The sequence below is a fragment of the Homarus americanus genome, unplaced genomic scaffold, assembly GCF_018991925.1.
Source record: "Homarus americanus isolate GMGI-L3 unplaced genomic scaffold, GMGI_Hamer_2.0 scaffold32305, whole genome shotgun sequence".
Taxonomy (NCBI): Eukaryota; Metazoa; Arthropoda; class Malacostraca; order Decapoda; family Nephropidae; genus Homarus; species Homarus americanus.
Genome location: NW_024710842.1, coordinates 243,979 through 388,157, shown reverse-complemented (window position 1 = coordinate 388,157; position 144,179 = coordinate 243,979). Strand labels below are relative to the sequence as shown.

At 42.3% G+C, this 144,179-nt stretch overlaps 1 protein-coding gene across 1 annotated transcript; it reads left to right on the top strand.

The window, feature by feature from the left end:
* The first annotated feature begins 50,360 nt into the window (after window positions 1-50,360).
* LOC121853080 (extensin-like) lies at window positions 50,361-127,872 on the top strand. Its single transcript, XM_042347397.1, has 6 exons — window positions 50,361-50,488; window positions 51,832-53,045; window positions 53,183-53,706; window positions 110,821-111,073; window positions 111,334-111,597; window positions 127,769-127,872. The coding sequence occupies exons 1-6, from the start codon at window positions 50,361-50,363 to the stop codon at window positions 127,870-127,872; spliced, it is 2,487 nt and encodes an 828-aa protein (XP_042203331.1).
* The last annotated feature ends 16,307 nt before the right edge of the window (window positions 127,873-144,179 follow it).

The following is a 144,179-nucleotide window of genomic DNA, read 5'->3' as shown; positions in this document are numbered from 1 at the left end:
TTGTTTAACGTGGCGATTAATGAGCCGGTGATGGAAGCATTGTTTTCTTGCACCGTCGACGCTACCCTAGTTTGTGTTGCTGGATGCGCGCATCTAACCCTGAAGGCTGTGTACTTGTCTCTCGTCGGTTTGCAATCTGTTGCTTCAGGCGTTGTAGATTCTTGCACTCTTCTGTATTGTGGTGTGGAGACCCATGTAGTAAACACCATGTATTCAGAGTGCCTTGAGGGTTTGCAGGCATTCTATTTGCTGTGTAGTGTCCTTTTAGACTTTTTGGTTTAGTAGGTCTCTCTGGATTTTTAAAGTCCTGGGAGGATCCTTTCCCTCTATCTTGCCTCGGGCTAGCTGGGTTTTTGTCTTTGTGTCCTCCAAACCAACAATTTTATATTGCATATCCCTTATGTTTACAGATTTTGTCAAAAAAGGTATCTTTTTGGGCTTGGTTCTGGTGAAAGTTTGTGGTTGTTCCTTAGCACTGGTGACGGGTGCTACAGACAGAGCCCTAGGAGTGTGTTCCACCGGCTCAGCAATTTCCTCCACGTAGTCAACAAGCTTAGTCCCTACTTTATATTATTTCTTTCTGGCTGCCTTGTGTGTAGGTTCATGTAGCGACAAGATAAACTGTTGAAACTTAATGATATCGTATAAATTTTCTTTAGCCATTTTGTCTTCGTCACCAAACTAATTTGAGGATCCCATGCAAGTTTTGAGATCTATCATAGTGTGTCTGGCCAAAACCTGTGCGTCTTGTGCACCGTTTGCAAACAGAGTGTCACGTGTATGCTCTGCCATCCTGAAAATCCAAGTAAGCGGACCTGACCCGAAAAAGGAATTGAATTGTTTCCTAAATGTTGGATAGTCTTCTGTTGCCTCACCAATGGCTGAAGCATAGTACATCATTCTAGCTGCCCGACTACCGGTTTTGACGAGGCTTCCGACATATGAGATTTTGTCCTCATCATTAGTAACATTATTGTTTCTCAATACATCTTCGCACTTACGTACAAATGTTAAGGTATTATAATTTGCATCTTCTGCAGTAAATTCTTGTACCTTAATGTTATTTGGAAGTATTTTTACAGTTTGACACACCGATGAAGTCTGTGGGTTAGTAGAACCACCTGTTGCCATTTTAAATGTGTTAGTTTTTTATCTATTTTTTATTTTATATTTTTTTACGGGGAGTAACCCACCCGGGCATAGGTCACTGACCCACATCAGGGCCCGGGGGAGGGGGCGAAAATTTAATAATAATAATAATAATAATAATAATAATAATAATAATAATAATAATAATAATAATAATAATAATAATAATAATAATAATAATAATAATAATAATAATAATAATAATAATAATAATAATAATAATAACAGAACTAAAAAAATCAGTAGTGTGAAACAATATATGTATGTTGTGTTGTCAAAGTAAGATAAACAACTGAAACCCTGCAATTGTGAGGCAGAAAGTAAGATCAGCAACCTGGGACTTGGTCACAATTTTCGTGACGCCATATGGCAGCAAGATCTACTATTTGGTAGCTGCTTACTACCTTTAAAGCACTTGCGTTATTAACAGGTAAAGGTAATGGGTAAATGTTACCTGACCTTAGTTGTCTACTGTGTAATTCCTCGATCGTAGAATCTATGAATTTTCCACATCTAGCTAAGGAGTCTGTAGGTGTTAACTCTATTTGACTAATTTGTGGTAACTCTTCAATATTATTTGCCACTAACTCCAGTGAATTTATAGATGACTGACTATCAGAGTCTGAGTAACGAATTTCCTTTATGCAACCCAAAATTTTTGAAAAAAATGGTCCATTTAAAGGAATATTTATCATTTCACCTGCAGCATAATACTCGCTACTTTGTCCACTCAAGGAATAATGCAAAAATATTTTTAATGAGATATGGAACTGAAGAGAAAAAATATTAAAATTAGTAAAAAGTATGAAAAGTATGTAAAAGTATAGAAAAAATATAAAATTTTTGTAAGTCCTCTCTTACTTTCTAATTATGTTTATTTAGTTTTGCTTTTAGGCATTTGTGTAAATAGTTTATATTTTATATTGACTTTGTGTGAAGACTTCTTGAAGTTCATTTGTGTTTATGTAGTCTGACCAAAGAGTCCACAGAGTTTCGTGCTGGGTGATGACGTCAGAAGTCGATGACGTCCTACTCCGGGAAGGATGACGTCACACGTCTTGCGGCGATCAACCTGGGGCTGACCTGTCTTGTGCACTGTAGAGGCTTGATTGTTTAAGCAAGAGGTTGCTTGCCTGTCTGGAACCACGATGGCAACCTTCCTAGGACTCCTGTGTTGTAGTGCTGGCTGGCTGGCTGGCCGTTAGCTGGCTGGGAACTCTGACAACACTCGGGCAGGCTCGGTTGATCTTGGCACCAGTCGGGTGACAATGATATGTGGGCTGGTGCTGGAGGTTTGACGGCAATGTCTGCAAGTCTTTATAATGTCTTTGTTACCACAATGTTTCTGTGTACACGTTTTGCGAGTGTTTATAACCACTGACTACTTATTTTTCTTGAAAATGTTTGTTTGTTGATGATTCACTAAAAGTGCCACTTGTGTCACTTAGTTCACTTGGTCCACTTCGTTCATCAATAATTATTGTTTCTGAGTACTTGTTTTTCGTGTTCGTCTCAGGGCTGCCACCAAATTTGATAGTTGTTTTCGTATCACATTAATTGTTTTAAATAAGTTCTACTTTTACTTTTACTTTTATCCTCTTCACCAATGATCGGCTCGTTAGCTGCTCGGGCGATCGGTCACGCCTCTGTTACTTTTCTTTTTCTTTTATCCTCTTCACCAATTGATCGGCTCGTTAGCCGCTTGGGCGATCGGTCACGTCTCTGTTACGCACTGTTGGCAACTACTGGGCATGCACCGGCTCCTGAATGTACCTGAACCTGCTCCAGTGTTGGTCAAGTCTGGTCTTGAAAGAGCTCACTCGGTGTCGTCACAACCCTTTCTGGTAGAGTGTTCCAAGAGTTCACAACTCTCACTCCGAAAAAGTTTGCCCTCGCAGTTTTCTGGACCTGCGGCTTCTTCAATCTTGAGCTGCGACCCCTTGTGGGGCGAGCGTCCGCCAGCTCCAAGTAAGGACACTCGATTGAGTAGTGCCCCTTGAGATGGTTATACACCTCAATTAGGTCACCCCTTGCCCGTCTGTAGTATTAGCTAGGCAAGTTCAGGAGCTCCAGTTTCTCAGGGTAGTTGAGGTGCCGAAGTGCAGGCACCAGTCTGGTGGCCCTCCTTTGAACATTTTCAACCAACTGACAGTCCCTAGCATATCTCGGGTACCAGAGGGTGACAGTACTCCAGATGGGGAGGCACTTCACGCTTGAAGATCGTTACGAGGGACGGACCGTCTCGACATCTGAACGACCCAATACGACCCAATAATTTATTTGCCTGATTAACCTTCTTCTCGCAATGACCCGAGAACTTCAGCTCATTGTCAACATACACACCTAGGTCCTTCTCTCATTCAGTCTCAAATAGTGCAGTTTCTTCACCCCGTTGGGACATATGATACTCCACCTAAGCGTTGGTACGCCCCAGGTGCATCCTCTTACACTTTGTGACATTGAATCTCAGCAGCCATTTCTTCGACCATTCTTGGAGCTCACAGAGATCCTTCTGCAGCTCTTCACGGTCCGCATGGTTCTTGATTTCCCGAAATAACTTGGCGTCATCAGCAAACATTTATATGGAGGAGTGTACAACGTTAGGCATGTCATTTATGAAACAAACAAACAACAGCGGGCCCAATACAATGCCCTGTGGTACCCCGCTTGTGACAGGTAAAGATGATGATTTCGTGCCATTAATCACTACACACTGCTTGCGGTCATGTAGAGAGTCTTCTATCCACGCTAGGACATTTCCCCGAATTCCGTACCCTTCCAGTTTGATTTTCAGCCTTTCGTGGGGTACACTGTCGAAAGCCTTAGCAAAATCTAGGTTTATATTGTCTATATTACCACCCCGTCCCAGAATATGGGTCCAAATATCCAATGCCTTGAGCAATTGTGTTAAGCAGGAGCGCCCCGGCATAAAACTGTGTTGGCATTCCTTTACAAGGTTGTTTCGTAGTAGATGTTCCATCGCGGCATCTCAAGTACTTTACATATTATGCTGGTCAGGCTCACTGGTCTATAGTTGTTCGTGGCGTGACGATCGCCCTTCTTGAAGATAGGACTCACATAAGCCACTTTCCAATCAGTGGGGGCTTTCGTTCATCCAGGCATTTACAAAACAGGATCTGCAGGGGCTCGGCAAGCTCGTTGCACAACTCTCTTAGCACTCTGGGGTGCACCATGTCAGGGCCGGGACTCTTATGGACCTTTAGCTTCGACAGTTTATTTCTAATACCCTCTTCTGTGAACCCAATGTGAGTCAGTGCTGTGTCGAACCGTCTGTCCTCAAACGCAGGAAGGTTAATCGCATCCTCTCTTGTGAACACCGAGGAAAAGAAGCTGATCAATGCCTCAGCTTTATCCTGGTCTGAATCTGCGTAACTACCATCTTCAAGCCTCAGGTCTGATATTCCTACTCGCGTTCTTAATTTCGACTTTGCATAGCGGTAAAACGCCTTTGGGTTTGACTTGACCTCGCTTGCAAGCAGCCTCTGGAGCGCCTTTTCAGCCCTTCTACACTCAACCTTTGCTTGGTTTCTGGCTCTTGCATACATCCTCCTGTCCTGCCCATCGTTTGACCCAACCCACGTCTTGAATTTCTGGGTTTTCTTCTTAACTTTGTCGACCGCCGCATGGCTCATGTGTAGGGATCCCCTCTTATTCCTAGAGGCACTGGGTTTGGTCTTTGTATATATTTATCGATCAAATGGGTTATGATATTCAGCGTAGTGTCTTCGTTCTTGTGCCTTAATGAGTCAGGCCAGTGGATACCCCTCATCTCTTCCCTCATCCCGTTGAAATTTTCCTTGTAATATTTGCACCTTGGCCTGGCCCTATCTTGAACTAGATAACAGTTAAATCTGAAAGACAACACTATGTGGTGACTGGTGCCAACTGGGGCAAGGTGTTCCAGTTTGACCACCATACCCTCCTTGTTTGTTATGATGAGGTTTAGTGGCTCGGGTGTTTGCTCCCCTCTGTAATGTGTCGGGTCTCTAACATGTTGGAACAGAAACTTATCTCTCAGAGTTTCAACAAAAAGAGTATCAGGGTTATTCAAGTCATTTGGGGTGAACTCGTTTCTTCAGTTGATGTCGCCATAGTTAAAGTCCTCCATGATATGGAGGTGGCTAGGGTTGAGCATCGCCGCGTTGTCAATTAAGGCTCTTCAGTTCCGATGATTTAGTGGGCCACAGTTTGGGGATCTGTAGATACACCCGACGATAAGTAAATCCCCTCCCTTTAATTTAATTTTACACCACTTGGACTCTTCAAAAACATCCTCTACCTGTACCCTCGCCTGGCTGGCTCCAAGGTCACTTTACTAGTTATGATATTCAGCGTAGTGTCTGCGTTCTTATGCTTTAATGAGTCAGGCCACAAATAAATTTGTGTAACATATTATCAGTTTTGTACTGACCATCATTAAGGTTTAAAGAATACATTTCTCTAATCAAACTATTTGTCAGTGGCCCAAGGTTAAAATGCTTTGAAAGCATGTAAGGTAGATGTATGATAGATGATTAGTGGGTTTCATATTTTTTACCTAACGTGACATGACTAGTTATGTCGTCCGTTCTTATATTCTCTTCTTATGTTTGCTGTGTGGTTGGTGTGTGGATTAGTGGATGTCATTAACAGAGCTCCAGTAAGACCCCAACGGCAGTATAAGCGGAAGAGGTGACCAACATGGGAACCCAGCGACTACACCGGTGGATGAAGGCAATGCAAGATGGACAGGTTTACTAAGGCGAAACCCAGCAACACTTTCACCACTGGATGAGAAAAAGGGAGAGCCAAGATGTTTGGTTGCAGCCTGCGCTCCTGCCTCACCACATAAATCATCATCAGAATCCCTATACCCCCAAAAGTCCTGGTCGTAAGGAGAAATATGCATATTTAGTTCCTCATCCAATATTACGTATAGAATCTTGAACGTTTTAAGGAACCATTTTCAAAATGAGGAGCACAGAATAATTTTCCTTTTTAAAGACATTATAATAACTTGGTGTACTGTACATGTAATTTGCATTCAAGATGATTATAGAGGAGGTTAATATTATTACACAGTTTGAGTGAGTCGCTTGAAAAGATTATAAGTATATTTATTGTATATAGGTTAATAATTTAAGCTTACTTGTCCAGCAGAATATAAAAGGAACATTTACCTCTTCACTTCCGCTATTGAGTTTGATGGCGTCTGCGAACTTGTCGTCTTCGTCAGGGTATACAATGTTAGCTTTCATACCCACTTAGACCTGGATTGCGATAGTCTAGTTGATACAGGATTTGCCTCCTGTTCCGTGGTTCGATCCCAGTTCGCGCAGTCGTGACTATGGGGCCAACTTTCATTTTTCTCACACCTAGTGACGAATTTCTTAGTTTTTTAATTACTGTAGTGTCAAGGTACCGTGACTACATTAATAAATATATGTGCATTAACAGTACCCTTATTCTTATATTTCCACATATATCTTACACCAAAAACTCAAATAAGAAATCTGATTACAGTCATCAGATCTTTCTTCTTAAAGATCGGCCTTTGAGACGTTTTTCCACCTGTTTATGTTCCTACGATTTATCACTTCATCTTCATCTCTAAGGTTTCGGGGCACACATCTCATCTGCCCCCTTTACTCACACCAAGAGGAATGCAAATGTTGTGATAATGCATTCGAATTTGTATTGCAATTGTTGCGAATTATAGAGTGTCTCCCAGGAGAACTTCTGCCAGAGCTCTGTCATGACAAGCCCTGGAATTCTAGTATTTATTTTTTTTTATTTCTATTGTTCACACACACACACACACACACACACACACACACACACACACACACACACACACACTCCCTCGGCAACAAGATCGTTGACATCTTAACGTAAAATTCACGAAGTGAGACAAGACGTGCCCCGAAGGCGCTCCCGGTTTTAGCAGCCAGGCCGAGTCTGTTTGGCCCTGCCACTCCCCCTGCGATATCCCAACGCCCTACCAGCCTTACTACACCGGGATCTATTTAGCAAAACATTCTAGTGATTAGTGAACGATTGATTACCGAGCAGTGTTCCTATAGTGCACCTAAGGAAAAGCACAAAAGCACAGCAGTGTGACTGGACCCGACCTAACCTGACCGGGACTTTCTCAGCAAAACATTCAAGTCATCAGTGCAATAAGTGATTATCATACAGTGCTCCGATTTTGCACCCCAAGGAAAAGTCAGACAGTGGGCACTTTATCGGTCACCTTTAAAGTGCCAGTGACAAGGACCACCGCGGTGTTTACATATATCGTGAAAACTGTGTCGGCGACCCCAAGCACCAGGGACAAAGACCCACGGTCTTTACGACTGACGAATATTAACAGATGTCTACCAGTGTCAGTGGCCCTCAAAGTGCCGTCAGTGACAAACACTTCCGTCCGCCCACAACAGACATCAACAGATGGCCACCAATCACTTACTCCCGACACACTCTGTACCATCTAAAGCGTGGGAACGGTTATCCTGATGGCAGTGTTATTGCGCGACTCAAGTCACTGAACATATTCCACGCGCGTAGCCGTAGACAAGGCCGTCATACACATAAGCCCATTAGAACCGTAACCTCCACTAGGAAACCGGAGAAACCCACCCCTGACACACCGTACCACTACACTGAAGTTCCACGGATATGGTATGATCTCCCGTCTCTACTGCTATCCAACGTCACTTCCCTAGCTAACAAGTTCGACGAGCTGGCAACTACAGTCAGGTCAGCCGCCACGAGCGTCGTTGCCATATGTGAGGCTTGGCAAATTGTACCTGAAACGTGTCATATTGAGGGATATCAACTCTTTCATCACCTTCGTTCACAAAGACGCGGAGGGGGCGTTGCCCTCTTCTGTCAAGATGACCTACGCCCGTCACGCCTGGATGTTCAAGTCCCAGCAGATGTGGAAGCATTATGGGTACGTGTCGTGCTACGGGCCCACCCACGCAACACTGCTTCCATTATAATCTGTGTGGCATACCATCCGCCTCGATCACCCACCAGAGACACTCTTATCAATCATCTCATCACCACCTCAGACCACCTCAGAGTTAGGTACTCATGTGCCAAGTTAGTATTATGTGGGGATTTAAATGAAATTGACACCACTGATATCCAGGACCAGCTATCACTATCACAAGTTGTGACCTTCCCCACACACGGTCAAAACACCCTTGACCTTATCTTAACTGACTTAGCGGACCAGTACCAACCACCTCAACCAATGCCTCCTATCGGGTGTAGCACACACTTATCAGTGCTCTGGTCCCCAGCTGCCACTCCCACTCAAGTACAGAGACCCTACATCAAGACCTACAGGCTGATTACTGACTCTACAGTGCGCCTCTTCGGGCAGTGGATAGTTCACCATCCCTGGACTGAAGTACTTAGCGTGGATGACGTGGAAACCAAATGGATAAATTATACCAACACCACCACGGAAGCTCACCACCACTTCTTCCCCGAGAAGTCCGTCAGATCTCACCCAGCTGACTTGCCCTGGATCACACCTCGGATCAAAAGACTTATGCAACAGAGAGACAGAGCCTTTCATCTCAATGACCACATCCGCTACAGGTCACTTCGCAACAGAGTCATCCGCGAAATACGCACTGCAAAGAAGTCCCACTACCCAACCAAATTACAACACCTGAAGCAGACCAACATCAGTCAATGGTATGGTAAGCTTAAAGAACTCTGTGGACTAAACAATAAGACACACCCCCTCCCCTTCCTTAGCCATCTCACTAATGTTGACGCAGCTGAGCAAACAAATAACCATTTCGCTACTATATGCCAGACGCTCCCACGGCTTGACACAACCACTCTCCCTGCTTACCTACCAGCCCCCCTTCCCACTGACTTAGTAGAAGAATTTGACGTAGCAAAACGCCTGGACAAACTAAAATTAAAACGCTCTACCACCCCATTGACTTACCAATGAAACTTTCAAGGAGTTCTCCCCGGAGCTTGCTAAACCCCTCTGCTCCATCATCAATGCTTCTCTCAGTCAAGCCAGATGCCCAGCTGACTGGAAGACCTCTTATGTATCACCAGTGCCCAAGTCAACCAGCCCACAATCCTTAAATCAGCTACGACCTATTGCAATCACCCCAATACCCAGCCTAATCTGTGAAAGTTTTGTGTTCGACTGGGCTTATGCTGATATTGCAGGAGTCGTAGACCCTCAGCAATTTGGCAACATGAAAACTTCCTCCACCACTCACTGTCTTGTCAGCTTTCTCGATTACATATACCGCCATCTCGAGAAACGAAAAACGTCTGTAGCTGTCGCCTTCATTGATTTCACTAAAGCGTTCGACCTAGTCGACCACAATATAATCATAAACAAAGCTATTGACCTCGGGCTTCGGAGAAGTCTCATACCATGGCTTACAGACTTCCTCAGTGACCGACGCCAAGCTGTACGCTTCCGAGGGGCTGTCTCCACCTTTCAGTCACTCACCTGTGGCGTCCCCCAAGGCACCAAGATGGGACCACTCTGCTTCCTCATGCTCATCAATGATGCCCTAAGAGAAACCCCTGCTCGCTGGAAATATGTCGACGACTCCACCATTGGGATCAGCGTCAACAATTCTGCTCCCAACTATACCGCCCTTCAGGATTTATTGAACAGTCTCCAAAACTGGGCCACCAATAACCATGTCACCATCAACCATACCAAGACCATGGTTATGCACATCAACCTCTCCCCCGACATTGTCCCACCTCCTTCCATTACTCTAGGTCCGAACACACTCCAGGTTGTAGATTCCACGAAGCTCCTCGGCGTCACCATAGACAACAAACTAAATTGGAAACCACACGTCAGTGAAGTTGTCAAATCCTCCAGTTTCCGTCTCCACCTCCTCCGCCGACTCAAGTCCCTCGGAGTTCCTGCACCCGAGCTCCTCAGTGTTTACACAACATTCATACTTCCCAAGCTCACCTATGCCTCCCCCACCTGGTCTTCCTCCCTAAATGCCACACAACGTAAACACCTAGAAAAAGTGCAAAAGAGGGCATGCAAGATTATTCTCTCCCCTTCCTACTCCACATATCAAGAAGCGCTCAACACACTGACCCTTTCGACTCTCACTGACCATCACCACGACCTCATCTGCAAATTTGGTAAGAAGCTTCTACACCATCCCCGACACCGGCTCCTACTACCACCTGAGATCCCTTGTCCGAGAATTGCTGTTCGACACCACAACCGCATCCAGCCCATACGTGCACGAACTGATCGCTATAAGAACAGCCCAGTCCCAACCATTGTAAAAATTATCAATAACTTGTAATAAATCAGTGTATTCACTCCCAGTAAACACTGCTCCTTACACTGTCACTATGTTGAAATGAACTGTAGTTTGAGCTTTTCCCCATGTAAGTTATTATATGTCTTATTTGTGTCACTTATGTTACTTGTATATTATTTGTAATTCGTAACCCATTCCCCAAATATGTAACTGTATATTTTCAGCCTTCTGGCTGCCAAGCTCTTTCAATAAACCGTTAATTATTATTATTATTATTATTATTATTACACACACACACACACACACACACACACACACACACACACACACACACACACACACACACACACACACACACCTCACATACTCACACGACCCATTACATAACCCCAATACCCAGCTTAATCTGTTAATGTTTCTGTCTTTTTTAACAGGCTTATGCTGATATTGCAGGCGCCATAGATCCTCGGCAGTTCTAGCAATATGAAAACTTCCTACCACTCACTGTCTTGTCAGCTTTTTTCTGACTGGGCTAATATACCGCCATCTGGTAAAACGAAAGACGAAGGGCTGTTTCCACTTTTCAGTCACTCACTCTGTGGCGTTCCTCAAGGCAAAAAAGACGATACCACTGTGCTTCCTCATGCTTATCGATGATGTCCTAAGAGAAACCTCTCCACGCTGGAATTTGTCGACGACCTACCCATTGGATCAGTGTGAACAACTCGGCCTCGACCACACCACCCTCCAGAATATATTGAACAAGTTTCCAAAATTGGGCCACCAACAACCATGTCGCCAACTACTGCAATACTCTCCTCTGACCTTGTTCCACCTCCCCTCTCATTACTTTATCCAACACACTCCCGGTTATGGACTCCACCCAAGCTCCTCGGCGTCACTGTAGATAAATAAACTTAAATTAAAAACCACATAGGAACAATGGTCAAATCCTCCAGTTCTCGTCTCCACCTCCTCCGCCGACCCAAACTCTTTGAAGTTCTTAAGCTCACCCATGCCTTCCCTTCCTGGTCATCCTCTCTTAATGCCACACAGCAAAACACCAGAAAGGTGCAGAAGGGGGTATGCAAGATTATTCTCTCCCTCTCCTCCTCCACATATCAAGAAGTGCTCCACCCACGGACCCTCTAGGCCCTCTAAGAGCATCACTGACCTCAACTGCAAATTTGGTGAGAAGCTTCTAAACCATCATCATCGGCTCCTTGTTTTTCCACCGAGATCCCTGTCTGCGAATTCAATAAAGGGAGAAATAGGAACTGAGTCTGTAGAAATCACGGAAGGAAGAGAAAACTAATTATGGAGTGATTTACAGGCCCCCAAGTCTTCTAGCAAAGAAGCAGCTCAGCTCCATATGGCAGGAAATGAGTAGAGCAGCAAAATATAACAACCCTGCATGTGGGGGATTTCAACTTCAGAAATATTGACAGGGACAACATTGTAGGTGACTATGAACGTCTGAAGACTTCCTAGACGCAGTACAGGACAATTTTTTTGAAACAACTAGTTACAGAATCCTGCAATTAGAGGTAACAATATATTAGACCTAGTATTAACAAATAAAGAAAAATATTATCAGAGATATTCACAGTAGGGAAGAACTAGGTAACAGTGATCACAGAGAAATCAGGTTCACCCTAAATTGGGAAATGGAAACAATGACAATATGGTCAGAGTCCCAAACTTTCGGTTGGCGGATTATCAGGTTAAGAAGGTACCGAGGTGAGGTCACCTGGGAACAGTCACGCCAATCCCCAGTAGGAAGGGGTGAGGTCACAGATGACAACAATTGATCATGAGTATGATATTATTCAATTAGCATAAAGCACAAGAAACAAAATATACCATACAGAAAAATTAGGTCAAATAAGAATGATGGGTGGATGACCAAAATTAAAGAATATATAGGAATAAAGAAAGGAATATATAAGAAATTAAAGGAGGGGAGGAGCAGCTCAGAAATAGGTATAATGAATCATCTAGGAATGTTAAGAAAACAAGAAAGCAAAAAGAGAGACTATGAAATCAAAATAGCAAGAGAATCCAAGGCGAATCCCAAGGATTTTTCCAGGTATATAGACAAAGGTCAAGGCCAAAGTTGGGCCTTTAAACTCAGGGAGGGGAGAAGTGATAAATTATGCAGTGAAGAAATAAGCAAAGCATTGAACAGCTATTTCTTATCAGTTTACAGAAGAAATTTATGATGAAATTCCAGAGGGAACTCATTATTTATGGTATAAAGAAGAGAAATTAAAGAATATCACTAACAGAAAAGAGGATGTGTTCTCTTAAAAAAAAAGATAAATAAACTAAAGAAAACAAAATCTTCCAGGGTTGGATGAAATTTTCCCTCGAAGTCTTGAAAGAGTGAGGAAATACATTAGCGTTCTCGTGAACTTATTTTACAAAATCATTAGACACTGAGTTGTGCCAAAATTTGTGGAAACAGGCAAATGTAGTACCTAGTATTCAAAAGGGAGACAGAGCATCAGCTAAATTACCGCCGATCAGTTTGACGTCAGTAGTGGGAAATTTCTTTGAATCAATTATAGCAGATAGCATCCGATCACGATCTAGAGAAAAGCAAATTAATCTACGAATTTCAACATGTGGGTTTGCTAAAGGGAAAATCTTTGTCTAACAAATCTGCTAACGTTTTTTTAGGAAAGTCTTCGAGGTAGTAGATAATGACGAAAAATTATGATGGTATTTACTTAGACTTTAGCAAAGCATTTGACTGAGTACCGCAACAGAGGCTTCTGAGAAAATTAAGGCCCATGGTATCGAGGGAAAGTTTTAAATTGGATAAATCATGGCTCACCGATAGAACGCAGAGGGTCGGCGCAGATGGTAAGCAATCTGAGTGGGGCCGTAACCAGTGGGGTTCCCCTAGGGGTCAGTACTAGGCCCACTCTTGTTCATAATTCACATAAACGATCTAGATACTGATCAGCAGTGACATAAGCAAGTTTGCGACGACACCAAAATAGGGCGGCAAATTAATCTGTGGCAGGATGCAAGTGCATTACAGGAGGACTTCAAATAAACTGCAGGTGTCTGAAAAATGGCAAATGAAATTCAACACCAGCAAGTGCAGCGGGTACTTAATATTGGAAGAACAAATACTTATAATGTAGTACATCCTTAACAACATCAACCTAGAGAAGTCGACCTTGGGTACTTGTAAGCCCGACCTACGGCCTAGAAAACAGTGTGTTAATGTTCGAAATAAGGCAAACAGTATTGGGTTTTATATCTAGAAGTGTAAGTGACAGAGTGCAGAGGTCTTATTGCAACTATATCTTGCGCCAGTCAGGCCACACCTCGATTATGCGGTTCAGTTCTGTGCCCCTATTATGAATGGATATAAATTCACTAGAGTCGGTGCAGCAAAGAATGACAAAATGATTCCGGGACTTAGGAACGTTCCATATCAGGATAGGCTAAAGAAACTTAACTTGCATTCCCTAGGAATGACGAAGAGTGTGAGATATGATAGAAGTATTTAAGTGGGTGAAAAGAATCAATGAAGGGGATATAGATAAAGTTCTTACAATATCTTGTTATGATAGGACTCTGAGCAACGGATTCAAGTTGGATAAGTTTAGGTTTAGGAGGGAGATAGGAAGAAACTGTTTCACAAATAGGGTGGTGGACGAGTGGAACAAGCTTAGCAACTTTGTAGTAAGTGCGGGAACTCTGGAAAGTTTCAAAAGGAGGCTAGATAGATTCATGGATGATAGAGAGTGGTAGTAACTCTCGACAGGAGCTGCCATGCACAGGCCAACCGCCATTGCAGACTCCTTATTTTCTTATGTTCTTATGTTCTTATGAGTACAGACTAAGGAGAAGTACAAAACAAGGTGTATATATTCAGAGGAGGGTCAGATCAGGTCCACAATGGTCAGGTATTAGGTATTGACCCTACTAATCTTTAAATAGCACCGCAACGGTCGGTAGTCAGGTCAGAGGGTAAGGTGACCCAATCTTCTCACCTGGTTACAAATCTTCTTAATTACAAAATTGTCCAGTTTGTACATGCCATTACTCAAATTCATGTTGAATGCTTCGGTATGTTTAATGAGACTAGATTCTATGATGTTCCTACTATCAATTGAATTACAAGGTAATATTGAGGAGGCATTATCCCAGTCAATGCAATGCTTGTTATCCCTCAGATGAACAAACAGGGCATTGGATTCCTGGCTTGTCCTAACACTATATTTATGTTGTTTAAGTCTTGTTACAAGATCTTTACCTGTCTGGCCGTAAAAACATATTACCTTGCAAGGAACTTTATAAATGCAACCAATTGTGTTGTTGGGGAGTTCTTGATTAACATTTGTTTAACAGTGCATGAGTTTTTAAATGCCACATTGACGTTCAGGTTTTTAGTTGTAGAGGAATTTGAGAGAAATTTTGAAATGGCAATATTAAGATATTCTATGGTCATGGTGGGCTTGGGATCAGTTCTATAAAAAGATTTCTTAGTAATGTTCTGGCATTTGTCTATGAAAGATCTAGGGTATTTAAGGTTTGAGCCAATATTATAGATATATTTATATTCCTCATCAATGAATTCTGGGCTGCAAACTAAAGCACGCAAAAACATTGTTGAAACAGTCAGTATTTTCAACAATGTAATTCAATTGATAGTAAGAACATCATAGAACATAGTCTCATTAAACATACCGAAGCATTCAACATGAATTTGAGTAATGGCATGTACAAACTGACAATTTTGTAATTAAGAAGATTTGTAACCAGGTGAGAAGGTTGGGTCACCTTACCTCTGACCTGACTACCGACCGTTGCTGTGCTATTTAAAGATTAGTAGGGTCATTACCTAATACCTGACCATTGTGGACCTGATCTCACCCTCCTCCGTATATATACACCTTGTTTTGTACTTCTCTTAGTCTGTACTCACCCCGAAGATGTGAAATTACACGAAAGTGCTGGAACTTTGTGTTTTCTTCTTTCCTGGTGGTTATCAGCATATATATATATATATATATATATATATAATATATATATATATATATATATATATATATATATATATAATCAACTACCTCACCAACCAGGACTCGAACCCTCGACCTACAGCGTGGGACTAGGGAACGTTACCGACCATACCACAAAGTCCACGTGTTATATGGAATAAAATTGAAGTATATATATATATATATATATATATATATATATATATATATATATATATATATATATATATATATATATATATATATATATATAATGCTCTCCCATACCTTCCTTTGTGCCCTCAATAATGGATTCACGAGTTACAATAAAGAGAGAGAGAGAGAGAACAGTATTGGTTGCCTGGTAAGACGGACTTGATTATAACTGGATGGATTGCGATGAAGGGTGTAGAAGGTTAGAGAGAAGCTTCCCTTGCTGTGTAAACTTGTGGATTTTGTTCACAATTGTGTCGTGTTTTGGCACAGTAGTAGTTTTGTTTAATTATGATAGTTGGGAGACAGACTTACATTCAGATCTATAGTGAAGAAATACCAAAATCATCCATCGTATATGGAATCCTCTATCATTTCTTGTTATGTTAAATACTAATAGTGTTAGACTATTTGAGAGTTGTCCTCATTTACAGCTGAAGTTACTTAAATTTCAAAAGCCGCAAAGGAGATTTCAGGAATAAAAAGGGAACCAACATATTTAGCCAATATCCGTTAAGATGCGTCAGAAGTAAAGTAAGAAGAAAAGAGGCGACTCTAGTTGACCTTGACCAAGATGACGCATCCCTAAAGATTATAATGACATATAACAAGGGAAGCATTGGTGATCCCTTACTTAACATGATAAACATATCTCTAAATAAATTCATTTAATAACAGGATTGTACAATTGTGGAAATGTGTTCCTACGCCCCCTGTGGTAACCCAGGTGTCTAAACGGTAACATCACGGCAGTAGCATCAGTATTTATGAATGCATGGGTATTGATCGTGTAACGACGGACGTGTTTGGTGGATAGGTTTACTATATGTCATATAGGTTGGCAGTTTGGAGACACGGGTTACCATAGGGAGCGTAGGAACACATTATGGAAATTAGTATAAAATAGATTAGCTTGTGCCTTTGCAACGTATCTGTTTACATTATTGTAATTTTTCTTTGTGCACTGAACAAGCCTCATACATAAACGGGGAATTTGGGCAATTATTTGAGCGAATATTTAAGAGAGAATTTTTTCACGAAGAAGAGACTGTATAAATAAATTACTTCCTTCACTTCCACCAACTAAGAGTCTCTCTCTCTCTCTTCTCTCTGTTTCTCTCTCTACTCGTATTTTCGCCCACTGTGTGTTCCTGAAAGATATTGTTATATTTTTTTTTGCATTACAATTTTATTTTCTCAACTCTCGCCGAATTTGGAAAGTTTTCTCATTAAGGACGTTTGGGCCTCCTTCCCGAGGTTGACGCCAGCTACAGTTTTTACTTCGTCCACCTCTTTTATGTGTGACTGGGAATTCTGTTTAACTTTGTCTGCGGCTGTTTACCAATCTTGGTGTTTATCACCGTCTTTGCGATTGTCTGTCTTTCTCTGTCTATTTCTTACTCCCGATATATCTTTGTGCCTGTTATTTTTAGTCCCTCTGGGATTTGTTTGTTCCCTAACTGTAGGAAGGGTGATTAAAGAAGTTCGTTACCTGGAATTCTTGGGCCTAAAGTGTGTGAGGATAAAGTCTTGTCTCTAAAGTGTGAGGCGAAAAAAATCTTCTAACCTGATGTATGAAGGACAAAGTCTTCTAGCCTGAAGTGTGAGGAGACAAAGGCTTTGGGTGTAACTTATCTGCTCTAAAATTTTAAGAACGAAATTGCCCGATTCTGAAGTCATCTGATCTGAAGCATTTAACTCCACCCGTAACCACTATTTTTTTTTTAATTTGGGTCCTTGGGTCACAATATCTTGTCTATCTTTTCATTGTAATTCCTTATCATCGTACACAGACCGATATTGTCCAACATTCCCTGTTTTTGTCTTTTATTGTATGTTTCTCTCCTGCTCATTCAGTATATTAATACCACCTGTTTCTGAATTAATAGTATATCTTCAATAGCTTCTTCATATCAAATACTGAAAAATTTTAATGAATAAAAATTGTGAAAACAAGAAAATACCGGAAATTCACCATATACAAGTGTGCGTGTGTGTGTGTGTGTGTGTGTGTGTGTGTGTGTACCAGTGGGCCTGTGCGCCGTCTCTCTGGGGCCCACTGTTACTTCGAGATCCTCTGCTGGTCTAGCCTGGGCCCACAAGGAATCAAGTTGCTGTGTGTTGTCACGAGGAGGCACAGCAGGAGTCTTCATGGTGAAGAGGCTGTGTACTGGATGGGGAAGACTTATGCAAGTTGCTTCCCTGTTCTCCACGAGGGCTAGCCAGCGACGGTGGCAGACAGCGAGAGGGAACAAACAGTGCTATCACCTTAACACTAACATAATGCTGCCACACCAGACGCATTTCACCACCCTGTGTGCGAACACACACACACAAAACAACTGTCTCGCTGCCTTGCGGATTAAACTTGGTAGGTATAAGCCTACGGGAGTAAAACCCGTACTAAAAATCTGAGGTGGAGCCCGGCATCAGTCAGACATGCTTATAGAGCTTCAACAAAACCCCAACGGCGGTATAGGCAGAAGAGGGGACCACCATGGGAACTCAACGACTACACCAGTGGACGAAGGCAATGCATGATGGATAGACTACTAAGGTAAAACCCAACAAATGGGCTATCGGCAGTCCATTGCTACTCTCCCTCTCCCCAGTCGTTGCGACACTTGCACCACTGGATCAGGGAAAAGGAGAGCCAAAATGTGTGGTTGCAGCCTGCGCAGCCATCATCCAGCTCATCATACCTCTCATCATCATCAAACCCCATTTACCCACAAAAGTCCTCTGGCGACTGACGAGTGGTGACAGGGACAGGCAGAGATGACTGCCAGGAGTCTCTAGTCACAACTCTACACATAGGCGGCACTGATAAGATGGTCGTTTATACACTGGGATCTAGGCAGCAGTGCAATCCGGTCCTGTCTGTGCGACTGAACAGCCCTTTCGAGGAGCCATTCTGCTCACCCCACATGGGGAGGGGGCTAGAAAACGTGTCCTAAACATACCTGCATATAAAACCAACCTGACTGGGCAAGCACAACTAGTAAGGTCATCCTTATGCGGTCGAAACACAATCAAAATCTCAGATCTAATAAAAAAAAAATACAACGTCTTATGGTCGCTGCATGGAATGTCAGGGCCCTTCTGAATACTGGCACAAAATAAGCACTCTAAAAAAAAACGCCCTTGTGACAAAAGAGCTGACTAGGTATAACATCGACATAGTAGCCATTAGTGAGTCCTGGCTCCCAGACGAGGGTCAACTCACAAGGCGGGGTCTGGCTATACCTTCTTCTGGAAGGGTAAGCCTGCTGCAGAGAGAAATGGCATTTATGGAGTTGGCTTTGCCATCCGCCAACGCATCCTACACAGGCTAACTGAAATGCCTATTGGGATCAGCAAGCGCCTCATGACGCTCCGATACTCACTAAATCACTCACGTCATACCTTTTTCATCAGTGCATATGCCCCAACACTACAGTAGATGCAGAGAATGACATCAAGGAGGTCTTTGACGCCGATCTCGACAGAGTGCTGAACTCTATCCCCAGAGAAGATAAGGTTGTGCTCCTTGGTGACTTCAATGCCAGAGTTGACAGAGATGCTGACATTTGGCAGGGAACCATAGGGAGAAATGGACTAGGCAAGTGTAAACCCAACGGCCTACTCCTCCTCAGCAAGTGTGCTGCACACAACCTCACTATCACCAATACCTTGTTTAGGCAGGCCGACAAGTTTAAGGGGTTGTGGCAACACCCACGATCCAAACACTGGCATCTCATTGACTACATCATTGTTAGAAAAAGAGATCGCCGAGATGTCCTCATCACCTGTGCCATGCGTGGCTCAGACCACTGCGAGGCTCAGACCACTGCGACACTGATCATTGGCTCGTCAGAGCCAAGCTCTCACTTCACGTCCCCCCAAATTGGCGAAGGCAGCAAGCCTCTAGAAGAGGTTTTAACACTCAGCGTCTGGAGGGTCCAGCGGTAGCACAAGCTTTCAGAGAACAGCCCGAACGTGGGCTGATAAACAACCCGACAACAAACAACCTAAATCCCAGTGCCGAATGGGATATTCTCGACACTTTCATGACTAAAACCTGCAGCAAGACCCTCAGCCAGATGAAAAGAATACACCAGGACTGGCTTGATGAAAATGACCCGGCAATCAATGTACTCATCGATGATAAACGTGCTGCTTTAACTGACTGGCAGAACAACCCTTAGTCTTGGACCAAAGCTGATACCTTCCCCAAGAAGAAAGTGGCGGCCCAGCGGATACTACGCAATCTAAAGAATGACTGGTTTAATAATAAAGCATGTGTGCTAACCACCCTTGCTACCCACAGCATTTAGGAAAAACAAAGATGACAAGTAAAAATACAGAATGAATAATCTAGGGGTTGATATACGTGCATGCATCAAGTAAGGAGCACACACACAAGAATCACTGTTTGTGACAGACAAATTTATGTGATGAAAGGGATAAGAAGATTATAATGTAAACTAAGTAATTTAATAACATTTATATTAAGTATTGATTAGGTTAGTTAATTAGGTACATTAAATAACACAAGTAAAACAAAATATGCAATTATCAAAATAAAAGTAACAACTATACATTTGTCAAAACACACCAGAATATTACCCAATTATTCTTACATTATACATTAATTACACATATCATATACAGTATAACAACACAAAAATCTGATGGAAAATGGCAGCTCAGGTAGCAAGTCTAGGTTGCTATGGCCAACCACAAGGAACCAGGGATTATCGCCGTAGTCCACTACCATCAAACCAACACAACACCACCAGCAGTAGTCCGTAATACAATTCGTCGTCCACATCCCGGGAGAAGAAGGACACCGAAGGCCGCAGAGAAGAGACTTAGCCTACCAGGCAGATACACTTGCCTCGATTCCTTGGTCTCATAGTCAGATGGGAAACAGGTCTCTTAGTCGGATAAGAAACTGGTGTCCAGTTGGAGCACGTTATGGTTATGATGTGAAGAGGGGACAGAGTCGTCACACATGTGAAACACAAAAATTTGCAGATCAGCACAAGATGCGCGAATTTTTTTATTCCACTAAAACATTTTATGGGCCAATCACACGTGGCGCAGCCCCCCTCCGGTCATCCGACGGTAATTCCATAATTGAAAACGATGAAGGCATCCTTCAGCGCTGGAAAGAACACTACATTCACTGCTCAACGAAACACCGATGTGGATGTGATGACAACTCAGCAGATCCCTCAGCATCCAGAGCTGACCCACCTCAGCTATCCTTCAACCCTGGATGAGGTAGCTACTGCCATCAAACAGATGAAAAATAACAAAGCTGGGCCTGATGGAATCCCAGCCGAGGTGAATAAAGCAGGAGGAACTCTGCTTACCAAACGTCTCCACTCTCTCCTGGAGAATATAGGGGAAAAGAAGGAAATCCCCCAAGCTCTTAAAGACGCCTCAATTGTCAATATTTATAAGAACAAGGGAGACCGGTCAGACTGAGGCAACTACCGCGGGATCTCGCTACTGTCCATAGCTGGTAAGATATTCGCCCGAGTCTCCTGAACAGACTTCTTCCTGAGACGGAAAACTTCCTCCCAAAATCTCAATGTGGCCTTAGACCATCACGTGGCACCACTGACATGATCTTTGCTGCTCGTCAGATACACGAAAACTGCAGGGAACAGCGTCGTGACCTGTACATGGCTTTCATCGACCTAACCAAGGCCTTCGAATCTGCCAACAGGGAAGCCCTCTGGTGGACCCTCAGCCGTTTTGGCTGCCCACCAACATTCATCACCATTGTGAGGCAACTCCATGATGGCATGAACGGCATTGTCCTGCACAGTGACACCCAGTCTGAGTTTTTCACTTTCCAAACGGGGGTTAAACAAGGCGGGGTGGACATTGAATACCGGATAAAGGGTCTTTTCAACATAAGACGATTCAAGGCTGGAACAAAGGTGTCGGCAGCTTCCATTACTGAGCTTCAGTATGCAGACGACCTCACCCTTGTCGCTCACACTGAACGCGCCCTAAAGGAGATCATGAACACCTACACAGATGCGTATGCACACTTCAGCCCTTAGGTAATTGTACGTAAGACTCAGATTCTCTTTCAGCCTGCCCCTGGTTCAGTCACACCTCCATCATCCATCCAACTTAATGGTACTCAAGGCTGGTAGTACGGTACGATACGGAATATTTTTCTGTACTCCGTACCTGGCTAAAATACCGTACCGTAATTTCGTACGGTACCCCCAATCATTATTCCGTACCTTACAGTACGGAAAAAACACCATACCGTAATTCCGTACTTTTATCGTACCATCAACAAAATATATTTGCATCAAAATAATTCTCTATTTGTGAACAATTTATTAGAGTACATGTGTGGATCTGAAAAGGAACATTTACGAAGTGACTATAGATGTAAATGTGCCCACATAATATTGTTGCCTTATTACGGAATTTTATTTCTTCGTCCACCAAATTTACAATGAAGCAAAAATATGTGTCTTCTTACCAATAACGTGCAATATTAGATAAAGTGCACCTGCCTGCCTCGGATGACTGCTCCCGACGGCGACAACGACAATAGCAGGAGTGCCTGTGGAGTGTGAAGAGTTGGAGACACTACTCTCAACTCTCAAGTTATACGTGAATAGTTCGCGTGACGCAACGTGATCAGTACTGACAGTACCAGACTACCAGCTGGCGGACAGTACTGATCACGTAAGGGCACTCACTGAAGCCACCAATGCATTAACCCTTTGAAGATCGATGACACATTTCTTTTCTCTTTTCTGACTATATTAGACGATTTTATTCAATTTAGGAAGGGTATATGAAAGACAATAGACAGATGGCTAATTCAGCTAGTCTATACTGTTTATTCCCATAAATCCTTCCTAAGCTGCATAATAGTGTCTAATGATAGCCAGAATAAACTGTCAAAATGCGTCACAATCCTCAAGGGGTTAATAATTGCATAATCATGTTTTTAAACCTGGGCTACGGTACGGTACGGAATTTTGCTCATTTTTTCTTACCTAAATCGTACTGTACCGTACTTCATGGAAAATATCGTACCGTATTTCCGTACCGTGCATTCTGACAAAATATCAACCGTACCATACCGTACTTCGTACAGTACCGTACCGTAATTCCAGCCTTGACGGTACTATCCTCACTAATGTTACCCACTTTCTGTATCTCGGTTCCCACCTGTCCACCACTGCGGACATCGATGGACAGATTTAACATCGGATCAGATGTGTATCTCAAGTCTTTGGCAGACTCCGAAACCGTGTCTTCAGCTGTAGGGAGCTGAAATTATCTACAAAGCTGCACGTATATCGAGCAGTGGTCTTCCCCCCGTGCTATACGGCAGCAAGACATGGGTCACATACAGGAGGCACCTCAAGGCACTTGAAAACTTTCACCAACGTAGTCTACGCTTCATCCTCCCAGTTCGCTGGGAAGACAAGAGAGCAAATGCCAATAATCTTGCTGACACCAGACTGGCCATGTTACCCGCATGGATGACATTAAATTGCCAAAACAGCTACTTTACAGTCACCTAACGAATAGTAAACGTAACACTGGCTGGCAACTGAAAAGGTATAAGGATAGTCTTAAGACGCACCTAAAAAAGTGCCAAATCGACCCCCTCACCTGGGAGACGATTACTCCACACCGTAACGCTTGGAGGAGCACCTCATGAGAAGGTGTCAATACTTTCGAGTTAGCCGACTGCATACCAAGGCAGACAAGCGCCAACGCCGGAAAGACGCTGTCCCCGCCCCTCCCGCACTAGATGTAACCCCTACATGTGGAACATCTGTGATTGACCCTGCCGGCCCCATATCAGCCACTTAATTCACCTCTGATCTCACCAACCTAGGTGACATCCTTAATAACTCTGTAATAGCTCCTGTCATACAAAACGTAATATAACGTAACGTACGTAACGTAATGATATGTCACGAAGTGTAGCGAAATATAACGTAACCTGCTTTAGGTATATATAATTTGAATATTATGATAGTAAACGACGTCTTATTATAAAACAGCAAATTTTTTTCCATATGCAAATTAATTTACATTGTCATAACAATGAAAAAAGATTATCCCATTATCCCTATTAGCGGACACACACACACACACACACATACGGGTGGCTGAGAAACAAGAACAGGGGGAAGGGAATAGGAGAGAAGGTGGCGTGTGGTAGAAATATTCTGTCATGACGTGTTTAAATTTTTTGACAACACATGAGTATAACTTGCCAAGGGGACAAGGTAATGATGTGATATACAGCAGTGGTTCATCATTATTCTATGGCCAGCAGGGAAATAATTAGAGAGTTTCATGAAGTGATTCACACAGAAACATGAAATTTCTTTTATACTGTTTTAAAAGTATTGTACAATAAAGTTAATAAGTTCTTGTAATTAGTTGTTAATAATGTCACTATACAAAAGCCTATGTGATACAGAGGCTTCATAAGACATGATATATATCAAAGAGAAGCACCATCATCACACTCAACCACACAGAAGCACCATCATCACACTCACCACACAGAGAAGCACCATCATCACACTCACCACACAGAATCACCTTCATCACACTCACCACACAAAAGCACCATCATCACACTCACCACACAGAGAAGCACCATCATCACACTCACCACACAGAATCACCATCATCACACTCACCACACAGAAGCACCATCATCACACTCACCACACAGAGAAGCACCATCATCACACTCACCGCACAGAGAAGCACCATCATCACACTCACCACACAGAGAAGCACCATCATCACACTCATCACACAGAAGTACCATCACTCGCCACACAGAGAAGCACCATCATCACACTCACCACACAGAGAAGCACCATCATCACATTCATCACATACAGAACAATCATCACACTCACCACACAGAGAAGCACCATCATCACACTCACACACAGAGAAGCACCATCATCACACTCACCACACAGAGAAGCACCATCATCACACTCACCACACAGTGAAGCACCATCATCACACTCACCACACAGAGAAGCACCATCATCACACTCACCACACAGAGAAGCACCATCATCACACTCGCCAAACAGAGAAGCACCATCATCACACTCACCACACAGTGAAGCACCATCATCACACTCACCACACAGTGAAGCACCATCATCACACTCACCACACAGAGAAGCACCATCATCACACTCGCCACACAGAGAAGCACCATCATCACACTCACCACACAGAGAAGCACCATCATCACAAACACCATCGCATTAATCACCACACTGATTGTGATATTACTCCTAACATCATTTTTAAAAGACACATTAGTTGTCAATATTACTTGTTGAAATATAAATTATTGTTGTTTCAGTTTGTACAACTTTGGTTTATCATTTTATTAAGACATTAATGTTAATGCTGAAATGGTAAAGAACAACTGACTAAAAAGAGGATTTTCTTACACCTACATTGTTAACTTGATCAGTATCTGTTTTAATACCAATATCATTAACATTAAATATTCTTATGGATACTTACTGGTTACCCTGGCGTAAGGGCGGTAATGAGCAGGAAGATGGTTGCCGTCTCTCACTTGCTCGTTTGCTGGCGTGCGACCCCCACTTGGGAGGGTTAGACGGAGGTGAGAAGGTCACTGCTACCAGTGACACCGGCAGATTCTACCCAGCCGTCAATACAGTCACTACCTCCCCGCTGTTCGTCAAATTCTGGTTGTGATCTCATCAAAGGCTCTGGACTCGTGGGCTGTTTGCCCAGACCTTTCACAATTCGTCTGTTAATCTCTGGACACCTACCCCAACCACTACCGCGGCTGCCGACCGCCAGTTCATCTCCACCATCTGTGCCCCTCTGTTTCTCCTGCTGTATCAAGACATCGACCGCTGTCGTTCGAGTGAGGAGCTGAATGGATCTTCCCCCTGAGAGTGGATCACTGCGTTCCAGAACCTCCCCCAGGGCCGCTGCCACAGGAAATATCTGTTCATTGTTTGATTCTGTTGTTGTTTGATTCCATTAATTGCTGACTCCCTTTTATTGTTTGATTCTGTCAGTTGTTGACTCCCATTAATTGTTTGATTCCATCAATTGTTTGATTCCATCAGTTGTTGACTTCCATTAATTGTTTGATTCCATTAATTGTTTGATTCCATTAATTGTTTGATTCCATTAACTGTTGACTGCATTAATTGTTTGACTCTTTTAATTGCTATTTGATGTTTGTTGAGTGGTGTCAGAGTTTTGTGTTATATATTTATAGTAAAGAGATGTCAATCACGAACGGTTGTTTGTTATTCCTCGGAAAACCATGGTCCTTGACTTTCCTTTTATAAGATCCTGATTAGGCTGGTAAGGGATTTCTATCCCTAAGTCCCAGGCCTTTACACCTGGCTCTGGCCGCGGTGCCCAGCTGGAACTCTCCTGCATACTTTTGTCGAACTATCGCCTCGCCTGTTCAACCTGCATCTGGCCACGGGGCCATCACAGTGAGCCGCCTACCAGAAACACTACCCGCTCAACCTAGTGGGTCAGAGAATATGGTTTCTGACTGTATATAAGATACTAGCCCGTAAGACACTTAAGTCTAGGACCCAAGTAGTTGCTGAGCCTATGGTTCCAGAGTCCCCAGCTTAGTGTCTACACATATACATGTAACATGGTTAGGTTTATGTACAGGATGTTTTTCTGCGAATTAAGTTTAGTCCTTGCGGAGCTTGGATGGTGTGACAGAGAGATGTAATAGCCCCTGTCTTATTGGCAGAAGTATTATATAAATGGGTTAATTACATTTGATTTATATACTCTATCATCTTCTGTAACTTTCCACTAGCTATGAGGTAGCAGGTTCAGAGCACGTGATACGGTGTGCCCACGGGAAGCCGCGTCATATTGTGCTGAGCTAAGGCACTAAGTAGCCGGCTCTCTGGCCACCTAATGCCGGCAGTAGTTTGATATCCTTGACTAGAGGAAGACGTTATTGAGAGCCATTGTGGATGGTTCTGTCTTCCCTTGATGGAGGACGACGTACGTATTTCCGTTCTCCCTCGATGGGTCACTACTCATTGGCATTGTTACTCAACCCCTCACACAAAGCGGACGTATTTAGCAGAGCTATTTAACATAGCCTCCGTCATCCTCATAACACTCATAGCTACAGTGATAAGTTACGGTGATATACACTTGGAACTGTATCTGAGATAGTTCCTAAATAAATGGGTAACAGACAATTGGGTTTCGCTACTAAAATCCTAGATAATATACATGTTCCAGCCTCATTAACCCAGACGGGATCAACGGTTAAGAGGACCTAGAACAACTCATATCATTGTATCATAGCTGGATGATCGTTCAAATTCGATTCCGAGTGACAGCAAAGTAGTTGTAGTAGTAGTAGTAGTGTGTGTGTGTGTGAGAACAACCTTCAGTCTCGGACCGAAGCTGACACCTTTCACTAGAAGATAGTGATGGCCTAGAGCAAACTTCGCAATCTAAAGAACGAATGATGGAAAAATAAAGCGTGTGTAACGTAAAAATGTGTGGATTAACACAAGATGCATGAACTTTTCAATTACACTAAATAATGTATTTCCCAACCACTCATGGTGCAAACCCCCTCCCTTCATCCGACGGCAACTCCCTTATTAAAGACGAAGAAGGCACCCGTCCACACTGGAAAGAGCACTACCATTCACTGTTCAACAGAAAAACCAATATGAAATGTCTTGACTACCCATTAGGTCCCTCAGCACCCAGACCTGACCCACCTCAGCTATTCTCCACCCCGTGATGAGGTACCTACTGTTATCAAACAGATGAAAAACAACAAAGCCACAGGGACTGATTGAATCCCAACCGAGGTGTATGAAGCAGGAGGACCTTTGCTTACCAGTATTCCCCACTCTCTCTTGCAGAACATATAGGAGAAAGAGGAAATCCCCAAGATTTTGAAGATGCCTCCATCGTCAATATTTATAAGAACAAGGAAGACCAGTCAGACTGTGGCAACTACAGCGGGATCTCGCTGCTGTCCTTAGTTGGCAAGATAGTCGCCCGAGTCCTCCCAAACAGACTTCTTTCTGAGGCGGAACATTTCCTCCCCAAATCCCAATGTAGTATTAAACCATCACGTGGCACCACTGACATGATCTTTGCTGCCCGCCAGATACAAGAAAAGTGTAGAGAACAGCGTCGTGCCCTGTACATGACCTTCATTGAACCTACCAAGGCCTTCGACTCGGTTGACAGGGAAGTCGTTTTAGTTGCCCACCTAAAATCATCCCCATTGTGAGGCAACACCACGATGGCATTAACAGCAATGTGCTGCACAATGGCACCCGGTCTGAGTTTCCCCCCATCCAAACGGGTGTAAAGCAAAGATGTGTACTTGCACCATATCTCTTTTCCATTTTCTTGCCTGTCTTCCTTACTCATGCCACTGCTAATTTAGCTGGCGAGGTGGACTTCCAGTACCGAATGGAAGGTCTTATCAGCATAAGACGACTCCAGGCGGGAACGAAGGTGTCGGCTACTTCCATCATTGAACTTTAGTATGCAGACGACGTCACCCTCGTCGCTCACACTGAACGTGACCTCCAGGAGATCCTGAACACCTATGCAGATGCATTTGCACACTTCGGCCTATAGGTGAATGTCCGTAAGACTCGGATTCTCTTTCAGCCTGCCCCTGGTTTAGCCACACCTCCACCATCCATCCAGGTTAACCTGTACCACGGTCTATAGAATATAAGGTCTGCTCGTGCATCAAAGAAAACGGAACCTATCGGAGCTCGAGATTTCACGTGAACCTCTCCTCTCTGGCCGAGATCACATATTATATTGAGAATAAATTTTAACCTAATTGTTATTTATATTTAAGCTCTGCTAACAGTTTTGATAGTGTCTATTTATATATGTGTACAATTTATTCCAGTGTAACCAGGAAAATAAAAGTGGGTTGAATATATAGCTTTTATTACATATTAACAATATTAATTTAGTTATGTGGTTTTATTTGGTATAAAATTTAGATATCACTAGTTTATTAACTTATCGATTTTGTTTCCACGATTCTTTAATGCTTGTGTTGAGAATGTGTATTATTAAAAAAAAAAACATATATCGTACAAAATACATAATGATGTCAGTACGGAGCTGAGCATATTGTGATATGTCCGAAGTAACTGTTTTTATTATTCCTTTGCCTGTTTTCAACCCAATTTCTCCATGATAACATTTGCATAATCTCTTCTTAACATTTCATTTTATAAGGAAATCACCAATTGGTCCCATCAGTAAACCTTGCCCTCTTCTGGCAACTTCATTCCAGGAACTATCTCCCTTCTTTACCGATTAAATGGTGAATTCCATCCTATACTTTAATACCTTACTTTTAACGTACTAGCAGAGGTCTAGACTCTAGATCTAAAGAATACAGTACATGTATTTTCTAGTCTAGACGTTGGTATTTGCAGTCTAATTAATTATATATTTTAATGTTTATAGTCTGCAAGAGGGTCAAAGCGGCAAACAACCACAATAATATATGAGAGTTTATATTAAAGTCGATTTACATTTACCGCCACGTCTCCGTCCCGTCGCGGACCGTCAACTTTCCGTCAAAATTGTCCTGTAATCACACTGACTGTGACGTCACGATTCCGTTTAGTCTCTATGCACCTGACGACTAGACATGGCGGGAAATTTGAAACTCTCAGCGATTGCATTATTAATGGATGGAGAAGAGGAGAGAATAGACTGCGAGATGAAAAGTAGAGAGTGTAGGCTCACAGGAGCTTGAGAAGCAGAAAAATAGAAGGAAATACAAGGAACTGGAAGATAATGAAGTAAAATTTTACCAGTACTTCAGAATGCCAAAATATAAATTCAACATGTTGCCGAAGAAAACAAATATGGATTTGAAGTAACACTAAATGTTGGGAAGCAATAACACCAAAGAATAGATTCGCTGTGCTTTCAATTATAGACTGTGTCGTGCAAGACGAATTGTAGAGAACACCTTCGGTATGCTGAGTCGAAAAATTTTAATATATCACAGGACCCTGAAGCTACTGCCTGACAATGCAGACAATATTGTTTTTGTAAGTTGCATTTTGCTCAATTACATAAAGGATAGTGCAAACATTAAGCCTACAAGCACGGAAACAATTTAATTGCTATGGCCCGACAAGGAGGAAATGTCCATCAGAGTGCTTTCATTGTGAGAGAGAAATTCATAACTTCTTTAACAGCCCTTCTGGTCCTGGATCTGTATCTTGGCAGTGACAAACCTACTTTTTCCCTTTTGTGAGTTACCTCACAACTGCAGGATGTCTAGTATACACAAGGAATAAAAACCGTGAATTAAAGCTGTATTTACCTGAAACAAAAAATGATAAATGAAACTAATAAAACTATATTTCTCGCCTGGATTGTTCAGTTAATCTCTTTTTGTTTTCCATATTTTCTCCCTAAATACGTTATCACTGTACTTCTCATTTTAAATGTCATATAGTTCTTCATACCCACGAACCAATTCAATTAACTTTTTATCCATCTTATCACTAATACGCTGAATATACTGAGTGTTGAGTTTCTCAGCCTTCCTTCTGGCCTCAACTACGATCAAAACGTGAATGACCGCGTGGTGGACGTTATTAACACTATCAGTAGCGAGGACAAGATAACCAATTGATGTGAAAATAATCACTTAAAAATTATGACTACAAACATGATATTTGTTGCTTTCCCACACAGCAGCTTACACCTCCCTCCAACATTGTTATATAATAATAACGGTTATTTAAAAACTTGTAAAGGAAAAAGGCAAAACTAACACCCCTTCAAAAGAAGCTGTGTATAGCATTTTGCTGCTTCTTTTTGGAATATATAAAAGCAATTCTAAATTGTATTGGAGGACACTGAATTTCTGACACACAGTAGGCATCTTTGTGTTATAACACTCCTACTTTTATGTTGTAGCTGAAATCATATAGGCTTACCTTTCGAACATGGCAGTTGTATTGTTGTTATTGCTCCGTTCTTAATCCTTACAATTGTTTTTGGTACTGGTAGCCCAAGAGGTATATATTTCAAATACCTTTCAGTAGGTAGTAGGTAGTAGGCAGCTACCGAACAGGGAGGTACTACCGCCTGGGAAGATATTGGCAGCATAATGTGTTGTCTAATGGTAGACCCTGCTGTCATATGGCATCACGAAAATTGTGACCAAGTCCCAGGTTGCTGATCTGACTTTCTGCCTCATTTACACACAATTGTAGGGTCTCAATTGTTTCTATTACATGACAAAACAACATACATATAGCGTTTCTCACTGTTGATTTTTTTTTCATTCTTGCATTTCTTTGTATATATTATTATCACAGTGTTGTTATTATTATTATTACCATCAATATTTTATTTTACCTTTTATTATAAATTTTATTTACTATGAATTATTATTATTATTAAATTTTCGCCCCCCGGGCCCTGATGTGGGTCAGTGACCTGTGCCCGGGTGGGGTAATCCCCGTAAAAAAAAAAAAACGCACTGACCTCAAAATGCAAGTTGCATATTAACGCATTTTCAGCTTTTATAAATTTTTTCCTCTTGCACAAGAGAATCCATATTCTTAGTTTTCTAGCCTTCGGATAGCAATGGAAAGTTATATCACCCCTGTTTATAATTTGTGATAAACACACACAAACTAAACAAGTACTTGGCATGATAGTTGTTCTTGAATTTGTATGGGCACAAGTGACGGTACGAGTTCCGAGAGGTTCCGTTTACTTTGATGCGTGAGTAGACCTTATATTCTACAGACCTTGAACGGTACTACCCTCTCTAATGTTACCTACTTTCTGTATCTTGACTCTCACCTGTCCACCACCTCGGACATCGATGAAAATTTTCAACATCGGGTCAGAGGTGCTTCTCAAGCTTTTGGCAGACTCTGTACCCGTGTCTTCAGCTGTAGGGAGTTGAAATTATCTATAAAGCTGCACGTATATAGATCAGCGGTCCTCTCTACCTTGCTGTATGGCAGCGAGACAGGGGTCACATACAGAAGGCACCTCAAGGGACTTGAAAGCTTTTACCAACGTAATCTGCATTCCATCTTCCGAGTTCACTGGGAAGACAAGAGAACAAATGCCTATATTCTTGATGACACCAACTGTATGAGCACCGAGGCTACTATTATCCATGAACAACTACGATGGACTGACCATGTTACCCGCATGGACGACAGTAGATTGACAAAGCAACTACTGTACAGTCACCTAACGAACGGTAAACGTAACGCTGGCGGGCAACGGAAACGATATAAGGATAGTCTTAATACAAACCTGAAAAAGTGCTCAATCGACCTCTTCATGTGGGAGACAATCATTCAGCACAGTGACGCATAGAGGAGCACCACACGTGGTGTCAGTACTTTCGAGTTAGCCCAGCTACATACCAAGGCAGACAAGCGCCAGCACCGGAAAGATGCTACTGCAGCCTCCCAACACTAGATGTAGCCCTCCACACATGAAAGATCTATGGACGACCCTGCCGGTTCCGTATTGGCCTCCCGAGTCACCTCAGAACTCACCAACGAAGGTGACATCCTTAATAACTCATATCAATTTATCATAGATGGATGGTCGTCATACTCGATTCCAAGTGACAGCAAAGTGTGCGTGTGTGTGTGTGTTACGATGGCACACATATATTGAGCTATGAGTGTGTTGAATATAACTTTTGACCGTGATAATACTCCTCTCTCTCTCTCTCTCTCTCTCTCTCTCGTTCTGTCTGGCTGTCTGTCTATTTCTTATTTTATCTACATGTTCTGCTCTCTTTCTTCTATCTTTTACTCTTTCTTCCCTTTTCATTATATTTTGGCATTTTATTTTTTGATGCAAAACTCACCAATTCACAGACTCATAAACATTTTCATAATAAAGGTACATGTTCGCTGGACCCATACCACAGAGGACGTGCACACTGTTGCCCCTCTGTCAGGTGATGATCCTCCTCGGCAGGTGTTTTGTCACGCAAAGCTCCTCGGTAACCAAGTGATGTTGTTTACTGCCGCTGGTCTCAGTATACAGTACGACGTGCTGGAATATCGGTTATCTGCTGTCAATCCAAACCATGCCAGGTGAAAAGATACAGCACCCACCTCTTGTCCTAAGAGTCACTGGTTCTTTCTAGGGACACCCCTTGACCTCCCAGCTGAAAATATATACCAAACTTCACAATTGATTTAGTTATATAGGTCGAGTGTAGTTCCTACCATGGTGCCTCCTTGTGAACCAATGGCTGAACTTAAAATATGCTATATCAACACTGTCCATAACGGGCCGTCAATCTCACAAGGTATTTTTAAAACCACGTGGGAATATTCTTAGGCTGATTTAACCATAGTGGATTAAAAAATTTAATTTTGTTAAAACTCTTCTAGAATAGTGTCACCTGGAACAATTAACGACCAGGTGAGAGCATTCTCATTCGATTAAAGTAATGAAATATTCTCACTCACTTGCAACCATATCGGAAAATTCCCATTCGGTTTTAACTACAGTATGCCTGTGTGTTCCAACTCATTCCCACTGTTCCCTGTACTCGTATATGTGTCACTACACAAGTTTAGGCAATAATTGCCCTCAATGTTGGCTACCATTGAAGGGTAGCCGAATATCGATTCTAAGAAACAAACAAAAACACGAATATATATATATATATTAGGGTGGTCCAAAATATCATTTATTTGTATACGTTTTCTCCACAAGGTTAATTTTTGTCCATTAGGTACAAAATGCATCCCAGAAAAAAATTGGATCATTTAAAGCATATTTAGAGGTCAATCCAATGTCCTCTTTTTTTCCATTTAGTACGTAATAAGGATTTTTCGGGGCTAGATAAACACATTATAAACACATTGTCTTTATTCAGCATAATATACTATTTAGATTGATAATGAAATAATTGTAGAACTGATGAGATATAAATGAAATAAGTAACTTCATCTGATTAATGGTAACCCTTGTCTGTGTTTCCTGTTTCAACCTGTCATTGTCAGTCCCTATGACTCAATACTTGACTCTTTGCCCTTTCCAAATAGGCAACTAGGCTATATACATTGAAATATACCCAATATAATGTGTTGTAGGAAAAAACACTTTTATTTGAGTTGCAGGCTGCACTTTTCAGTCATCGTTTGTATGGCTGTAACAAACACCTGTGCAAAATTTCATGCCATTTCATGCATACTTACCCTGCCGCATCGCGAACGACTTTTTGTCAACTTTTAGTGTATACCCAAAATTAGGTGTCATTTAATGTTTTCCAGGATAATGATAAATTTTACATGGGTGACATCGATTTAATTCACATGTTATTTTACAGGTACACCGTATAGAAAATCATTACAAGTTCATATTGAAATTCTTTTTTGTGCGGAACCTTGGCATCATTTTCCTAGACAATAATCTTTGCCTAATATATCCATCTCTCGATTCGTATCCCGTCACTTCAGTGCAAGCTTCAGTCATCACTTTTATGCCTCTCTCGACCGCCTGAGTGCTGTTTGGCCACTTGGGCACCACTAATGGTGTCTCAAGAATGTCATTAACCTGTAGATTTGACAGAGAAGCAATGTAAGGAGGCTCAGTCTTGAGTTCATTCCTCCAGTTAATCATGGAATGATAGTTTTTTGCTTGCCACTTTAGTTTCGGAGTCACCACCTTTCTCATGTTGACTACAGGAGGCACATCCTCATTCCCATCTCCATCTTTACCCTCCTCATCAGTATAGTTTAACAAATTCTCGTCAACAGCAGCATCAGAATCTTCCTCCTCCTCTTCAGATCTGCCAGTGCATTCTTCCTTTTGCTGATTCTCCTCTCTAATTTTTCTTATCATTGAGACAGCTTTTTCTCTAACAGTCATGTCCTCATCTGCACACATACCAAGAAGAAGTTGATCTGTGTGGGCGAAGTATGCATTTCTCTGGACAGCCTTCTTCACTATCGTCTCCTCCTCACTATTCAGGTGTTTCATATATAGCAGGGACTGGAATACGTTCCTTGAGCCGTGTGTTACGTAAGGGTGTATCTTGATGTAAAACCACATTGGAGCACTGAACTTTATTATTGTAATGACAATTCTTTTCAACTCATGGCTGGGTCTTGATGTTGCTACATACAGCCTGAGGATTCTACTCCATAAGGTGTTCCACCTTGACACACAGGGAGGACCTGGCTCAATAGCAGCCAAGTCATCTTCAACAACACCTGTGATAACTCCTTTACAAATCCTATACAGGTATTTCTGATCCCAGGACAGATCTTTCTCCACTTCATCATTAAACACAGGGAAATCAGGGAAACTGACTGGCTGGAAGGCGACAACTGGAAGCTCAGACAAAGACTCCTTGATCTGCTTTCCAATGGGACCACGCCAATGCTCAGGACCACTTGGTTTACCATCATAGTGATAAAAAACTGCGCGGAAAGGCAGCTCATTTCCGTGAAGCTGACATATGAAATAATGGAGCGGGTGACCAAGTAACATTTCAAGATGATGAATGACTCCATTTTCTGATCCTACATTTACATTGGTTCCATCACAACCAACACACACAATGGGCTGCTGGGTTAGATTTTTCTCCACCAGAAACTCGTGAATAGTTTTGGCAATTTGCTTTCCGTGTCCAGTCTTGGGAGTCACATGTGTGAGATATTCATTGCCAGGCTCAACCATGATGACATAATGATCTTTCTCGGTCTTCTCATTCTTTATCATCACACGAGTGGCGGTCTTCTTACCATCAAAATAGAGTGACGTCAAATTATCTAAACTAGCCATCTCAATTTCTTGCCTCTTAAATCGGTATTTTTGTCTCGCATCCCGCAGCTTATGTGGTCCAATAACCTGACTCTTGTCATCCTTTGTGATAATGCCATAGTCAGTTAAGGTGGCAGTAGCAATGGCAGCTCCAGCATAATCACTAATCAAGTATCGGTCACAAGCGGCAGCCAGTGTAGGGAGTCTTGTCCGGTTCTGTGAACTGGTGTCTGTCAGAGCCCTTGGATCAGGGACAAAATCAGCATCAGTATTGACGAGAGGAATATCTCTTGAATCATCTGAATTATCAATATAGACATAGCACCATACTCATCTGCAACAAGACAACTTAAATGAAATAAGAGATATGAAAAAAAAGTTGATAAACACTGAACAGAACATTGCACCGCCACAGCGGCTGTTTGGCTAGTACTGTAGGTAAATTTAAAAATTTCAGTAGAAAATGCGGCAGACTAAACCTCGACATATCAGCTTCAAATTTGGCATGGAGTCTTAGATATGTATAAGGAACAATGCCTGAAGAGTGCAGCTTTGAGCAAAATTTCACTGCCCCCTAGTACTCGCTCCTGAACATGTGAATTACACGAAAGCGCTTGGGAACTTCGTGTTTTCTTCTTTCCTTGTGGTTATCAGCATATACCTGGATCACGCGCAACTTGTGTGTGTGTGGGTGTATATATATATATATATATATATATATATATATATATATATATATATATATATATATATATATATATATATATATATATATATATATATATATATATATATATATATATATATATATTGTTATGAGTTGGGGATTTAGAATATAGTTAAAAGTCTACCCAGATCCCAACAGGCAACAACAATAAAAAAACTTAAACAAACAAAGACAATCGGACTATGAAAGGGTAGACAAAGGATGCGAGTTTTTGTTGTGTATAATAAAGTACCATAAATTCCTTAACAAAATATTCAGCTTTCTATAATTTACCCTTAACCATACTTAACCTAAACATACACAACATTGGCTTAACAGTATATACATATTTATACAACATACAACAATTTGAAGCAAGTGGAGGTGGGGAGGCAATATAGGATAACAAATACTTAAGTGCTGAGCTGAGATGTCTGACGAGTAAGGCTGAGTATTGAAGAAGATGTTAGGTAGTCACTGTGCCGTTTGCCTCCAGGATAGGTGATCCTAGTGTGGTCACTTCCCAGAGTGAACTGAACTCACCTTGATCTGGAGCTGATGAGGAAGACTTGGAGGAGGTGACGCAACAACCAGGATATGGAGAAGGGAAACCCCGAAGTGGTGACTAAGACTAGTCATACTCGGGTTTCGTCCCTAGATGGCGTTGCTCGTGGTGCTGGGTAGGTAGATCATGACAATAGATGGCGTGGTTCTTAACAATATATATATATATATATATATATATATATATATATATATATATATATATATATATATATATATATATATATATATATATATATATATATATATATATATATATATATATATATATATAACTTCAAACATTCGAAACCAATATCCCCCCACCCCCATGATGCGTGGAAACATGGAGAGGGGCAGAGTTACGTTCCATGAAATTGAATGTAAAAACACTTTGGAGTACACTAAATCGGTGGGAGAGCGAACGTAAGCGCAAGTGCTCGCCTGATATATGGACAAAAGATTCTGACGAATGGCAGTAAATGGCACCCCATTCATAAGCGTCAAGCCGCATTTAGACTAACGACGGAAGGCAGATTTTTTTTTATTTTTAGCCTGGTAAAATTAATTTTTCTAGGCATACGAATGTATGCATGGGTGTGTGTGGAGGACGAGGGGGCGTACGTTGAGTGAGGATAGAACTAGAAATAAATGATAACTAGGTTAATGTGAACGAAGTATTCGATGGGGTATAGTGTGGGTTAAGTAACAGATAACTCATAATAAAATGTGTAAGTAAAGTCAGGAGGATCGTGATAAGTGTAAAGGAATTCAGGGCGAATGGTCCAAATGAGTAGCAAACTAGAGGAGAGAGAGAAAGGTACTGTGACAGTGTAGTATTTTACTGGTCAATAATAAAACTCATACCTCCTCTCCTGATCTGTTCCACTCAACTCGCTCCTCTACTGCTTGTTTACACAATCTTCCTCTCTTTCTGATCCATGTTTCTTGGGCAACACGGAAGTTTTATCCCTCCCTTGCATATCTTCATATACCTTCATACACCCTGCAGTTGCAAAAGGTGCAAGGTACACAGGCACTTCCTAACATCGGTAAATATTTTCTTCCTCTGTCCGTCTCTCTCCTGCAAAGGGCATAGAAAGCCCGAACGAAGTTTAAATACAGGATATAATGTCGCCTGAGTCACTTCGAGCATCTGCCGTTATTGCCTTCTAACCAAAAGAAAACATGAAATAATTAATGATATTTGTAGTGGAAATAATAATAAATAACAGATAAAGTGAATAAAAGACGTAGGATTTATCTGGTAACACAGTACTTTTAACTTTCCACTGAAGAGAACAGGTAAATCAAACATCACAAGACAACAAGAAACGATGCGCGTGTTGTTCCATCAGTAGGGTGGTTTAATAAAACACTAAGAACCTCTAGGAGGAGCAGAGTGTAACACTAGTCCCCTCACCAACACGGCCTCGTTAGTTTAGTTTAACAAATTTATTGACAAAGCTTGGAGTACAGTTTGCCTATTCTGAGTAATTCAGTCAGGTCTTGACACTGAGGGTGGTATCACTTCTCACTGCCACGCAGGACAGAGGTTCATACACAAATAAATATATCATATTCATTAACAGTATATATATATATATATATATATATATATATATATATATATATATATATATATATATATATATATATATATATATATATATATATATATATATATAACCACACACAAAACACATAAGAACATACACATACCTACACATATATGCATAGATCAGATTCATGTGGGTGATGTCACTGTTCACTGCCATGCAGGACAGAGGTTCGTACACAAAGAAATACATCATATTCATTGGCAGTATATATAGGTCAGAATCATGTGGGTGATGTCACTGTTCACTGCCATGCAGGACAGAGGTTCGTACACAAAGAAATGCATCATATTCATTAGCAGTATATATAGGTCAGAGTCATGTGGGTGATGCCACTGCTCGCTGCCATGTAAGGCAGTGGTTCACATACATTGGACGTCATATTCTAATTGAAGACTAATCAGTGTGGGCTAGCAAATTTGGGATAAACAGCAAGAATGTCCCCAAGCATCCCCGATTCAATATAGTAATTACAAAGTTCAGGTGGCCTGAAGTCTTTGACAGTGTCACATTCAATAATATAGTGTTCAAGTGTATGCTTTAAAGGTTTATCACAAGTTTACATACTGAGTGTTCCGGTATGGGTAAAGCGTTACTAGCTTGCCAGATGTGTCTGTATCCTAGTCTAATTCTGGCCACGACTACATCACATTGTCTGGTTCTGTCCTTATGCTGGCCATACTGGTACCTCTCGTCACAAAATTTGTCATATTTACTAATGCTTCAACTGCTAGTTCTCTCTGCATTTTTCAGTTCTTCTAGATCAGAGTTCATGATTCTGACTTGAATGTTTTTAAGTACAGCATTGGACAGTCCAAGGTCACGGTCAACATTTTCTTTCTTACATGCCTCATTGGCGAGTCTATCAGCACGGTCATGATACCTAATTCCAACATGGGACGGAATCCACACATATTCGATACGAGAGTTGTTCTCTTTGGCAGTTATCACATTTCTTTTAATATCACATACAACTTTAGACATAGAACCTGACGGGCTGTTCATTGATTTCAAAGCACTTTAAGAGTCACAGAATATCACCTCACCTCTACTTTCTTTAAGGTAGTCTGTGGCTAAGGAGATTCCAGTTAGGTCAGTTTGTGTTGTGCTGGCCCAGTTGTTCAGCCTTCGCTTGTTTGACACTATCATCTCTTTTTTTTATAGATTACAATTGCACAGTCTGTTCTACCTGTGTTTGTCTGCACAGAACCATCAGTAAAAGCATAACATTCACTTGATTTAATACTCTTTATGTGTCTGTTAATAGTTTCTAGTGTGACACATCTCATCACATCGGTGTTTAACATTTGCTTACTACCAACAGGAGTGTAATTAATAGGAACTGATATATCTAGCCAAGGAGGAATGGCATTAGTGGGTTCGTCTGGGGTGATTGGGACATTCAGTTTCAAGAGATCTGCAACATTTTTATGAAGCCACGCCCCAAAGAGAGTCTTTTGTGGAAGGTTAGCGAGATAGTCGGGATTACTTAGATAGAACATCAACTCAGGTTGATCAACAAGGCCTCGTGCACGGATTACAGCACTCTGTTATCAGTGTGGGTGTTGCGCCGTGCTAATTCTTTGCGCTTATGAACCTTATCAGTTTCTATGATTAGCATCATATTTTAACATACCTTTACCGTCTCGAGCAATTAACGCAACATTTTAGCAGTTAATCAGATGTTAATTACTCCAGTTCGTTAATATATTAACTTTTAACCAGTTGATTTTATTATATAGCTGCATTTGTCAACTCCATGATTACTAATCCTGAATGTGTCACTCACTGATTCACCGAGAAAAGTTTTTGCCAGACCCTTGCCATGAGACCCACGCCGCCTGAGGGTATAGATAGACCATCATCAACAATATTTCTCCTCACTTTTGTTTTAATTATTCAAACACTCCACGTTACCTCAGGGGTGCCGGGGACGCGTAAAACAATGTTCTACAAGTCTCTGAAGGCATACTACTCTTCTCCCTAATATATGGTACATTACTCACCAAAACTATAAGTTGAAGAGACAAAATTGCATTAGTTGCGACCTCTACTCCCGGGAGATTGGAGGTAGCGGACAAATTGCCTCTAACTGGTAGAAAAGAGGGCATTCTTACCAGGCCTGAACGTGCAGTAGTATTTTTAGTACTACGCAGCGATCCTCGTTGTTGTGTTTTCGAGTTTAAGACAGAGGGGGAGAGAAGACGAGAGGGATAGAGAGATAACCTTAGAGATAGAAAAGGAGAAATATATACAGAAAGAGAGACAGGCATATTTACATATACGAAGACAAGAATAGAGACGGGGAAATTCAGATGGAAAAAAAAAGATAAAGAGAGAGAGAGAGAGAGAGAGAGAGAGAGAGAGAGTGTGTTCCTTACATATCAGTGTCTTGTCGGTTCATGTTCTTGGTGGGAAGCTAAATGATAACAGCCAAATTCAATTGAGATTGGATTTTAGATTAAAGGGGGACTGAGTGTAGAAACAAGAGAGTGAGGGTGGGAAAGCGACAGTAAGGGTGGGTATAAACCAGTGGGTATAAGAGGATAGTGAAGGAACAAGACAAAAAGGGTGATAGGAACAAAACGATAAGGTTAGTAAAAACAAGAAGGTAGGGGGTGAGAGTTGTAGGAAGAAGACGGTGATGGTGGTGGGAACAAAACAATGATAGCGACGTTAACTAGATAGTAATGGTGGTGGGAACAAGAAAATTATGATGGTGGGAACAAGACAGCAAGCGTGATGATAATTAAATAGAGTGATGACAAAATGTCGAGGTTGGTGGGAACAATTCGGTGAAGGTTCTGGGAACAAGACTACGAGGGTGGTAGGAGCAAGTCAGTGAGGGTGGTAGGAACAAGTCTGTAAGGATGGTGGGAAAAAGTCAGTGAAGGTGTCGGGAACAAGTCAGTGGGAATGGTAGGATCAAGTCAGTGAGGATGGTAGGAATAAGTCAGTGAAGGTGGTGGGGACATGTCAGTGAGGATGGTGGGAATAAGTCAGTGAGGGTGGTGGGAACAGGTCAGTGAGGGTGGTGGGAACAGGTCAGTGAGGGTGGTGGGAACAGGTCAGTAAGGGTGGTGGGAATAAGTCAGTGAGGATGGTGGGAACATGTACGTAGAGGTGATGGAAATAAGTCTGTGAGGATGGTGGGAACAAGTCTGTGAGAGTAGTGTGGTTTCAAGTCGGTGAAGGTCGTGGGAACAAGTTATTGAGGATAGTAAGAACAAGTCAGTGAGGTTGGTAGGTTCAAGTCTGTGAGTGTGGTAGGATAAAGTCGGTAAGGATGGTGGGAACATGTCAGTGAGGGTGGAGGGAACATGTCAGTGAGGATGACAGGAACAAGTCAGTGAAGATGGTGGGAACACGTCATTGAGGATGATAGGAACAAGTCAGTGAAGAGGGTGGGAACAAGTCAGTAAAGATGGTGGGAATAAGTCAGTGAGGGTGATAGGAAGAAGTTAGTGAAGAGGGTGGGAACACGACAGTAAAGATGGTGGGAACAAGCAAGTGATGATAGTGGGAACCGGTCAATGAGGAGTGGTGAGAACAAATCAAGGAGTGTGGTGGGAATAACTCAGCGAGGAAAGGTAAAAAAAAAAACAGTGAGGGTGGTGGTAACAAAACAGTGAGGGTGGTGGTAACACATCAGTGAGGGTGGTGGTAACAAATCAGTGAGGGTGGTGTGGGTCAAGTCGCTGAGGATGTTAGGAAAAAGTCAATGAGATTGGTGGGAACAAAACGAGAGGGAGTTGGCTGGGAATTAATACTGTTTGTGGTGGATGAATCTTTTACCTTTAATGGTGTTCCATCCCGTCCGTCTGTCCTCCCCTCCCCTTCCATCCCTCCCTGCCATCCCCCCATCCCCTCTCTCTCTCTCATGTCCCTACCAACCACTTACCTAGCAGTACCTCTTCACACTATGAGCTCCACTCAAATATTAAAATTACAGGTGGTCCAAAATGAAGCCCAATATTCGTCACAGGTGAAAGATACCCCTTCACCAGAACCACAGCCGAGATACACAGAGTCCTGAGAATAAAACCCATCAACCAGCAGCTGTACACCCTGGCCAGCAGAGTCTGGCAAAAGATAGAGCGATCAGAGCAAGAACTCCTTCAAAGACTCCTACCAGACAACGACAACAACCATACGTGGTTCCCCAACAGTTACCAAATCTCAAAAGGTCCATTACCACCCCGATCTATACGGCCAAGCTAGACCAGCATCCACCAGTAGGGTCGGCGGAATATGAAATAAGGCTCTCAAAACACCCATGTATGGGATAGGGTAGGCTGTCTAGTGCCTGTACCGACAGACAATAACTAACCCATGACACAACCCTGACACACCATTAGCTTAGCTAGGCGGTTAGCCCGCCCTCTCCTACCTCCTCCTAAATTTCTTCAATTTCCGAACTATAACTTCCTTCCCCCACCTCTAATCTTCTTTCACCCTCCTTTCTCTAAAAAAAAAAAAAAACTTCCTCTCGTCACACAAACAACAAATTCTGATGGCCTCTTCCCTCCACCTATCCTTCCTTCCATCCACTCACCATTTCTTCCCTCTATCTTTTTGAGGAAACAAAAGTTATACATGGTATCAAAATTTAGTAAAAAAATATTAAATGCATCTGGAGAGGACTACTAATGCAACAATATTGCCTACACCAGAACAGACACCAGAATGAGGAACTCATCTGAAACAATTCCTTTCTATATCCTACATCACTTAGTGGCACATAAAACAATACAAAAATATTACTTGCACCAATGAACATGCCTTAAGGGCATGCGACAAAATAATAGCAATCACTGAGAAATAGAAAATCCGATTTTAGTCATACTACACAAAAACATGGATCACTCATAGCCTGTCTGGGATGACCCACAAAATACTATAATCCTAACTGTCCTAACTACTCAGAACCCGAAGGTTGTAACTACTAAACTGCCAAGGGGCAGGCATTTACAAGCAGGGCCGGATTCAGGAGTAGGCAAAGTGGGCAGCTGCCCAGGGGCCTCCACAATCTGCGGCCTCCACATGTGCGGTAGTAGCTATATTAGGGCTGGTCGACTAGAAACCACATGAATGACTCCAGTCATGTCTCACTTTTTTTTGTGTGTGTGTGTGTTGGGAATTTGTACACTATCAATAAATATACAGTTAATAAAAAATTTATCAATGTTCTAATATTCTCAATATAACTGCATATGGCTTCAAAATTCTCCAAAGAGGTGTTTAGGCTCGCTTCACTCGCCACCCCACCCTCTTGGGTAGTTATAATGAGGGGGGCCTCCACAAAGAGGCTGCCCATGGGCCTCCACAGGTCTAAATCCGGCACTGTTTACAAGAAACCGAGAAAATCACTCATGATCCATCAGGCAGGCGGGTGCTGCGCTGTTTCTTTCATTACTCTCTCTAGATTTCAGGAGTCATGAATGTTTTTCTCCACTAATACCCATAACATGCTTCACACATAGGTTCCGAATGCACCCGAACTTTTAAGGTACTAACAGCCTTTCACAACTTTTGGAGAGAAACTCTTACGTCCCCCGTGTGCAATCAACCATGAGGAGCGTTGATTACACACCTGGACTTGGTTAATTCGATCACATACACCCAACACTGGGGAGATAAATGTCTCTATGTACCCACTAGACTCCTGGTCTCGGTGTGTGACCTTTCATTCACTCAGTCTGCACTCAGTTTACTCTCAGTACGCCACGGACAGGAAGAGAGTGACCGTCAGCAGGTGAACCCTGCCCAGCTGAGGGTAGGGTTCAATTTTCCCTTTAGTAAGAGTTTTCACTAACTGACTGAAGAGATGTGGTGTTGTATGAACCATGGTGGGGATTTTTGATGACCCAGAACGACCACCGACCAAGTATGGACGCTGATCCCATGTAGTTAGTCGTCAGGGACACCCGTTCACCTCGTGCGTGGCCGGCTAAATACCCGTTGACCGACCGCTAAACCAACAGACCAACAGACCGAGTGGGTTCTCAAAAAGACCTTCACACGCCACTGAGATTGCTCAAAGTGTTCTAATGAGTAAATTAATCATCTTCCCATAAATCCGGAAAACCAAAAGATCTTTATATCTTACTCAGAGCCAGCCTTCACCCTCCCATATGCAAATAGTACAGTAAAGGCGTCTCATTATTCACTGAAAGTCAGTTTTGGTATCCTAAAAATCTCTAACAACCAATTTGATTTTTACTACCACATACAACCAATCAGTATATGACATCATCAAAGCCAATGAGAATCATTTGCGGCATCGATTAATCAAGGAAGGGCGTACTGGCACGACCAGTTTCAGCGACCATCCTCTCATCGTCTTCGTAAACCTTCATTAATTCAAAACATCCAACTTGTGAAAGGAGTCACAGTCAAGCACGAGAAGTTTGACCTTGTTGTTAAACTAATTAAAACATGACAACCTTGACCGAAAAAATGGAGGACGGAGTAAATTGGAACGATGTCTTTAAGAATTAAAAAGTTGCGGTGACATTCTTTTTTTTTCTTTGTGGGTGTTGCGAGACATTTTTCCTCTCTTGTTTGCCTAAAGTTGCCAGTTCGTTTTGTTTTTGGTACTCTGGGGGCAAGAGAGAGAGAGAGAGAGACGCATTCCCCCAGAATCTTCTTTGTGTGCGATGAATATACATACATGCATGTAAATACTGTAGTGAGGCAGAGGATGTGTATCATAAACCTGGAAACTATTGTACTCTGTAATATGTATGAGAAAAAGCGTAACGTTAAGGCTACGACACATATAAATCACCACTCCTGTATACTGACTCCTCAACATACACACGGAGAAGTAAATTATGATAGAAAGAAGAAACATACGAAAGCATGATATAACAAATGGGATACAACTAATAAAACTCAGACATCCAATACTTTTCGACACAACTCTTTATATATACATAGTTGGACATAATTGGTGCACTACTGAGAATTAGGAAGGGGGGGGGGAGTGCATATCCAGGAGGGCAACATACTACACAAGAACACAAGAATGAAAGAAACAGCAGCGGTCCTATTGGCCCATACTGGGCAGTCCCATTTACACCCAACCCCTATCGCTCCTATATCCATCCAACCTATATTTCAAGCTAACCAGTGTATTCGAGTTAATGATGATGTTTGGTAACATGTTCCACTCATCCACTACTCTATTTACAAACTAGCGTTTACCTATCTCGTACCTAAATCTAAATTTGTTTAATTTAAAACCATTGCAACGAGTTCGCTCCTGGTTGGATAATTTGAGTCCCTTTCTTATATCACATTTGTTTAGCCCTGACTTCCATTTATACACCTCGATCATAACGTTCCTCACTCTACATCTCTCGAGGGAGTGCAAATTAAGATGTTTTAACCTGTCTCTGTACTCAAGGTTCCTAATGCCCGGGATTAATCTTGTCATTCTTCTCTGAATTCTTTCCTAGGATTCTATGTCCATTCTGTTATACTGTTACCAGAACTGTACCGTGTAACCCAAGTGTGGCCCCACAAGCGCAAGATATAGTTTTAGTATAACCTCACTAGTCTTGTAACTAACACTCCTTTGTATGAACCCAAGTACTTTGTTAGCCTTATTTCGAGCAAATACACATTGTTGTCTTAGTACAAGATTCCTACTTATCATTAATCCTAAGTCTTTCTCACAGTTGGATTTCTCGATAACAAAGTTGGTCATCTAATATCTGGTTTCTCTGTTTACATCTCCTAGACTAAGTACTTTACATTTGTCCACATTAAATTTCATCTGCTACTTTTCAGACCCCGAAAAATTTGTATTAGATCTTTTTTGTAGTTTTGCTGAGTTCTCTTCAGATTTAATTACACGCCCTATTTTAGTGTCGTCAGCAAATTTACTTATGTTGCTTTCTATGCCTATATCTGTATGTATATTATGGATGCTGTATGTATATTATGTATGTATATTATGTATGTGCTCCATTTATATACATTATTTATCCAGCCTAGCTAGCAGCGTGTGACAATGTATTTATCATGTCCCACACACTTAATTAATGTGCCTGGCGACATATGGAAGCTGCTAATGTATCACTTGCCACATGTCGCCCGAAAGGCTAGTTGACCCCCCAGACAGAGTAAGGAGAGCCGCCTCGCTTGTGTATCTCTGTTTATCCAGTAAATAGAACCTACGAAAACTCTACAGGTGTTTGTGTTCGCTACTGTAGATAGAACTTGATACCCAGAACATATACAATATCTATGTCGCTTATGGATATAATAAATAGTACTGGTCCAAGCACTGAACCTTGGGGTACTCCACTAGTTCCGTTACCCCAATCGGATTTAGTTCAATTAATGCTTAATCTCTATTTCCTGTCCTGCAACCATGCCCTAATCCATTCTAGAGTATCTTCTCCAATTCCACGAGCCTCCACTTTTCGTATTAGTCTTTCGTGGGGGACTCTGTCGAGGTATATCACATCATAATCGGGTTCGTCATCCACTAATTCTCTAAGTAATTTCAAATAGAGTTTTAAATTATTATTTACATCAATTTGCCTACAAATTGGGCGCTCGTTGATTCACACACCCTGCTGAATGTGTACCGAGCAGCTGGGATCTGCTCAGGAAAGTCTCTGGACACCACGCCTAATTCCTTGCAGTGCTCCCACGACAACAAGGGTGTAGCGAGAGTAGGCTGCACGTCCATCCATCCGTGACACGACCTGTCGCCGTAGGTGATCTCTGCTTGAAAGGAGCCCACAGAGTCCGGCGTCAGGGAACCGTCCGCATTGTAGTACAGCAGCTGCGGCAGTGGTCCCAGGTCGCGTTTGGTGAGGCCCAGTTTCTGGAGGTGCTTCAGGCCTATGACCGTAGTATCAGCGCCGGTGTCCGGTATCACCTCGATGTGACCCGACACATCACCATGTGTGACGGCGACGCGGATGGTAGGGGAAGGGGTAGCCCTGGGGCGTGTGGTCGATTCCACCCTCCTGATGTGACTCAGCTGCTGCTTGGGGCTACGTGGGCCATCTGAAGGGGGCTGCGTGTGAACCACCCCGAGGGAAGTGCGCTGCTTTCCTCCTCGTCTCGGGCTTTTGGGCTTGGGCTGGCGGCAGCACTTGTCGTAGTGTCCTTAGCGACCGCAGGCCTGACACTTGCGGCCTCGTGCAGGGCACCTGTCTGTGTTAGACCAGTGGCCCTTATGGTCACATCCACGACACAGTGCGTCGGCGGCCGGGCATGTTTTGGGGCCATGCTGCTTTCCACAGCTGCCACAGGAAGCACTAGGCGGAGGTGTGGAAGAACGTGCGGCAGCCTTCACGTTGTTGGCCGCCTTCTTACCCTTCTTGTACTGTGAAATAGCTCTCACAGCAGGTGGGGCCCGTAAGGCAGAGGTGGCGGACTTGGTGGCCTAGTATGACCGACATTCAGTCACTACCACCTGGAGTGTGGAGGAAGCGTCCAGGGGGATGAGTCGCTGCACCACCGCTTCTTGCCTGACACCTGTCAAAATCCCGTGCACCTTGCAGACGTCGATCTCCTCCGACAAACACTTCAAACGTACAAAAAAGCCGTCAAAGGATTCATTCTCCGCCTGCTTGCAGCTGGCAAAGGCGCGGCGACGCAAAGCCTCGTTATTCCGACCCTTAACTTGCTCATGCAAAAGGTCGAGCACATCCGTCACTGAAGACGTAGACTCGGGAGGCACTTGCAACGTGTGCTCCAAAACTCTCTGGGTCTCCAGTGACAAACACATCCGCAGTTGGATGAGCTGTTGGTTGGAGGCATGCTATCAAGGTCCACCATCGTGGAGTAATCTGTCCACCGCCGCCTCCACTCACGAAAAAGCTGAAACGTGACATCTGGTGAGTGGGCGGGTGGGGGTTGAACAGATGCCTTGGGAGCTGTTGGAGTAGCAAGAGTGCCTGGAGGACGCTGGTGTGGTGGAGGAGGGAGGGTACTGGCGCCTTGGTGCACGATACCTGCGAGTGAGGGAGGGTGGGTTAGCGCCAGGGTCGCCAATAGTGCATCAAAATGCACCTTTTCCTCCTCTCTTCGTATCTCCTCCCTCTGAAATTCCATCTCTCTGCGTCTCTCGTCCCTGTCGTCCATCCACCTTAGAATTGTGGCAATGTCCGTCGCTGGAGGTGGAGGATGAGAGTCTGCGCCCGGTGGAGGGGATGGTGGTGGGGAGTCGTGTCTCCCATCTTGATGTTGTCCCTTCTTACCGCCCATCTTAGTATGCTTGAACTGCGCTGTTTAGTATATAAAGTGGTGCCTCATCAGCTCGAACCACATATATATGACATAAACAGCGCAGAAATAACGCATAGAGTCCAATGTTCTGTGCATGCGTGCGTGTGTGTGTGTGTGTGTGTGTGTGTGTGTCTGAGACAGCAGATGCGGGTGAGAACGTTAGTGTCTCCCCGGATGTCACACAAGGAGGGTGCACGCCTGTGTCCTCCGTGGGTACAACAAAAAACAGGCTAATGCTCAACTCTCAGCTCTAGACACACTAATACAATGACACTAACACTGCCACCGTCACTAAAACGCACTGTGACGGTGCAACACTGCACGTCACGGCGAAACACAACGCAACACAACACACTATTCGATGCGCACATTGCCGGCAGTCGTAACGGTCTCGGCGTTGTTCACAACACTTGTAAGTCCGCAGATCCTACTCACTGCGCCATGAAGGTTCCAAGTGTTCCCTGAAGAAGGCAGTGATGGGTAGGGAAACACCGGGTAACACTGAAGTCCATTTATTAACGGATAGGAGAAATACAAGTGGTGACTAGCATGTCCCATGCACGGCCCACAGAGTCAGACTGAGACTGCCTTGCCATATGGCAGCCTCGGGGCAATGTTGCCACATAACACGTGCAGTGTTGCCACGTAATTATATACATAGATGCTACTCGGCACAGTAGCTTATATACAAGGTTGCTACTCGGCACAGTAGCTTAGATACATAACCTACAGCCTACTATGCATATTTTGCTATGTCTGGATGCCCTGCGCATTTCATCCCGAATAAGTTGCTCATTAACTCTATCAAAATTTGGTCTATATATTACTCCTATGATTAATTTTTCCCTGCCATTGGTTAATTCTATCTAAATTTCATCTGTAATCAGTTAAGTTTTTATTTCCCTATTGATTTAACACTCCAGATTATCCCTGACATACTCGTAGATTGCTACCCTGCCTCCTTTCCTAATTTGCCTATCAGTATGGAATAATTTACAACCTTTAATTTGGTATTCGACAAGTAACTCACGTGAGTATAAGTTTATCCACGTTCGGAGAATGCTATTAAATCGATTTTTCCGGTATGTACCAACTCCCTGATTTCATCCATTAAATTTCTCACACTTTTACTGTTTTCGGAGTAAACATTTAAGTTAGTCGTGATCTGTGTCCTCTGTTTGTTGCGTTAAGGTTTTAACTCCCTGCCTAATTTAGGTTTGTCATCATTCCTAGCACTATTTCTTTGTAACCTTTCACTTTCTTTACCCACGCACACTGCATTCTCCTTGATCCCCATGCTCACACGTTTCCCTAGTAGTTTAAAGATTCCCATCCCTAGCATAAAGGTCCCTTCTGTCGTAAAAGTTGTCTCAGTTCTCACTGAATGGGACTGATACTAACTTGCATTATCTGTCAAAACGGCGTTGACACCAACTACCTTTGACAACCAATCATTGCCAATTCTTCTTCTTGGCAGGACAGCACATATGATAGCGATCCCTCCCGTCACCCTAATACAGTGCATAGCTGACTTGAACTTATCAAGAAACCCCTCACTTCTACACCGGCCAATACCATTGCCTCCTGCACTGAGGCAAATAATGGATATCTTCCATAACCCAGCTCCTGGCAAACACACAACTATAATCAGTAGAGCGTGTCTTCATGAATTCGTTGGTAAACTAAGAATACACCATGCGAGAGAGTGATGTTCAACCGATCACTAGTGTCTACCACGGCAACAGTGATCACCACGCCGCCAGTGTTCACCAGTCCACCTCGCCGCCAGTGTTCACCAGGCCACCACGCCACCAATGTTCACCAGGCCACCTTGCCGTCAGCGTTCACAAGGCCACCTTGTCGTCATAAGAACATAAGAACATAAGAAAATAAGGAGTCTGCAATAGGCCGGTTGGCCTGTGCATGGCAGCTCCTGTCGAGAGTTACTACCACTCTCTAACATCCATGAATCTATCCTGTCTCCTTTTGAAACTTTCCAGCGATCCAGCACTTACTACATAGTTGCTAAGCTTGTTCCACTCGTCCACCACCCTATTTGTGAACCAGTTCCTTCCTATCTCCCTCCTATACCTAAGCTTATCCAACTTAAATCGGTTGCTTCGAATCCTATCCTGCTCGGATATTATAAGAACTTTATCTATATCCCGCTTATTGATTCCTTTCACCCACATAAATACTTCTATCATATCTCCCCGCACTCTTCGTCTTTCTAGGGAATGCAAGTTTAGTTTCTTTAACCTATCCTGATATGGAAGGTTTCTAAGTCCCGGAATCATTTTCGTCATTCTTCGCTGCACCGACTCTAGCGAATTGATATCCATTCTATAATAAGGGGATCAGAACTGAACCGCATAATCGAGGTGCGGCCTGACTAGCGCAAAATATAGTTGCAATAAGACCTCTGCACTCTTGTTACTTACACTTCTAGATATAAAACCCAATACTCTGTTTGCCTTATTTCGAACATTAACGCACTGTTTTCTAGGCCGAAGGTCCGGGCTTACAAGTACCCCTAGGTCTCTTTCGCAAGTCGACTTCTCTAGGTTGATGTTGTTAAGGCTGTATACATTATAAGTATTTGTTCTTCCAATATTAAGTACGCTGCACTTGCTGGTGTTGAATTTCATTTGCCATTTCTCAGACCACCCCTGCAGTTAATAATTAGATCCTCCTGTAATGCATTTGCATCCTGCCCTGAATTAATTTGTCGCCCTATTTTGGTGTCATCCGCAAACTTGCTTATGTCACTGCTGATCCCAGCATCTAGATCGTTTATGTAGATTATGAACAAGAGTGGGCCTAGTACTGACCCCTGGGGAACCCCACTGGTTACACGGCCCCACTCAGATTTAACACCATCTACGCTGACCCTCTGCGGTCTATCGGTGAGCCATGATTTTATCCAATTTAAAACTTTCCCCTCGATACCATGAGCCTTAATTTTTCTCAGAAGCCTCTGATGCGGTACTCTGTCAAATGCTTTGCTAAAGTCTAAGTAAATAACATCGTAATTTTCGTCATAATCTACTACCTCGAAGACTTTCCTAAAAAACGTCAGCAGATTTGTTAGACAAGATTGTCCCTTTGTAAACCCATGTTGAGAGTCGTAGATAAATTTGCTTTTGTCTAAATGCGATCGGATGCTATTTGCCACCAAGCCGCCAGTGCTCACCAGGCCACCAAGCCGCCAGTGTTCACCAGGCCACCAAGCCGCTAGTGTTCACCAGGCCACCAAGCCGCCAGTGTTCACCAGCCACCGCCGTCAGTGTTCACCAGGCCACCAAGCCGCCAGTGTTCACCAGGCCACCACGCCACCCGCCCAGTGTTCGCCAGGGCACCACGCCGCCAGCGTTCACCAGGCCACCCTTTTGCCGTCAGTGTTCACCAGGCCACCTTGTCAGTGTTAAAAAGGCCACCAAGCTATCAGTGTTCACCAGGCCACCACGCCGCCAGCGTTCACTGCCACCTTGCCGCCAGTATTGCCAGGCCACCACCGCCAGTGTTCACCAACCTGCCGTCAGTGTTCAGGCCACTTCGCCGCCAGCGTTCACCAAGCCACCTTGCCGCCAGTGTTCACCAGGCCACCTGCGCTGCCAGTGTTCACCAGGCCACCTTGCCGTCAGTGTTCACCAGACCACCACACCGCCAGCGTTCACCAAGCCGCCTTGTCAGTGTTCACCAGGCCACCACGCCGCCAGCGTTCACAGGGCCATTCCCTCACCGCCAATGTTCACCAGGCCACCACTCCACCAGTGTTCACAAGGCCACCAGGCCACCACGCCGCCAGCGTTCACCAGGCCACCATGCCACCAGTGTTCACCAGGCCACCATGCCGCCACGTTCTGCCAGGCCACCGACGCCGCCACGCCCAGGCCTCGCCGTCAGTGTTCACTCAGGCCACCACGCCACCAGTGTTCACCAGGTCACCATGTCGCCACTGTTCACCAGGCCACCACGCCGCCAGCGTTCACCAGGCCACCCTGCCGTCAGTGTTCACCAGGCCACCCACACCGTCAGCGTTCACCAGGCCACCTTGCCGTCAGTGTTCACCACGCCGCCAATATTCACCAGGCCACCACGCCGCCAGCGTTCACCAGGCCATTCGCCGTCAGTGTTCACCAGGCCACCTTGCCGTCAGTGTTCACCAGGCCACCACGTCGCCAGCGTTCACCAGGCCACCACACCGCCAGCGTTCATCAAGCCACCTTGCCGTCAGTGTTCACCAGGCCACCACACCGCCAGTGTTCACCAGGCCACCACGCCGCCAGTGTTCACCAGGCCACCATGACGCCAGTGTTCACCAGCCACCATGCCGCCAATGTTCACCAGGCCACCACGCCGCCAGCGATCACCAAGCCACCTTGCCGCCAGTGTTCACCAGGCCACCACCGCCAGTGTTCATAAGGCCACCTCACCACCAGTGATCACCAGGGTCAATTGCCGCCAGTGTTCACAAGGCCGCGTCACCGCCAGTGTTCACCAGGCCACGTCACCGATAGTGTTCACCAGGCCACCGCCGCCAGTGTTCTCAAGGCCACCTTGCCGCCAGTGTTCACCAGGCCACCAAGCCACCAGTGTTCACCAGGCCCTCACCGCCAGTGTTCACCTCTGCCCCGGGCCGCCAGGCTGCCAGTGTTCATAAAGCCACCTTTGCCGTCAGTGTTCACCAAGCCGCCAGTGTTCACAAGGCCACGCCCACCCCTGTGTTCACCAGTGCCACCTCGCCGCCAGTGTTCACCAGGCCACCATGCCGACAGCCTTCACCAGGCCACCTCGCAGCCAGTGTTCACCAGGCGACCACGCTACCAATGTTCACCAGGCCACCACGTCTCCAGCGTTCACCAGGCCACCACGCCGCCAGTGTTCACAAGGCCACCTTACCGCCAGTGTTCACCAGGTCACCAAGCCGCCAGTGTTCACAAGGCCACCTTGCCGTCAGTGTTCCCAAGGCCACCTCACTGCCAGTGTTCACAAGGCCACCTTGCCGTCAGTGTTCACAAGGCCACCTCACCGCCAGTACTGTTCATGTTCAGGTGAGTACAATGGACACGTCCATCACGGTCCAACCAACACTGGCTCCGTAAAAGCCTAGCTTGGACACAGTCTTTCTGGCAGCGTTTCATAACTCCCCTGATAACGTATTCATAGTCGGTCATGTTTCCATCAGCCCTCCACCAGTGACAATCAACCCGCCATATTGTCTACTCTTATTTTTTTTTTCTGCTGCATTTTCTTTAATATTTTTCCAACTCGATCAAAACATTTGTGATGGTGAAACTTATTTTGTTTTACTCCCGCCTTAATGTAACTGTGGAATAATTTTTTCCAATAAAATATCCGATTTTTTCTTTCGTTTTAATAAATCGGGTAAAGATTTTATTATGGAAGATGAAAGTATGTTGTTTTTCATTGTGTAGTAAAAGGTTTTTATTTTTCTGGGGCATATGTAACGAATTTTTGGATCACCTCTATTATTTTTGTTTATTAAATTAATTTCTGTAAACTAATCTTTATATGTATATGTTATGATTAATAAAATAAATCTTTATAGCTTAAAATATTCTATTTGTTTTATACTCATTTTATTTATTTATTATTATTATTATTATTATTATTATTTACTTATTAATAGTACGACAATTTAGCATTATTACATGTACTGTACCTGTTGAACTGTCCAGCTCTTATATGTTGCACCTGTAATATAGTCCAGCTGTTATATAGTTCAGTCGTTATGTCATCCTACTGTTATATCAGGCCGCTATTATATTACATAGTCAAGCTGCTATATGGTCCACAATTGTTATATGATCCATCCGTTATAATGTACTATTGTTATATTGTCCGGCTGCTATTTCGCCCAGCTCTTATATGGCCCAGCTGTTATGCATTCCAGCTGTTATTTCGCCCAGCTCTTATGTGACCCAGCTGTTATACTGTACAGTCCAGCTGTTATTTCGCCCAGCTCTTATATGGCCCAGCTGTTATACAGTCCAGCTGTTGTTTCCCTCATCTCTTATATGGCCCAGTTGCTATATAGTCCAGCTGTTATTTCGTCTAGCTCTTATGTGGCCCAGCTGTTATACTGTCCAGCTGTTATTTCCTACAGCGCTTGTATGGCGCAGTTGTTATATACAGTGGTCCAGCTGTTATTTCGCCCAGCAGTTATATGGACTAGCTGTTATATAGCCCAACTGTTATTTCGCCCAGTTCTTATATGGGCCAGTTGTTATATAGTCCAGCTGTTATTTCGCCCAGCTGTTATGTAGTCCAGATGTTATATAGTCCAGGTCCCATAGGTGCAGTAAACCGGCTTGATTCATGACGCCTACATTAGCCAGACACTGCTGGACTTACCCTTACTGCTCCCACTCATCTACCCAGTTCATCAACTTCCCCTCTCCTTGAGTGGAAAAGGAGAGGGAGGATGCTGGGAGATTGTGAGGACAGTGAGTGGAGTCATAAAATACCTAGAGTGAGAGTGAGATGGAGAGTTTAAGAGTTCTTATGGAGTGGGGATGAGAGGGAGAATGAAAGAAGTATTATTGGAGGGGGTACAAGTACAAGTAGGAGGAATTAGACAAGCTGTTGTATATATTTATTATAAAATAAATATATATATATATATATATATATATATATATATATATATATATATATATATATATATATATATATATATATATATATATATATATATATATATATATATATATATATATATATGTGTGTGTGTGTGTGTGTCACATACAGGCAATTGAAAAGTTTCACCAGCGTAGTCTACGTTCCATTCTCCGAGTTCGCTGGGAAGAGAAGAGAACAAATGCCAGCATTCCCGCTGACACCAACTGTAGAAGCAAAGAGGTTACCATTATTTATGAACAACTGAGTTGGATTGGCCATGTTACCCGCATGGACGACAGCATACTGCCAAAGCAACTACTTTACAGTCACCTAACGAATGGTAAACATAACGCTGGCGGACAACGGAAACGGTATAGAGACAGTCTTAAGACAAATCTGAAAAAGTGCCAAATCGACCGCCTCACTTGGGAGACGATTACTCCACACCGCAACGCTTGGAGGGGCACTACAGTGTCATCCACCTGTGGGCTTCCTGAGTGGATATTGGTGATAGCTAATGGAGAGCCGGGGACTGTATAGCAGATGGCGCTGGTGTTGGTCAGTGCCACGTAGGCCTTGGCCTGTAACCCGAGCTGCTCATAGGTAACGGTCCTGCTCGCCCTGTGCCCAGCCTTTTTTTTTTTTTTTTGAAGAGAAAGTAGGGGTGAAAGAAGATTAGAGGTGGGGGAAGGAAGTTATAGTACGGAAATTGAAGAAATTTTGGAGGAGGTAAGAGAGGACGGGCTGACCACCTAGCTAAGCTAATAGTGTGTTAGGGTTGTGTCAAGGGTTAGTTATTGTCTGTCGGTACAGGCACTAGACATCCTACCCTGTCCCATATATGGGTGTTTTAAGGGCCTTATTTCATATTCCGCCGACCCTACTGGCGGATGCTGATCTAGGGAGGTTGTCTATTGCCTGGCCATGTAGATCAGAGGTGGTAATGGACCTTTTGAGATTTGGTAACTTTTGGGAACCATGTATGGTTGTTATCGTTATCTGGTGGGAGTCTTTGAAGGAGTTCTTGCTCTGATCGTTCTATCTTTTGCCAGATTATGCTGGACAGGGTGTGTAGCTGCTTGTTGATGGGTTTTATTCTCAGGTCTCTATGTATCTCGGCTGTGGTTCTGGTGAAAGGGTATCTTTCACCTGTGACGAATCTTAGAGCTTCATTTTGGACCTCCTGTAATTTTAATATATGAGTGGTGCTCATAGTATGAAGAGGTACTGCTGGGTAAGTTAATATCGGTGTGATAAATGATGTCACCAGGCGGAGTTTTATTTTCTCAGGAAGCGCTTTAAGGCGGTATAGTTTTCTCAGCTCTCTTCTTTCCTTTTCCTTCCTGGTGTGGACTTGATGGGAGTAACCTGTCTTGGATATATGCAGGCCCAGGAGGGTTTTCCTTCTGCATAAGGGGTATCACTGTGAATTTCGGGAGACTGGCTTGGATTTTCCATTGTTTTTCGTAATTATTTACCCTTTCTAATTCCCGCCTGGTGTTGTCGGCCTGTAACGCTCGCGATATTCCTTGATGTGTTGTTATTTGAGTGATGTCATCTCCATACATAATATCTTCGTTACCTATTCTAGTGGGAGGCGGGGTGTCACTTGTGTAGATAATATATAGGGTGGGGGAGAGGACGCTCCCCTGAGGGACTCCGCTCATGAGTGGAAAGGTCTCTCCTGTGTGTTGTCCTACCCTCAGTGTGGCATTTCTGCCGTCAAGAAAGTTGCAAGGCAACTTTTCAATGTTGGTGAGAAGTCCGAGTTGGAGGATCTTACATTTTAGACCGTCATGCCAGACTTTGTCAAATGACTTCGCTACATCCCGGAGAATTAGATTACATTGTCTACCACTCGCCGCGGCTATGTTTTCACATGCCCTGAACCCGCCCCGCCCCGACACAGGCCCCGCCCTGCCCCGCCCATGCCCCGCCCCGCCCCGCCCCGCCACGTCGGTCAGTACACCAAAACTGACCTGCCCCTCCTCCCCTCCCAAACCACAACTTCCTACCTCCCCCACTGCCCTCTACTTCTTAGGTCAACATCATGGCTGGGAAATGTGCTTGTCAGTGCTCAGGCCGGAATCAGAAATGCACACCTTGTATTTGTGTGAGAAGTAACACACGCTGTGTGGGTTGTAGGAAAGGGACCAACTGTCAAAATCCATACGGCAGAGATTCATCACCTGACTACATGTCAGACGATAGTGGTGAACACACTCAGTCGGAAAATACTGTTCATGAGGTAAATGACATATAGTCAACAAATTGGAAAGGCATGTCGGGGGACGATGCTGTGAAATACGTCAAAGATGTCCACTCAGAAGTGGTCAGGTGGTCGCCAGCTAACCTCTTTGGACCACCCAAGTGCGCGGGTACCAAAGAAATAATCCGGGAAATGACTCGCCTCATAATCAATTACACTCATGCCAGCGCCCTGGCCCCATTACTCTTCAAATACTGGTCATAGTACCCCATCTATTCTGTCAGAGGAGACACGCAAGGTCTAAGTGCAAAGAAAACGTGTCAGCAATTAAAAGGGGATTGACAATGTGGCAGAAAGGGGCCACTGAAGATCTCCTATTCGAAGCAAGAACACTGCAGGAGAGTCTAAAATTCATAGGAGACGGCAAGAAAAAAACTGAGGAAATGGCCAGAAAATTTAGTCATAAGATGCGTAAAGGAAAAGTGTCCTTGGCGGTAAAATCGCTCAAAAAGGAAATTTCCGATGGTGTTCTGCCAATAAACAGAGAGACATTACCACAACTGAAGGAAAAACATCCCCTTGCAAGTGAAGAGGAAGACATCAGGTTACAGGGAGCCTATATCCCTCCTAATGCTGTCCTGTTCGAGAAAATAACAGGAGGGATGGTGTGGAAAAAAGCCCTGAAAACTCAAGGAGGGGCTGGCCCTTTCGGCCTGGATGCAAACGCTTAGAGAGTCATCCTCAGCACTAACAAATTTGGTGCCGTAGCACTTGATCTCTGCAATGCCATCGCCGCCCTTGCAAGAAAACAAGCAGCCTCGTGCTGCCACCACCTCCATACTCTGATGGCCTGCCGCTTCATTCCTCTGGATATAAATTCAGGATGCAGGCCTATAGGAGTGGAGGAAGTGATGAGGCGGATCATTGGAAAATGCATAACAGAGGTGGTAAATGATGATGTCAGGGAAGCTGCAGGGAACTTGCAAGTATGTGCTGGCCACCAGGCTGGGGGTGAAGCTGCTATTTACGCCATGAGAAAGATGTTTGAGCAGAACTTCTGGTCGACGCTTCCAACGCATTCAACATAATCAACCGCAAGGCTACACTACACAACATCTAGATCAAGTGTCCAAACTTTGCCATGTATGTTGAAAACACCTAGGAACCCATCAGAACTCTATATAACAAGCTTCAAGGCCCTAAGACGAGATACCACCGTACAGTCAACTGAAGGAACAACGCAGGAGGACCCTGTCGCCATGACAATGTACGCACAAGGTCTGTCTGTGCTCCAACATACACTAAAATATGAAACAACCGAGTTCAAGCAAGTGGTGTACTCTGATGACCTAACAGGAGCAGGAAAGGTGGAAGACATCAAAAAGTAGTGGGAACTGGTAACATCACGAGGTCCACAAATAGGGTACCACCCAAACGTAAGCAAGTCCTTCCTCATTGTAAAGCCAGAACATTGTGATCGGGTAATAGAGGTGTTCTGTGGACGTGAGGTATAAATAACAAATAACGGCCAAAGACATTTACACCCCCTGTAGGTGCGATAATCGGCACGAAGGACTTCAAGACTGAGTACGTAACGGGGAAGTTTAATGAGTGGGTGAAGGAAATCCAAGCTCTTTCGATATTGATAAAACGGAACGACATGCAGCTTTTGCGGCATTCACCCATGGAGTCAAGCATCGCTGGAATTACCTGATGCCCACTATTCCTGATATTGGACCCCTCCTCCGTCCTCTGGAAGAAGCTATCAATGTCGCTTTTATCCCAACACTAGTGAAAAACCCTTTCTTAACCCCAGCAGAAAGGTCACTCCTTGTACTACCACCGAGACTAGGAGGAATGGGATTTGCTAATCCAGTGGAGCTTGCTGATGCAGAACATCAGAACTCTTTCCAGCTCACGGCAGCTCTCACTGAGCACATATTGGATTAGAATGCAGCAAATCAGGTGGATACCAACGAATTAAACAAGATTCGACGGCCCATTACGACAGAGTGGCAGCACACCCAAAGTGATAAACTGCAACAACTGTTGCAGCAAGTGCCAGAGCACGTGAAAAGAAAAGTAGCTATAGCGCAGGAGGTGAGCGCCTCGAACTGGTTGACAAAGTTACCGATATGGGCTAAAGGCTTCATCCTTAATAAACAAGAATTCAAAGATGCCATTGCTCTAAGGTACGGTAGGCCAGGAGAATGCTTGCCCTCCCAATGCGTGTGCGGCTCATCTTATGACATCAACCACGCCATGGTGTGCAAGAAAGGGGGCCTCGTATGCATGAGGCATGACGAAGTAAGGGATCTAACAGCAAATCTACTGAGGGAAATCTGCCACGACGTCATGGTAGAACCGTCCCTCCTTCCATTGGACGGTGAGAACCTCTGTCACAGGACTTCAAACACATACAACGAAGCCCGTGTGGACGTCAGGGCTCGAGGATTCTGGACGCGGGGGCAGCAAGCCTTCCTTGACATAAAGATTTTTGATCCCATGGCCGCATGTCACCGTAACCTAGCTCTCCATGCTGCATACAGGAGGAACGAGAACGACAAGATTAGGGCATATGGGGAGAGAATTCAGAACGTCGATCAGGGCAGCTCTGGCGGGATGGGACCAAGTGCAAGATGCTTCTACGCCAGACTCGCGGAGGTGTTATCAGAACGGAAGCAGCGGCCGAGAAGTTATGTTACAGCCTTTTTAATTTTTTTTTTTTTTACGGGGATTAGCCCACCCGGGCACAGGTCACTGACCCACATCAGGGCCTGGGGCGAAAATGCACAAAATAATAATAAATACACAATAATAATAATAATAATAATAATAATAATAATAATAATAATAATAATAATAATAATAATAATAATAATAATAATAATAATAATAATAATAATAATAATAATAATAATAATAATAATAATAATAATAATAATAATAATAATAATAATAAATACAAAAACGAAAAAATAAATCATGAGTGGGAAACGATATATATTATGTATGTTGTGTTGTCCAAGTAAGAGAAACAATTGAGACCCTGCAATTGTGTGTAAATGAGGCAGAAAGTCAGATCAGCAGCCTGGGACTTGGTCACAATTTTCGTGATGCCATATGGCAGCAGGGTCTACCATTAGACAACACATTATGGTTCCAATATCTTCCTAGGCGTTAGTACCTCCCTGTTTGGTAGCTGCTTACTACCTACTACCTACAACCTGGTTGAGATGTCGATTGTCCTTTTCTCTGCTTAGGTCTGCATTACTTTGCCTCAGGGGAACGAGAGCATCCCCCAAAGCCGACAACAGTCGCAGATATCGACTTTGATGCAAAAGTCACTTAATGCAGCATAGATCTGAGCTCAACTAACTCAACACATTTAGGGTAGCTACTTCTGTATTACGATATTTAATTTTAAGGTAATAAAATGGCGGCGAAGGTGTGGCTATTGGGGGAGGCTGGAGGAAATGTTGGCAAACAATAGAAAACAAATACAAACAAAAAACAAAACAAAAAGTTCATGAGGCGAATGACATACAATCAACAAATTGGAAAGGCATGTCGGAGGACGATGCGGTGAAATGGGTCAAAGAAGTGCACTCAGAAGTGGTCAGGTGGTCCCCAGCTAACCTCTTTGAACCGCCCAAGTGCGGCTACCAAAGAAATAATCCGAAGCGATGACTTCACTCATAATTAATCAATTACAATCATGATCAGGCAGGTTCACTCCTTTGGTGTTTACAACCTCTGGCGGGATTGGACCAAGTACAAGATGCTTCTACGCCAGACTCGCGGAGGTGTTATCTGAACTGAAGCAGCAGCCCAGAAGTTATGTTACAGCCTGGTTGAGATGTCGACTGTCCTTCTCTCTGCTTAGGTCTGCTTGACTCTGCCTTAGGGGAACGAGAGCATCGGCCCTAAAGCCGACAACAGTTGCAGATATTGACGATGAGACAACAGTCACTGAATGCCGCATAGACCTGCGGCTCATCTAACTCAACACAGCTAGGATAGATACTTATGAATTAGGATATTCAATTTTAAGGTAATAAAATAGCGGCGAAGGTGTAGCTATTGGGGGAGGCTGGTGGCCATTTAAAAAAAAAGTATTAGTAGTAGTAGTAGTAATATTAATGATAATAATAATAATAATAATAATAATAATAATAATAATAACAATAATAATAATAATATCGGTTTCTTGAAAGGCACAGCAACCAGAGGCTGAAAATATATAATGGGCACCATATGAATTACAATAATAGGAGTATTGGCATTGGGAAGTGGATTGTTTGACCAAATCTTTCAATACAAAAAGGAGTTATGGAGTAAACATACAGGTTTTATATATACAATATATATATATATATATATATATATATATATATATATATATATATATATATATATATATATATATATATATATATATATATATATATATATATATATATATATATATATATAATCAACGACTTCACCAGCCAGGAATCGAACCCTCGACCTACTGGGTGGGACTAGGGAATGCTACCGACCAACCCACAAGGACACTAAAAGCAGTCTTAGCTCTGTTATATTTCACACAAAGCCTGTTCATCGAGCTGATGGCGCCTTGAACCTCATTGGGATTATATGTTCAAAGTACGCGTGTTACATGGACTAAAAATGAAGTATATATATGGTACCTCGTGTTTCATACCAGCTGGATTCGGTAAAATGCTACTGACACCACATACGAGGCACGGGCAGTTTCCCAATGAGGTTCACGGCGCCATCAGCTCGATGAACAGGCTTTGTGTGAAATATATCAGAGTCTAGAACTGCTTTTAGTGTCCTTGTGGCCTAGCCGGTAACCGTTCCCTAGTCCCACCCAGTAGGTCGAGGGTTCGATTCCTTGCTGGTGAGGTCGTTGATTATATGTTCAAAGTCCGCGTGTTATATGGACTAAAAATGAAGTATATATGTGGTACCTCGCGTTTCATACCAGCTGGATTCGGTAAAATGCTACTGACACCACATAAGAGGCACGGGCAGTTCCCAATGAGGTTCACGGCGCCATCAGCTCGATGAACAGGCTTTGTGTGAAATATAACAGAGTCTAGGACTGCTTTTAGTGTCCTTGTGGGTTGGTCGGTAGCGTTGATTATATGTTCAAAGTCCGCGTGTTATATGGACTAAAAATGAAGTATATATATATATATATATATATATATATATATATATATATATATATATATATATATATATATATATATATATATATATATATATATATATATATATATATATATATATATATATATAAATCACTGATAATTATTATTTGTTGTTGTAGGCCTGCCTCGTTGGTGGTGTGTGTGAGTGTGTGTGTAATAACTCTAATGTCTGTATTATTTTAAATGCAAATTCCTTTACAACTTTTGTCCCGCCTTGTACATCGGACTTATGGATGAAAAAATAAAGACTATCAATGAAAAATTTGAACTGGAAAAGAGATTCACTGTTCTCACATAAGAAGCGAGTGATGGATGCGAGAAGGAGGTTTTGAGTCATGACTATAAACAGGTGGTGTTGGCAGGGTAGTGCGTGCTGAGAATCTTATATGCTGCGTGTGCCAGACAAGGATATGGACGTCTATGTAAGTACTTCTCTTGGTTCTCTTACGATTTATCTTCTACACATTTCTTGCATCATAATTATGTTCCTCCTTTTCTTTGAGTTTTTCTGCTAGTTGATCCACCTCTCAAAAGTGGAAGAGGAGAGTAAAAGATGAGAGTGAGATAGACACGGAATCTTTTACCAGCAAGAAGCTAGTCATTTGAAGAACGGAAATCTTCCAGTTTATGTTACCGATAGGATGGGACAACGTTCAGAGGAGGCTCGTAAAAGTGAATTCATTGGGCGTAGGGAAAAAGAAAATGACAAAAAAAAAAATACGAAGGAAGCAAACAATGGAAAGAAAGTACTGAATGCTGGACTGAAAGAAGAACAGTTGGTGGTGAGACTGACTGAACTGAGGCAGAACTACGATGAAGCTGAGGGACAGAAGTAGAATTTCCGGTGTATTGGACGTGAACTCAAAAATAAGAAAATTTCAAGTGTGATCATTGTAGGCGATGGGGTAGCAACGTTGCATAACAATTGGGGTGGAGCTGGGTGGAAGGAGAGGGGAGGTTAGAATGGGGAAGGGGAAGGTGGCAAAACACAGGCGAAGCAGTGTTACGGACGGCCAGGACAAGGTAACCGTTCACCCGGCTCTTGACGGGCTGAGGAAATGGGAAGGAACTGACGGGAATGGGCACCATGTCAAGCCCCGGGTCTGGGTTAACAAAGATTCTGTAGCCTAAGTTTATTCTGTCTCCGGATAAGTGAAAACAAATATTGTAAAGTCTCAGTGTAATGTACTTGCCATCTGGATATTATTTCTTGTGACTTTATACCTTTAAGTTATCGATCTAGATGCATTCCTATTTCATCAGTTACGATGAAAATCTAACACACGAACCTTTGAGAATTTGAGACTGACTGGCAGATTTGGAGTCGGTGGCAGAGCCTGGCGGTAAGAATTATTCAGGTTTTCTTGGTGAGGCTGAACCAACAGAGGTATACCGAGGAGTTTAACCTTTTGAGGACCATTTTTTTTCCATTGCAACCCGAGGCACGGTGGCAGGGTAGGGGAGCAGAATCTTTATCAAGTTTGTAGCCCCTCGGGGAGTTATATGTTTATGTCTTACTTTTCTACTTCTTTTCCTATTCTCCTTTACCTAAACTTAAGAAACAAAAATATTGTTTCCTGAAAAGGCCGGGGTGGGTGGCATTCCGTGAGGCAGAGACTGTAGTGTGAGACAGAGTAGCACTCATACAAGAGCTGCTGGGTGGTGTTGGTGGTGTTTGTGTACATATAAAAGGTTGTCGTCTGTAAAGGCATTGAAGAGGCAAGAGACGGAGGAACTTTGAAGAAATTCTGTCGTTGTCGTTTATGTATTGAAAGTAACAGAGAGAATACTTAAATAAACATGAATTGATTATCGATAGAAAACATTGAGCAATGCTGGTGATTTACTTGCATATATATATATATATATATATATATATATATATATATATATATATATATATATATATATATATATATATATATATATATATATATATATATATATATATATATATATGCAAGTAAATCACTGAAGCTACGCGTGATCCAATTATATGCTGATAATATATAAGGAAACAAGAAAACACCAAGTTCCCAAGTGCTTTCGTGTAATTCACATCTTCAGGGGAACTTCGTGTTTTCTTGTTTCCTTGTGGATATCAGCATATATTATATATATGTATGAATCGGCTGCTTGTCCAATTAACCAGTCCGTTCACACATATTTATATTTGGGTTTTAAGTAACGAAACCCAAACGGTAGTTCCTTTGTTTTATAATAAAAGGTTGTATATATAATTCCTGAGTGTATATCAACCGTAAGTCTCACTGTCTAGGAGTGAATGAGAAGGGGACGGCGTTTATATGTATAATAAACTTTAGGTCACGTCCTTACGATATGAGTTGAGGTGAGCTACTGAAGCTTAAGGGCATCGCAGTGCATGCTTACAGAAATGCTGAGCTATGGGTCTCGCCCTCTTGGGTGAGTTGCCCGCTCACGTGTCTGTCTCATGTCTTACTCATAGACAGTGGAAAGTTATAGGGTGGTGAATCTGAATATAATATCAGATGTATTGACCCATTTATATAATACGTTCTGTTGATGAGACAGGGGCCTATTACATCGCTCGGTCACCTACCAGCCGAGCTCCGTGAGGCTTAAATAACTCACAGAGTACAATACATCCTAGACAACCCTAACCATGTTATAAACAGATATGTAGACACTAAGCTGGGGATATTACTGTAGGGGTATTCTCTACTACAGGGGACCTAGACTTTAGTGTCGTACGGGTTAGTATGTTATGAACAATGTTGAATTTGGATGATACTGCCCTGTAATAACAGAACAGGAACATAATTGCCAGTATTAACAAAATAGAGGGAATCGTAAGACTTGGTAGTGCAAATTCCCGTGACAGGTAAAATGGCAAGTTATTATTCAAATCAGCAAAGTGTGTCTCGTTCAAGAAAGCTAAAACTTTTAATTTCTCTGATACTATTTGAATATCCTTGATAGTGAAATTCATTATAGGAAGTGGAATTAAAGCAGACTTGAGTTTTCGATTTAACGCAAAATGCTGATGAGTAGGCAAGGTCCGTAATGTACTACAAGTGATTTCACAGTAATCAGGAGCCTTGTAATGCCTTTCACAACTAGCTGCTTAACACCATTTTGGCATTTTAAAATTACAGTAGTGAGATTTGGAAAGAACAAATACTGCACATTGTGCAGATGAGCGTGGAACACAGTCTTTAGACTAACTGGCCTATAACTGCATTGCGCTAACGCTGTGCGTACATTTGGTTGTATGACTGCCAATTCACATATTCCCTCTGCAGCAGGAATAAATGCAAACATGTAGGCTGGACATACGTGTAGGTGTAGATAAGACGACTTACACCGTGACAGTACCTCAGAATCCTCTATTGATAACAATGAATATTCTTCATCTACTAAGAAAAGTTCTTTAGGCCTATCTAGGGTATACAGTGTGTCGTTCACAAACCAGGGGAAGGGTTCTAAATGCCATGCATTAAACTCATGTTGCCCTCGCATAGGAATGTGGATCAGAATTGCATTGTGCGTGAGGGTTGACTCCAACAGTGGGTAATAATATTGAACCTCATTGTCATTGAAAATCGGAGTTAAATGATACTGCAACTTGGCTATTTTTAAAGCTTCAAGAAGCGTCTGCACAGGCACAAGCTTCGCGTCCACACGTCCTATCCCGGCATCTACAATGCTGTCTATTAGTTCATTTTTAGAGGTTACAATTTTATGAACTGAAATTTCAGCAGCATGCAAATATTCTGTGAAGTAAAGGAGCCATTCTAACGTCGGGATTGCTTTCTGTAACCTAGTAACAATCCTCGAAACTTGGTTAGACTCCATTATGATTGCATTAACCTTTGATTCTAGAGCAGTAATCGCGTGAAAGGTTTGAGAAATAACACGATTCTGTTGAGATACAGCTTGAACGACAACGTTCGTGAAACTATTGTCGAATTCATCGAAGCTGTGCTGAGACCATGAAGAATGTCCAATGCTGATTGTAGTTGGCCGTCGACGTTTTCCATCTGACGCGAAAGTACGAGTTAACTTCTATTCGCAGAACGTAGTTTCATACAATAGTCATTTGGGACATTTTGCTTCTGAACAGTCTGTAAGGATGTATCAATCGCATTATCATCAACTGGAGGTAAGACATTTGTCTGGGTCTTCTTCAGACGAACCGCGTGCACGACATCTGCGATCTGTGCATTAGATTTCCATATTTTGAATTTGTTGCCTGCTTCTTTTGAGATTATGCGGAATGGACCAGAAAATTTCGCCGAAAGTTTGGAGTTCCTTTCAGGTTCCTGTAACATAACAGCGTCCCCAACGTTCAGTGCGATAGGTTTAGCATGTTTATGTTGTTTGATGATCATTTCGGCGCGTGACGCCGCTAGCTGTGATCGTACTTGGTTATGAATTTCTGTAAAGACATGAATTTGTTTTGCCGCAAAATCATCCGTATTATATACCGGGTATGGCGCCTCTGTAAGGATGTCGTAAGGCAGACGTTTATCTGTACCATAGACAATATAGTAGGGTGTTTTGCCCGTAGAGCTATTAACTGACCCATTTATCGACGCTGCAACCTGCGGTAACCAATCCTCCCATGCGTATTGAAAACCACTAACAATTGGACGCAGTATTTCTAGGATTTTACGATTGGTTCTTTCAACAAGGCCATTAGCCAGTGGATGATAAGCTGTCACAAAAGTTTGTTTAATTCCATATTGTGCACATATATGCTCTATTAGCTCATTCTTGAACTCTGTTCTATTGTCAGAGAGTAGAACTTTAGGCGTAGTATATGGACATATGAGATTCTTCACTAATGCATAGGCTACTGCTTCGGCCGTTTTGCTTTTTAGTGGGACCAAGACCACGAACCTGGAAAAATGATCCACACACACTAAGACGTATCCTGATCCCTGATGACTCATTGGGAGTTGTAACAAGTCAACAGCGACTGTGTCAAACGGACGGTCTGGTGTAGGATATTGTAGAATCGGGGCAGGTGATCCTGCTGATCCTTTATGTTGAGCACATGCCAAACAATTAGCTATGTGTAATTCTATGTCTTTCTTCATAGTGTTCCAGAAATACTTCTTTCGTAAATCCGCTAAGCATTTATCACGACCTTGGTGACCTGTTTGTGGGACATCGTGGAACAATGTCATTACTGCTTTGCGCAACGTGTCATGTACAACTATTTGAGACACATTACCCTCAGGAGATTTTCTCGTCCTATTGAGTATGTTATGTCGTAATTCAAACTGACTTAAGGGAAGAAATAACTTAGGGAGTTTAACATCCTCGCCCGATTCGAGAGCAAAAATAACAACTGACCAATATGGGTCGCGTCGTTGCTCATCTTCCAGCTGCGAAAGAGTGAATGTTGATACAGGCATAACTGGTGCTATATTTCTTGACAGAGCGTCGGCGACAACATTCGCCCTCCCAGGTAAATACCTAAATTCGGGGTCAAACTCTTGAATTGTCAGATACCAGCGTGCTAATCTGCCTGATAAGTTTCTGCCATGGAACAGTTCGGTGACTGCCGCATGATCAGTAAAAACAGTTATCTTGTAGCCAAAGATAATGTCTTTGAACTTCTTAAGTGCCCACACAACGGCTAACGTTTCTAAATGCGTCACCGAATAACGTGTTTCAGCATCGATTAGTTTGCGACTTGCAAATGCTATCACTCTAAACTTCCCACGCGTGTCCTCTTGCATGAGCACTGCTCCGACTCCAATTCCGGAAGCGTCAGTACAGAGAGTGAAAGGTTGAGTGTAGTCTGGGAATGCTAGAACCGGGGCATTGGTTAGCGCTGTCTTCAATGCCGTAATACTTTCCTCGTGTTCAGCATCCCATATAAACACTGCATCTTTTTTGAGCAACCTCGTTAGGGGCGATGCTAATGTTGCATAGTCCTTGATAAAGGAACGATAATAACCAGATAACCCGAGAAAGCTACGCACATGATCATTTGAGGTAGGACGTGGGAACTGAGATGCAGCTTTTACTTTATCATTAACTGTGTGTATGCCCTCACCGTCGACTACATGACCAAGGAAATGGATTCTGGATTTTAAAAACTCGCACTTTGAGAGTTTTATTTTGAGACCTGCTGTGGAAAGTTTGGCCAAAACTTCACGCAGTTTAATCAGATGGGAATCGACGTCCTTACTGACTACTATTAGATCATCCAAATAAGAGCAGACTGTGTTACCAATTAGTCAGGCAAACAGGGTGCTGATCATTCTTTGAAATGTTAGTGGGGCATTTCTGAGACCAAATGGCATTCGTAGAAACTCAAAATGGCCTAGAGGCGTGCTAAATGCCGTGATTTCTCGTGATTTTTCATCGAGTGGTATTTGCCAATACCCACTAAGCAAATCTAAGTTGCTAAATACCGCATTATCCTTGCCTAAGGATTGCAATATGTCACTCAAGATAGGCAATGGGTACCTATCAGGGATTGTTTGATCATTTACGCGCCTGAAATCTATGACAGGGCGCCATCCACCATCCATTTTCGGGACGAGGAATAATGGGCTATTAAAGGGGGATTTTGAGTGTCAAATGACATTCTCATCTAACATACCCTGTACCATATCTTGCACTACAGCGCGCTGGCTATGAGGTAGTCTATAAGCTGGTACGTAAATAGGGTTGGTTCCTTCCTTTAACGCTATATGATGGGATGTTAAATCTGTCTGACCTAGATGTCTATAGTCGGCAAGCAGCTCTAAAAGGCGTGTCTTGCCCTGAGGATGATCGATCACCTTAACATGTGGCGCTATTTGATCTATCCTGGCCAGTCGAGTCTGTTGGCAATTCGCAACAATACCTCGAATTGGGAATTTATTTGGTTGCACTTCGACATTGTTGTGATATACTAGAAAATCACACAAATAACATCCTTTCTTTAATTTCTTCATAATGTGAAATTGCTGCCGCAATCCCGTAGACTTGTGTGTGTGTGTCTCAGTAGACACAGCTGATTCCAAGGTCCGGTGACTGGGTCAATGTTCACAAAAATCCTGAGTACAGCAAACCACCGCTAATGGTCACACTAGGTCATCCACAATACCATACCTCAGAATGCTGAGACCATCTCTCAGACCGGATGTGTCATCATCACTAGGGTGGGTGCTGGGGTGCTGGTCACTGGGGGTTGTTCACGCCATACGAAAGAATTTTGTTGACAGGATGTTGATTGATGAGTAGTCACAACAACTGCAGTCACGTCCTGTCACACCCTGGGCAGTGAACGAATCATTTGCAGAAACTAATGTTCACTTCAGCTCACAGGATTGTTGCGTTGGTGAATTCCTCATTCTGGTACTGGAGAGTACTCTTCAAAATTGCAGGTACTATCTTCCAACTCTTGCTGCTGTAATCACGCTGGGAAGGTGTGTGGTTGAGGTCGAGAGGTATCTCTGACGCATGATCCGCCTTCCTCTTAATAGGATTGGTAGACAACACTTTCGTCCTAGCGGTGAGCATAAGTTCAGAATGACTCATTGCTGTGTAGGAAACACCTTTAAACGTAACACTATTATTACGTGGATGAACATCTATCATGTTCTTTCGAAGAGTTGGGAGACCAAGTAACCCGTCAGCTGGCAAATTGAACTGCTGAACTATATAAAAGTCCGCGTAGAAGGGCGTACCACGTCTTGAGAATCTGAGTGGTAACGTCACCATTCCTTTGATGCTCAGCTGAGTACCTGAAACTCCTTCGAGCTCAGCGTTACTAGGCCTCCATTTGAATTTGCGGTGAGGGAATTTACATTGTAACTCGTGATATGATGTCAAGGCCAATACATTAGCCCAAGCACCTGTATCTATATCAAGAGCCAATCTGGTATTATCCACTCTCACCGGCACTGACAACACTTCCACTTTGCTAAGCGCCGCTATTAACGAGGCCGCTATAGAAGTGCTGTGAGGAGGGGTGGGAACTACCCTATCTATCCCTCTCCGTGCTGTGGTGTGCGCTGGTCTTCCCCCGATGACTTGTCCTGGAGACGCTTCTGCTTTGGTGAGAGACGAGTCCACTTGAACTAGGTGAGTTCCTCCTCCGGCGATCAGAAAACTGCTGATGATTGGTTATCACACTGGTCGTTGCTGGGTCGCTGGCGAAACTGCCGTGTGCCAAGTCTTCACAGTCCACGTATATATGGAGATCTGTATGATGACACCGGAACTTCGTAATTCGCGCTGACGACACAACAATACTGGTCAGCTGCTAGTGAAATACCAATTATTAGGCCAGGCTATGAAACTTGTCTTCAACACTGCAACACTGTAATGTCTAGGGAATGCTGGATATTACTAACATGGTCTACCCAAACATTAACCACCAGTACAAGGATCACAAGTGGCTGCGGGAACGCGCAATTCTGGCAAAAAAGAATGAAACAGTGGCTGAAATCAACATGACTCTACTCAGACAGCTTCCAGGCAGTGAGACCTTATTCAAATCTGTTAATACAGTAATCGACCAGGACCAGCAGTCCAGTACCCTGCAGAATTCCTTAATTCTTTGGAGCCCGCAGGAATGCCTCCTCATCACCTCACTCTCAAGATTGGAACTCCTATAATGCTCTTAAGAAATCTTGAACCACCAATCCTCTGCATTGGCACAAGACTGGTGGTGAAGAACATGATGCCACATGTACTGGAAGCTACAATACTGACAGGAAAAGCTAAAGGAGAGGACGTTTTTATACCAAGGATACCTCTTATCACCACTGACCTGCCATTTGAGTTCAAGCGACTTCAGTTCCCGGTTAAAGTGAGCTTTGCCATGACCATCTACATAAGCCAGAGACAGTTCCTAAAGGTGGTTGGCCTAAACCTGGCGTTTCCTTGCTTCTCTCATGGACAGTAGGGTGTGTCATACGGAGGCGATTTTTTTTTTTTTGAGTTTGAAAAATCGGCCCATGGTATTAATGATGTAGTTCTATGTGCAGAATCATGTGATATCTTCAGATTTGAAAAGTTTTCATTTTTTGCTAGGTAAATTTTAACTTGAAATCTTATGAAAATTCAGTATTCCCACCCTTTTACCAACACCACTAAATAGCTTATTTAAAGTAAAGTAAATGTATCAGGTTAATTTATTAGGATGAAAATGATCCAGAATAGTGAAACGAATGATCTTGACACATTTATTAAATTTAATATTCCTTTAGAAAACAAAATCATCAAATACAAAACCGGTTTTACTACTACGACCCGGTGTTGCTGCACACCATAGAGAACATGTCTTTCTTGCTTCTGTTTCTACTCATCACCTCCCTGCTGACCACCTGAGCTCGGATGTAGCCTTCCCTCCTCTCCTGGCTGTACACGTGACTGCTGGCCTCGCTCACTTGCTGTACACAACGCTCTATACTCTGGGTGTGCGAGGGCCAGGCAGGGACATGCATGGGGTTGTCCAGGAAAGCTCTGACTTGAACATTGGTGAGGCTGCAGGTAAGAGGGGGCTCACTGCCAGCCTGGATGTTATCCAGATCTATGAGATCAGTGAGGGTCTTGGCACCTAGATTGACTTCAGGAGTCTTCCTGACCCTGAAGGAATCGTCACCAACTGATTCGTCATGCCCAGATCCTCTCATAAGTCTCATATCCAAGATCTTTTTGACTGCCACTCTTCTCTCCTCCTCATCCTTACTGCAGAGCATTGTCTGCAGAACTGCCTCGGGATGAGCATACCAGGAAGATCTCCTCACAGTCTGCTCCACAATCTGAACAACCTTCCTTGGCTGACTCCTCAGGAGTTCAAGCTGGAAGAGAACATGCCTCGGACCTTCGGAGAACGATGACTTGACCTTGGTGTTGAACCAATTTGGCAAGTAGACACTCACGATGAATTGGACAATAAGTCTCAGGTTGTGAAGCTGGTTCCCTTTCAGTTTATGATGAGCGACCCAAATTCTGCAGAACCTAAGAGCCGTTGTGAGCCACTTAGAATGTGAGACTGGACCTATCTGCAGGTAAGCAAGTCTATCAGGCATGACCCCAGTTTTGATGGCACTGCAAATCATGTAACCATAGAACTGGTCAGTACTCAGGTAGTCAATGACAGTATGTGCAAGCTCAACGAGTGGAGGGCCAACTGTGATTTTTTCAAAGCTCGGATTTATTTCTAACTCAGTGGCAGAGTCCAGCATCTTGCCAAGAGGACCAGACCATCTGTTGTTTGAAAGAGTCTTGCCATCCAGCTCCTGGATCAGATGTCTGAGTGGCAACTCGTTGGTGTGGAGGTCACAAACAATCCAGACCAGCTTCCTCCCAATCTTCCGCTCTATTCACTGTATGACCCCCCTTGCCACCCTGTGTTCGTGTTGGTGCTGTCCCCTCCAATGGCCTGCAGGGTCTGGTCTACGTTCCTCTCTCTGAGCCAGTTCACAATGTTATCTGCCACTATCTCAGCTGGTTTCCTGATGTCATCTTTCTCTGGAGTGAAATGCCACAAATACTTCCCTCCTGGTTCACTGCAGCAGGAGTAGTGTTCCTCCTTCACCATGGCAGGGAACAACTTGTCAGAATCTCCAACTTTCATGAACATTTTAGTGTCATCCCTTTTCCCATCAAAGAACAAACAATTGATTCCATTTTCTCTTATCCCCTTATCAAACTCCTCTTCTAGGTTACTGACAAGTTTCTCCTGAGCTCTCCTTACTTTGTTATGATCTATCACCAGGTGAACATCATCAGGTGTTATCAAACCACCGTCAATCCAGGCAGCTGTTGCTATCTCTGCAGTTTCTCTGAGACCAGTGTGGTGTCGCATGCTGGCCAGAGCTATGCTCCGGGATATCTTTCCTATTTCGAATCTTATGCCTGGAAGGTTTGGGATCATTATTTTCTGGGTTAGGGACAAAGTCACCATTCTCCTGGTCAGCACTCGGATCAGCCATGGGGAAGTCATTAAACTCTGAATCAGCTTCACTCCAATCATCGGCCTTTTTTACCTCACCCTGGGGCTTCTCATTATAGGGTGTGTCAATTTTGTCAACATGTTAAAAATCAAATTTGGTAGTCAAAATATTGTGCCTCTTTATGTCTAAACTTGAGATTAGCAAACAAAAATGAATTGAAATAACCCTCACCTACTTCAATTATACCTTAAAGTTTCAAATATCAGTATTTCAACAAATTAATGAGACTTGATTAGAATTATTCACTTGATATTAACTAATCTCATGTAAGCATATGGATTATGGAGTATTTTATGGTTCTATAGCTTGTGTACAATATGCATGTCAGAACATGAACATGAACAGGCTCTCCGTGTGGGACAGTTAAATTCTTGTTTTGACTTGTACCAAGCGTGAGGATAAGGCGCCCGGCTCACTCTCCTTCTAGATATCATAGACGGTGGTTTGCTCTCATTGCACTTGCACCTACTCTACCAGACGAATTCTACATTTTAATTATTGTAAGTAGGGCATATTGATTGTCGCAGTTACTTATATCATTGTATAAAACATTATGTTCTAAGAAATTATTATGTTATTTCTGTTACAGCATTTTTGATAAACAAATTGATATTTTTTGAAACAACAATTGAATTATGAAACATTGAAATATTTTTCTATTTGTCAGATAGTGTGAAGATGTCAAAATTGAAGACAAGAAGTCAGTTGTCAACCCACTTGAGCCTGCTAGTTGGTAAAGGGAAGGAGCTTCCTGTATCAGAACTTCCAACAGTGAGAGACATGCTAAGATTAGGGTTACTCCTTCGAGAAAAAAATGCAAAGGACAGAAGGAACTATACAGATAAAGAACTCATAAATGACATGATAGTCCCTCTTCTGCATCAATGGACAAAAGCTAATGCACTATTCAAACCACCTGTGATTAATCAGTGTCGAACTATTGAGCTAAAACTAACGAAATTATGGCACAAAGCAGTTGAAACATCACTTGGTAAAGGAAACTTGGCCAGGAAAAATGAATTTCTGCACACACTTGATACTCTGTTTGACATTTTGACCTGCAAGTGCTCCATACAATTATGTTCTGAATCCAACTGTTCTCACTCAGGTAAGAGAGAAAATAATTCCCACATTGATTGTGGTTGTCCTCGTGAAAAGAAGATCCCTGTTTTAGAGCTTGAATTTATAAAGGCACAGAGGACAAAGGCAGAAGGCCAAGGAAGTATGCAAATGGGTTCAATAGATTATTCAGAAACAAAGAAGCAGATTGCTAATGCCAAGAAGAGAGAACAAATCCGAGAGAGGGAACAAAAGAAGAAAATGAAGAGTGAAGAAGCCATCCAAAGAGAGGAAGAGCTGTGTCAAGATGTTTATCACTTCTTTGATAGTTCTTCTGATGAACAGGAAGCAACATCAGATGATAGTTCCAAAGAGCCATCTGAACCTTTACCAAAGAAAATGAAATACAACACAAGAAATATTTCAAACATTGCTTTAGCTAGTATTCGCCACCATGCTGGACTTCGTGAGGCTGCAGAAATTGCAACTGCCGCTTGGATAGATGCAGGCCTCATCAGCCGAGAGGATGTATCTTTGGTGATAGATCATAATAAAATTAGAAGAGCACAAGAAAAAATAATGAAGGAAATATCTGATCAGCATGAAAAAGATTTAAGCGAGGGAGGGCTCTCCTGTCTTTTGTTTGATGGAAGAATAGATGACACAAAAGTTTTGCTAGAAGTAGAGGGAGTGAACAGAAAGTTTCCAGGTCTCATCAAAGAAGAACACTACTCTGTCTGTTCTGAGCCTGGTGGTCGGTTTTTGTTTCACTTTGCTCCCGAAACTGAAGTAGAAGGGAAGAAACATGCAGAGGTCATTGCTGATCATATTTTATGTTGGGTTCAGGAGAGAGGACTTGGCAGTTCACTGCAGGCTGTTGGTGGAGATTCAACTGCAGTGAACACCGGATGGCAGGGGGGTGTAATGACGCATTTAGAGAAAAAACTAGGAAGAAGACTTGTTTGGATTGTATGTGATTTACATACAGGCGAGCTACCTCTTCGTCATCTCATCCAGGAACTTGATGGTCCTACAAAGAGCAACAACAAGTGGTCAGGTCCCCTTGGCATCATGCTGGATGAAGCAACACAACTAGAAATAAATACAACCTTTCCAAAGGTCGAAGTTGGCCCTCCCCTTCCGGCGTTGTCTGAAGGAGTCATCAAAGATCTCAGCACAGATCAATCCTATGCTTATCGTATTGCCCAAGCAATAAGATCAGGAGAAGTGCCTCAGTCATTGGCTCTCTTGGAGATTGGACCTGTCAGTCACAGCCGTTGGTTAACTACAGCTCTTCGTTTCTGCAGGATTTGGATTTCCAAACACGAATTGAAGGGCAAAGTGCTGAAGAATTTGAGGTTAATTGTTGAATTTATTATTGGAGTTTATCTTCCCCAGTGGTTTAGTGTGAAACTTAATCCTATGTGGGTGGATGGGCCCAATCACCTTTTGTTTCAATTGCAGCTAGTAAGAACACAGAGGAAGGTAGTGAGGGACATCGTGTTACCTGTGGCAAGAAGGTCCGCTTGGTATGCTCGATCAGAAGCAGTTTTGCAAGCAATGCTTTGCAGTCAATGTACCAATCTCCGAACCGAGGCTGTAGAAGTCATTCTAAAGATTAGAGGAACGCTAATAGATGACGACCAGTTGGGAGACTGTTCGTTTCATTCAAGAAAAGTTCCCCCAATAAACGTCAATGCCACCAAATTGTCAGAATTGGTTGACTTGAGTTTGGAAGTCTTAGAGCCACCATTGACTAGCAGCGGGCCATGTTTACAGCCACGAGAGGCGAGAAGGTTACATCAAAGCACAAATAGCAAGCAGACTACTGATGACAAGAAACCAAAGCAAAGAGAGTATGAAGGCATTGGTTACTTTCAAATAGACTACGGATAATTTAATATAATAATTTGAAACTTGAAACAGTAACATGTGTGCAAACGCTGGTTATGTTATAAATTCACAAATATGTACATTTAAAAATCCATTTGATCTAGGTAGGACTTATTATAAAAAAAAATGTATGCCAGAATATTGTTTTGCATGCTTAAAGACTACAATAAATTGCTACCAAATTACTCGATTTTCAATTTAGCCAGTTCACCCCCTAAATTGACACACCCTACTTCTCAAGTCTCTTTTCCTCGGCAACTCTTCTCCTCTTCTGTCTCTCTGTGGCAGCCTCCTGTCTCTTGGACTCCGGAATATCTTGGCTAGAAATCATGAGAGCCCCTATACTGCCAGTCTTCTCTCTCTGTGCTTTGACAAATGCCAGTTCGATCACAGGAATCTTCAGTTTACGCTTGCAAATACAGGAGATGTGGGCCTCGGATTTACAGTCACAATCGCATCCAAACTCAGGACAGAGAACAATTGGGCACTTGCAAGTAATTATGTCAAATAACTGGTCCAGTTGCTTGGCAAAGCTGTCCTTAACTGCAAGTTTTCCTCTCCCAAGAGAGATATCTCTTGCCTTTTCCCAACTGGCTAGCAGTCTCTCACTAATCTTCTTCTGACTTGTTATGACTGGAGGCTTGAACTGAGCGTTAGCCAGAGTGTACTGTGCCAAGACAGCTTTGGTCATATCACTGGCAATGTCTTTGTTTGTGTAAGTTCTTTGGTTCTTTTCACTGATTTGCCTGATTAAAACACCGTATCTCAAAGCATCTCAATGTAGGCAACCGACTTCAGGAGCTCTCTCCCAGACCCAAGATAGTGACTGAGATGGCTGGATTTTTGGTTCCTCGTCCTGACACAAGCAGCCATCGCAAATATTATCAACTTATAAATGCATCAGAATCTGAAACAGAAAAAATATTGTTAGTTGGGTTGTTAAAGAATGAAGTCAGAAAGCAATGTTCACTATTTAATTGTAATGCACTAATGCAGCTGTACGTTAGATTTTCGATAAATTTCACGCTAGAATTTACCTAGCAAAAGGTTGCAAAATATTGAAACTGAAATTATTTTCTGTTTATATATACTAAAATCTACCAAAAAAGTGATGGGCCATTAGTTTTAGCTAATCTTCCCTCCTATGACACACCCTAATGGACAGTTCTATGTTGGATGCTCCAGAGTGGGAACTGGCAATAATCTGTACATACTTGCTGCTAATGGCAAAACCAAAAATGTGGTCTACCTTAATGTACTGCAGTGAGACAATGTGGAGCCTCCCGGAGGGTGGCGTCCTACCGTGGCCTAGCGAAAGAGCCGCCCGGAGGGCGGCGATTCCGCTAGTATATATATATATATATATATATATATATATATATATATATATATATATAGAGAGAGAGAGAGATTTTAAAAGCTGTCAGTTGTAAATTACTAAGTTCTACAAAGGAAGCTTTAGATCACATACTTTATGATATAGGTAGAAGAACTTAACGGATTTCATCTATAAAGACGCTGAAACAACGAAAGAACACAATTGATTGTACATTTATTGCCACTAGGAGAACACTGAAGTATTTATATAATGGGTAACTGGCGCTACATTAACTAATTTGGTTGTTGTCGAATGCTTTTGGAATTTTGATATATCTTTCCTTACTATGTAGTCTTCTTTTATTACTTCTTTATCAGAATAATTGTTCACGTTTAAGCTCTTTTTTCCATTTTTTTTCATTTAGTCTTTTCTCACCTTTAATGTCAAATGAAATTTTCTTATAAATATCTTCTATTGTTTTTAAATATCTGTTCCCTAGAGTCTTAATATTTTCCTTTTAAATTCTGTACACTCCTCGTATAAAGTCATTGATTAAAATCACTTTTTAACACCTTAATATTGGCCACTAAGGTCAGTAAATTTAATGTTTAAATCTTAACATCCACCCATTATAATCATCACATCCTCCTATAAAAGATTTATATACATATATTTACCAATTACTTTAACATTTACTAACTCCTTGGTAAAAAATAGAAAAAGTCCCATTTATAATCTGCCACTTCGCTGTTAATATATTATCATCACAAACTATTTTCATTCTAAAACAACTCCCCAAACACAGTTTATAAGAAATGCCATTTTTTAAAACCGTCGACGTGAACGCAGGAGTTTTTAATTTTCTACCTGATGAAGGTCGGAAGGGAGGAAAATGATGAAGTGTGGAGGAGGAGGAGGAAGAATATGGAGAAGAGTATGAGGAGGAGGAGGAGCTAATGCAGGAGGATATGGTAATAGAAGAATTGGTGGAAATGGTGATGGAGGAGGAAAAAGTGATGGCATAATAGTGATGAAAGAGAAAGTGCTGCTGGAGAAGACAAATGGAGGATAAAGTAATGGAAAAGAAAGTGGTTGGGAAGGAAGTGGTGGAGGAAAACTGGAAGAGAAACTGATGGGATAAGAAAGTGGCGGAGAAATGATTGGTAGAGGAAAAAGTGATGAAGAAGGATTAAATGAGAAGGTGATGAAAGAGTGAGAGAGATAGTGATGAAGGCAAGTAAATGAGAGGCACCGAAAGATAAAATAATGCAGCTGTGAAGAAGTGGGAGGTGAGGGATGAAAGAGAAAGACGAGAACACGGTGATGATTAAAGAGAAAGTAATGACAAAGGTGGAAATCAAGAAGGAAGAGAGAACGAGAGTGTGACGGCAATTTAAATGAGAAAATAAAGAAACTGGTAAAAAACATAAAATAACGCAAGGAGGTTAAGGAAGAAATAATGAAAAGGAAGACAAGTGATAAACATGAGATATTAACTGTTCAATAGGTAAATAACACTGAGACAAGTGGTGGTCAGTACTACTCTCTCTCTCTCTCTCTCTCCTCGTCGCTCCGAGATTGAAAATAAATAGAGACAGTAAGAGAAGAAACTTTCACAAAAACCTCCCGTGTCCAAGACGAACATTTATGGAGGAGAGAGAATATTTTTCTTCCCCCACTCCCTCCCCCTCCCGACGCGCGCACACACACACACACACACACACACACACGCACACGCACACGCACACTCACGCTTGAAAAATTTTCTTGCTGGTAAAGAAAATAAGTGGTAGATTTCTCTCTGGAACGCAACTATTGAACAACTTGGCAGAACTCAGGCAACTTTTCATCATACATATATGCTTCTATACATATAATTTCGGGCTCCTCGTAGAATAAACATAGTTTTAGGTTCCACTTAATAAACTTATATTTTTGGGGGTCTTCGTTGTATACATATACAGGGGGTAGTTTCAGTTATTTTTGCTATACATATGTCACAGTAGGGACATATGAGAGCAACAGGCATCATCAACAGATATGTCTTTCATGTGGGAATCATGATAAATGAACAGTGATAAGGAGGAGTTTTCAGTGAGAAAGAAGAATCATACAGTGAATGGATGAGTATGTAGTGAAAGAGAAGGAAAATACAGAGAAAGATAATAGAAAAACGCCATAAAGGAATTTGTGCAGTGAGAGGGAAGAGAAAGGCAGTGAGAGGGGAGAGTATTGCAGTTAAAGGGGAGAGCAATGCAGTGAGAGGGAATAGTGATGATTCAGTGAAAGGGGAGAGTAATGAAGGAAGAGGGAGGAAAGTAATGCAGTGAGAGTGGAGAAAGATGATACAGTGAGAGGAGAGGTAAATATAATGAAAGAAGAGAAACGTGCAGAATAAAAGAAAAAACTACTAAATGGGGATATAAATATATATATATATATATATATATATATATATATATATATATATATATATATATATATATATATATATATATATATATATATATATATATATATATATATATATATATATATATATAAGAAGAATGACTGTAAATGAAAAAAAAAAACAAAAAAAAACAGAAAGATTGGTGTGTGCTCCGGAAATGAAGGGAAAAGGGCAGGTTTCTCACATTTTTCTCTCCACGAATGGAAAAAAATGCTAAAAATTTTTCACAAAGTACATTTCAAGTATCATCTTCCCTTATGAACTTCTCTGGTGTTCACAACCTCTGGTGGGATGGGACCAAGTGTAAGATGTTTCAATACAAGACTGGCAGAGGTGTTATCCGAACAGAAGCAGCATCCCAGAAGTTACATTACAGCATTACAGCTTGGTTGAGATGTCGACTGTCCTTCTCTCTGCTTAAGTCTGTTGCTTTACCTCGGGAGATATTAACTATGAGGCAACAGTCACTGAATGCCGCATAGATCTGCGGCTCAACTAACTCAACACAGCTTGGATAGCTACTATTGTATTAGCGAAGGTGTGGCTATTGGGGGAGGCTGGGGACCACGTTCAAAAAAGTAGTACTAGTAGAAGTAGTAGTAGTAGTTGCTTCATTCCTGCTTGAATTTACAGTGTTAATATTTTTACAATTTTCACTCTCTCTCTTCAGAGGTGAATCGCAAATAACAAAATAACAAATGGGACCTGATAATGCTGAATAAAGTATTTGTTAAATTTGTATTTTCATTGTTAACTGAGTAGTTAAAAATAATCCCGGGGGGTGTGACAACCGATAGTACACAATACCCACGTCGATAATTATTGATTCACTATTATTTGATGCAGAACCATGTGAAAAATAGGAATATTTCTACTTCATTAGAAACTGTACACATCTAATGTTCTTGACCTCATTATACAAGTAATAATTCACTAGTCGGAAATCGAACCAGGGACCTGTATGTTGGAACCAGGAGTATTGCCAATTCACCACAAAGACAATACAATTAAAATTAAGCTTTGTTATTCTTCAGCAACAAGAGCCTTCCCAGGGGTTAGTCATTGTTTACTAAGTAGTCTAGGTAACATTTTACAGACTCCAGCTAGAAATCGCAAGGTTATCAATAAAGAATTCAATAGTCATTATATATATATATATATATATATATATATATATATATATATATATATATATATATATATATATATATATATATATATATATATATATATATATATATATATATATATATATATATATATATGTGTATATATATATATATATATACATATATATATATATATATATATATATACATATACACGAGGACCCCAATATACTGTGCAAACAATACCTCATTAGTCAGGAATCGAAACCGGGACCTCTGCGTGGGAACAGGGAGTGCTGCCCTAACACACACACACACACACATTATATATATATATATATATATATATATATATATATATATATATATATATATATATATATATATATATATATATATATATATATATAATGTGTGTGTGTGTCCGGATGTTGATGTTGTTATAATGTATTACTTCACTTCAGCAACTCTGGTAAATGCACTACGTGGAGTGGTTAGGTAATCAGTCAACATAAAGTATCGTTTGCTGAGAAATTTTCAGATTTACGGAAGAAACTGTGAGTGACTTATACATTTTGAGAATCTTTATTTTTACCTCTCAGTACCAGAGCTATATTACATTGGTAGTACTTTTGTATTCCGCGAGTAGTAATATTGTAACACTAATAAGCTTTGCTGCACCGTCTAAGTAGTAGTATTGTGCCTTCTAAGAGTACAACTGGTGTAAAATTATGTATGAGTTTTATATTGGTATAGTAGAAATAGCCAGAATAGTCCAGATATAAAATGAGCAACAACAACAATTCTGTACTAACAAGGCTGGACCTTTCGATTGATGCAGCTGTTAAAATACTGTTAAACATTATTAAATAAATACATGAAGACACGACGGTTAAAATGTTAATAAGTCAATAGGTTGAAACTCTATTACCTAAAAACTTTTATATGGAAAAAAAAGCAGTTTTTTTATAATGTGAAAATTTCACTCTTTAATGACACTTTATAGTAAATAAAATGTTTATATCAAGTTATGAGGAAATTTTGATAAGTCAAGATTTAAAAATGTTAGAACAACACATTAATATGTAAATATAATAAGAAAGGTTATGGTAAAATATCTTAAAAAGCTGAGACACATTAGTGTAGTAAGGTATTAACATCAATATCCTCAACTTCTATGCTTCGATATCTTAAGATACTGATTCATTAAAAGGCTAAAAGAATAACGTTCTAATATAATTCAAACTAAGGAAAAAACAAAACATGGAAACAAATGCCCGAAATATTAAGAAACATATGTATATAGGACCGTAAATCCTATACATAACGATCAATGAGCATTTCTAGTAATCCAATTTTCCATCAATGTCGGGGAGCATGGAGGATGGGAGGGGGATGGGGGAACTAGTCTGCACACATCAGCTTTAGCGGAGGAAATGGGAACATTGTACAAAGGTTACAGGTCAAACAGAAACACAACAGCTGCGTAGCTGGTTAGCTAAAGGTGTGTGAGTAGGGTTGGAAGGAATAACTTGATTGACATAAAGAGGAAAGAGGATGACGAGATTAGGAATAGGTTAGAGTAACTGGGTATTTGTGTAATGGAGAGAGAGCGACTTGTATATTCCATAGAAGATGACTCAAGATTAAATAATGAATGGCTTTTTAACTTAGGATTTCTTTGATAACAAAAGACGGATATGTTTTGATGCCGGGGGGTGGGTGCATGCGACCAAAGTGGGGGAAACCCTGAAGGATTTAACACGAACCGGTGAATAAGGAATGAACATCAAATAGGTATTATCCAAAGAACTGAAGGAGGCCATACTTATATTTGCTTAAGGGAACTGATCAGCTTTAATAATAATAATAATAATAATAATAATAATAATAATAATTGTAATGTCGTAACTGTAATAATTTCTTAACAATGTTATTACTACCAATAAAAATAACAATATTAACCTGTCATCAGTTCTCGGAAAAAAACAAACAACAAACATATCCTGGGAAAAGGGAACAGATCAAGAAAGCCAACAAATATTTTAATAATGCAGATGACAGATCATAACCAAATACTTACGTAAAATGGATTCAAACTTCATTACATCTTTACGGTTCTTAATAACATCACTGTGCCTTGACTTTTCCAACCTTACCTAATCTCTACACTAACATTTTCTTCCCCAGGTAAGGTAAATCTCTCTGGTGTAGTGTTTACAAAGGATTCAACTCTTTATCCACCTAAGATTCTTCCCCTTCATGCCACTTCTGTTAATCCTCCCTCTAAGTCTCCCGTAAATTATATATTCACCAGCGTGTGATCTGCTGTCTGACTACCAAATCCAAAGTAACACCAGTTGAGCAAATTATTCATGCCTTGTAAATTTATAGAAATGTGTCACACTGTTTCACTCGATCAGTCGATGTTTACCCTCTCTCTTTCTTCAATAAGGTTTTACTCATCTCCTGGATCCTTGTTATCATACACATATCCCCCATACAGAGTGATCCCTATAATCAAATTACAGACCCATATCCCTCATATAAGTTATTTTGTAAAGTCATTAAATCTCTTTACGAAGGAAACTCAACCCCCAGGCAGCGCGTGGGCTTCTTCTTATAAAAAATCTATAGCATTTTTTACCTAATTTCAGTTATCTTAAATTATTCTGCATACTTTTGTCATAAGGATTTATCTTAATCTTATCTTTAAATATTGCTTTTTCTACCTTCTAAATTAGCGCTACTAATGCGGCCGGGGGTGATTGTCGCTCATTTTATTTATTCAAAACTCGAGACTAGAGCACCCCAAGGGATCTCTTCCAGCCTAAACTTTCTTATTTTGAATACCAAAGTTCACCTAAAAGCTACAAATTATATTTCTTCAATTTCACTTCATTAAGAATTTGATTATTTTAAGGATAAATAAAAATTCTGACTTGTCTTTCTTTAACTACTTCTCCTTTATACAGTACGAACCACTCCAAAGCTCACATGGAGTACCCACCTGTTTCTACACACAGTGAGGTGCCTACTCGCCTTCCCTGTCTTAATCCGATCTAAAGCTGCATGTATTATTAAGAACCTAACCTTCATCCTCAATCCCCGCTGTACCCATAGTTTAGTATGTTTTATTCTTATTCTTATTCTATTACTGCGATCAATGCTCTGTTGTCTTGCATCCTAGTAATCGTCACACGTTTGAGCTTAGAGATTTTACTTGCTCCGCCTATCAACCTCACTACACAGTACAACCCCATACAGTACGCATGAACAGATTCCTCCCTCACTTTTAGTATTATTACACGTCTCATCGTTGGGTCCCCTCCTGCATATGTTAATTAAACAATTACGTTTGATATACCAAACTGTAAGTAGACATCCGATTATCATCCATCCATATGCAAGAGAGAGAGAGAGAGAGAGAGAGAGTTAAGTACACACCATTAACCACTGGGTTAATTAATGAGTTAGGCTCTTCTTTAGTCCTCCTGTCCACCTTGTGCCATAAGACAATGTGGCAAAAAGGAAAGAAATGTATTGTATTTTGGGGCGATGGGGAGCGACCAGAAGGGTTCAGTGAAGGAAGATGTGGTGTATCAGGAAGAGAGAGTGCAGTAGTGAGGAAATAGTGTATTATAAGCAGGGATGAGTAAACATACAGTGAACATGAGAATATGGACACTGCTTAGATTAATTTATAAATTGTCACTGAAAATGATAATGTGACTATATATATATATATATATATATATATATATATATATATATATATATATATATATATATATATATATATATATATATAATATTCAGAAATTTCAGTGTAATTTCAAACGCCGCGCCATTGGCGATGCTGAGTTCAAGGTCGTCTGAGGGAAGACCACGCTCCCTGCACGTAGCGAGAGGTTGTGGAACTAGGCCTATACGGTATTAAATGTAATTTACCGAGTTAATAGGGATGCGAATCATGAAATTAAATATCAGTTATTAAATTGAAAATAATTATAGATCGTTTCCCAGTCTGAAAATGTTGCGTACGTCCTAATTAAGTTTAATCGTCTGGTAAATAAGTCACTCTCGGAAAGCGTGAACCAGGGAGCAAGGTGGCCGGGGAGCTGTGAGAGAGGTCAAGGACCACCTCTGTGCTGTACCCAGGAGAGACGGATCGCGTGACCTGGTTCCTTCGTTTATTTAACATCAGTATTAACAAGTAAGTTTTATTCAATCTCAGACAAAGCTTGACAGGGCCTTAGGAACAAACGGTGATGTGAGACAATAGCTAACAGCTCGGGTTTTTCAGGGTTCTGTAGACCCCACTCGGTATGATAACGTCCACTGGCGGTATGAGACAAGAGTGGTGAAGTGAGCTGTATGACCGTCCACTGACCTGGGATTGAGCCATCTGTTGAGTATGGTGAGAGTTGGAGTGAACCCAGCTGTGTAGGTGCCCAACTAACGACGTGACGATCGTTTGGGGTCATCAACTCTCCTCTACCTCGGCTCACAATACCACATATCTTCAAGCAGCTTCGTGAAAACCTTTTACTAACGGGAAGCTAAAGCTTCTCTCAACTGTACAAGGTCTGATTGGCTCACTCCCTTCCGCTTCATGGATGTACTGGGGGTAAAGTGAAGCCAGCTGAGTGATACAGGGCCGCACACTGGGGCCAAGAGTCAGTGAAGTTTAGAGGTACACTTTCCAAGGTGGAGAAAGGCTGATTTGGGCCTTAAACTACGGGTGCCTGTTGGTTGTGCCTTAAACGACTACGGAGTGCAGGTGGAATCTGTGTGTGTGTTAGGTTAGGAAGCATGGTTCACGGGTATCGGTGGACTCACTAACTTCTTAATAATAGTGACAATATTTTTGTGTGTAGTTAATACTATTTTTTCAGTTACTAATGTATGCCTTGTGGATTTAATATTTCTTTATAATCTCAATCTCAGGTATAACCTTTGTTCCCCAGAGTAGTGTTTAAGTTAGGTTAGGAGGTGTGTATCTGCTGGGGTAATATAATTTTGTTGAGTGCCCTGAAGGCCTGTTCAGGGTGGAGTTAATAAGCTCTGATTTTTATACCATTTTCTTAGTGCTGGATATAATTTTGGTGAGTGCCCTTAAAGCCTATTCATTGTAGAGTTAATAATTTCTTATTTTTTTAATACCATTTTCTCAGTGATTAATATTTTGTTGAAAGCCCTTAAGGCCTGGTTCATGTGTGCTAGCAACATTTCTTAATACTTTAAACTTATTATCCTCTAATGAGGCATTGCCTGAGGGTCTAATAATTTCAACATCATGTATAACTTTTATCCCCCAGAGTAGTATTTTAAGTTCAGGTTAAGAAGTGAGCATATTGGTGTACCACTATTTGATTGTGTTTATAGTGTTGGAGGGAATATATGTGTAAATTTTACAGTGTGTCTCATTCGTCCCAGTCACAGACGCTATCCTTCCACGGGTCACGGACAATTATTTTTGTTTAGAAAGTTAAGTGCTCTTGTGCTGGTTCGTGATTTCTCACTAAGGGGCGCTTCCACTGCAATTACCATCTAATAATCTTTAATAAACCCCAAGTCAAGTGAGAAATTAAAGTCCAGTAATTCCGACCGGTTACACACACACACACACACACACACATATATATATATATATATATGCAAGTAAATCACTGTAGGTGCGCGTGATCTAGGTATATGCTGATAACCACAAGGAAAGAAGAAAACACGAAGTTCCCAAGCGCTTTCGTGTAATTCACATCATCAGGGGTGAGTACAGACTAGAGAGAGTAATACAAATCAAGGTGTATATATACAGAGGAGGGTGAGACCAGGTCCACAATGGTCAGGTATTAGGTAATGACCCTACTAATCTTTAAATCGCACACAACGGTTGGTGGTCAGGTCAGATGGTCAAGTGACCCGGCCTTCTCACCTGATCACAAATCTTCTTAATTACAAAATTGTCCAGCTTGTACATGCCGTTACTCAAATTCATGTTGAATGCTTCGGTATGTTTAATAAGACTAGATTCTATGATGTTCCTACTGTCAATTGACTTACATGGTAATATTGAGGAGGCATTATCCCAGTCAATGCAATGCTTGTTATCCCTCAAATGAACAAACAGAGCATTGGAGTTTTGATGGTTCTAACAAGGGAGTCGACAGTGTTGACATAGCCAGAGCATTTTGCAATTTGGAGAAATTCAGTAATTTGACAAGTGAAGAAGTGAACATGTGTAAAGGTGTCGTGTATGCATCTATGTCCAAGCCTTGTGTTCCAAACTGTCCAGAAAGATTCACCAAAGCAATCCAAGCCCTTAAGAAAAATAAGGATCTACATGTCACTAAAGCAGATAAAGCCAACACAGTAGTGATCTTAAACAAAGATGACTATATCTCTAAAATGAATGACCTCTTATGTGATACCACAACATATTCTAAACTTATAAATAATCCTCTCAACACTGTCAACACCCAGTTCAACAAAAAACTGAAGTCCCTATTGAGAGGCAAAGCTACGCTCATTAAACATCTTTCTTCAACGTCCCCTCCACTGCCATACATGTACGGTGTAATCAAGACCCACAAGCCCAATAACCCAGCAAGACCCATCATTAGCTCAGTTGGGTCAATCTCTTATAAACTATCTAAATGGTTAGTTTCTTTACTAAATCCCCTAGTTGGCAACATTTCTAACTCCAATATCAAGAATAATATGGATCTGGTTGATAAACTCAATAACTTACACATTAATCATGATTTTAAACTGGTCAGCTTTGATGTAACATCACTCTTTACAAAGGTCCCAGTTGATGATTTACTAGAGTTCCTCATAGATTCCCTGGATAACATTTCACTGCCCGTCTCGAAAGACGACTTCATCGAACTCATCAAACTATGTATTAAGGATTGCAAATTCGAATTCAATGGGGAATATTATGCTCAAAAATTTGGTATGGCAATGGGTAATCCACTCTCACCTGTATTAAGCAACCTATATATGGAATTCTTTGAAAAGAAACTATTAAGTAATATTTTACCACCCTCAGCAGTCTGGTTTAGATATGTTGATGATGTATTATGTCTCTGGCCGTGTAATGAAGACCTAAAAGCTTTCCTGCCACAACTTAACAACTTAGCCCCCTCGATCAAATTCACTGTGGAATTAGAGCAAGACTGTAAATTGCCATTCCTAGACTGTCTGATACACAGAATAGGTAACACTTTTAAGTTCAGTATTTATAGAAAACCAACTAATGTGTGTTCATACATTCATTATTATTCTGCCCACCATAATAAAGTCAAACAGTCAGTATTTTCAACAATGTTTTTACGTGCCTTGAGAATTTGCAGTCCGGAATTCATCGATGAGGAATACAAATATATATATAATATTGGCTCAAACCTTAAATACCCTAGATCTTTCATAGACAAATGCTTAAACATTACTAAGAAAACTTTTTATAGAACTGACCCCAAGCCCACCCATGACCATAAGAATATCTTAATATTACCATTTCACAAAAATTTCTCACACATTCCTGCACAGCTAAAAACCTGGAACGTCAATGTAGCATTTAAAAACTCATGCACTGTTAAACAAATGTTAATCAAGAACTCCCCCAACAACACAATTGGTTGTATTTATAAAGTTCCTTGCAAGGAATGTAATATGTTTTACTTAGGCCAGACAGGTAAAGATCTTGCAACTAGAATTAAACAACACAAATACAGTGTTAGGACAGGCCAGGAATCCAATGCTCTGTTTGTTCATTTGAGGGATAACAAGCATTGCATTGACTGGGATAATGCCTCCTCAATATTACCATGTAAGTCAATTGACAGTAGGAACATCATAGAATCTAGTCTTATTAAACATACCGAAGCATTCAACATGAATTTGAGTAACGGCATGTACAAGCTGGACAATTTTGTAATTAAGAAGATTTGTGATCAGGTGAGAAGGCCGGGTCACTTGACCATCTGACCTGACCACCAACCGTTGTGTGCTATTTAAAGATTAGTAGGGTCATTACCTAATACCTGACCATTGTGGACCTGGTCTCACCCTCCTCTGTATATATACACCTTGATTTGTATTACTCTCTCTAGTCTGTACTCACCCCTGAAGATGTGAATTACACGAAAGCGCTTGGGAACTTCGCGTCAGCATATATATATATATATATATATATATATATATATATATATATATATATATATATATATATATATATATATATATATATATATATATATATATATATATATATATATATATAATAATCAACTGTTTATTAATAGATTTGCAGCCAGTGGCTGAACTTATACAAGCTTACATGTGAATTAGACATAATAATATACATTCAATACATTTACAGGGCTGTACAGAACATGAATCAGGAGCTGTTTATTATTTTAACAATAGATGGGATGGTGCTGTTCTTATATCTATCAGTGCGGGCTCTTATGGGCTGAATTTTGTTGTAGTGGCGAACTGTACGAGGTGGACGGGGGACTGTCGGTGGCAGTAGGTGGCGATGACGAGGATGGTGCAGTAGCCCACTGCCAATTCCTGCTAGTGCGTGGTGGTGTAGGTCACTGAGGGATGGCATTTCCAGGGTGGAGAGAGCGTTGCTGTAGCCCGAGTAGTCTGCGCCAAGCGTGATTCTGCAGGCTCTCTACTGTACCTTCTCTAGCTGACGTTGTTGGGTTGAGAGAAGACGACCAGGCTGGTGATGCATACGTTAATTTGGGGAAAGCGTTGTAGATAGTCCTCAGCTCTGGCATGGGTGCCCCAAGTGACCTGAGTCGTAGTATGTAGAGTCGGTACGAGGCTGCCTTGATTGTGCTGTTTACATAGGCCTTCCAATCCAGTTTGTGGTCTATAGTTACACCCCAGGAGACTGGCAGATTGCACTAACTGGAGAGGATGGGCAGTTGGGCACCCACTGTAACTGCTGGAGCTTGCACGGGAGTGGTGGCGGTATTGAAGTGCATGACTACGGTTTTGATGTGATTGATGGTGACCTTGTCCTCCGTAGTCCATGCCTGTAGCCTGTCCAGGGTGCCTTGTAGCGATGTGTAGTCAGGTGAGGTGTTGTCCACTGTAACCCCCACAGTGCAGTCATCCAAGTACTTCCACCTGTGAGGAGTGCTCGATAGAGCGTAGTTGATCAGGATTAGGAAGCACAGTGGTCCCATCTTGGTACCCTGGGGAACACCGCTGGTGAGGTGCTGGAATGTGGAGACAGAACCCTTGTACCTCACTGCCTGACGACGCTCACTTAGGAAATCAGTGAGCCATGAGACCAGGTTGGTGGGCAGCCCTAGTGCAATGGCCTTGTTGATAACAGTGCAGTGATCAACAAGGTCAAATGCCTTCCTGAAGTCAACAAGGGCAACGGCCAGTGATGTCTTACGTTTCTCCAGGTTTTTGTGCAGAAAATCCAGGAAGCTAACTAAGAAGTGTGATGTAGTGGAGGTCCTCATATTGCCAAATTGCTGTGGATCAATTGACTGATGAATACTAGTAAATGCCCATTCAAAAGCAAAGTCGTCACAGAGTAGACTTGGTATGGGGGTAATGGCAACTGGCCTGAGGTCACTAGGGGACTGTGGGGTGGGGACCTTGGGGATAGGGATGACAAATGCGGTTTTCCATTTATTAGGGCATTTGCTTTGTCTGAGGGATGTATTAATAACACTGGTCAACATAAAAAACAATTCTCATGGTTCTGGATCAAAACAGTCTGATTCTAGTGTAATTGTATGTGCTGAACTCAATTATGACATTCGTATAGCTGTATCAGTCTCAGTTTTCCAGAACCAGCATATCTATATATTTAGTGTACCATGCTATTCATACAGTAATTTATATGCTCATTGGCTCCACTTATGCAATTATTTTGTCCTGATTTGGGCTTTTTTGTTTGTTTCAGTTTGCTGATTCATGATATTGCATATCTACACCTGCATGATTTGTAATTACTCTGAAATTAACAAAACATGGAACGTCGCAAGTGTGTGAACGGTGCTGACAGTTTTTGCTACATATGTGGTGCCTTCACTCCTGGTAGCCTCAAGAAACCAATCACAAAAGCTGTTCGACTGAACTACAAAAGTTACTTCAAATGTCATTTGGGTGACCAAGACAAGAAATGGGCACCTCATGTAGCCTGTAAGTCTTGTGTTAACCACCTGAGCGAGTGGATGTGTGGTAAACGAAGTTCAGGAATGCCGTTTGCTGTACCAATGATATGGCGTGAACCTAAAGACCACAGTAGTGACTGCTACTTCTGTCTCAAAAATATTAAGGGAATAAAAATCAAGACACGAGGCAAGGTACAGTACCCCAATATTGCTTCTGCAATCCGACCAGTACCGCACAGTGCTGAACTTCCAGTCCCAAATCCACCGACTGAACAAGACTTGAGTGATTCCGATTCTACCTCTACCTCAATGGAAAACGACTACCAGGATGACTCTGGAAATACCAGGCCTAAACTATTTACTCAAGAAGCGCTTCATGATCTCATCAGGGACCTAAACTTGTCAAAAGAAAAGGCTGAAGTTTTGGGATCCAGACTAAAGCAGTGTAACCTGCTAGAAGATGGAGTGCATATCACTACAGCGCGTTACCGACATCGACAGCTGTCTGCATTTTTCAAGATGGCAAACAACCTTTGTTTTTGCGAGGACGCAGTATCTCTCATGCAACAACTCTGCAAGTCTGAAACATACAAGACAGAGGATTGGAGGCTGTTTATAGACTCAGGAAAAGACTCTCTGAAAGCTGTTCTTTTACACAATGGCAATCGGCTTCCATCTGTCCCAATAGCACACGCAACAAAGATGACTGAGAGCTATGAAACAATGAAAATTCTGTTGGCCGCTATAGAGTATGAGAAACACCAGTGGAAGATATGTGGCGATCTCAAAGTCATCAGTTTACTACTGGGCCTTCAGAGTGGCTACACAAAGCACATGTGCTTTTTGTGCTTGTGGAACAGCAGAGCTGATGCAGAGCACTATGTGAGAAAGGATTGGCCGACAAGACCAAGAGATGTGCCTGGAAGGTTTAACTGTGCTCACAATCCGCTTGTAGATCCAGAAAAGATATTTTTGCCTCCACTGCATCTAAAGCTCGGTTTGGCTAAAAATTTCATCAAAGCTATGGATCAATTCGGTGCTGGGACTCTATACTTATCTCAGAAACTAGGTGGTGTGGTTTCCGAAGCCAAGTTGAAAGCAGGTGTCTTGAATGGACCACAAATTCGTATACTAGTTAATGATAGCGAATTCACCAAAACATTGAACCCACTGGAGAAAAAAGCATGGGAATCATTTGTCAATGTGTCAAAGAATTTTCTTGGAAACTATCGTGCTGACAACTACAAAGAAATCGTAACAACCATGCTTCAGAATTATCATGCATTGGGAGCAAGGATGTCCTTGAAATTGCATTTTTTCCACTCTCATATTGAATTTTTCCCAGGTAACCTTGGAGACGTTAGTGATGAACACGGCGAAAGATTTCATCAAGATATCGCCATAATGGAGAGCAGATATCAGGGACAATTCAGTCCTAACATGATGGGCGACTATTGCTGGACACTGCAACGAGAAGAGAGCAAGCTGTACAAGAGAAAGAGTAAAGTTCAGAAGCACTTTTAGAACTTCATATTTTGTCATTATAAAGGATTTGAACTTATGTTTTTTGGTAAAATTTTTTATGAGCTTATCTGTGGTAGGTTTAAAATTGTATCTTGCATGACGCGATAATGTTTCTATATTTACTACTTTTTATATTCTTTAAGAAAGTAGGTCTTATGGTAGAATGAAACATCCATTTAATATTCATTAATATGAAATTAGTCATGAAAGCACAGTCACATGAGATAATCTCATCTTTTGCACGACACGTGATGGAATATTAAATATTTGTACCTATTAATTTTTTTATAAAACCTGGTCTGATAGAACAAAACAAATATCAGATTCGAATTCAGCAATATGAAATTAGTTGTGTGAGCATGATCTCATATGTGAACCATTTTGGCTGTTGACCAGTGTAATGGAGCAGAGGGGGGTGGCAAGTTCGACTGCAAACTCCTTGTAAATTTTGATTGGGAGGTCAATTGGGGTTGTGGAGCGTCTGGATTTAAATTTCAGGAGTTTGCTGGTAATTTCAAATGGTTGAACACTGGGAGGGGAGGAGGGGGAGGGTAAGTAGGCAGGGAGGAGAGTGATTTCAAGACTGGGAAGGGTATAACATATTGTAGCAAAGTGGTTATTAATTGTCTCAACTGCCTCCTCACACACACACACATATATATATATATATATATATATATATATATATATATATATATATATATATATATATATATATATATATATATATATATATATATATATATATATATATATATATGTGTGTGTGTGTGTGTGTGTGTAGGTGTGTGTCCTCATCATCCTTTCCATACGTGTCTCAGACCACTGCGACACTGATTATCGGCTCGTCAGAGCCAAACTCTCACTTCACGTCGCCCCAAAGCGGCGAAGGCAGCAAACCTCCAGAACAGGTTTTAACACTAAGTGTCTGGAGGATCCATCGGTAGCAAATGCTTTCAGAGAGCAGCTCAAACATGGCTGATCTACAACCCGACAACAAACAACCTAATTCCCAGTGCCGAATGGGATATACTCAACACTGCCATGACAAAAACCTGCAGAGAGACCCTCGGCCAGTTCATTAGAATACACCAGGACTGGTTTGATGAAAATGACCCAGCAACCAATGTACTCATCTATAATAAACGTGCTGCTTTAAATGACTGGCAGAAACAACCCTCAGCCTCGGACCAAAGCTGATACCTTCCGCAAGAAGAAACCGGCGACCCATTTAGAACTTCATAGTCTAAAGAACGACTGGTTTAAAAATAAAGCGTGTGAAACATAAAAAAAAATACAGATCAGCACAAGATGCGAGAATTTTTCAGTTCCATTAAAACATCATATGGGCCAATCAATCGTAGCGCGGCACCTCTGGTCATCCAACGGTAACTCCATAATTAAAGACGATGATTGCCTCCTTCAGCGTTGGAAAGAGCACTACCATTCACTGCTCAACCGAAAACTGATGTTTATGTCCTGACTACCCAGCAGGTCCCACAGCATCCAGAGCTCACCCACCTCAGCTATCCTTCATCTCTGTATGAGGTAGCTACTGCCATCAAACAGATGAAAAATAACAAAGCCTCAGGGCCTGATAGAATCCCAGCTGAGGTGTATAAAGCAGGAGGACCTCTGCTTAACTGCCGTCTCCACTCTCTCCTGGAGAATATATGGAAAAAAGGAGGAAATACCCCAATCTCTTAAAGATGCCTCCATCATCAATATTTATAAGAACAAGGGAGACCGGTCAGATTGTAGCAACTCCCGCCGGATCTCGCTGCTGTCCGTAGCTAGCAAGATTATCGCCCGAGTCCTCCAAAACAGACTTCTTCCTAATGTGGAAAACGTTCTCCCAGAAACTCAATGTGGCTTTAGACTATCACGTGGCACCACTGACATTATATTTGCTGCCCGTCAGATACAGGAAAACTGCAGAGAACAGCGTCGTGATCTGTACATGGCTTTCATCGACCTAACCAAGGCCTTCGACTCGGTCAACAGGGAAGCCCTCTAGTGGACCCTCAGGCGTTTTGGCTGCCCACCAAAATGCATTGTAATTGTGAGACAACTCCATGATGGCATGAATGGCATTGTCCTACACATTGACGCCCAGAAGTTACGTTATAGCCTGGATGAGATGTCGACTGTCTTTCTCTCTCCTTCGGTCGGCTTTGCTCTGCCTCAGGGGAACGAGAGCTTCTGCCCCAACTCCGACAACTACCGCAGATATTGACTATGAGGCTACTGTCACTGAATGCCGCATAGATCTGCGGCTCAACTAATTTAACACAGATAGGATAGCTACTTATGTATTAGGATATTTAATATTAAGGTAATTAAATGGTGGCGAAGGTGTGGCTATTGGGGGAGGCTGGAGGCCACGTATGAAAAAAAAAAGTGATGGTAGTAGTAGTAGTAGTAGTAGTAGTAGCAGAAGTGATAGCGTAGTAGCAGAAGTGATAGCGCGGCGTGGGTGTCGTGGACCGTCCCTCCTGATCTAAAGTGTTATTGGTGGGGACATACTCGTTGTGTGGGAGCGGGAATTTGACAATGTGTCCGTGAATATCGTGAATATCGGATGTCACCCTAAGCATTGCCACCCAAGGTTTCTCCTCATCCCTTACGGCATAAATTGTAAATATTCCGTGTGTTCACCGGCGTTCACCAAGTGAGTGGTGACCTGTGCTGGGTCAGTGGTAGGATAATGAGAAGGCTCGGCGCCAAGGTCAGTGTCGTTAGGCCTACTGTGACAGGGGTGGTCCCGAGACTATCGCCCCTATGGGGCCGAGAGTGCTGCCCATGCGGTCGCCCCCACCCCCCCCCCACCATAGTAACGGACTCTTAATGTAGGGTCTCGACGAACCTAGTGAGTATACATAACTGATATTACACCAGTGAGACCATATAAATAGTGGTTATTTGTGCCAAGGAAATATAAACTAGTGCCTGGTGTGACAAACTCTTGTCCATAGTGTATCATTCTGACGTATGGATGGTCGCTATTAGGGGGGGTAACCTACACACCCACGCGCGCACATATGCCCCTACTACCTGGACACACCAGTCCAGCCTGTCACCTCTCCGCCCTTCCCTCATAAGAACCAGTATAATCTTGTGCCTGGGACTAAATCAGATGTTCGGAGGCGGACGTAACCGTCGCCCAAGGTGCTGTTCACTATGCCTGGTAACATTCTTTGCTGCGTCTGTGCTAGCCCGAACCAAAACTGCACAAATTGTGTTTGTGCGAGAAACAACCGACCATGTGTGGATTGCAGGAAGCTAGACCAGTGTCGGAACCCACGTCGCAGGGAGCCGACACAGGTGGCCACAGTGGATATCGCCGGGACCCAACCACCCAATGATATCCGAAATGATAGCAGTGAGTCTACTCAACCTGAAAATGTAGTACTAATAAATGCTGCTCCCTTAGTAGCAGGTGTCCACGAGGAGAATGAGAGACAGCCACCTCAGTGGAATGGTATGTCGAGGAAAATGCAGACATATGGGTCAAAGAAACCTACTCAGAAATTGTCAAGTGGTCGCCCGCTAACTTATTTGAACCACCCAAGTGTGCGGCCACCAAAGAAATGATTCGGGAGATGACTCGCCTCATGACTGATTACATTCAGGACCGTTTCCTCGCCCCTTTAGCTCTTCAAATACTGGCATTAATACCACATCTATTTTGTCAGAGGAAACACGCAAAGACTAAGCACAAAGAAAATGTGGCAGCAATGAAGAGAAGATTGACAATGTGGCAGACTGGGGCCCTTGTTGATCTCCTAGGTGAAGCAAGAACACTGCAGGAGAGACTGAAAATTACGGGTGACGGAAAGCCAAACACCGATGATGTGGCAAGAAAATTTGGAAACAAAATGCGTGTGGGAAAAGTGTCTCTGCGATAAGATCTCTCACAGAGGAATCCTCCGGTGGGGTGATGCCAATAAACAGAGATATATTAAAACTACTGAAAGAGAAACATCCCCCTGCAAGCGAAGACGAAGGCATCAGGTTCCAGGGTGACTATATCCCACCAAATACTGTCCTGTTCGAGAAAATAACAGGAGAGATGGTGTGGAAAAAGCACTGAAGACTCGAGGAGGAGCCGGCCCTTCAGGTCTGGATGCAAACGGTTGGAGAGTCATCCTCAGCACAAACAAGTTTGGCCCTGTAGCAAGCGATCTCTGCACTGCCTTTGCCTCCCTTGCAAGAAAGCTTGCATCCTCTTGCTTCCATCACCTCCAGGTCCAGACGGCCTGCCGCCTTATTCCTCTGGAAAAGAAACCAGGATGTAGACCTATAGGGGTGGGGGAAGTGCTGAGGCGGATCATCGGCAAATGCATAATGGAGGTGGTAAAGGATGATGTCAGGGCAGCAGCAGGGAACCTACAAGTGTGTGCTGGCCACCAGGCTGGCGGAGAGGCCGCCATTCACGCCATGAGATTGATATTTGAGCAGCGTGATTGTGAGGCCGTTCTCCTGGTGGATGCTTCAAACGCATTCAACATACTTAACCGCAAGGCTGCACTGCACAACATCAAGATCAAGTGTCCAACCTTTGCGATGTATGTTGAAAATTCGTATAAGAATCCATCAGACCTCAACATAGTAAACAACAAGGCTCTAAGAGGTGATACCATCTTACAGTCAACCGAGGGAACAACACAGGGGGACCCTGTTGCAATGGCAATGTATGCAATTTCCCTATCAGTGCTCCAACATGAAATAAATTTTGAAACAACTGGGGTCAAACAAGTGGCATATGCTGATGACCTTACAGGAGCAGGAAAAGTGGAGGGCATCAAAAAGTGGTGGGACTTGGTAACATCGCGAGGTCCACAAATAGGGTACCACCCAAACGCCAACAAGTCCTTCCTCATCGTGAAGCCAGAACATTATGAACGGGCAATTGAGATTTTTGGCGGAAGTGAGGTCAAAATAACTAAGGACGGCCAAAGACATCTAGGCGCAGTAATTGGCACTGTGGACTTCAAGACCGAGTACGTAGCGGGAAAGGTGAATGAGTGGGTTAGTGAAATCCAAGCTCTGTCTGAGATTGCTAACACAGAGCCACATGCGGCCTTTGCTGCATTCACCCATGGAGTCAAGCATCGTTGGAACTACCTGATGATGCGTACTATCCCTGATATCGGACCCCTCCTCCACCCTCTGGAAGAAGTTATCAGTGTCAATTTCATTCCTAAATTAGTGAAACACCCTGACTTAACCCCAGCAGAAAGAGCACGTCTTGCACTTCCACCAAGACTGGGAGGGATAGGACTAACCAATCCAGAGGAGATTGCTGCCATCGAACATCAAAATTCACTTAAGCTCACGGCAGCCCTCACGGACCACATAATAGCCCAGAATGCAACAGGGGAGGTGGCTACCAGTGAAGTAAATAAGATTCGTAGGTCCATTACGACAGATCGACAGCTTTGCCAAAATGATAAGTTGCAGCAACTGTTGCTGCAGGTACCAGAAAATTTGAAAAAAAAGTAGCTATAGCGCAGGCTGTGGGCGCCTCGAACTGGTTAACTACGTTACCGATAAGGGCAAATGGTTTCAGTCTTAATAAACAATTATTTACAGATGCCATCGCTCTAAGGTACGGTCGGCCAGTAGAAGGTTTGCCCTCCCAATGAGTGTGTAGCTCCTCCTATGATGGCAATCACGCCGTGGTGTGCAAGAAAGGGGGCTTCATATGCATGAGGCATAACGAGGTAAGGGACCTCACCGCAAATATATTGAAGGAAATCTGCCGGGATGTCATGGTAGAACCGACCCTCCTTCCATTGGATGGTGAGATCTTCCAACACAGGACTTGAAACACATCTAACGAAGCCCGTGTGGACGTCAGTGCTCGAGGATTCTGGACGCGGGGACAGCAAGCTTTCTTCGACATCAGGATTTTTTATCCCATGGCCGCATGTCACCGTAACCTAGCTCTCGATGCTGCACATAGGAGGAACGAGAACGACAAGAGAAGGGCATATGGGGAGAGAATTCAAAACGTTGTTCAATGCAGCTTCACTCCTCTAGTGTTCACAACCTCTGGTGGGATGGGACCAAGTACAAGATGTTTCTACGCCAGACTCGCGGAGGTGATCTCCGAACAGAAGCAGCAGCCCAGAAGTTACGTTATAGCCTGGATGAGATGTCGACTGTCTTTCTCTCTCCTTCGGTCGGCTTTGCTCTGCCTCAGGGGAACGAGATCTTCTGCCCCAATCCCGACAACTGCTGCAGATATTGACTATGAGTCACTGAATGCCGCATAGATCTGCGGCTCAACTAATTCAACACAGATAGGATAGCTACTTATGCATTAGGATATTTAATATTAAGGTAATAAAATGGTGGCGAAGGTGTGGCTATTGAGGGAGGCTGGAGGCCACGTTTAAGAAAAAAAGAAAAAAGTAGTAGTAGTAGTAGAACGTTGATCAAGGCAGCTTCACTCCTCTGGTGTTCACAACCTCTGTTGGGATGGGACCAAGTGCAAGATGCTTCTACGCAAGACTCGTGGAGGTGCTTTCCGAACAGAACGAGCAGCCCAGAAGTTATGTTACAGCCTGGATGAGATGTCGACTGTCCTTCTCTCTCCTTAGGTCTGCTTTGCTCTGCCTCAGGGGAACGAGAGCATCGGCCCCAAAGCAGACAACAGTTGCAGATATTGACTATGAAGCAACAGTCACTGAATGCCGCATAAATCTGCGGCTCAAGTAACTCAACACAGCTAGGATAGCTACTTATGTACTAGGATATTTAAATTTCAGGTAATAAAATGGCGGCGAAGGTGTGGCTATTGTGGGAGGCTGGAGGTCACGTTTATCATAGAAAAAAAAAGTAGTAGTATTAGTACTGTTATAAGGGCGGGGAACACCCTGCCACCATTTTAAGGGCGGGGATTTCCTTCTTCTCCCTTATTTTATTTTTTCATGCTTCTTTCTGTGTATTAGTTCCTTCAGTTGTTCTGTCTAATTATTTTTTTTTCATGGTTACTTCATCACCTCTGACCTTTGGTAGCGTGGAGAGGGTTAGGGCACCTGGTTACTATAATTCTGGTATCAAGCATTGGACAAAATAAGGTGAATACTGAGGTAAAAAGAATACCCCTAATATACTCTAAGAAATGGTTTATTAATATGAAATTAAATTAGGTAAAAGATGTCATTAACATACTGTACAACCACAAGGCTCAACTCCTTGGCTTTACCTATCTGCAATTCAAATTGGATACTGTACTCTGGCTTCTTACAACATTACTGGTGGTACATTACCTTAACAAACAGCTACAAGACAACTTACATATGGTACCTTTACTAGAACTGTTGTTCGTACATAAGGAGGATGCACTCACAACACAACACATTAATACTGATACTAACAAATTTATGGGTTCACTACCCAACATGGGATAATTATTTCCAGTTAATTATCCCTAAACATATACAACAAACACTGTGGACCATATAACTGTACGGAGTGTCCTAGGGCAGAACACTGGCGTCTCAACACATGAAGACCGCTGTTATGGTCGGTTGAAGTCTGACACGTGGCGAGAGTCTGGGGTTTCGTTTCCACGATGCAGACTGGGGCAGTTCAATCCTGCCGAATCGGCGACATCGTCCACTACAGCTAACTGTTGGGTATCCACCGACCCCAGGCAGCCGGTGGGGTCCTTGAATAACCCACACACTGGATCGGGGATAAATTTGTAGATAGTCAAAGGAAGGGATTCCTCCTTCATGCGCAGGTTTATATACACCGTGAGTTGCTAGAGGTGGCTACTCACGCAATGACAGAAATTACATTCAAATCAACTGCTACACATTCAAAGGTGACCCTGAGTTGATACGGGTTTGGCGAATTCTTAAGTTGATTTACATAAACTAATTCGAGATAGAGCTTGCAGGAAAAAGTGGAATATACGCATTGACAACTGAGTACCCCAAATGGGCGGGACTTATGGAGAGGGAAAACGCGTTTCTTCCTAGGGAATACTCACCAGTTAACAACATGGTTTGCAGGCGTGCAGTATAATATGAATCATTAAGTTGCAAACAGACCAGCCGTCATTACGACCATGACACTGTCGCCCTCACCCATCCTAGGGGTGGCCTACACACCGACGTGCGTACGTATGACCCTACTACCCGGACACAGCAGCCCAGCCTGTCACCTCTCCGCCCTTAAGAAATAGTTTCTTCTTCTGTATGGGACCAAAGCAGATGTCGGAGGCGAACGTAAATGTCGCCCGAAGTGCAGAGCACTATGCTGGGTAACAGACATTGTTGCGTCTGTGCTAGCTGTGATTGTGAGAGAAACAACCGACCATGTGTGGTTTGCAGAAAGGGAAACAATTGCCGGAATCCATATGGTAGGGAGCCGACACCGGAGGCCACAGTGGTTGTCGACCAGACACAACCGCCCGACGATATCATAAATGATAGCAGTGAGTCTACTGAACCTGAAAATGGAGTACCAATAAACGCTGCTCCAATAGTAGCAGATGTCCACGGGGTAAATGTCAGACAGCCACCACAGTGGAATGGCAAGTCGAGGGAAAATGCGGTCATATGGGTTAAAAAAACTTACTCAGAAATTGTCAGGTGGTCGCCAGCTAACCTTTTTGAACCACCCAAGTGTGCGATAACCAAATAAATGATTCGGGAGATGACTCTCCTCATAACCGAATTCAGAACGTTGATCAGGGCAGCTTCACTCCTCTTGTGTTCACAACCTCTGGTGGGATGGGACCAAGTGCAAGATGCTTCTACTCCAGATTCGCGGAGGTGCAATCTAAGCAGAAGCAGCAGCCCATAAGTTATATTATAGCCTGGATGAGATGTCGACTGTCCTTCTCTATCCTTAGGTCTGCTTTACTCTGCCTCAGGGGAACAAGGGCATCGGCCCCAAAGCCGCCAGCAGTTGCAGATATTGACTTTGAGGCAACAGTCAGTGAATGCCGCATAGATCTGCGGCTCAACTAACTTAACACAGCTAGGGTAGCTACTTATGTATTAGGATATTTTATTTTAAAGTTATAAAATGGCGGCGAAGGTGTGGCTATGTAGTAGTAGTAGTAGTAGTAGTAATAGTAGGGAACAACACAGGGGGACCCCGTTGCAATGGCAATGTATGCAATTGGCCTATCAGTGCTCCAACAAGAAATAAAATTTGAAACAACTGGGGTTAAACAAGTGGCATATGCTGATGACCTTACAGGAGCAGGAAAAGTGGAGTGCATCAAAAAGTGGTGAGACCTGGTAACATCACGAGGTCCACAAATAGGGTACCACCCAAACGCCAGCAAGTCCTTCCTCATCGTGAAGCGAGAACATTATGAACGGTCATTGGAGGTTTTTGGCGGAAGTGAGTTCAAAATAACTAAGGACGGCCAAAGACATCTACGCGCAGTAATTGGCACTACGGACTTCAAGACCGAGTACGTAGCGGGAAAGGTGAATGAGTGGGTTAGCGAAATCCAAGCTCTATCTGAGATTGCTAACACAGAGCCACATGCGGCCTTTGCAGCATTCACCCATGGAGTCAAGCATCGCTGGAACTACCTGATGCGTACCATCCCTGAGATCGGACCCCTCCTCCATCCTCTTGAAGAAGCTATCAGTGTCAAGTTCATTCCCAAACTAGTGAAACACCCTGACTTAACCCCAGCAGAAAGAACACTTCTTGCACTTCCACCAAGACTGGGAGGGATGGGACTAACTAATCCTGAGGAGATTGCTGACACTGAACATCAAAATTCACTTAAGCTCACGGCAGCCCTCACTGACCACATAATAGCCCAGACTGCAACAGGGGAAGTGGACACCAGCGAAGTAAATAAGATCCGTAGGTCCATTACAACAGATCGGCAGCACAGCCAAAATGACATGTTGCAGCAACTATTGCTGCAGGTTCCAGAAAATCTGACAAAAAAAGTAGCTATAGCGCAGGAGGTGCGCGCCTCGAACTGGTTAACTACATTACCGATAAGGACAAATGGTTTCAGCCTTAACAAACAAGAATTTACAGATGCCATTGCTCTAAGGTACAGTTGGCCAGTAGATGGTTTGCCCTCCCAATGCGTGTGTGGCTCTTCCTATGATGGCGATCACGCCATGGTCTGCAAGAAGGGGGGCTTCATATGCATGAGGCATGACGAGGTAAGGGATCTCACAGCAAATATGTTGAAGGAAATCTGCCGGGACGTCATGGTAGAACCGACCCTCCTTCCACTGGATGGCGAGATCTTCCAACACAGGACTTCAAACACATCTAACGAAGCCCGTGTGGACGTCAGTGCTCGAGGATTCTGGACGCGGGAACAGCGAGCTTTCTTCGACATCAGGATTTTTGATCCCATGGCCGCTTGTCACCGTAACCTAGCTCTCGATGCTGCACATAGGAGGAACGAGAACGACAAGAGAAGGGCATATGGGGAGAGAATTCAAAATGTTGATCAAAGCAGCTTCACTCCTCTAGTGTTCACAACCTCTGGTGGGATGGGCCCAAGTGCAAGATGTTTCTACGCCAGACTCGCGGAGTTGATCTCCGAACAGAAGCAGCAGCCCAGAAGTTATGTTACAGCCTGGATGAGATGTCGACTGTCCTTCTCTCTCCTTCGGTCGGCTTTGCTCTGCCTCAGGGGAACGAGAGCTTCTGCCCCTACTCCGACAACTGCTGCAGATGTTGACTATGAGGCTACAGTCACTGAATGCCGCATAGATCTGCGGCTCAACTAATTTAACACAGATAGGATAGCTTCTTATGTATTAGGATATTTAATATTAAGGTAAATAAATGGTGGCGAAGGTGTGGCTATTGGGGGAGGCTGGAGGCCAAGTTTAAAAAAAAAAAAAAATTAGTAGTAGTAGTAGTAGTAGTAGTGTGTGTGTGTGTGTGTGTGTAAATAATAGTAAAAATAATAATAACAATTAACGGTTCATTAAGAGAGCATAGCAGCTGGAAGAATGAAAATATACAGTTTCATAATTGGGGAATGGGTTTCGATTTACAAATAATATACAAGTAACATAAGTGATACAAATAAGATATACAGTATAATAACCAGGTGGGGAAAAGCTCAAACTACAGGGCATTTCAACATAATGACAGTGCAAAAAGTAGGATTTACTGGGAGTAAATACACTGGTTTATTACAAGTTTTTGATAATTTTTACAATGGCTGGGACTGGGCTGTTCTTATAGCGATCAGTTCGTGCTCGTATGGGCTGGATGCGGTTGTGGTGTCGAACAGCAATTCTCGGGCGAGGGATCTCAGGTGGTAGAAGGAGTCGGTGTCGAGGATGGTGCAGAAGCTTCTCACCAAATTTGCAGATGAGGTCGTGGTAATGTTCAGTGAGAGCCGAGAGGGTCAGTGTGTTGAGCACTTCTTGATATGTGGAATAGGAAGGGGAGAGAATAATCTTGCATGCCCTCTTATGCACTTTTTCTAGGTGTTTAAGTTGTGTGGCATTTAGGGAGGAAGACCAAGTAGGGGAGGCATAGGTGAACTTGGGAAGTAATTATGTTGAGTAAACAATGAGGATGGAGGAACTCTGAGGAACTTGAGTCGGCGGAGGAGGTGGAGACGGAAACTAAAGGATTTGACAACTTCACTGACGTGTGGTTTCCAATTTAGTTTGTTTTCTATGGAGACGCCGAGGAGCTTAGTGGAATCTACAACCTGGAGTGTGTTGGGACCTAAAGAAATGGAAGGGGGTGGGACAACGTCGGAGGAGAGGTTGATGTGCATAACCATGGTCTTGGTATGGTTGATGGTGATGTGGTTGTTGGTGGCCCAGTTTTGGAGACTGTTCAATAAATCCTGAAGGGTGGTATAGTCGGGAGCAGGGGTTTCTCTTAGGGCATCATTGATAAGCATCAGGAAGTATAGTGAGCCCATCTTGGTGCCTTCGGGGGCGCCACAGGTGAGTGACTGAAAGGTGGAGACAGCCCCTCGGAAGCGTACAGCTTGGCGTCGGTCACTGAGGAAGTGTAAGCCATGATATAAGACTTCTTCGAAACCCGAGGTCAATAGCTTTGTTGAGGATTAAATTGTGGTTGACTAGGTCGAATGCTTTACTGATGTCAATGAAGGCGACAGCTACAGACGTTTTTCGTTTCTCGAGATGGCGGTATATGTAGTCGAGAAAGCTGACAAGACAGTGAGTGGTGGAGGAAGTTTTCATATTACAAAATTGCTGAGGGTCTACGGTTCCTGCATTATCAGCATATGCCCAGTCAAACACAAAACTTTCACAGATAAGGCTGGGTATTGGGGTGATTGCAATTGGTCGTAGCTGATTTAAGGATTATGGGCTGGTGTGTGTGTGTGTGTGTGTGTGTAATAATAATAATAATAATAAACGGTTTATCAATAGAGTTGCAGCCGGTGGCTGAAAATATACAGACTTACATTTGATTTAGACATAATGATATAATATGCATTGAATACATTTACAGGGCTGTACAGTACATAAATCAGGAGTTGCTTATTATACAACAATAGATGGGATGGTGCTGTTCTTATATATATCGGTGTGGGCTCCTATGGGCTGTATTTTGTTGCATTGGCGGACTGCGCGAGTTGGGTGGGGGGCTGCAGGTGGCAGGAGGTGGCGATGACGAGGGTGGTGCAGTAGTCCACTGCCAAACCTTTCCAGTGCTTGGTGGTGGAGGTCACTGAGGGATGGCATTTCCAGGGTGGAGAGAGCGTTGGTGTAGCCGGAGTATTCTGCGCTGAGCATGATTCTGCAGGCCCTTTTCTGTACCTTCTCTAGCTGACGTTGTTGGTTGTAGTTGAGAGAAGACGACCAGGCTGGTGACGCATATGTTTGTTTGGGGAGAATAAAGGCGTTGTTGATGGTCCACGGCTCTGGCGTGGGTGTCCCAAGTGACCTAAGTCGCCATAGCATGTAGAGAGGGTACGAGGCTGCCTTGACAGTGATATTTACATGGGCCTTCCAGTCAAGTTTGTTGTCTTTAGTTGCACCCAGGAGTTTGGCAGACTGCACCAGCTGGAGAGGATGGGCACCCACTGTGACTGCTGGAGCTTGCACTGGAGTGGTGGCGGTATTGATGTGCATGACTACGGTTTTGGTGTGGTTGATGGTGACCTTGTTCTCCGTAGTCCATGCCTGTAGCCTGTCCAGGGTACCTTGTAGCGATGAGTAGTCTGTTGCGGTGTTGCCCACTGAAACCCCTACATTGCAGTCATCCACCTGTGAGGAGTGTTCGATAGAGCGTCGTTGATCAGGATGAGGAAACACAGTGGTCCCATCTTGGTTCCCTGGGGAACACCGCAGGTGAGGTGTTGGAATGTAGAGACCAAGCCCTGATACCTCACTGCCTGGCGACTTCCACTCAAGAAATCAGTGAGCCATGAGACCAGGTTGATGGGCAGCCCTAGTGCACTAGCCTTGTTGATAACAGTCCAGTGATCAACAAGGTCAAAGGCCTTCCTGAAGTCCACAAGGGCAACGGCCAGTGATGTCTTACATTTCTGCAAGTTTTTGTGCAGAAAATCCAGAAAGCTCACCAAGCAGTGTGATATAGAGGAGGTCCTCATATTGCCAAATTGCTGTGGATCAATTGACTGATAGATACTGGCAAATGCCCACTCAAAAACAAAGTCCTCACAAAGTAGACTGGGTATGGGGGTAATGGCAACTGGCCTGAGGTCGTTAGGGGACTGTGGGGTGGTGACCTTGGGGATGGGGGTGACAAATGCGGTTTTCCATTCATTAGGGCATTTGCTTTGTCTGAGGGATGCATTAATAATAGAACAGAGGGGGGTGGCAAGTTCAACTGCAAACTCCTTGTATATATTGATTGGGAGGTCAATTGGGGTCGTGGAGCGTTTGGATTTAAATTTCAGGAGTTTGTTGGCGATTTCATATGGTTGAACACTGGGAGGGGGGGAGGGGGAAGGTAAGTAAGCTGGGAGGAGAGTGAGGTTAAGACTGGGTAAGGTATGACATATGGTAGCAAAATGGTTATTAATTATCTCAGCTGCCTCCTCACTAGGTAAATGTGAGATGAAAGGAATTGTGGGAGACTGACGGTTGAGACCACAGAGATCTTTTACCTTGGAGTACCACTGACCGATGCCGACCTCCTTGAGGCCGAGCACTTTCCTGGGATAATAAGTCTTCTTGGCCGATTTGATTTCCCTGATGACCTGGTTACTTAGACTTTTGTACATTCGGTTGTTGGTGTAGTATGCCTTGTTGCGCTGCTCAATAAGTCTTTTTATGCGGGGCGTAATCCACGGGACATCATCGGGGTGGATCCTCAGTGTTTTGGTTGTAAAGAAGTGGTGGTAGGCTTTGGTGATAGTGTCCAGGTAATTATCCCACTTTTTCTGCACATCGTCTACCGTGATCACTTCAGTCCAGGGATACCGGGTTATCCATTGTCCAAAACGCCGCATAGCGTGTGTGTGTGTGTGTGTGTGTGTGTGTGTGTGTGTGTGTGTGTGTGTGTGTTTGTTTGTTTGTTTTGTGTTTGTACGTGAATATGTTTTACGCAAATATCTTTACATATATAAATATATATATATATATATATATATATATATATATATATATATATATATATATATATATATATATATATATATATATATATATATATATATATATATATATATATATATATATATATATATATATCATTATATATATATATACAGTATATATATATATATATATCATATATATATATATATATATATATATATATATATATATATATATATATATATATATATATATATATATATATATATATATATATATATCATCACTCTTCCTGAAACATGTGGACCAGTCTATTTATTTCCTATCATAAATCCATTTGGCTATAACAGTCACGATCAATTACTTCACGGTGAGGCTTCATCAAAACCCTTCACGCGGCTAAAGCGTGTGTCCAACAGTGTAAATATTGAACTAGAACAAATTAATTATACTTAATTATTGCTCAGGTGACGTCAGAGGTATACAGAAATTGGTTGAAAGCTGATGATGTAAGTTGGCTGACTGAAAGACAAGGATGTCAGAAAGGACATGAATGTGGTGACTGGTGTCAAGTTGGCCATATGAATGCTTATGATGTCAGCCTGTGGATTAATACATAATGCATAATTACTATGATTTCGACTTTTGTTTGAAATCCATCAAAAAGTCAGATATCATCAAGTTATGATTTAGCTATAAACAAGGATGTCATTAACTTTTGGGTTCATGTTTTAACAGGTTATGGTCTGCTATAACGTATGAGTTAAACTGTACTGAGCTAAAGTGAGGCGTCATAGCAGGGCACCGCCAGTGTGATCATGTGTGCTTCAACTTTGACCTGTCAGCCTCATGAAAGATTTAAGATATTTTTTTTCGCTCTATCCGTTCATTTGTTGGAGAAAAAGTGACTGTGATTATGGCCTTTGACCTTTAGACCAGCAAAACAACACGTATCGAGTCCTATAAAACTCTACTGATATAAACGTACTAATCTCTTTCGCTCTGTCAGCCCAGAATCCTGATAAATTATTGACCCAGTGAACATGACCTCTGAACTTTGAACCTCAAAAAAACCACATTGTCGCATGTGGCATATTAAAATATACTGAACGAACTTGCACAAACAAATTTTCCGCTCGGTCATCCCAGTTTCTATTAGCTAATTAAACAACGTATTTGATCTTTGATATTTTGGCCTAAAAAAATAAGTCGTGTGAAAGCGAAATTGGGTTACACAAGCATGGTAGTTTGTTAGGGGCAGTGTGAGTACAGCACACTGTATACTAAGCCTTCGGTACACAATGAATTGGTGTGGCCGACGCTCCACTCAACTGCCCTCGTTTCCTCAGCTTGACTGGACTAGGGAAGCCTCGGACACATACAGTATTCCAGTATAGCACGTCCACCACTAGTCTTACACACTCTCTACCCTAATACTGCCCATTTCGTATTTTATATTTTCCCTTTATTAATAAAACTCACTTATTCATACAGACACATACACTGGGAAAGGGGGAGGATCTGGGGGAGCGGGAGGTCTTGTAACCCTAACCAGGCAGCGGTATGTCCAGCATCCCTAGCTGGGAGAGCGGGAGCGCCTGAAACTCAACCTGAAACAGAGTGAGGCCCAGCTTCTCAAAATATAGTTGACTGATTAATTTACCGATATATTTATTTCTTTGTAAACTTACGGCTCACCTATCTATAACGTACATATGTGTAGTTTCTTTAAGTAATTATCTGTGCCTCTGTTGAATTCAGAATGAACTACTAATGCAAGTACCGACAGCGATATAACGAAATTTAAATTATTATATGGCATCATAATAAAAATTAGCATTTCAGTGACGCGAGAAATATAATTGTGACAACTTTGACAACAATTATAATCATGGCATCCCGCCCAGCTGTGATGTTAATGAGAAATATAACAAACAGAAAACTAATTCTGGGAATCGAACCTGAAATTTCATAGGGACAGAATAACGCAGGAATGGTTAGGTTAGGTTAGGTTAGGTTACAGGACAAAGCCGAGAATAAAGAGAAGAAGCATGGTATGGGGAGAGATAGAGAAAAGGAGAGAGAGACAGGTAAAGAGGGAGAGCAAGAAACAAAGTTAATGCGAAGAACAAAAGCAAAAGGAGAAACAATACAACAGAATGTAATACCAATGAATTAAGGAAATAAGAAGTAAAGTAGGAAAATAAAGAATAAAGTAGAAATTTTGATAACTATGACAAAATTGATCTTAGCATGGTGCACAGTAGGCCGGAATCATGGTTAACACACACACACACACACACACACACACACACACATACATACATACATACATACATACATACATACATACATACATACATACATACATACATAGTCTTTCACTATCCTCCGTCGATGCTGTGATGTTCCCCTCTACAACTCGCCCCAAAATATCAATCTTGTTTATGTTTCTCGCTTCTCACAACGCATCCTCGTTCAAGTGCAGGAGGAGGAGGAGGAGGCAGTCAAGGAAGAAGACCAACAAGAAAAGATGAAGGAGTAAGAGCAGGATGAGGAGCAAAAGTAAAAGGAGGATGATGATGAGGAAAACCTGAAGAAGGAAATAAAGGAAGACCACGAGAAGATGAAGGAAGAGGGCGGGGAAGAGGAGAAAGAACGAGGGAAAAGAAAGAGGCAAAGGATGAAAGAGAAAAATTAGTTATAGAAAGAGATCCAAGAGAAGAAGAAAATCATGAAAACATATTACTAGAAAATCAGTTAGACGGAATAAGAAACTAATAATATATGAATAAAGGAAATCATATATTGAGGAAAGACATACAAGAATAAAATAAAAAAGATCTGAAAAAGTTATAACAAAAACACAAAGAAAATGTAAGGATAAATTATAAAAAAAATGAGAAGTGACGATGAGGAATAAAGGAGAACAAAATATATATTACACAAAAATAAGACTAAATCATAAGAAGACAAATAAAAGTAATGAAGAAATAAGCAACCCAAAGATGAAGGACTAGAAAATAAAGAAATGGGAAGAAAGATAGAAGATGGATAAAAAGAAGGGAAATTTATAATATATTGTCCTTTCCAGGACACAATTTCCTCTACCCAACACAGTGTGCTCACCAGAAAACAATGTACTCACCAGAACACAATGTCCTCTACAGAACACAATGCCCTCTACAAAACACAATGCCCTCTACAGAACACAATGTCCTCTACAGAACACAATGCCCTCTACAAAACACAATGCCCTCTACAGAACACAATGTCCTCTACAGAACACAATGCCCTCTACAAAACACAATGCCCTTTACAGAACACAATGTCCTCTACAGAACACAGTATACTCACCAGAACACAATGCCCTCTACAGAATACAATATACTCACCAGTACACAATGTCCTCTACAGAATACAATATACTCACCAGTACACAATGTACTCACCAGAACACAATGTACTCACCAGAACACAATGTCCTCTACACAATACAATATACTCACCAGTACACAATGCACTCCACAGAACACAATGTACTCACCAGAACACAATGTACTCACCAGAACACAATGTACTCACCAGAACACAATGTCCTCCACAGAATACAATATACTCACCAGTACACAATGCACTCCACAGAACACAATGTACTCACCAGAACACAATGTCCTCTACAGAACACAATGTACTCACCAGAACACAATGTCCTCACCAGAACACAATGTCCTCTACAGAACACAATGTACTCACCAGAACACAATGTCCTCACCAGAACACAATGTCCTCTACAGAACACTATGTACTCACCAGAACACAATGCCCTTTACAGAACAAAATGACTTCCATATAAGAAGAAAGATCAAAGGTAAAAAAATAATTAACCCTCCTCAGACAACTGATAAGAAGAAATATAGTTAGATATAACTTTGATATAAATGGAAAAATTCAAGATACAGACAGACAGACAGACACACACACAGGCAGTTATTGAGTCCTTATAATTAAACTCTAGCTCCTCTTACGAAAACTCTGGGCAACTTATTTATTCTTCTGACTCGTTACTTTATTACATAGCCACTCAACTTTTCTTTCCGTTACATTTTTTCCTCCCATTATATAATTATTCCCCCTGTTATAATTTTCCTACCTTTAGCTTGCACTTTTTATCCTTGTTGTTATAATATTCCATTCTGTTATCATTGTCCTTTGTTAGTTATCATGGTTATACTCTTGTTGTCTTCCTCTTGTTAGCATCACCTCCTCCTTAATAGTAATAATTGTTTCCTTTGCTGTCTCTCACGTCCGCTCGTTATCATAATTTGTTTCTCTGTTATCATTCGTCTTCCCTGATTCACCTTCTAGTTTGTTTGTTATCATGGCGTCCTCTCATTTGTCGTTTTACTTCCCCATGTTATCATATTATTTCTCTTATTGTTATAATTACCCTCTGTTCTCATTTTCCTTTGTCTGTTCTCACTTCTTTCCCCTTTGCTGTCACTCATCTTTCACTTGCTTTTATTTTCCTTCGTTCAATATCACAGCTATGTCCACCTTTTCTCCTTTGTTTTGATCACCTGTTATCACTTTCCCTTGCCTGTTATCATATTATTCCTTTGTTCTTATTTTTATGTTCCATGTTATCACTTATCTTTATATCTGTTATCACTATTATTATATTATTTTCCTTCCTATATTCTGTATTTTTCTTTCCCCATTATATCTCCCCCCCCCCTGTTTACAAAGTTCCCAGACTGTCACAACCACTCCTCTGTTACCATAGGCACTCATGTGATCACAATGACTTTAAGATCGCGTAAGTAGATTCCAGAAATTCCTCATCCTAGTCTCTATCCTCCCCTTTTGATCGCCGTCTCTTCTTACCCTTCCCTTACCCCTTGCTTCTATTATTCCATTTGCTCCTATTCTCCCCATTGCCTCAGTCCTCACATTTTTCGCCTATTATCCTCATTTATCCTATCCTGTCTATCCTCTCCCATTTTCTTCATCTATCCTTCCATCCCTGCCCCACAATTCTCGTGATCTTGGAAGTCGTAGGTGACCTGAATGTATTATTGTGAATTAAAACTTTAAGTGGTGAGAATTAATTTTGGGGTGAGAAGTGAAGCATCATATGGTGGGTAAGTCGGATAAGAGAGGGGTAGTGGTGAGAGGGGGTGGTGGTGAGAGGGGATGGAAATGGTGGTGAGAGGAGGTGGTGATGAGAGGGGGATAGGAGTGATGGTGAGGGGTGGTTGTGGTGAGAGGGGGTGGTAGTGAGAAGGAGTGGTAGTGAGAGTGAGGGAGATGAGGTGGGGATGGTGATGTGAGGGGACAGGGGCGAAGATAAGTGGTAGATAAATCAAGATGGGGGTAGAGAAGTGATTGTTAGGGGTAAAAGTGAACTCAAAAGTATTAAGCCGGGTCAGTGAGGATGTTATCATTCTTAGTGAGGTGGGAGACAACTTCACTGTAATATTATACAGTACATACATAATATACTGTATGTATTTATATGGACACTCCCATACTTACATGCACTTTGGCATATACAATTGCGGATACAATTCCCTGGACACTTGGCGGTATCTGGCCTGTAATGTCTTGTGCTTCCTTAGTTGAGGTTATTGGAATTTTCTCGTATTACTCTTTTTCCTCATTGTTTTATATTTTTTTTTCATTTTATGGTTCCGACATGATACATAATAAAGATACAGCGTTATTATATACTGTATCAATCAATGAAATATATAGCCCATAAGTAGATACAAAATATTGCCAAGTATTCAGGTATTTGGTTTGGGAACTGTACAATGCGTACACATATACATATTCTCCTCTCGTTCTCTGTCTCTTTCTTATTTATCCTTATATCTGTCTCCATCTGTCATTCTATTTATCCCTCGCCTGTTCTATATCTACCAAAGTTTTTCCTTCTTTCTCTCAGTCTGACGATCTCTCTTTGTTTTTCTGCCCCACTCTTTTCTTCACCCTCCTTCAGTTCCTCCTTCTCTCTCCCTAATCCTCACCAACACACATCCATTGTCTGTAGACCCCTGGCCCCACCACCACGTCCTCTCAATCTTTACTTACCAAACTTAACTCCGGAATGACTTGAGACACAATTAAGAACCAGCAGCTGGTGGCTGAGCATCTCATTAATGAGGCTTTGGCTGCGCCCTCTCCATTCCCCGGGCATTATTCGCATAAGTCAAGGCTGTGGGTAGCGTAAGAGAGGGGGATCTTTATTACTGTGCAGAGAATTAGGTCTGTGGATGTCAGGCGAAGAGGATGTACTCAGGGGAGGGAGTCAAGTAGAAGAGTGCATCATTGTGATTGAGTCGGTGCAAATGACACCTCTTACTTTTTTGGGGCTTGGGAGGGGGGGGCTGCAGATCTCCCCCAGGGCCTTGAAGAAACGTATCTAGAGCGATGAGGATATATATGTACAGTCACTCATAAAAGAAACGGGCCCCCTGGGTGAGAGGTCTTGAAGAAAGCTATAGTTAGGATGGTGAGAACTCTGGCCTGTACCCTAGACAGTAGAGGGGGCCCTAGTCTTTAAGCAGGGCGGTAAGGAGGGTCCTATTATGTAACTAAGACATGATAGTGTAGATGTCAGCAGCTGGGATGGTGTAGAAAACCCAAGTATGTAACAGATGTGTTGAAGAAGGGCCAGGTTTGTAATTCTCAATGATGAGAACTTCCAAAACAATAAATTTCTTCAACAATTGTACCTCATAGCAGTGATACTTACTAACAGCGGTACTAACCCAAACTGTTACCTTCCAGTGTTCCCTTCCAATCATAACAATAATTCTCGTATCATTAATTAGTAAAATATTTCAACTATAAGGCCCTAGTTGTGAGAATATTAAATAGTTAAAACTTCAACAGTTAACATTTTCAGCCATCTAGCAATGAAACCTTCCAACAGTGGTATCCTGCAGCAATGAGTCCTACCGACAAAGAAACTTTCCACCAGTGAGATGTTACAATAGCTAACACCTGCGGACAGTTAGACTCTCAGTAGTAAAGCCTTCCAGCAGTGAGATCTTTCAACAGTGACACTTACCAACAGTGAGACCTGTCAAAAGTGAAACTTTCCAACAATGATTCCTTCCAACAGTTACTCCTGCCAACAGTGAATCATTCCAATCGTGAAACCTGTCAACAGCGATTACTTTCAACAATAAGGCTACACTCATCAGCTTAGCTGCTGTCGGAGGGTATTGTTCACATTTCCAGTTGAGTTATTGCCTAGAAATATTACACCACAGGATGTTGATGGGGAGGTTATCAATAACCACACTAGTTAAACTGGAGAACTGTTGCCCTGGGATATAGTAAAGTCTTAATGGAGGAGCTACATTATTACCCAAGGAGGAGTAAGGTTTTATAGAGTCAATCTGAGTCCACTTAATGGTCATTCTTGCTCGTACAAATCAATCAGTGCTCACATTTGTTCAAGTATCAGCAAAAGGTAAAGTTTTCATGAAGGTCGATCATGAGGTCGATCAGCAGCCGCATTAGCTGAGCTATTGCCGGCAGAGAAAGTTTTGGTGGGGGTCGAGGACTGGCTCCAAGTGATTTAACTTTATCATGCTAATGTGAATGGATGATCGAGCTGGGCGACCCAGCCTAACTTTCATCATTGGGAATATTAATTCGCTGACTTTGATGAGTTTTAGGGAGGGTGTCCTGAGGTCTCTTAGATATTTCCACTTGTTTTTCGTAATTTATTGGGTTATATTGTGACATATGTAGTGTTAATAGCTTTATTTAGTAAATAATAATAATTAATGTGTTAAGCTAAATAAAGACCAACAGGAATTACTGAGATTAAATTATTAATCACAGTTTTTTTAATTATGCATCAAGATAAATGTTCAGCAGTTACCTCCAAGATGATAGTCAGATTAACGTCCTCGTCAACGGAACGTCAAACCATTCCGACTTTCCTAAAATTTTATGTCCCTAATTGATAGTGGATTTAGTATGCTAATTGGCTGTTACATTCGCGGTGCTGATGACAATGGTCGACAGTGAGGGAGCTGGAAGCTCTCCGAGTACAAAAACAAATGCAGGTACAATAAATTAAGTATGGAAGCTGTTTCCTAAAAAGGGAGGCAGAAGATGGAATTACTGAATTACAAGTTACAGAATTAGAAAAGAAAAGTGTTCTTTATAATCTAACTTGATTTTAGCTTATTTCTACCAATGCCACTTATGAAAACCGAGCTCATGGTTATTGAAATTTTATTACACACTATTAGACAAACATACAATAAATTCATTAATTTAATATATGTATCTTGAGATCGTGGGCCAGCATATACACATACTTAACATACGACCAATTGTATTTTTTCGCTACCGTTCTTGATAGCGAGGAAACATGTGTTTGTAAGCATGGGTTTGTATTTAAAGGAGTACAGTATATGTTTGAAGGATTATATATTTAGATGTGATAACCAAAAAGTCGTACCTTAAGAATATGCAACCAACTATTAACTGATGTGAGTCACTAGACACAACACAACCGCCATGACGTGGTGAGGTGAGCAGGTTCTGGCCAACTATTATGATGCCAGGCGGCTCTATTGGGTCTACCGTATCACCTGATGTTTACGCTCTTTAATTACCTACAAAATCAACAAAACTGAGCTTCGGCATGACATTAGACAACTTTGTAGATTCAAAGAAGTTGTTATCAAGGAACTAAAAAAGACAAATGGGAAGATATTATGTCATAATATAAACATAAAAGATAATTAACATCAAGACCAATAAGGCATCAGTTATTGTTTGAAAGTTCCGATCTTTTGTTTTGTATTTTTCATTTCTTATTAATGGCACTTTTTCACACGCACACACACACACACACACACACACACACACACACACACACACACACACACACATAATTACACAAAAGAGAGGACGCCAACTTATCTGCCTGGGGAAAGGGGTGGAGTATTACTCTGTTGCGATTCTCGTTTGCAAATTTGCGTATGATATAAATTATCTCTTTAGGGTTTCCATATGCAAATTAAAACCTCAACTTAAAAATTACAATAAAATTTTTTATGTTTGCGTATGAATGCTAGATACGCAAGGCGCAGATTTGGCACGTCGGTGTAGACTGCCCCCAAGGTTACATGAGTGACCACACCAGTTGCCCGTTGTGGTTCTTTGGCGCACACAGAAAGTAATCTAAGCCTACATTTCCCACCATTTTTTCGTGGTTTGTACTGATTTCTCGTTCATCACAGTGATTTTATTTATTCATAACAATGTTGTGACAGTTTTGAACCATGCCTCGTGCTGCTGCGAAGGTGGAGTACAAGGAGATTGCACTACGTGGTGATGGTGTGGTTCCATCTGAGACCTCTCCTAGTGACTCTGGTCCTTCTGGGGCAAGTGGTAGTTCGCCTGGGACTTCAACAAGCAGTCCTTGTGCGAAAGGAATTGCCCGGCATGTCGTTGTGGCTAAAAGAAAAAAATGCACATGTGGCACAGTATCTCAACCATCGCCGCGTGGCTTACCTCGTGACTGCTCATCTCCCTCGTAAGGGCGCAACCCCCGTACTCCCACTAAAACTAGATTTATACGGCACTGTGAGGCACGGAGGAAGAGGGGAAAGCTTGGGATGGGGGAAGGAATATCACCAAGTATTCCAACATCTAACAACAGGTAAGTACAGAAATTAATTTATTTTCGCAAAAACAAAAGATATTATTTTTATGTATTACATTTAACCAATAATTTATGTCAAAAATATAGAAAATTTGAGCAAGAAATATTCGCATATGGGAGCTTGAGTGGGAGCCATGCACACTACAATTTCTGTTATACTCGCTCTTAGGTATAGATTTAATCTTTATTGTTATTACCTGTATAAGGCTATTTATAGATAATGTATTTATAATGCTAATGCAACAAACCCAACCTTTTTATATCCAATAGTAAGCTTGATACGACTCAATATGTACAATTATCTTTTGCGCTTGGAGGGATAAAATGAATAATCTGTACTTGGCCTGGACACACTCACCAAGAACGCACAATTTACGCCACTTTTACCTCGCAAAATATTAATTTTTTCTCAACTTTTCTTCTACAACTATTTTTTGCTAAATATGCATGTTTTATAATGGGATATGGTACATATTGCTCTCACATGAAATAACGAAGGTATAAAGTGACTTATAACATTTTCATTAAACGTAAATTTTTTTTTGTTCTACTCGCGAGCGCGCTTACTTATAAAAATAATTATTTTATCGTGATTACTTACAGATAACAGTTTTTAGATAATTTATTTACTATGCTAACGCAATAAAACCCAATTTTCTTATCTCAAATAGCAAACTTACAATTGCTTACAATAATCTCGTGTGGTACATTCATGTGCAGTGAGATGAGTAACCAGCCAGATCCCAAGCGTCTCACTAGAGAGCACCCTAAGCCCAAGATGCCCTGTTTACTGATGTTATGTAAAAACAATAGTATTCTAAGATGTCAAACACAAATTTCGTAAAATTATAAATTTGTTGACATTTATAGCTCCAACAATATTGCAGTGATTTCCGGAACAATAACAGCTATCAATCTGGTTACAATGAAAAAATGTACTGCAACTTTGTGGTAATGGTTAGGGCTGGATCTTCACACAAGCTAGGCTGTTGTTATTACGGAATCTTCTATCTTGATATTATCAGTGTTATTCACGCATGGTCAACCAGTACCACAAGACCAATGGAAATTTTGTCATTAATGTATCAATGGGAAGACGTTACATTGTTGCTGATGTTTTAATTACTTTTGGCACTAGAGGTTTCAATAGGGTTAATTGACTAAAATTAAGATGAAAAGTATGACACCATCAACACCAGACAACACACGTCACCATCAACACCAGACAACAACACACGTCACCATCAACACTAGACAACAACACACGTCACCATCAACACCAGACAACAACACACGTCACCATCAACACCAGACAACATATGTCACCATCTACACACCAACACCAGACAACACACGTCACCATCAACACCAGACAGAACACATGTCGCCATCTACACATCAACACGAGACAACACACGTCACCATCAACACCAGACAACAAAAACACACGTCACCATCAACACCAGATAACAATAACACACGTCACAATCAACACCAGTCATCAACACACATTACCATCAACACCAGACAACAATATGTCACCATTAACACCATACAACACACGTCACCATCAACACCAGACAACAACACACGTCATCATCAACACCAGACAGCAACAACACACGTCACCATCAACACCAAACAACAACAGGGTCTCAATTGTTTCTCTTACATGACAACACAAAATACATATAGCGTTTCTCACTATTGATTTTTTTCATTCTTGTATTTCTTTGTATATATTCTTATAATTGTTATTATTATTATTATTGTTATTATTATTATTATTATTATTATTATTATTATTATTATTATTATTATTATTATTATTATTATTATTATTATTATTATTATTATTATTATTATTATTATTATTATTATTATTATTATTATTATTATTATCAGTGTTATTATTATTATTATTAACATTAATATTTTATTTTACTTATATTATAAATTTTATTTACTATCAATTATTATTATTATTACGTTTTTGCCCCCCCCGCCCCCCAGGATGTGGGTCAGTGACCCACATCATCACCAGTCAACAAGACTCGTCACCATCAACACCAGACAATAACGCACGTCACCATCAACACCAGACAGCAATAATACACATCACTATCAACACCATACAAAAACACATGTCACCATCAACACAAGACAACAACACACGTCACCATTATCACCACACAACAACACACATCACCATCAACACCACACAACAACACACGTTACCATCAACACCAGACAACAACACACGTCATCAACACCAGACACAACACACGTCACCATCACCATCAACACCATACAACAACACGTCACCATCAACACCAGACAATAACACACGTCACCATCAACACCAGTCAACAACACACGTCACCATCAACACCAAACAACAACACACGTCACCCTCAACACCACACAACAACACACGTCACCATCAACACCAGACAACAACACACGTCACCATCAACACCAGACAACAACACACCATCAACACCACGCAACAACACACGTCACCATCAACACCAGACAACAATACATTTCACCATCAACACCAGGCAACATTACACATAAGAACATAACATAAGAAAATAATGAGTCTGCAATAGGCCGGTTGGCCTGTGCATGGCAGCTCCTGTCGAGAGGTACTACCAATCTCTATCGTCCATGAATCTGTCTAACCTCCTTTTAAAACTTTCCAGCGTTCCAGCACTTTCTACAAAGTTGCTAAGCTTGTTCAACCTTATTTGTGAACCAGTTCGTTCCTATCTCCCTCCTAAACCAAAACTTATCCAACTTAAATCCGTTGCTACGAGTCCTATATTCTGCACCGACTCTAGTGAATTGATATCCATTCTATAATAAGGGCACCAGAACTGAACAGCATAATCGAGGTGCGGCCTGACTAACGCAAGATATTGTATAGTTGCAAAATGACCTTAGCTTTTTTATAACTTACGCTTCTCGATAGAAAACCTAATACCTTGTTTGCCTTATTTCGAACAATAATTTGCTTTACTTCGAACATTAATGCATTGTTTTCTAGGCTTACAAGTACCTCTAAGACTCTTTCACAAGTCGACTTCTCTAGGTTGATGTTGTTAAGGCTGTGTACATTGACAGTATTTGTTCTTCCAATATTAAGTACGCTGCACTTGTTGGTGTTGAATTTCATTTGCCATTTTCTGACCACTCCTGCAGTTTATTTAAATCCTACTGTAGTGCATGTGCATCCTGCCCTGAATAATCTGCCGCCCTATTTTGGTGTCATCCGCAAACTTGCTTATGTCACTACTTATCCCAGTATTTAGATCGTTTATGTAGATTATGAACAAGAATGGGCCCAGGACTGACCCCTTGGGAACCCCACAGGTTACACAACCCCACTCAGATTTAACAGCATCTACGCTGACCCTCTCTGTTCTATCGGTGAGCCATGATTTTATCCAGTTTAAGACTTTCCCTCGATACCATGAGCCTTAAATTTTCTCAGAAGCCTCTTATGCAGTACTCTGTCAAACACTTTGCTAAAGTCAAAGTAAATAACATCGCAATTTTCTTCATTATCTACTACCTCGAAGACTTTCCTAAAAAACGGATGCTATTTGCTATAATTGATTCAAGAAATTTCCCCACTAATGATGTGAAAGTAATCGGCCGGTAATTTGACGCTGATGCTCTGTCTCCGTTTTTGAATATGGGTGCTACATTTGCCTGTTTCCGCAAGTCTGGTACAACTCCCGTGTCTAATGATTTTGTAAAAAAAATTACGAGGGGTCCGCTAATCTGTACCTTACACTCTTTCAAAATTCGAGGGAAAATTACATCCGGCCCTGGGGATTTTGTCTTTTTTAATTTATTTATCTTCTCAAAAACATCCTCTTTTCTGATAGTGATACAGCTGTTTAATGCTTTGCTTATTTTCTCACTATCATCGATCACTTCTCCCCTCTCTGACTTTACAGGCCCCACTTTGTCCTTGGCCTTTGTCCTGTATACCTGGAAAAATCCCTTGGGCTTCGCCATGGATTCTTTTGCTATCCTGATTTCGTAGTCCCTCTTTGCCTTCCTTACATTTTCTTCATATTCCTAGCAAGTTCATTATACCTATTTCTGAGCTGCTCCTCCCCTCCCTTTAATTTATTATTAATTCCTTTCTTTATTCCTACGTCATATTTAAGTTTTTTGGTCATCCACCTTTGCTCATTCTTATTTGATCTAAGTTTTCTGTATGGTATATTTTGTTCTTGTGTTTTACGTAGTATACTAGTGAATATATTATAGTCATAATCAATTGTTGTGTCGCTGGTGACCTCACCTGTTCCTAAAGGGAACTGACCTGACAGTTCCCAGGTGACCTCACCAAGGTACTTTCTTAACCCCTCATAATCCGCCGATTGAAAGTCTGGGACTCTGACCACTTATTCAGTGTTTTTTGTTTCCCAATTTAGGGTGAACCTGATTTCTCTGTGATCACTCTTCCCTAGTTCTTCCCCTTATATGATATCACTGATAATATTTTCTTTATTTGTTAATACTAGGTCTAATATAGTGTCACCTCTAGTAGGTTCTGTAATTAGTTGTTTTAAAAAATTGTCCTTTACTGCGTCTAGGAAGTCTTTAGATTCATAGTCACCTGCAATGTTGTCCCAGTCAATATTTCTGAAGTTGAAATTCCCTATAATGCACAAGTTGTTGTATTTTGCTGCCCTACTCATTTCCTGCCATATGGGCTAAGCTGCTTCTTTCCCAAGACTTGGGGGCCTGTAAATTACTCCCATAATTAGTTTTTCTCTTCCTTCCGCAATTTCTACCCATACAATCTCGGTTCCTATTTCACCCTATATTGTATTATTAATACAACATTTTAATGTATCCCAGACGAAGAGTGCGACCCCTCCCCCCTTCCTACCTTCCCTGTCCATGTGAAAAAGGTTGTACCCTTTTATGTGGTACTCTAATAAAAGGTTCTTGCTCGCCAAATTCATCCAGGTTTCGGCGATTGCTATGACGTCTACATTCTCAGTATAGACAACCGCTCTCAGAAAGTCTATTTTATTTCTAACGCTCCTACTGTTTGTATAGTAAACATTTAAACTTACCCTTCCCTGGTCCTGTTTTACCCCTTGTCCTGTGAAACCAATTTTACTCCCCAGTACCTGCTTGTTTTTTGACTCCCACTTTCCCTGACCTCTCTCTACTGGCGAAATCCCCCCTTTGGAATGAAAAATTCACTCTCCAGGGATGCAGGCAACGTCTTTACCCCTGTGCAAGACAAGTGTAGTCCGTCACGACTGTACAGGTAGTCGTTACCATATAATGGTTGCCAGTTATCAATGAACGCTCAACCATTGCTTGCATATTATTTTTGCAGTCAGCGATTTCTAGCAATTGCCCTGGACAGCCATTCACCGCCAACTCCTCTTCTTGGCAAGACACCACATACTACCGTATCCCTCCCCTATCTCTAACCTTCCGTAGCGCCACCCTGTGCCTCTTGAAAAGCTCCTCACTCCTAACCTTTCTTATGTCGTTACCTCCTACACTAAGACATACTGCTGGCTTGGTACCCTTCCTTGACAAAACCCTATCTATCCACTCAGCTACATGCCCTATCCCAGCCCCAGGAAAACACACCCTAATCCTACGTTTTCTATCTCTTGCACAAAAGGTCATATCTCAGAACCTCACCTGGCTGTTCCCAACTACCACAACCTTACCACTGGGCAGTGATTGAACAGGTGCTCTTTTCTCTCCTGTCACAACACCACCCTGCCTCTTCTCTTCCTCGTCCTGCCTCTTCTCCTCCTCGCCAGCTTCCTCCAACACTTGGAAGTGTTACTGCATTCCGCACCCTGGTCAGCTTTCCTGAGTCTGACCCTAGTCCCGTTGGAGACAACCACTCTCCACGTCTGCTCCTCCCGACCCTCCTTCGCAGGTGTCCAGCTAGGCAGGACACTACCTGAAGGAGTTCAGTCCTAAGGACTTCGTTAGCCTCTTTAAACCGTCTATCTATCTCCTCAAATGCTCCAGCTGACGTAACAGAGTGGCCAGGGGGTCGTCTTTTCTCACACACCATCCCTCTTCCCCCACAACACAACGATCCACGGCGGCCATTTCCTATGGTCACTAACACGAGCACTTAGGGCACGTCCTTCTCCAAGCTAGGTCAGACAACAACAACACACGTCACCATCAACAGCAGACAACAACACACGTCACCACCAACAACAGACAACAATAACACACGTCACCATCAACACCAGACAACAACACACGTCACCATCAACACCAGACAACAACACACGTCACCACCAACAACAGACAACAATAACACACGTCACCATCAACACCAGACAACAACACACGTCACCACCAACACTACACAACAACAACACATGTTACCATCAACACCATGCAAAAGCACATGTCACCATTAACACCATACAACAAAACACACGTCACCATCGTTAATTGCCAGACAACAACACACGTCACCATCAACACCATGCAACAACACATTAATGTCATCATTAACACCAGGCAATGCAACACACGTCACCAATTAAACACCAGACAACAATAACACACGTCACCATCAACACCATGCAAAGCACATGTCACCATTAACACCATACAAACAACACACACGTCACCATCAAACACCAGAGCCAACAACACACGTCACCATCAACACCATGCAACAACACACGCCACTACAACACCAGGGCAACAACACACGTGACCATCAATACTATACAAACAACATACGTCACCATAACACCAGGCAACAACACACGTCACTATCAACACCATACAACACACGTCACCATCAACACCATACAACAACACACGTCACCATTAACACCAGGCAACACCACACGTCACTATCAACACCATACAACATACGCCACCATCAACACCATACAACAACACATGTTACCATCAACACCAGACACTAACACATGTCACCATCAACACCAGACAATAACACATGTCACCACCAACACCATACAACAACACACGTCACCATCAACATCATACAACAACACACGTCACCATCAACACCATACAACAATAACACACATCACTATCAACACCATACAACACACATCACATCAACACCATGCAACAACACATGTTACCATCAACACCAGACTCTAACACATGTCTTCATGAAAACCATACAACAACACACATCACCATCAACACAAGACAGCATTTCATGTCACCATCAATACCATACAACAACACACGTCACCATCAGCACCATACACCAACACAATTCACCATAAACACCAAACAGCAACACGTCACCATCAACACCATACAACAACACACGTCACCATCAACACTATACAATAACACACGTCACCATCAACACCAGACAATAACACATGTCACCATCAACACCAGACAATAACACATGTCACCATCAGCACCCATACACCAACACAATCCACCATAAACACCAAACAGCAACACGTCACCATCAACACCATACAAATTCGAACACACGTCACCATCAACACTATACAATAACACACGTCACCATCAACACCAGACAATAACACACATGTCACCATCAACACCAGACAATAACACATGTCACCATCAACACCATACAACAACACATGTCACATCAACACCATACAACAAAAATACACATCACTATCAACACCATACAACACACGTCACCATCAACACCATACAACAACACACGTCACCATTAACACCAGGCAACACCGCACGTCACTATCAACACCATACAACATACGTCACCATCAACACCATACAACAACCCACATCACCATCAACACAAGACAGCAATTCATGTCACCATCAATACCATACAACAACACACGTCACCATCAGCACCATACACCAACACAATTCACCATAAACACCAAACAGCAACACGCCACCATCAACACCATACAACAACACACGTCACCATCAACACTATACAATAACACAAGTCACCATCAACACCGTACAACAACACAAGGTCACCATTAACACCTTAAACCAACACACGTCACCATCAACACCAAACAATAACACACGTCACCATCAACACCAATGAACACCACACGTCACCATCAACAGCAGAGAGCAACACACATCACCATCAACACCACACAACAACTCACGTCACCATTAACACCACACAACAACATATGTTACCATCAACATCAGTCAACACCACACGTCACCATTAACTCCATACAACAACACACATCACTATCAACACCAGAGAACACACGTCACCATTAACACCAGACAGCAGCACATGTCACCATCAACACCAGACAACAACACTCGTCACCATAAACACCAGTCAACAACACACGTCACCATCAACACCATACAATAACACACGTCACCATCAACACCACACAACAACAACACATGATACCATCAACACCAGACAATAACACACGTCACCAACAACACCATGCAACAACACAAGTTGCCATCAACAGCAGAGAGCAACACACGTCAACACCAACAAAAGACAACAATAACACACGTCACCATTAACACCATGCAAAAACACAAGTCACCATTAACACCATACAACAACAACACACGTCACCATCAACACCAGACAATAACACTCATCACTATCAACACCACACAACAACACACGTTACCATCAACACCTGTCAACACCACACGTCATCATTAACACCAGGCAACAACACACGTAACCATCAACACCATACAACAACATACGTCACCATTAACACCAGGCAACAACACACGTCACTATCAACACCATACAACACACGTCACCATCAACACCATACAACAACACACGCCGTAACACCAGACAGCAGCACATGTCACCATCAACATCAGACAACAACACTCGTTACCATTAACACCAGTCAACAATACACGTCGTTACCATCAACACCAGACAACAACACATGTCATCATCAACAACACAACTTGTCATACCATCAACACCAGACAACAACACATGTCATCATCAACACCACACAAAAACTACTTGTCACCATCAACACCAGAAAGCAACACACGTCACCATCAACACCAGAAAACAACACACGTCACCATCAACATCTGGCAACAACAACACACGTCAATATCAACACCAGACAACAACAACACACGTCACCACCAACACCAGAAAACAACACACATCACCATCAACACCAGTCAACAACATACGTCACCATCAACACCACACAAAAACAACTTGTTACCATCAACACCAGCCAACAACAAACGTCACTATTAACACCAAAGAACAACACACGTTACCAGCAACACCAGACAACAACATGTCACTATCAACACCAGACACCAACACACGTCACCATCAACACCATACAACAACATGTCATTATCAACACCGGACAACAACACACGTCACCATTAACACTAGACAACATAAACACATGTCACTATCAACACCAGACAACATCATACGTCACCATCAACACCAGTCACCCCTTGTATCTAACACTCAAAATTTTGTAATTTCCAGGTAGGAAAAAATTCTGTACACATAAATTTTATCAACTTCAAAACTTTCTTGATAAAATTAAGACTTCTTTTCTGTGAAGCCTCTGGGGGACTGTGCAGCTATAGTTTTGAACATTTTATGGTCATTAAACTTGGGGGAGAACTCGTCAAGTAGCCTGACGGGAGTTTTGGCTCTCTGAACATTATAGGAGGGTTCGCTTCACTTAACCTTGACACTGACAGTCTAGTGTTTCTAGACTTTCTATATGCAACCTTCACTTCGTTGAAAAGTTTGCATTTGATGAGAATACCATTGAGTTGCTATTTTTCTATATATCGTGACAATTAACTGTAAGAAGATCTGTTTTATGCGTACTTAAAATAATCTAGTGATGGTGTTTTCTCACAAGGGTCTTGGGGAGAGTCGTCGTGCCACCCCATAAATCCCGGGTAGGGCGGCGGTGATAGTTGAATCAAGGCGACGACTGTTCCAAATAGGCCATAAAGTGGGTGTAACCCTCTTGGGGGTCGTCAGGGCGATCAGCCCTGTTCTATTTTGGCCTCCAGCACTGCATCTTGAGGTGTACGCCCTGGGGAAGTCATCAGGGCGATCAACCAGGTCCTAACACGGGGCATCCAACCCCACTCTTTGTGGACCCTGACTAGTCGTAACCCTTGAGGGAATCGCCAAGGCTATCTGCTGAGCCTTGATCCCTACTTCGGTTTTCGGCCCTGTATTTCTTAAATCATCTATGTTAATAACCCTCAAGAGTGGTCGTTGAGGCTATTGGTCATACACCGAGCCATAGCTCTCCAAATATACTGTAACCCTCAGGAGTCGCCAAGGTAATCAGCCAAGCCCTGCTCCAGCCTCCAACCCAGCAGCAGACCTGGACCCTGAGTTCTCGCCCGATAATCCTCACACTTGACACAGATTAAACAGATGTTCTCTTCTTCAGTGGGCTGTAACTGCAGGTAAAGCGTGCCTTTTTTTAGAGCTTCCCATGTTTGCCATCCTCTCACTTGGTGTTGCGGATTATGAAACATGAGTGAGTTTTTTATCTATTCAATAATTATTAATCCAGAGGCTAAGGAAAAAATCGTGCATTTTTTTTTACTAAAGCAACATACTTTGCCATCTGATAGTAGGACCCATGACAAACGTTTTAAAGACTGGAGGCAATCGGTATCTGCCTGAGGGTGGCCGTGGCAGCCATATTCAAAATGGCCGCAACTTCACTTTAAAATACGTAATATCTCAGCTCCTATTGCAGTTAGACCTTTCATTTTTGTAGCATTACGTATGTTTTCAGATCCAAGGAATCTACTAGTAATATTGATATTGTTGTACGATGTGTCATTCATACGCATATCGAAATTTACAGGTAAAATGGGGACTTTTTGTTACCTCAATGTGACCAATTCTTGCATTATGATAACACATGTAGCAGATATACTCTCACTTCAAATACATACAAAACACAATAAATGTAACAAGCCCACATTAATGTTTCAGTTACTTGTTATACAGGAATAACTAGCATTCGAAATGTGAATATGTTTGTCGGATTTTGTACAAGCTTGTGACACAGTTTTTCTTTCCTTTTCAGATAATCTTAATGATGTAATATGACCATGGCCGAGAAAAGGACATTTAGAGTGGTGAGAGGAGACACTGGAGGTAGCACGAGTAAATTTTCACCTGTGTTTGGTAGAATAGCATCTGTTAGGTCAGGTCTTTCTGGTTTCTCTAGTTAGGATGTTTCGTTGGGTTTCGTTTCGTTAGTTTTTTGGGTTTGTATCCCACAATTTCCCTCTACTTCAAAGCCCTGTCCACTTTGTGCACCCAATATTGTTGGTAATTGTGGGAGGGGGGGGTAATATCTCCATAAAGGCTTATTTGCGACGGAAATGAAGGCCATATTCGTTTGAAACGCCACAAAATGCATAAGAAAACCCTGTTTTTTTTAATAGTTTCCGCGTTCGATGTTTTCCGAATCTTTAGTTTCTTGTAAATGTTAAATGAGTGATTTTTACCTAATTTAATTTTGTTTACCTTTTCATTCACAATAAATGCCCAGTTCACGAACGTTGCTTAGTGAGACGAAGGAGCAAACTTTGTATGTAAAACCAACAAAGTCTAACAAAACTATTGAGGTCCTTATGATGCCATGGTAGTGTCCCCTTTTCTCACATGGAGGTCCTGGGTATTATTTGTATATTGAGGTCCGCGTGAATTTGGACATATAACGGTTTATTGAAAAAGTTCTGCAGCCCGAAGGCTGAAATATACATTGGACATAAATGACTTATTACATACATTGGTGTGTGTGTGTGCGTGTGTGTTGCACAAAGGGTGGTGAAAAGCGTCCAGTGTGGCAGCACTTTTTAGTGTTAAGGTACAAGCACTGCTAGCTCCCTCTCGCTTTCAGTTGCAGCCGCTGGCTAGCCCTCGTGGCGAATAGGGAAGCAACTTGCATAAGTCTTCCCCAGCCAGTACACAGCCTCTTCATCACCAAGACTCCTGCTGTGCCTCCTCGTGGCAACACACGGTAACTGGGTGCCTTGTGGGGCCAGGCTAGACCAACAGGGGATCTCGGAGTAGCAGTGGCCCCCAGAGGAACGGCGCATAGGCCCACTGGCATGTGGACACGTTCTGGCGCCTACCAGCCATTGCCCCGCTGCCTTGCTGTTTAACCTTGGTAGGTATAAGGCTACGGGAGTAGACCCCGAACGAAAAATCTGCGGTGGAGCCCCGGATCAGACAGACATAATTACAGAGTCCCAACAAGACCCCAACGACTATACGGGCGGACGAAGGCAATGCCTGATGGACAGGCTACTAAGGCGAAACCCAACAAATTGGGCTATCGGTAGTTCATTGCAACTCTCCCTCTCCCAGCCGTTGCAACACTTGCACCACTAAATCAGGAAAAGGGAGAGCCAAGATGTGTGGTTGCAGCCTGCTCTCCTGCCTCACCACATAAATCAACTCACGCGCAGTCATCATCCAGCTCATCTTATCTCTCATCATCATCAAAACCCCTATACCCGTAAAAGTCCAATGGCGACGGACGAGTGGCGACGGGGACAGGCAGATATGACTGCTGGGAGTCTCTAGTCACAACTCTGCACATGGGCGGCAAAGATAAAATGGTCGTTTATGCACTGGGATCTAGGCAGCAGTCTGTACGACTAAGCAGCCCTTTCGAGGGGCCACTCTGCTCACCCCACACGGGGAGGGGGCTAGAAAAGGTGCCCTAAACATAGCGTGCCTAAAAAAAAAAAAAAGTGACTGGGCAACCGAACCCAGATAGGCATCAACGCCGGAAAGACGCTGCCACCGCCCCTAGATGCAGCCCTCCACATGTGCAACGAACGTGGACGACCCTGCGGGTCCCGTACCGGCCTCTTTATTCACCCCCGAACTCACCAACTTAGGTGACATCCCTAATAACTCATATCATTGTATCACAGCTGGATGATCGTCATACTCGATTCCGAGTGACAGCAAAGTAATAGTAGTTTGAATTGAAACAGTTTTTAGCCAGAAAAACACAGATACTGAGTGGATAATAATAACAATATTAACATGGCTGAGCCAGTGTGTGTGTGTCATAGCATGATAGTTTGCACACAACTACAGGAAAGGAAGGGCTGATAATTATACAGTAAATACTGGATGAAAATCAGTGTACCCTCGAGGCCGACAGTGTAGGGGTGATGGTGGGGACCCATACACTGTGTCCTGTTGTAGCTTAACGTCACCAGATAATGAAACATCATAATTCCTCAAGATGTGAAAGACTCAAGGTATACAATATTAACCTAATCATTGTTAAGTTAACCCACATTACGATCTTAAAGATACGACCATCATCAGGTTTTGCTTACTTACTATTAATGATGTAAAATGTGATAACCTTTTCAAGCATTATAACATGACATTAATGACAGGTCTGACATATAAAAAAAGCTACCGGTACAATCAATATGTAATTCCAAACAATAACACTACATATGGCATCACGAAAATTGTGACCAAGTCCCAGTTTTCTGATCTGACTTTCTGCCTCATTTACACACAATTGCAGGGTCTCAAGTGTTTCTCTTACTATTGACAACACAACATGCACATGTTATTATTATTATTATTATTATTATTATTATTATTATTATTATTATTATTATTATTATTATTATTATTATTATTATTATTATTATTATTATTGTTGTTGTTGTTGTTGTTGTTGTTGTTGTTGTTGTTGTTGTTGTTGTTGTTGTTGTTGTTGTTGTTGTTGTTGTTGTTGTTGTTGTTGTTGTTGTTGTTGTTGTTGTTGTTGTTGTTGATATTGTTGTTGTTGTTGTTGTTGTTGTTGTTGTTGTTGTTGTTGTTGTTGTTGTTGTTTGTTGTTGTTGTTGTTGTTGTTGTTGTTGTTGTTGTTGCCTGTTGTTGGTGTTGTTGTTAATGTTGTTGTTGTTGTTGTTGTTGTTGTTGTTGTTTATTTTATTTTATTTGTTATTATAAATTTCATTTTCTATGAGCTATTATTATTATTATTATTATTTATTATTATTAATTATTATTATTATTACATTTTCGCCCCCCGGGCCCCGATGTGGGCCAGTGACCTAGGCCCGGGTGGGCTAATCCCCGGAAAAAAAAAAAAACATAATGTGGAAACTTGTGTGGTAACGTTTCTCTATACATTGACAATAAGGGAGAAAAGCAACCAAATATTGTTGTCTACAGTATTAGTGTCAGGGTTTCTTTTTTATTATAATTTCTGCTTGATTTCACATTAAGGTTTTGTGTATAAAGTCGCCAGGCGTGAATAGCTCCTTGGGACACTCCCGGCAACTATACTAGGCGGCGTGTTGCTTAACCCTATAGGTTCAAAATCGAAACTGAACCAAGGGACACAGGGTTCTCTCCAGCGGTTCTTTCAGATTACCGAGGGTACGGAATTTTTAAGGTGACTGTATCCCAAGCTGCTGCTAGTGATAAGAACAGAGATGTTGCTTTGTTAAATAACACAGATATTGCTTTAGCATTGCTGCACTTTTGTACCACAATGCGCTTAAGTAAGCTGTGGGCTCGTGTTGGTGTCGGAGACAGAATACGATATAGCCCAGCCCATACTCTGGCAGAGAAGATCACTGCTGATGTTTACTCAGTTCACCCACCTATCCATACCCTTACTAGGTGTGATATAACCAGTAATTTTGAGACAAAAGCTATGGAATTGAAGATAGAGAATATCATGGACTACCTTGGAGACTTGGGAAGCTCGGGGCAGATATGGAGGAAGTATTTTCCATGGTCATTTTGTAAGAACATGGAAAAATGCCACCATCGAGTACGTCAACCAGGGGTCATCTGCTGCTTACGTTTCATGCAACACATAGCCTACAATACTTAACTGTTTAAGAAGGCAGGTGTTGTTGTATGGCTATCAGGACATTAGTCGGGTATTGGTGGTAGCCATTTTCTCAAAAGACATTGTGCCTGATGATCTGGTGCAAAGTCACAACTGTATGCCCTGATCATCTAAATCTTGTATATGCCACGAAAAAAAGGAATTATGCTGTAAGTTCTGCAAATGTTACTCACCAGATACTACTGTAAAAATCTTTTGTGGTAGCCTAACAATTATGAAGGGTATAGATTACTTTTTTTTTAAACATGGCCTCCAGCCTCCCCTAATAGCCACACCTTCGCCGCCATTTTATTACTTTAATATTAAATATCCTAATACATAAGTAGCTATCCTAGCTGTGTTGAATTAGTTGAGCCGCAGATCTATGCGGCATTCAGTGACTGTAGTAGCCTCATAGTCAATATCTGCAGCAGTTGTCGGCATTGGGGCAGAAGCTCTCGTTCCCCTGAGGCAGAGCAAAGCCGACCAAAGGAGAGAAAAAGACAGTCGACATCTCATCCAGGCTGTAACATAACTTCTGGGCTGCTGCTTCTCTTCGGAGATCACCTCCGCGAGTCTGGCGTAGAACCATCTTGCACTTGGTCCCATCCCACCAGAGGTTGTGAACACTAGAGGAGTGAAGCTGCCTTGATCAACGTTTTGAATTCTCTCCCCATATGCCCTTCTCTTGTCGTTCTCGTTCCTTCTTTGTGCAGCATCGAGAGCTAGGTTACGGTGACATGCGGCCAGGGGATCAAAAATCCTGATGTCGAAGAAAGCTCGCTGTATCCTCGTCCAGAATCCTCGAGCACTGACGTCCACACAGGCTTCGTTAGATGTGTTTGAAGTCTTATGTTGGAAGATCTCACTGGGTATAGATTACTACTACTACCACTTTGCTTTCACTCGAAATCGAGTATGATGATCATCCAGCTATGATACAATGATATGAGTTATTAAGGATGTCACCTAGGATGCTGAGTTTTAAGGTAACTAAAGAGGCCGATACGGGACCGGCAGGGTCGTTCACAGAAGATGCACATATGGATGGCTGCAGCTAGTGCAGGAGAGGCGGTGGCAGCGTCTTTCCGGTGCTAGCGCTTGTCTGCCTCAGTTTGCAGTCGGGTTAATTCGAAGGTATTGACACCTTCTTTTGTGGTGCTCCTCCAACCGTTACGATGTGGAGTGATCATCTCCCAGGTGATGGGGTCGATTTGGCACTTTTTCAGGTTTGTCTGAAGACTATCCTTATACCTTTTCAGTTGCCCGCCAGCGTTATGTTTACTATTCGTTTGGTGAATATAAAGTAGCTGTTTTGGCAGTCTACTGCCGTCCATGCGGATAACATGGACAGTCCAACGTAGTTGTTCATGGATAATGGTAGCCTCGATGCTCCTACAGTTGGTGTCAGCGAGAATACTGGGATTTGTTTGCTTGTCCTCCCAGCAAACTCGGAGGATGGTTAGGTCGATAAATGCCATGTAGAGGTCAAGACGCTGTTCTCTGCACTTTTCCTGTATCTGGCGGGCAGCAAAAATCATGTCATTATGGTCTAAAGGCATACTGAGATTCTGGGAGGACTTTTTCCGCCTCAGGTAGTAGTCTGTTTAGGAGGATTCGGGCGATAATCTTGACAGCTACTGAAAGCAGCAAGATCCCACTATAGTTGCCACAGTCTGACCGCTCTCCCTTGTTCTTTTAGATATTGCTGATGAAGTCGTCCTTAAAAGCTTGGGGGATTTCCTCATTTTTCCATATATTTTCCAGGAGAGAGTGGAGATGGCTAGTAAGCAGAGGTCCTCCTGCTTTGTTCACTTCGGCTAGGATTCCATGAGGCCCCTGAGGCTTTGTTATTTTTCATCTGTTTGATGGCAGTAGTTTCCTTATCCAGGGATGGAGGATAGCTGAGATGGGTCAGCTCTGGATGCTAAGGAACCTGCTGGGTAGTCAGGACATCCACATCAGTGCTTCAGTTGACCAGCGAATGGTAGGGCTCTTTCCAGCGCTGAAGGATGCCTTCTTCGTCTTTAGTTAGGGAGTTACCATCGGATGAGCGCTAGAGGGCTTTGTCATGAGTGATTGGCCCATAAAATGTTTTAGTGTAATTGAAAAATTCGCGCATCTTGTGTTGATCTGCAAGTTTTTGCGTTTCACATGCTTTATTTTTAAACCAGTTTAGTTTGTAAAGTTCATGTTGGGCCACCGCTTTCTTTTTGCAGAATGTATCAGCTTTGGTCTTAGACTGAGGGTTGTTTTGGAAGTCAATTAAAGCAGCACTCTTATCATCGACGAGTATATTGATTTCCTGTTCATTTTCATCAAACCAGTACTGGTGTATCCTAACGACCTGGCTGAGGGTTTCCCTGCAGGTTTTTGTCATGACAGTGTTGAGAAAACCCCCCATTCGGCACTGGGATTTAGGTTGTTTGTTGTTGGGTTGTTTGTGAGTCCATGTTCGAGCTGTTCTCTGAAATCATGTGCTGCACCTGGATCCTCCAGACGCTTAGTGTTAAAACCTCTTCTGGAGGCTTGTTGCCTTTGCCGTTTTGGGCGACGTGACGTGAGAGCTTGGCTCTGACGAGCCGATGATCAGTGTCGCAGTGGTCTGAGCCACGCTTTGCATGGGTGATGAGGGCTTCTCCGTGATGTCTCTCTCTGACAATTATGTAGGCAATAAGATGCCAGTGTTTGGATCGTGGGTGTTGCCACGAACCCTTGAACTTGTCGGCCTGCCTAAACAAGGTATTTATGATGGTGATTTTGTGTGCAGCACACTTGCTGAGGAGTAGGCTGTTGCAATGACACTTGCCTAGTCCATTTCTCCCTATGGTTTCCTGCCAAATGTGAGCATCTCTGCCAACTCTGGCATTGAAGTCACCAAGGAGCACAACCTTTTCTTCTCTGGGAATAGAGGTTAGCACTCTGTCGAGGTTGGCGTAAAAGGTCTCCTTGATGTCATCCTCTGCATCCAGTGTTAGGGCGTTTGCATTGATGAAGAAGGCATGACATGAGTAATTCAGTGGGACTTGCAGCATCATGGGGCGCTCGTTTACCCCAACGGGTATTTCTGTTAACATAGGTAGAATGAGTTGATGGGGGCCGTGCCACATGAGTAGTTGGACCATAGATTGATTTAGTGGAATTAACTGATTCGCACATCGGGCGTTGATCCGCAAATTTTTACGTTCCATATGCATTTTTTATTCAACTATTTGGCTTTTATTTCGAGAAGTTTTCACTGGGCCTTTGCTTTTATCTGGCAGAATGTATCAGCTCTGGTTGTTGATTCAGGGTTGTTTTTCCAGTCAATGAAGGCAACACATTTATCAGAAAGCAGTACTTCAATTTCCTGGCTACTTTCATCAAACCAATCCCGAGGTTTTCTTTTGATATGGCTGGAAGTCTCTTGCATGTTTTTATGATGTAAGCTGCTCTCTTAAAGCATATTCTATAGCTTAAGGTTGAAACCGCTTCTGAGGGCATGTTGCCTTCGCCGTTTTGGGTTATATGAAGGGACAGTTTGCTCTGAGGAGCCAATGCTCTGTATCTTTCCTTGACAATGATGTACTCCATTAATTGTCAATGTTTGGATCGTGGGTGATACCACATACCCTTGAACTTGTCGATCTGCCTCAACAAGGTGTTTGTTCTCTGCCATAAGTCAGTGTATCTGCCAACTCTGACATTAAAGTCACCTAGGATAACAATTCTATCTTCTCTGGGGATACAGGTTAGCACGCCATCAAGGTCGGCATAAAAGGCCTCCTTAACGTCGTCCTTTGAATCCAGTGTTGGGGCGTATGGACTGATAAAGGAGGCTTGTTAACTGAAATGCCCGTTGGGGTAAACTAGCACCCCATAACGCTGCAAGCCCTACTGAACTACTCACGTCATGCCTTCTTCATCAGTGCATACGCCAAACACTGGATGAAGAGAATGACATTAAGGAGGCCTTTTATGCTGACCTTAACAGAGTGCTAACCTCCATCCCCAGAGAATATAAGGTTGTACTCCTAGATGACTTCGATGCCAGAGTTGGCAGAGATGCTGACTTATTGCAGAGAAACGTAAGGAAAAATGGAGTGGGCATGTGTAATCCCAATGGCCTACTTCTCTTCATCTAGTGTGCTGATCATATCTTCACTATCACCAACACCACGCTTAGGCAGGCTGCCATGTTGAAGGCTTCTTGGCAACACCCACGAGCCGAACATTGGCATTTCATTGAACATAAGAACATAAGAATGGAGGAAACTGCAGCGGGCCTATTGGCCCATACTGGGCAGTCCCGTTTACTCCCAACACCTATTGCTCATATAAGCATCCAACCTATGTTTGAAGCTATTCAGCGTATTCGAGTTAATGATGATATTTGGTAACTTGTTCCATTCATCCACAACTCTGTTTCCAAACCAGTGTTTACCTATTTCCCGCCTGAATCTAAATTTGTCTAATTTAAAACCATTGTTACGAGTTCGCTCCTGGTTGGATAGTTTGAGTACCTTTGTAATGTCCCCTTTGTTTAGCCCTGCCTTCCACTTATACACCTCTATCAGGTCGCCCCTCGCTCTACGTCTCTCGAAGGAGTGCAAATTAAGATACTTTAACCTGTCTCTATACTCAAGGTTCCTAATACCCGGAATAAGTCTTGTCATTCTCCTTTGAATTCTTTCCAAGGATTCTATATCCATTCTGTAATACGGTGACCAGAACTGAACTGCATAATCCAGGTGTGGTCTCACAAGAGCAAGATACAGTTTTAGGATGACCTTGCTAGTCTTGTAACTAACGCTCCTTTGTATGAACCCAAGTACTTTATTAGCCTTGTTACGAGCAAAAACACATTGTTTACTTGTCTTAAGGTTCCTACTTATCATTACTCCTAAATCTCTCTCGCAGTCGGATTTCTCTATGGCATCGTTGTTCATCTGGTATCTGGTTTCCCTGTTTACATCTCCTATACTGAGTACTTTACATTTGTCACATTGAATTTCATCTGCCATTTTTCACACCATTCGAAAAATTTGTTTAGATCTTCCTGTAGTTTTGCTGAGTCTTCGTCAGATTTAATAACACGTCCTATTTTAGTGTCATCAGCAAATTTACTTATGTTGCTGTCTATGCCGATATCTATGTCGTTTATGTATATGATAAATAATAATGGTCCAAGTACTGAGCCTTGGGTAACTCCACTTGTGACGTTGCTCCAATGGGACTTAGTGCCGTTAATGCTCACTCGCTGTTTCCTGTCCTGTAACCACGCCCGAATCCATTTAAGGATGTTACCTTTGATGCCATGAGCTTCTACCTTTCTAATTAGTCTTTCGTGGGGGACTCTGTCGAAGGCTTTGCTAAAGTCGAGATATACCACATCATAATTGTGCCCCTCGTCCACCGATTCGAAAACTGATGAAAAGAATGTTAATAGATTAGTTAGACAAGAACGTCCGCTTGTAAAGCCATGCTGGGAATCATTGATCAATCGGTGCTTCTCCAGGTGATTTCGAATAGAGTTTGAAATGATTGCTTCCAGTAATTTGCCTACTATTGATGTTAGACTGATTGGGCGGTAGTTAGAGGATAGTGATCTATCCCCCTTCTTGAAAATCGGTATTACATTCACTATCCTCCAGGATTCTGGTACTACACCTGTTTTTAAGGAGTTGTTAAACAACTTTGCTAAGGGCATACTAAGCTCTTCCTTACATTCCTTTAATACTCTGGCAAATATCTCATCGGGACCAGATGATTTATTAGGCTTTAGTTTGTCTATTTGCTTACTAACATCGTTACTAGTCACTACTATCTCGCTTAATTTGTTTTCTTCACTATCTCTGAATAGAGTCGGTGCCTCGGGTATCATGTTTAAATTTTCGGTGGTGAAAACTGTTGAAAAATATTTATTCAAATTATTGCTCATTTCTCTGTCGTTATCAGTGAGCTCGCCGGTGTCTGACCGTATTGGTCCAATCTTTTCTCGTGTTTTAGTTTGATACATTTGGTAAAATCCTTTGGGGTTTGTCTTCGCCTCCCTTGCTATCCTTACCTCATTATTCCTCTTTGCTTTACTTATCTCGGTTTTAACCCTACTCGTCAGTACCCTATAATAGTCCCGGAGGTGAATTTCGCCACGATTTATTCTTCTACCTATAGCCTTTCTTTGGCCAATGATGTTCTTTAAATAGTTATTTATCCATTTAGGGTCATTGTTGTCTGATCTGAGTTTTTTGTATGGTATGTTCTGCCTTTGTGCATTAAGTAACTCACTATGTAAATAGTCGTGGAACTCGGCAATCTCAAATGTCGTTATCAGGTCTGTGTCATCTGTCAGGTTCACGGCCAAGCGCGACACCCCCTCTCTCAGCTGCCTCTTTAAACTGTCAAAGTTCGCCCTTCTGAAATCTGGTACTTTAGTGGAGTTTTCCTTACGTCTGCCCTGAAAATCTAACTGGAATCTAATTTCTTTGTGATCGCTGTTTGCAAGTTCGTTCCCTACCTCGACACTGCTAATGAGGTTTTCTCTGTTTGACAGAACTAAATCGAATATATTATTACCCTGTGTGGGTTCGGTTATATGTTGACTTAGAAAACAGTCCTGGATCGTCTCGAGAAAATCCTCTGATTCTGAGTTACCTGTAAGGTCAGTCCAATCTATTTGGCCAAGGTTAAAGTCGCCTATCTATACAGACTTTGTTGTGTATGGAAGCCCTGCTCATTTCATGCCAGATAAGTCGCTCATTGACTCTATCAAGATTGGGAGGTCTATATATTACTCCTGTGATTAATTTTTCCCTACCGTCGATTAATTCTGTCCAAATTGTTTCTGTATTCCGCTCAGTTTTTATTTCCTTATTTATTTCACACTTCAGATTATCCCTAACATAGATTGCTACTCCGCCTCCTTTCCTGGTCTGCCTATCAGTATGGAACAGTTTGTAACCCGCAATTTGGTATTCGACTGGTAACTCGCGTGTGTCTAGGTTGATCCATGTTTCAGTGAATGCTATTATATTGATTTTTTCGGTACATACCAAGGCCCTAATATCATCCATTTTGTTTCTCATACTTCTACTACATACTTCTGACTACATCATTGTCAGAAAAAGGGATCGTCGAGGTGTTGTGATCACCCGAGCCATGCATGTGTCAGACCACTATGACACAGAACATTGCCTCGACAGAGCCAAACTCTCCCTTCGCGTCGCCCCAAAACGGCAAAGATAAAAACCTGCAGAAGAGATTTCAATACCATGCGACTGGAGGATCAAGAGACAGAGCATGCTTTCAGAGAGCAACTCGAAGATGGGCTGACTAACAACCCAACAACAAACAACCTAAATCCGAGAGCTGAATGGGGTATCCTCGACACTGTCATGAAAAAAATAATCTGCAGCGAGATCCTCGGCCAGATCGAAAAAGAACACCAGGATTGGTTTGATGAAAATAACCAGGAGATCAATGTACTTATCAATGGTAAACATGCTGCTTTCACTGACTGGCTATGCCAATTTCACAATCTAATGAATGAATGGTGGAAAAATAAAGCGTGTGAAATGCAAAACTTTGTGGGTCAACACATGATGTGTGAATATTTCAATTCCACTAAAACAATGTATGGCCCAACTCCACTCATTCGACGGTAACTCCCTAATTAAAGACGACGAAGGAGCATCCTTCAGCCCTGGGAAGAGGATTAACATTCACTGCTCAACCGAAACACCGATCTGGTTGTCCTGATTACCCAGCAGGTCCCCTAACACCCAGAGCTGACCCACCTCAGCTATCCTCCATTCCTGGATGAGATAGCTACTGCCATCAAACAGATGAAAAATAACAAAGCCTTAGGGCCTGATGGAATCCCAGCCGAGGTGTATACTGTAAAGCACGAGGACCTCTGTTTACGAACCGTCTCCACTACTCTCCTGGAGAATATATAGGAAAAGGTGGAAATCCCGCAAGCTCTTAAAGACATCTTCTTCGTCAAAATTAATAAGAACAAGGGAGACCGGTCAGACAGAGGCAACTACAGCAGGATCTCGCTGCTGTCCGTAGCTGGTCAGAATATCGCCCGAATCCTCCTAAACAGACGTCTTCCTCAGGCGGAAAACTTTCTCCCAGAATCTCAGTGTGGCTTTAGACTGTCACGTGGCACCACTGACATGATCTTTGGTGCCCGTCAGATACAGGAAAAGTGCAGAAAACAGCGTCATGACCTGAAAATGGCTTTCATCGACCTAACCAAGGCTTCCGACTCGGTTAACAATTAAACCCTCTGGTGGACCCTCAACCATTTTGGCTGCCCACCAAAATTCATCGCCATTGTGAGGTAACTGCACGATGGCATGAAAGGCAGTGTCCTGCACAATGTCACCCAGTCTGAGTTCTTCCCTATCCAAACGGCGGTAAAACAAGGTTGTGTATGGTACCAACTCTCTTTTCCATTTTCTTAGCTGCCTTCCTTACTCATGCCAGTGCCAATTTGCCGGATGAAGGGTCTTTTCAACATAAGACGACTCCAGGCGCGAACAAAGGAGTCTGCAGCATCCATTACTGATCTTCAGTATGTAGAAGACCTCACCTTTTTCGCTCACTCCGAATGCGACCTACAGGAGATCCTTGACACCTACGCAGATGCGTATGCACACATCGCCTTAAGGTTAATGTACGTAAGACTCAGATTCTTTTTCAGCCTGCCCCTGGTTCAGCCACACCTCTACCATCCATCCAGCTTAACGGTACTACCCTCTCTAATGTTACCCACTTTCAGTATCTCGGTTCACACCTGTCCACCACCGCAGACATCGATGAAGAGATTCAGCACCGGATCAGATGTGTATCTCAAGCCTTTGGCAGACTCCGAAACCCTGTCTTCTGCTGAAGGGAGCTGAAATTATCTACAAAGTTAGACGTATATCGAGCAGTGGTCCTCCCCACCCTGCTATATGGCAGTGAGACATGGATCACATACAGGAGCCACCTCAAGGTACTTGAAAACTTTCACCAACTTAGTCTACGTTCCATCCTCCGAGTTTGATGGGAAGACAACAGAGCAAATGCCAGCATTCTTGCTGACACCAACTGTAGAAGCAACGAGGCTACCATTATCCATGAGCAAATATGCTGGACTGGCCATGTTACCCACGTGGTTGACAGTAGACTCCCAGCTACTTTACAGTCACCTTACGAACAGTAAACGTAACGCTGGCGGGCAACTGAAAAGGTATAAGGATAGTCTTAAGATAAACCTGAAAAGTGACAAATCGACCCCCTCACCTAGGAGACGATTACTCCACGTCGTAATGCTTGGAGGATCACTACACAAGAAGGTGGCAATACTTTCGAGTTAACCCGACTGCATAATGAGGTAGACAAGCGCCAACGCCGGAAATACGCTGCCGCCGCCTCTCTCGCACTAGATGTAGCCCCCACACGTGCAACATCTGTGATCGACTCTGCCGGTCTCATATCGGCCTCTTTAGTCACCTCAGAACTCACCAACCTATGTGACATCCTTAATAACTCAATTCATTGTACATAGCTGGATGATCATCATACTCGATTCCGAGTGACAGGAAAGTGTCAAGTATCAGTGTCAAGTTCATTCCCAAATTAGTGAAACACACTCACTTAACCCCAGCAGAAAGAGCACTTCTTGCACTTCCACCAAGACTGGGAGGGATGGGACTAACAAATCCAGAGGAGATTGCTGCCACTGAACATCAAAATTCACTTAAGCTCACGGTAGCCCTCACCGACCACATAATAGCCCAGAATGCAACAGGGGAAATGGATACCAGCGAAGTAAATAAGATTCGTAGGTCCATTATGACAGATCGACAGCACTGCCAAAATGATAAGTTGCAGCAACTATTGCTGCAGGTTCCAGAAAATTTGAAAAAAAAAGTAGCTATAGCACAGGAGGTGGGCGCCTCGAACTGGTTAACTACGTTACCGATAAGGGCAAATGGTTTCAGTCTTAATAAACAAGAATTCACAGATGCCATTGCTCTAAGGTACGGTCGGCCAGTAGAAGGTTTGCCCTCCCAATTCGTGTGTGGCTCTTCCTATGATGGCGATCACGCCATGGTGTGCAAGAAGGGGGGCTTCATATGCATGAGGCACGACGAGGTAAGGGATCTCACAGCAAATATGTTGAAGGAAATCTGCCGGGACGTCATGGTAGAACCAACCCTCCTTCCACTGGATGGCGAGATCTTCCAACACAGGACTTCAAACACATCTAACGAAGCCCGTGTGGACGTCAGTGCTCGAGGATTCTGGACGCGGGGACAGCGAGCTTTCTTCGACATCAGGGCATATGGGGAGAGAATTCAAAATGTTGATCAAGGCAGCTTCACTCCTCTAGTGTTCACAACCTCTGGTGGGATGGGCCCAAGTGCAAGATGCTTCTACGCCAGACTCGTGGAGCTGATCTCCGAACAGAAGCAGCAGCCCAGAAGTTATGTTACAGCCTGGATGAGATGTCGACTGTCCTTCTCTCTCCTTCGGTCGGCTTTGCTCTGCCTCAGGGGAACGAGAGCTTCTGCGCCTACTCCGACAACTGCTGCAGATATTGACTATGAGGCTACAGTCACTGAATGCCGCATAGATCTGCGGCTTAACTAATTTAACACAGATAGGATAGCTACATATGTATTAGGATATTTAATATTAAGGTAAATAAATGGTGGCGAAGGTGTGGCTATTGGGGGAGGCTGGAGGCCATTAAAAAAAAAAAAAAAAAAAAAAAAAAGTAGTAGTAGTAGTAGAATGGAGGCGAAGGTATGGCTATAAGGGGAGGATGGAAGCCATTTAAAAAGAAATAGAAAGAGTAGTAGTAGTAATAGTAATAGTGTGTGTATGTGTGTGTGTGTGTGTGTGTGTGTGTGTGGTTGTGTGTGTGCGCGTGTGTGTGTGTGTGTGTGTGTGTGTGTGTGCTCTCTGAAATATTTGTGCTCTTGTTGGATAGGAACATAATAATGTCATCCACACTATCAAACAAAGACTAGTGACTACTACAGTAACACTCGTCGATCGTAGGTTACCACCGTCACCTACTGACCCATCAGGTAAGACTTTGAACTGATTAGAACCATATTACTAGGATATACAGTAGACTTACATGACAGAGTTGCTATATAATGATGTACTCTAATATAATACTGAATATGACGAATCTAAGAATTAGAAGTTTTGATAAGGCAGGTAAAATCAGATCTATTAACTTATCAAAAAATATTGTTTTATTATTGGACAAATATAGAGATAGCAAATAGCTGTAGCTATGAGCAGAATATTTTACAGGAGGATGAACAAGCAAGACCTTACCAGGATCTGTAGAAACGCACGAGATCTTACCTTAATTCCTTGGATTTTGAGGAGCGTAATATCAGCGATGAAAGGCACTGTGTGTTGACGTCGGTCGCGGGTGTTGGGCGAGTGCTGCTTCCACCCACCGTCTCTCCGGACCTGTACATTATTACTACCTTAATCAAATTTTTATCATTGGTGCAAAAATCTAATTTGGGTCTGACTAAATAAATATAATAATGGTATGGGATATTATTTACCTTGGGTCCGATTTAAACTTACTTGACATATTTTAATCCTTTTTATTTCTACTCTCTTCTATTTTACATCTTTCTTCAATATTCCTCTCTTCTACTCTTTCTTATATACTCTTTATATGTTTTCTATGCTCTTACTATACAAAAAAAAAAAAAAACAGGAGCCAGACAGTATAAAAAAATACAGTGGAATGTCTACATCCTCCTTTTTTTATCACAATCATTAAAATGTTTCATTTTACTTCATGGTACCGAACAA

Excerpts from the sequence above, each read along its gene's own strand:
- LOC121853080 (XM_042347397.1), top strand. The coding sequence starts at position 50,361 with ATGTTCAACCGATCACTAGTGTCTACCACGGCAACAGTGATCACCACG. Across the intron at positions 53,707-110,820 it reads CCAGTACTGTTCATGTTCAG|GACACAATTTCCTCTACCCA; the intron begins GTGAGTACAATG and ends TGTCCTTTCCAG. Across the intron at positions 111,074-111,333 it reads AATGTCCTCTACAGAACACA|AATACAATATACTCACCAGT; the intron begins GTATACTCACCA and ends TGTCCTCCACAG.